The 127,373-nt window shown below is 52.1% G+C and overlaps 3 protein-coding genes across 3 annotated transcripts in view; 1 reads left to right on the top strand and 2 right to left on the bottom strand.

Moving 5' to 3' along the window:
• The window catches only part of LOC120919329 (extensin-like), a 5,908-nt gene extending 4,330 nt beyond the window's left edge, over positions 1–1,578 (bottom strand). Inside the window, exon 1 of the mRNA XM_040331439.1 lies at positions 790–1,578. Coding sequence (XP_040187373.1) covers positions 790–1,578 — 789 coding nt within the window. The remainder of the gene's footprint in view (positions 1–789) is intronic.
• A 4,158-nt stretch (positions 1,579–5,736) lies between these two features.
• WIPI1 (WD repeat domain, phosphoinositide interacting 1) lies at positions 5,737–29,264 on the top strand. The gene is made up of 9 exons (XM_040330690.1): positions 5,737–5,871; positions 14,405–14,497; positions 14,568–14,638; positions 20,925–21,032; positions 26,574–26,735; positions 26,813–26,920; positions 27,567–27,688; positions 27,767–27,867; positions 29,102–29,264. Exons 1-9 carry the CDS (start codon positions 5,752–5,754, stop codon positions 29,150–29,152), a joined length of 936 nt encoding a protein of 311 aa, XP_040186624.1. The 5' UTR covers positions 5,737–5,751; the 3' UTR covers positions 29,153–29,264.
• An 11,477-nt stretch (positions 29,265–40,741) lies between these two features.
• On the bottom strand, positions 40,742–104,759 carry ARSG (arylsulfatase G). Its single transcript, XM_040330689.1, has 12 exons — positions 103,448–104,759; positions 103,030–103,217; positions 102,802–102,849; positions 85,293–85,410; positions 79,276–79,282; positions 77,706–77,836; positions 60,347–60,513; positions 60,193–60,273; positions 59,594–59,702; positions 45,812–45,932; positions 45,169–45,259; positions 40,742–41,591 (listed from the first exon to the last, which is right to left on the bottom strand). Exons 1-12 carry the CDS (start codon positions 103,666–103,668, stop codon positions 41,317–41,319), a joined length of 1,557 nt encoding a protein of 518 aa, XP_040186623.1. The 5' UTR covers positions 103,669–104,759; the 3' UTR covers positions 40,742–41,316.
• Positions 104,760–127,373: the final 22,614 nt, after the last annotated feature.

Below are 127,373 nucleotides of genomic sequence, written 5' to 3'. Positions count from 1 at the left end.
CATCTTCTTTGCTGACCGGTGCAAGGGGCTCCGCTCCTTCCATGGATCCATCCATTTCGTCCAGCTCCAGCAGTTCAGCTATCAGCTCCCTCCGTGGTCTGTTGCTGGCGCTCCTACCACGAATCTCCAATAGATCTTTCAGTGTGGATCTTTTCAGCCTGGCGTACTGCGACTCCATTCAGAACTTGCTCTTTGGATAAAAGGACCATCCCACTGCTGCCACCAATGTAACGGCTACCCACTGGTAGTGAGGGGTATCGGCCGTTGGAGACGTCCTTTTTGCTGACAAGTTATGATATGCAGGTACCGCCGGTATATCCCATCGAACGCCCTTCCAAGAAACGAGACGTGCTACGTTTGAAGGGTCAAGCAGACTGACTTTATTTGGCATATTTCACCTGCTTATATCTGCTTACAACTGTTACAAGAACAATGACATCTCCTTGAATTAATCACTTGGCCAGTTTCTAGCCGCTTCGGCACCTCACCCCACTTAACATTTCCTGGCCAGGCACATAGAATTCAATTAACCTTTAAAACAATTATCACTCACACATAATCCCCATCAGCATACACCTCACAGGGGGCTGTTTACCTGCACACAAAAGAGGGTTCATTATCTATGCGAAGGGAACATTAGCATTCCAGCAATGAAAAGATACTTGTCCAATTAACCCTTTGTGCTCAGAATACAATGTGGTACATCCACTTGTGACAAGCCATGCAGTTCCTTGTAGTCCCCCTGCACGAAGATTATAACTGTCTCGGCAGCATGCATGTGTCCGTTACAGGCGTGTCTTGGGTTGGGGTGTAGATGGCGTGTCTCGGGTTGGGGTGTAGATGGCATGTCTCGGGTTGGGGTGTAGATGGCGTGTCTTGGGGTGTAGATGGCGTGTCTTGGGTTGGGGTGTAGATGGCGTGTCTTGGGTTGGGGTGTAGATGGGGTGTAGATGGCGTGTCTAGGGTTGGGGTGTAGATGGCGTGTCTCGGGTTGGGGTGTAGATGGCGTGTCTCGGGTTGGGGTGTAGATGGCGTGTCTCGGGTTGGGGTGTAGATGGTGTGTCTTGGGGTGTAGATGGCGTGTCTTGGGGTGTAGATGGCGTGTCTTGGGGTGTAGATGGCGTGTCTCGGGTTGGGGTGTAGATGGCGTGTCTTGGGTTGGGGTGTAGATGGCGTGTCTTGGGGTGTAGATGGCGTGTCTTGGGGTGTAGATGGCGTGTCTTGGGTTGGGGTGTGGATGGCGTGTCTCGGGTTGGGGTGTAGATGGCGTGTCTCGGGTTGGGGTGTAGATGGCGTGTCTCGGGTTGGGGTGTAGATGGTGTGTCTTGGGGTGTAGATGGCGTGTCTTGGGGTGTAGATGGCGTGTCTTGGGGTGTAGATGGCGTGTCTCGGGTTGGGGTGTAGATGGCGTGTCTCGGGTTGGGGTGTAGATGGCGTGTCTTGGGGTGTAGATGGCGTGTCTTGGGGTGTAGATGGCGTGTCTTGGGGTGTAGATGGCGTGTCTTGGGTTGGGGTGTAGATGGCGTGTCTTGGGTTGAGGTGTAGATGGCGTGTCTCGGGTTGGGGTGTAGATGGCATGTCTCGGGTTGGGGTGTAGATGGCGTGTCTCGGGTTGGGGTGTAGATGGCATAAAAAAAAAATGTGATCACTTTTATTGCTGTCACAAGGAATGTAGACATCCCTTGTGGCAGTAATAGGTGGTGACAGGTACTCTTTATGGAGGGATCGGGAGTCTAAAAGACCCCAAATCCCTCCTTTACACTGCAAAGTATTCAGATCCCCAAAAACTGTGATTCTGTAAATCTGGCGCCATTGGCAGCCGAGTAAACAGAGTTACGTGATGACGTCGCTTCCATGTTTACATTCAGGGGACGGGATCTCGCAGTTTACGGCTTTGTTTCAGTCTCTCTTTAGGCGTCGGAGGCGGCGCATCGTGGATCGGGTCTCCCGGTGGGACAGAAGCCCCGGTTAGAGCGGCTTTTAGCCTGCAGCTGTGGGCATCATCCGGTATAACCCCCGAAAGCCGAGGCCACATATGTGCGTCCGCTCGGCGGCAAGGGGTTAAAGTCTGTTCCTTCTAAGACTGGCGCTACTCTGCTTGTCTTGTAAACACAATGACCTTCCTACTGAAGACTGAATACAACTCTACACAAGGTACAGGGAATGCCGGGGTACAAGGAAGGGGGGAGCAGGCCAAGCATGAATGGGCAGCAAGGAAGGACCAGAATCGGGACGCGCCGGGGCAGCTGGGCACGATTTTACCTGCTGGCTCCTGGGAGACGCCTGCTGGTGGACACTGGAGCTGCAGCAAACAGGATAGTGCCACCAACAGGTCAACTTAATCCTAACACTACCTCTTTGTGGATTGTGGGGGGGGGCTGTTCCTCCAAAGGTTCAGGCGCTTCTATGGAAGGAGGATCTTCTATGGAAGGAGGCGCTTCTATGGAGCTTCTATGGAAGGAGGCGCTTCTATGGAGCTTCTATGGAAGGAGGAGCTTCTATGGAAGGAGGCGCTTTTATGGAGCTTCTATGGAAGGAGGCGCTTCTATGGAGCTTCTATGGAAGGAGGCGCTTTTATGGAGCTTCTATGGAAGGAGGCACTTCTATGGAGCTTCTATGGAAGGAGGAGCTTCTATGGAAGGAGGCGCTTCTATGGAGCTTCTATGGAAGGAGGAGCTTCTATGGAAGGAGGCGCTTTTATGGAGCTTCTATGGAAGGAGGCTCTTCTGTGGAAGGAGGCACTTCTATGGAGCTTCTATGGAAGGAGGCGCTTTTATGGAGCTTCTATGGAAGGAGGCGCTTTTATGGAGCTTCTATGGAAGGAGGAGCTTCTATGGAAGGAGGCGCTTCTATGGAAGGAGGCGCTTCTATGGAAGGAGGCGCTTCTATGGAAGGAGGCGCTTCTATGGAAGGAGGAGCTTCTATGGAAGGAGGAGCTTCTATGGAAGGAGGAGCTTCTATGGAAGGAGGAGCTTCTATGGAATCTATGGAAGGAGGAGCTTCTATGGAAGGAGGCGCTTCTATGGAAGGAGGCGCTTCTATGGAAGGAGGCGCTTCTATGGAAGGAGGCGCTTCTATGAAAGGATGAGCTTCTATGGCGCTTTTATGGAAGGAGGCGCTTCTATGGAAGGAGGCGCTTCTATGGAAGGAGGCGCTTCTATGGAAGGAGGCGCTTCTATGGAAGGAGGCGCTTCTATGGAAGGAGGCGCTTCTATGGAAGGATGAGCTTCTATGGCGCTTTTATGGAAGGAGGCGCTTCTATGGCGCTTTTATGGAAGGAGGCGCTTCTATGGAAGGAGGCGCTTTTATGGCGCTTCTATGGAAGGAGGCGCTTTTATGGAAGGATGAGCTTCTATGGCGCTTTTATGGAAGGAGGCGCTTTTATGGAAGGAGGCGCTTTTATGGAAGGAGGCGCTTTTATGGAAGGAGGAGCTTTTATGGAAGGAGGAGCTTCTATGGCGCTTTTATGGAAGGAGGCGCTTTTATGGCGCTTCTATGGAAGGAGGCGCTTTTATGGCGCTTCTATGGAAGGAGGCGCTTTTATGGAAGGCGCTGTTTTGCTCGCTGTGCTCCTTGTAGTCGGTAGGGTTGTAGAAATCGTGTCTTGTATATGGGGTGGTGTCTATGTGGTACCCCATTGTTCTCCTACGAGGTGAGGACTTCTCTCAGGAGGGGTGACTCCCGGGATGAGACATCGGGATCTCGGTGTAAATAAAACTCACTTTGTGTTTCACCAAAGTTCAGGTGTCTAAACCACAAAAGATCAAACCAAAAATCAACCCTCCCCATGTGCGGCGCCTGACTCCAAACGCGGGACCCACAATCTCCAGCATTGTCCCGCTGAAGCCCTCTGACCTTCTTTACATTAATGAGGTCATCGTGTGGTAAGCAGACGTCTCTCTCCCGAGCGCTCTGATGTTCTCCCCGGTGACAGCGGTTTCTCTTCAGAACTGGAAGACCTCTCATCATTTTTACCACATTGGACTTTTATTGATCACTTTGTGGGGCATTTATCCCGATATGTTTCGTCATTCCCGATATGCTTCGTCATTCCCGATATGTTTCGTCATTCCCGATATGTTTCGTCATTCCCGATATGTTTCGTCATTCCCGATATGCTTCGTCATTCCCGATATGCTTCGTCATTCCCGATATGTTTCGTCATTCCCGATATGCTTCGTCATTCCTGATATGTTTCGTCATTCCCAATTTCTAGTTGGGTTGGTGAACATTGTTATTTTTATCCTCATTGATTATTATTGGTCTATCGTAGCGCCCCCTAAACACGGGAACCTACCTACTTGTCCTGGTGTGGCCCTCTGCTGCCCGGGCCTCGAAATGAAGAGGTGACTCCTCCCCAGAGATCCGGTTCCAGGGTGGAGAACCTTCCCTAAGCAGCCTGGGAACTCCATATAGAGCCCCGAGTTCTGGACCCGTTTCGGCTCATTAACCCCTCAGTGACCCAAACGGGCTCCCCACCCCCCACAGAGAGGAAAGAGGTTTGTATTACCCCCCCCAAGCCTTGGATCTCCTGGTGTGGGGGTCATGATGTACCCCTTCTTCTTCTTCTTCTCCCTGCCTGTGTTGGGTTTCTGACATTCGGAGTCAGTCTAGTCCTCCTAAGAAGACAATTCCTCTAACTGCGCTGTGATTGGACCGTTCACTCCGGGTTGATGTCTGTTCTCCCCCCTCAGACCGCACTATGGAGACCGTTTCAGAGGAGTTCTGGTGTCCCCCCAACCGTCCTGAACTACTCCAATTCTGTGTGATGAGGACATCACACCGCTGCTTTGCCTTTCAGTGGAGGGAGGTGTACAGGCTCTTGGGGTATCCGTGGTGCCACCATGAGACGTATTGCTGACAGCTTGTTCTTCCTACATAGTGGGGTCACCTTGGATGATATTGTAAGTCTCGGGACACAGGGTGTCACCTTCACATAGGATAGAAGACCCATTGTCTGAATCCCTGCCCCCCCGTGTCCTGTATAGCCCCATGGCTGTGAGTCCCTGCCCCTCCGTGGCCTGTATAGCCCCATGGTCTGAATCCCCCCCCCGTGTCCTGTATAGCCCCATGGTCTGTGAGTCCCTGCTCCCCCCCTCCATTGCCTGTATAGCCCCATGGTCTGAATCCCCCCCCCCCCCCCCGTGTCCTGTATAGCCCCATGGTCTGTGAGTCCCTGCCCCCCCCTTTTGGCCTGTATAACCCCATGGTCTGTGAGTTCCTGCCCCCCCCTTTTGGCCTGTATAGCCCCATGGTCTGTGAGTCCCTGCTCCCCCCTCCATTGCCTGTATAGCCCCATGGTCTGAATTCTCCCCCCCCCCCGTGTCCTGTATAACCCCATGGTCTGTGAGTCCCTGCCCCCCCCCTTTTGGCCTGTATAGCCCCATGGTCTGTGAGTTCCTGCCCCCCCTTTTGGCCTGTATAGCCCCATGGTCTGTGAGTTCCTGCCCCCCCCCCCATTTTGGCCTGTATAGCCCCATGGTCTGTGAGTCCCTGCCCCCCCCTTTTGGCCTGTATAGCCCCATGGTCTGTGAGTCCCTGCCCCCCCCCTTGTGGCCTGTATAGCCCCATGGTCTGTGAGTCCCTTCCCCCACTGTCCTGTAGCCATTCAGGGTGATGGCACCTCACGGGTGTAGACTTTAGGGGGATGTGCGGTGTGGATGAGAAGAGAATGATGAGAGGGATCCCCACAGACAGGCAGAAGTCAGGGTTGTGATTCTTGTGTTCTCCAGCAGGGCGGCGCTGTATCTGATGAGTTCTCTCCACTTTGCAGGTCTCTGCGCTCTTTCTATAAACCATTCCAACTCCTTCCTGGCATACCCTGGCAGCTCCTCCACGGGGGAGATCGTGGTGTACGACGCCAACATGCTGGTGAGTCATGTGACCTGCCTGGTGATTGAATACTTGTCCCATGGAGCTTACAATCTAATGGGGAAGCGGCCAGCGGAGATGGTTCTGTATGAAAGCCGGCCTCTTCCCTTCTAATTATTTCAATATTCTAATCCCTGGTGGGGGGACGGAATAAAGGTCCTCTTGTGGGGGGGGTCCTCCTTGTAGGGGGAGATGGAAGGAAGGTCCTCTTGTAGGGGGAGATGGAAGGAAGGTCCTCTTGTAGGGGAGAGGCCCTTTTGTAGGGGGATCTGGAAGGAAGGTCCTCTTGTAGGGGGATCTGGAAGGAAGGTCCTCTTGTAGGGGGATCTGGAAGGAAGGTCCTCTTGTAGGGGGATCTGGAAGGAAGGTCCTCTTGTAGGGGGATCTGGAAGGAAGGTCCTCTTGTAGGGGGAGATGGAAGGAAGGTCCTCATGTAGGGGGAGATGGAAGGAAGGTCCTCTTGTAGGGGGATCTGGAAGGAAGGTCCTCTTGTAGGGGGATCTGGAAGGAAGGTCCTCTTGTAGGGGGAGATGGAAGGAAGGTCCTCTTGTAGGGGGAGATGGAAGGAAGGTCCTTTTGTAGGGGGAGATGGAAGGAAGGTCCTCTTGTAGGGGAGAGGTCCTCTTGTAGGGGGAGATGGAAGGAAGGTCCTCTTGTAGGGGGAGATGGAAGGAAGGTCCTCTTGTAGGGGAGATGGAAGGAAGGCCCTCTTGTAGGGGAGAGGTCCTCTTGGAGATGGAAGGAAGGTCCTCTTGTAGGGAGAGATGGAAGGAAGGTCCTCTTGTAGGGGGAGATGGAAGGAAGGTCCTCTTGTAGGGGGAGATGGAAGGAAGGTCCTCTTGTAGGGGGAGATGGAAGGAAGGTCCTCTTGTAGGGGAGATGGAAGGAAGGCCCTCTTGTAGGGGAGAGGTCCTCTTGGAGATGGAAGGAAGGTCCTCTTGTAGGGGGAGATGGAAGGAAGGTCCTCTTGTAGGGGGAGATGGAAGGAAGGTCATCTTGTAGGGGAGAGGTCCTCTTGTAGGGGGAGATGGAAGGAAGGTCCTCTTGTAGGGGGAGATGGAAGGAATGTCCTCTTGTAGGGGAGATGGAAGGAAGGTCCTCTTGTAGGGGAGATGGAAGGAAGGTCCTCTTGTAGGGGGAGATGGAAGGAAGATCCTCTTGTAGGGGGAGATGGAAGGAAGGCCCTCTTGTAGGGGAGAGGTCCTCTTGTAGGGGGAGATGGAAGGAAGGTCCTCTTGTAGGGGGACGGAAGGAAGGTCCTCTTGTAGGGGAGAGACCCTCTTGTAGGGGGAGATGGAAGGAAGGTCCTCTTGTAGGGGGAGATGGAAGGAAGGTCCTCTTGTAGGGGGATCTGGAAGGAAGGTCCTCTTGTAGGGGGAGATGGAAGGAAGGTCCTCTTGTAGGGGGAGATGGAAGGAAGGTCCTCTTGTAGGGGGAGATGGAAGGAAGGTCCTCTTGTAGGGGGAGATGGAAGGAAGGTCCTCTTGTAGGGGAGAGGTCCTCTTGTAGGGGGAGATGGAAGGAAGGTCCTCTTGTAGGGGGAGATGGAAGGAAGGTCCTCTTGTAGGGGAGATGGAAGGAAGGCCCTCTTGTAGGGGAGAGGTCCTCTTGTAGGGGGAGATGGAAGGAAGGTCCTCTTGTAGGGGGAGATGGAAGGAAGGTCCTCTTGTAGGGGGAGATGGAAGGAAGGTCATCTTGTAGGGGAGAGGTCCTCTTGTAGGGGGAGATGGAAGGAAGGTCCTCTTGTAGGGGGAGATGGAAGGAAGGTCCTCTTGTAGGGGAGATGGAAGGAAGGTCCTCTTGTAGGGGAGATGGAAGGAAGGTCCTCTTGTAGGGGGAGATGGAAGGAAGGTCCTCTTGTAGGGGGAGATGGAAGGAAGGTCCTCTTGTAGGGGAGAGGTCCTCTTGTAGGGGGAGATGGAAGGAAGGTCCTCTTGTAGGGGGAGATGGAAGGAAGGCCCTCTTGTAGGGGAGAGGTCCTCTTGTAGGGGGAGATGGAAGGAAGGTCCTCTTGTAGGGAAGATGGAAGGAAGGTCCTCTTGTAGGGGAGAGGCCCTCTTGTAGGGGGACGGAAGGAAGGTCCTCTTGTAGGGGGACGGAAGGAAGGTCCTCTTGTAGGGGAGAGACCCTCTTGTAGGGGGAGATGGAAGGAAGGTCCTCTTGTAGGGGGAGATGGAAGGAAGGTCATCTTGTAGGGGAGAGGTCCTCTTGTAGGGGGAGATGGAAGGAAGGTCCTCTTGTAGGGGGAGATGGAAGGAAGGTCCTCTTGTAGGGGAGATGGAAGGAAGGTCCTCTTGTAGGGGAGATGGAAGGAAGGTCCTCTTGTAGGGGGAGATGGAAGGAACGTCCTCTTGTAGGGGGAGATGGAAGGAAGGTCCTCTTGTAGGGGGAGATGGAAGGAAGGTCCTCTTGTAGGGGAGAGGTCCTCTTGTAGGGGGAGATGGAAGGAAGGCCCTCTTGTAGGGGGAGATGGAAGGAAGGCCCTCTTGTAGGGGGAGATGGAAGGAAGGCCCTCTTGTAGGGGGAGATGGAAGGAAGGCCCTCCTTGTAGGGGGAGATGGAAGGAAGGTCCTCTTGTAGGGGGAGATGGAAGGAAGGTCCTCTTGTAGGGGGAGATGGAAGGAAGGTCCTCTTGTAGGGGAGATGGAAGGAAGGTCCTCTTGTAGGGGAGAGACCCTCTTGTAGGGGGAGATGGAAGGAAGGCCCTCTTGTAGGGGGAGATGGAAGGAAGGCCCTCCTTGTAGGGGGAGATGGAAGGAAGGTCCGCTTGTAGGGGGAGATGGAAGGAAGGTCCTCTTGTAGGGGGAGATGGAAGGAAGGTCCTCTTGTAGGGGGAGATGGAAGGAAGGTCCTCTTGTAGGGGAGAGACCCTCTTGTAGGGGGAGATGGAAGGAAGGTCCTCTTGTAGGGGAGATGGAAGGAAGGTCCTCTTGTAGGGGGAGATGGAAGGAAGGTCCTCTTGTAGGGGGAGATGGAAGGAAGGTCCTCTTGTAGGGGAGATGGAAGGAAGGTCCTCTTGTAGGGGAGAGGTCCTCTTGTAGGGGGAGATGGAAGGAAGGTCCTTTTGTAGGGGGAGATGGAAGGAAGGTCCTTTTGTAGGGGGAGATGGAAGGAAGGTCCTCTTGTAGGGGGAGATGGAAGGAAGGTCCTCTTGTAGGGGAGAGGTCCTCTTGTAGGGGGAGATGGAAGGAAGGTCCTCTTGTAGGGGGAGATGGAAGGAAGGCCCTCTTGTAGGGGGAGATGGAAGGAAGGTCCTCTTGTAGGGGAAGATGGAAGGAAGGTCCTCTTGTAGGGGAGAGGTCCTCTTGTAGGGGGACGGAAGGAAGGTCCTCTTGTAGGGGAGAGGCCCTCTTGTAGGGGGAGATGGAAGGAAGGTCCTCTTGTAGGGGGACGGAAGGAAGGAAGGAAGGTCCTCTTGTAGGGGGAGATGGAAGGAAGGTCCTCTTGTAGGGGAGATGGAAGGAAGGTCCTCTTGTAGGGGAGAGACCCTCTTGTAGGGGGAGATGGAAGGAAGGTCCTCTTGTAGGGGGAGATGGAAGGTCCTCTTGTAGGGGAGAGGCCCTCTTGTAGGGGGACAGAAGGAAGGTCCTCTTGTAGGGGGACGGAAGGAAGGTCCTCTTGTAGGGGAGAGACCCTCTTGTAGGGGGAGATGGAAGGAAGGTCCTCTTGTAGGGGGAGATGGAAAGAAGGTCCTCTTGTAGGGGGAGATGGAAGGAAGGTCCTCTTGTAGGGGGAGATGGAAGGAAGGTCCTCTTGTAGGGGGAGATGGAAGGAAGGTCCTCTTGTAGGGGGAGATGGAAGGAAGGTCCTCTTGTAGGGGGAGATGGAAGGAAGGTCCTCTTGTAGGGGGAGATGGAAGGAAGGTCCTCTTGTAGGGGGAGATGGAAGGAAGGTCCTCTTGTAGGGGAGAGACCCTCTTGTAGGGGGAGATGGAAGGAAGGTCCTCTTGTAGGGGGAGATGGAAGGAAGGTCCTCTTGTAGGGGAGAGGTCCTCTTGTAGGGGGAGATGAAAGGAAGGTCCTCTTGTAGGGGGAGATGGAAGGAAGGTCCTCTTGTAGGGGGGAGATGGAAGGAAGGTCCTCTTGTAGGGGGGAGATGGAAGGAAGGTCCTCTTGTAGGGGGAGATGGAAGGAAGGTCCTCTTGTAGGGGGAGATGGAAGGAAGGTCCTCTCGTAGGGGAGAGGTCCTCTTGTAGGGGGAGATGGAAGGAAGGTCCTCTTGTAGGGGGACGGAAGGAAGGAAGGTCCTCTTGTAGGGGGAGATGGAAGGAAGGTCCTCTTGTAGGGGAGATGGAAGGAAGGTCCTCTTGTAGGGGAGAGACCCTCTTGTAGGGGGAGATGGAAGGAAGGTCCTCTTGTAGGGGGAGATGGAAGGAAGGTCCTCTTGTAGGGGAGAGGCCCTCTTGTAGGGGGACAGAAGGAAGGTCCTCTTGTAGGGGGACGGAAGGAAGGTCCTCTTGTAGGGGAGAGACCCTCTTGTAGGGGGAGATGGAAGGAAGGTCCTCTTGTAGGGGGAGATGGAAGGAAGGTCCTCTTGTAGGGGAGAGGCCCTCTTGTAGGGGGAGATGGAAGGAAGGTCCTCTTGTAGGGGGACGGAAGGAAGGAAGGTCCTCTTGTAGGGGGAGATGGAAGGAAGGTCCTCTTGTAGGGGAGATGGAAGGAAAGTCCTCTTGTAGGGGAGAGACCCTCTTGTAGGGGGAGATGGAAGGAAGGTCCTCTTGTAGGGGGAGATGGAAGGAAGGTCCTCTTGTAGGGGAGAGGCCCTCTTGTAGGGGGACAGAAGGAAGGTCCTCTTGTAGGGGGACGGAAGGAAGGTCCTCTTGTAGGGGAGAGACCCTCTTGTAGGGGGAGATGGAAGGAAGGTCCTCTTGTAGGGGGAGATGGAAGGAAGGTCCTCTTGTAGGGGGAGATGGAAGGAAGGTCCTCTTGTAGGGGGAGATGGAAGGAAGGTCCTCTTGTAGGGGGAGATGGAAGGAAGGTCCTCTTGTAGGGGGAGATGGAAGGAAGGTCCTCTTGTAGGGGGAGATGGAAGGAAGGTCCTCTTGTAGGGGGAGATGGAAGGAAGGTCCTCTTGTAGGGGGAGATGGAAGGAAGGTCCTCTTGTAGGGGAGAAGGAAGGTCCTCTTGTAGGGGAGATGGAAGGAAGGTCCTCTTGTAGGGGAGAGACCCTCTTGTAGGGGGAGATGGAAGGAAGGTCCTCTTGTAGGGGGAGATGGAAGGAAGGTCCTCTTGTAGGGGAGAGGTCCTCTTGTAGGGGGAGATGGAAGGAAGGTCCTCTTGTAGGGGGAGATGGAAGGAAGGTCCTTTTGTAGGGGGAGATGGAAGGAAGGTCCTCTTGTAGGGGAGAGGTCCTCTTGTAGGGGGAGATGGAAGGAAGGTCCTCTTGTAGGGGGAGATGGAAGGAAGGTCCTCTTGTAGGGGGAGATGGAAGGAAGGTCCTCTTGTAGGGGGAGATGGAAGGAAGGTCCTCTTGTAGGGGGAGATGGAAGGAAGGTCCTCTTGTAGGGGAAGATGGAAGGAAGGTCCTCTTGTAGGGGGACGGAAGGAAGGTCCTCTTGTAGGGGGACGGAAGGAAGGTCCTCTTGTAGGGGAGAGGCCCTCTTGTAGGGGGAGATGGAAGGAAGGCCCTCTTGTAGGGGGAGATGGAAGGAAGGTCCTCTTGTAGGGGGAGATGGAAGGAAGGTCCTCTTGTAGGGGAGATGGAAGGAAGGTCCTCTTGTAGGGGAGAGACCCTCTTGTAGGGGGAGATGGAAGGAAGGTCCTCTTGTAGGGGGACGGAAGGAAGGTCCTCTTGTTGGGGGACGGAAGGAAGGTCCTCTTGTAGGGGGAGATGGAAGGAAGGTCCTCTTGTAGGGGAGATGGAAGGAAGGTCCTCTTGTAGGGGAGAGACCCTCTTGTAGGGGGAGATGGAAGGAAGGTCCTCTTGTAGGGGAGATGGAAGGAAGGTCCTCTTGTAGGGGAGAGACCCTCTTGTAGGGGGAGATGGAAGGAAGGTCCTCTTGTAGGGGAGATGGAAGGAAGGTCCTCTTGTAGGGGAGAGGTCCTCTTGTAGGGGGAGATGGAAGGAAGGTCCTCTTGTAGGGGGAGATGGAAGGAAGGTCCTCTTGTAGGGGGAGATGGAAGGAAGGTCCTCTTGTAGGGGGAGATGGAAGGAAGGTCCTCTTGTAGAGGGAGATGGAAGGAAGGTCCTCTTGTAGGGGGAGATGGAAGGAAGGTCCTCTTGTAGGGGAGAGGCCCTCTTGTAGGGGGACGGAAGGAAGGTCCTCTTCTAGGGGGACGGAAGGAAGGTCCTCTTGTAGGGGAGAGGCCCTCTTGTAGGGGGAGATGGAAGGAAGGTCCTCTTGTAGGGGGACGGAAGGAAGGTCCTCTTGTAGGGGGAGATGGAAGGAAGGTCCTCTTGTAGGGGAGATGGAAGGAAGGTCCTCTTGTAGGGGAGAGACACTCTTGTAGGGGGAGATGGAAGGAAGGTCCTCTTGTAGGGGGACGGAAGGAAGGTCCTCTTGTAGGGGAGATGGAAGGAAGGTCCTCTTGTAGGGGAGACGGAAGGAAGGTCCTCTTGTAGGGGGACGGAAGGAAGGTCCTCTTGTAGGGGGAGATGGAAGGAAGGTCCTCTTGTAGGGGAGATGGAAGGAAGGTCCTCTTGTAGGGGAGAGACCCTCTTGTAGGGGGAGATGGAAGGAAGGTCCTCTTGTAGGGGGAGACGGAAGGAAGGTCCTCTTGTAGGGGGAGATGGAAGGAAGGTCCTCTTGTAGGGGGAGATGGAAGGAAGGTCCTCTTGTAGGGGGAGATGGAAGGAAGGTCCTCTTGTAGGGGGAGACGGAAGGAAGGTCCTCTTGTAGGGGGAGATGGAAGGAAGGTCCTCTTGTAGGGGGAGATGGAAGGATGGTCCTCTTGTAGGGGGAGACGGAAGGAAGGTCCTCTTGTAGGGGGAGATGGAAGGATGGTCCTCTTGTAGGGGGAGACGGAAGGAAGGTCCTCTTGTAGGGGAGAGGTCCTCTTGTAGGGGGAGATGGAAGGAAGGTCCTCTTGTAGGGGGAGATGGAAGGAAGGTCCTCTTGTAGGGGGAGATGGAAGGAAGGTCCTCTTGTAGGGGGAGATGGAAGGAAGGTCCTCTTGTAGAGGGAGATGGAAGGAAGGTCCTCTTGTAGGGGGAGATGGAAGGAAGGTCCTCTTGTAGGGGAGAGGCCCTCTTGTAGGGGGACGGAAGGAAGGTCCTCTTCTAGGGGGACGGAAGGAAGGTCCTCTTGTAGGGGAGAGGCCCTCTTGTAGGGGGAGATGGAAGGAAGGTCCTCTTGTAGGGGGACGGAAGGAAGGTCCTCTTGTAGGGGGAGATGGAAGGAAGGTCCTCTTGTAGGGGAGATGGAAGGAAGGTCCTCTTGTAGGGGGAGATGGAAGGAAGGTCCTCTTGTAGGGGAGATGGAAGGAAGGTCCTCTTGTAGGGGAGACGGAAGGAAGGTCCTCTTGTAGGGGGACGGAAGGAAGGTCCTCTTGTAGGGGGAGATGGAAGGAAGGTCCTCTTGTAGGGGAGATGGAAGGAAGGTCCTCTTGTAGGGGAGAGACCCTCTTGTAGGGGGAGATGGAAGGAAGGTCCTCTTGTAGGGGGAGACGGAAGGAAGGTCCTCTTGTAGGGGGAGATGGAAGGAAGGTCCTCTTGTAGGGGGAGATGGAAGGAAGGTCCTCTTGTAGGGGGAGATGGAAGGAAGGTCCTCTTGTAGGGGGAGATGGAAGGAAGGTCCTCTTGTAGGGGGAGACGGAAGGAAGGTCCTCTTGTAGGGGGAGATGGAAGGAAGGTCCTCTTGTAGGGGGAGACGGAAGGAAGGTCCTCTTGTAGGGGGAGATGGAAGGAAGGTCCTCTTGTAGGGGGACGGAAGGAAGGTCCTCTTGTAGGGGGAGATGGAAGGAAGGTCCTCTTGTAGGGGAGATGGAAGGAAGGTCCTCTTGTAGGGGAGAGACACTCTTGTAGGGGGAGATGGAAGGAAGGTCCTCTTGTAGGGGGAGACGGAAGGAAGGTCCTCTTGTAGGGGGAGATGGAAGGAAGGTCCTCTTGTAGGGGGAGATGGAAGGAGGGTCCTCTTGTAGGGGGAGATGGAAGGAAGGTCCTCTTGTAGGGGGAGATGGAAGGAAGGTCCTCTTGTAGGGGGAGACGGAAGGAAGGTCCTCTTGTAGGGGGAGATGGAAGGAAGGTCCTCTTGTAGGGGGAGACGGAAGGAAGGTCCTCTTGTAGGGGGAGATGGAAGGAAGGTCCTCTTGTAGGGGGATGGCATTCACCCCAAAAAAAGCATTCGTCCAATCACTAAATGTCCTGAGAACGTTCCGTCCAAAATCTACCAGTGTGGTCAGCTTAAATCTTCGGAGGCCGGTGAAGTTCTCCAGAGCCCCCCCCCCCCCCTTTTCAGGAAATGCTCGATGTAACTCCACCCATCAGTGTCCCCGCCTTTCCTTCTCCTAATGATGATGATGATATCACTGATGAGGTCATAGAGGTGGAATTACATTTTTAAAAAAATTTAAACTCCTCCTTCCTTTTCCTGCAGAAAACTGAATGCTCCATTCCAGCTCATGACAGTCCCCTGGCTGCCATCGCCTTCAGTCCTCCGGGGACCAAACTGGCCAGCGCCTCTGAAAAAGTGAGTCCGGTGCTTTGTGCATCCTTTCTCCGCCCACAACAGACACCACTGACCCGCCTCTTCCCTACAGGGGACGGTGATCCGTGTCTTCTCCATCCCAGAGGGACAGAGACTGTACGAATTCCGCAGAGGAATGAAGAGGTCAGATTTCCATACACTGCCACCACTCCACCCCTTTCTACTATACTCCGCCTACACTGCAACTAATCCACCCCTTTCTACTATACTCCGCCTACACAGTCACTACTCCACCCCTTTCTACTATACTCCGCCTACACTGCAACTAATCCACCCCTTTCTACTATACTCCGCCTACACTGCAACTAATCCACCCCTTTCTACTATACTCCGCCTACACAGTCACTACTCCACCCCTTTCTACTATACTCCGCCTACACTGCAACTAATCCACCCCTTTCTACTATACTCCGCCTACACTGCCACCACTCCACCCCTTTCTACTATACTCCGCCTACACAGTCACCACTCCACCCCTTTCTACTATACTCCGCCTACACTGCCACCACTCCACCCCTTTCTACTATACTCCGCCTACACTGCCACCACTCCACCCCTTTCTACTATACTCCGCCTACACTGCCACCACTCCACCCCTTTCTACTATACTCCGCCTACACTGCAACTAATCCACCCCTTTCTACTATACTCCGCCTACACAGTCACCACTCCACCCCTTTCTACTATACTCCGCCTACACTGCCACTACTCCACCCCTTTCTACTATACTCCGCCTACACTCCAACTAATCCACCCCTTTCTACTATACTCCGCCTACACTGCAACTAATCCACCCCTTTCTACTATACTCCGCCTACACAGTCACCACTCCACCCCTTTCTACTATACTCTGCCTACACTGCCACCACTCCACCCCTTTCTACTATACTCCGCCTACACAGTCACTAATCCACCCCTTTCTACTATACTCCGCCTACACTGCAACTAATCCACCCCTTTCTACTATACTCCGCCTACACAGTCACTACTCCACCCCTTTCTACTATACTCCGCCTACACAGTCACTAATCCACCCCTTTCTACTATACTCCGCCTACACTGCCACTACTCCACCCCTTTCTACTATACTCCGCCTACACTGCCACCACTCCACCCCTTTCTACTATACTCTGCCTACACTGTCACCACTCCACCCCTTTCTACTATACTCCGCCTACACTGCCACCACTCCACCCCTTTCTACTATACTCCGCCTACACTGCCACTACTCCACCCCTTTCTACTATACTCCGCCTACACTGCAACTAATCCACCCCTTTCTACTATACTCCGCCTACACAGTCACTAATCCACCCCTTTCTACTATACTCCGCCTACACTGCCACTACTCCACCCCTTTCTACTATACTCCGCCTACACTGCCACCACTCCACCCCTTTCTACTATACTCTGCCTACACTGTCACCACTCCACCCCTTTCTACTATACTCCGCCTACACTGCCACTACTCCACCCCTTTCTACTATACTCCGCCTACACTGCAACTAATCCACCCCTTTCTACTATACTCCGCCTACACAGTCACTAATCCACCCCTTTCTACTATACTCCGCCTACACTGCAACTAATCCACCCCTTTCTACTATACTCCACCTACACAGCCACCACTCCACCCCTTTCTACTATACTCCGCCTACACTGCCACTACTCCACCCCTTTCTACTATACTCCGCCTACACAGTCACTACTCCACCCCTTTCTACTATACTCCGCCTACACAGTCACTAATCCACCCCTTTCTACTATACTCCGCCTACACTGCCACTACTCCACCCCTTTCTACTATACTCCGCCTACACAGCCACCACTCCACCCCTTTCTACTATACGCCACCTACACAGCCACTACTCCACCCCTTTCTACTATACTCCGCCTACACAGCCACTACTCCACCCCTTTCTACTATACTCCGCCTACACAGCCACTACTCCACCCCTTTCTACTATACTCCGCCTACACAGTCACTAATCCACCCCTTTCTACTATACTCCGCCTACACTGCAACTAATCCACCCCTTTCTACTATACTCCGCCTACACAGTCACTAATCCACCCCTTTCTACTATACTCCGCCTACACTGCCACTACTCCACCCCTTTCTACTATACTCCGCCTACACTGCAACTAATCCACCCCTTTCTACTATACTCCGCCTACACTGCCACCACTCCACCCCTTTCTACTATACTCCGCCTACACTGCCACTACTCCACCCCTTTCTACTATACTCCGCCTACACTGCAACTAATCCACCCTTTTCTACTATACTCCGCCTACACAGTCACTAATCCACCCCTTTCTACTATACTCTGCCTACACTGCAACTAATCCACCCCTTTCTACTATACTCCGCCTACACAGTCACTACTCCACCCCTTTCTACTATACTCCGCCTACACAGTCACTAATCCACCCCTTTCTACTATACTCCGCCTACACTGCCACTACTCCACCCCTTTCTACTATACTCCGCCTACACTGCCACCACTCCACCCCTTTCTACTATACTCCGCCTACACTGCCACCACTCCACCCCTTTCTACTATACTCCGCCTACACTGTCACCACTCCACCCCTTTCTACTATACTCCGCCTACACTGTCACCACTCCACCCCTTTCTACTATACTCCACCTACACTGCCACCACTCCACCCCTTTCTACTATACTCCGCCTACACTGCAACTAATCTACCCCTTTCTACTATACTCCACCTACACTGTCACCACTCCACCCCTTTCTACTATACTCCGCCTACACTGTCGCTACTCCACCCCTTTCTACTATACTCTGCCTACACTGCCACCACTCCACCCCTTTCTACTATACTCCACCTACACAGCCACCACTCCACCCCTTTCTACTATACTCCACCTACACTGCCACCACTCCACCCCTTTCTACTATACTCCGCCTACACTGCAACTAATCTACCCCTTTCTACTATACTCCACCTACACTGCCACCACTCCACCCCTTTCTACTATACTCCGCCTACACTGTCACTAATCCACCCCTTTCTACTATACTCCGCCTACACTGCCACCACTCCACCCCTTTCTTCTATACTCCGCCTACACTGCAACTACTCCACCCCTTTCTACTATACTCCGCCTACACTGTCACCACTCCACCCCTTTCTACTATACTCCGCCTACACTGTCCCCACTCCACCCCTTTCTACTATACTCCGCCTACACTGTCACCACTCCACCCCTTTCTACTATACTCCGCCTACACTGCCACCACTCCACCCCTTTCTACTATACTCTGCCTACACTGTCACCACTCCACCCCTTTCTACTATACTCTGCCTACACTGTCACCACTCCACCCCTTTCTACTATACTCTGCCTACACTGCCACCACTCCACCCCTTTCTACTATACTCCGCCTACACTGTCACTACTCCACCCCTTTCTACTATACTCCGCCTACACTGTCACCACTCCACCCCTTTCTACTATACTCCGCCTACACTGCCACCACTCCACCCCTTTCTACTATACTCCGCCTACACTGTCCCCACTCCACCCCTTTCTACTATACTCCGCCTACACTGTCACCACTCCACCCCTTTCTACTATACTCCGCCTACACTGCCACCACTCCACCCCTTTCTACTATACTCCGCCTACACTGCCACCACTCCACCCCTTTCTACTATACTCCGCCTACACTGCCACCACTCCACCCCTTTCTACTATACTCTGCCTACACTGTCACTAATCCACCCCTTTCTACTATACTCTGCCTACACTGCAACTAATCCACCCCTTTCTACTATACTCCGCCTACACAGTCACTACTCCACCCCTTTCTACTATACTCCGCCTACACAGTCACTAATCCACCCCTTTCTACTATACTCCGCCTACACTGCCACCACTCCACCCCTTTCTTCTATACTCTGCCTACACTGTCACCACTCCACCCCTTTCTACTATACTCCGCCTACACTGCCACCACTCCACCCCTTTCTACTATACTCTGCCTACACTGTCACCACTCCACCCCTTTCTACTATACTCCGCCTACACTGCCACCACTCCACCCCTTTCTACTATACTCCACCTACACAGCCACTACTCCACCCCTTTCTACTATACTCCGCCTACACTGCAACTAATCCACCCCTTTCTACTATACTCCGCCTACACTGTCCCCACTCCACCCCTTTCTACTATACTCTGCCTACACTGCCACCACTCCACCCCTTTCTACTATACTCCACCTACACTGCCACCACTCCACCCCTTTCTACTATACTCCGCCTACACTGCAACTAATCTACCCCTTTCTACTATACTCCGCCTACACTGTCGCTACTCCACCCCTTTCTACTATACTCTGCCTACACTGCCACCACTCCACCCCTTTCTACTATACTCCACCTACACTGCCACCACTCCACCCCTTTCTACTATACTCCGCCTACACTGCCACTACTCCACCCCTTTCTACTATACTCCGCCTACACAGTCACTACTCCACCCCTTTCTACTATACTCCGCCTACACTGCCACCACTCCACCCCTTTCTACTATACTCTGCCTACACTGTCACCACTCCACCCCTTTCTACTATACTCCACCTACACTGCCACCACTCCACCCCTTTCTACTATACTCCGCCTACACTGTCGCTACTCCACCCCTTTCTACTATACTCCGCCTACACTGCAACTAATCTACCCCTTTCTACTATACTCCACCTACACTGCCACCACTCCACCCCTTTCTACTATACTCCGCCTACACTGTCACTAATCCACCCCTTTCTACTATACTCCGCCTACACTGCCACCACTCCACCCCTTTCTTCTATACTCCGCCTACACTGCAACTACTCCACCCCTTTCTACTATACTCCGCCTACACTGTCACCACTCCACCCCTTTCTACTATACTCCGCCTACACTGTCCCCACTCCACCCCTTTCTACTATACTCCGCCTACACTGTCACCACTCCACCCCTTTCTACTATACTCCGCCTACACTGCCACCACTCCACCCCTTTCTACTATACTCTGCCTACACTGTCACCACTCCACCCCTTTCTACTATACTCTGCCTACACTGTCACCACTCCACCCCTTTCTACTATACTCTGCCTACACTGCCACCACTCCACCCCTTTCTACTATACTCCGCCTACACTGTCACTACTCCACCCCTTTCTACTATACTCCGCCTACACTGTCACCACTCCACCCCTTTCTACTATACTCCGCCTACACTGCCACCACTCCACCCCTTTCTACTATACTCCGCCTACACTGTCCCCACTCCACCCCTTTCTACTATACTCCGCCTACACTGTCACCACTCCACCCCTTTCTACTATACTCCGCCTACACTGCCACCACTCCACCCCTTTCTACTATACTCCGCCTACACTGCCACCACTCCACCCCTTTCTACTATACTCCGCCTACACTGCCACCACTCCACCCCTTTCTACTATACTCTGCCTACACTGTCACCACTCCACCCCTTTCTACTATACTCTGCCTACACTGTCACCACTCCACCCCTTTCTACTATACTCCGCCTACACTGCCACCACTCCACCCCTTTCTACTATACTCCACCTACACAGCCACTACTCCACCCCTTTCTACTATACTCCGCCTACACTGCAACTAATCCACCCCTTTCTACTATACTCCGCCTACACTGTCCCCACTCCACCCCTTTCTACTATACTCTGCCTACACTGCCACCACTCCACCCCTTTCTACTATACTCCACCTACACTGCCACCACTCCACCCCTTTCTACTATACTCCGCCTACACTGCAACTAATCTACCCCTTTCTACTATACTCCGCCTACACTGTCGCTACTCCACCCCTTTCTACTATACTCTGCCTACACTGCCACCACTCCACCCCTTTCTACTATACTCCACCTACACTGCCACCACTCCACCCCTTTCTACTATACTCCGCCTACACTGCCACTACTCCACCCCTTTCTACTATACTCCGCCTACACAGTCACTACTCCACCCCTTTCTACTATACTCCGCCTACACTGCCACCACTCCACCCCTTTCTACTATACTCTGCCTACACTGTCACCACTCCACCCCTTTCTACTATACTCCACCTACACTGCCACCACTCCACCCCTTTCTACTATACTCCGCCTACACTGTCGCTACTCCACCCCTTTCTACTATACTCCGCCTACACTACTCCAGCCTCATAATACCTCTGCTGCCCCCACCTGTTTTTTTGAGGTTCCTCTTCAGATTCCGATCAGAATCTGAAGAGGATGACTCATCAGGTCTCTGCTTTTACTATCAGCCAATAGGATAGCCGTTCCGGTTCTTGTTATGAAGGAGTTTTCTGATTGGTCATTGCTGGTGATTGTCTTTTCAGGTATGTCTCTATAAATTCCCTGGTGTTCAGTACAGACTGCCAGTTCCTGTGCGTGTCCAGCAACACGGAGACCGTGCACATCTTCCGCCTGGAGGTTCCCCTGGAGCGGTGAGTACCCCATCCTCCAACCCTGGACCTGTTGTCTATTACTAATGCTGCATTCAGCTGGTGTGGGAGATAATAGGTTGTGATGTCATAGTGGTGGGCGTGGTCTGCCTCATGCTCTATGGTCCTGTGTTCCTATCCTACAGAGCGCTCCGGCATTTCTCTACTTGCCAGGATTAGGCACATGCAGTCTTTTTTTTCCCGCCTCTAGTCCACCATGTGTGACCAGGAGGGTGAAAGATGAGTCAATTGGAGCAAACTGCAAGGCCCAAGATGGCGCCCACCTCCTCCTAGGTGGCCCCAGGAGGAGTCTGTCTTGAATCTGCAGAATTGTCTGTGGAGAGGAATGAAAGGTCTCGAGGGAGGAGAAGATCGATTTCCTCTTCTACCTCTGGATTTTTAAGGGGTCTCTGCTGGGCAGTAGATTCTTAGGGCGGGTAGAACTTGTAAAGGAATTCCAGAAGTCCACTTTAAAGGCCCATCGCTCTTTAGGAGCTTCCGTCACCTATTTACACCCCCACACTGCCTCTGATGAGTTGGGGGTACATTGATGGAGACCGGTTAGGGTTTGGGTCTTTTAATATGCAGATTTCCTTTTGATTCCCCCCCCACCATTGCCTTGAGTCACACTGGCTGTAGTAGGGGCGGGTGGTGGCCCCGCTGGCTGTAGTGGAGGCGGAGTGGTGGCCCCGCTGGCTGTAGTAGGGGGCGGAGTGGTGGCCCCGCTGGCTGTAGTAGGGGGCGGAGTGGTGGCCCCGCTGGCTGTAGTAGGGGGCGGAGTGGTGGCCCCGCTGGCTGTAGTAGGGGGCGGGTGGTGGCCCCGCTGGCTGTAGTGGAGGCGGAGTGGTGGCCCCGCTGGCTGTAGTAGGGGGCGGAGTGGTGGCCCCGCTGGCTCCCAGTGATGCATCTTCTAGAACGTCTCCTATCTTCCTTTCTATGATTTCTAACCGTTTCACATTCTTTCCTGGAATTTTGGCTAAAACACCAAATCTTGTAACTCTTGTTTATGGACGCAACAATTTATAGCCAAAGCATCCACTTTATTGTACATAAAACCTACAATCCCAAAACCAAAAGGTTTGTATGTTTTTTTTGTGTACAATAAAATGGATTGATAATGACTATCAGGGTCACAATGGTTGCACTTGGGCCCAGGCCCTGGCATTCCACCACTATGAGGGGCCCAGCGAGGTTTCTGGCTGCAGGGCTCTGAGCTGAGGGCGTCTTTCATACAGCCCAGAGCCTGGGAGAGGAGAGGGGGAAGTCAATCTGCTCCCTCTCCTCCTGCCCCCCCCTCCTGTGTGTGCTCCCCGGCATGGATGGGAGAGGAAAGGGCTGATCTGCCCCCTCTCCTCCCGCCCCCCCCTCCTGTGTGTGTGCTCCCCGGCACGGATGGGAGAGGAAAGGGCTGATCTGCCCCCTCTCCTCCCGCCCCCCCCTCCTGTGTGTGCTCCCCGGCACGGATGGGAGAGGAAAGGGCTGATCTGCCCCCTCTCCTCCCGCCCCCCCTCCTGTGTGTGCTCCCCGGCACGGATGGGAGAGGAAAAGGCCGATCTGCCCCCTCTCCTCCCGCCCCCCCTCCTCCTGTGTGTGCTCCCCGGCATGGATGGGAGAGGAAAGGGCTGATCTGCCCCCTCTCCTCCCGCCCCCCCCTCCTGTGTGTGTGCTCCCCGGCACGGATGGGAGAGGAAAGGGCCGATCTGCTCCCTCTCCTCCTGTGTGTGTGCTCCCCAGCATGGATGGGAGAGGAAAAGGCCGATCTGCTCCCTCTGCTCCCGCCCCCCCCTCCTGTGTGTGTGCTCCCCGGCACGGATGGGAGAGGAAAAGGCCGATCTGCCCCCTCTCCTCCCACCCCCCCTCCTGTGTGTGCTCCTCGGCATGGATGGGAGAGGAAAGGGCCGATCTGCTCCCTCTCCTCCCGCCCCCCCTCCTGTGTGTGCTCCTCGGCATGGATGGGAGAGGAAAGGGCCGATCTGCTCCCTCTCCTCCCGCCCCCCCCTCCTGTGTGTGCTCCCCGGCACAGATGGGAGAGGAAAGGGCCGATCTGCCCCCTCTCCTCCCCCCCCCCCCTCTCCTCCTGTGTGTGTGCTCCCCGGAATGGATGGGAGAGGAAAGGGCTGATCTGCCCCCTCTCCTCCCGCCCCCCCCTCCTGTGTGTGTGCTCCCCGGCATGGATGGGAGAGGAAAGGGCCGATCTGCTCCCTCTGCTCCCGCCCCCTCCTCCTGTGTGTGTGCTCCCCGGCACGGATGGGAGAGGAAAGGGCTGATCTGCCCCCTCTCCTCCCGCCCCCCCTCCTGTGTGTGTGCTCCTCGGCATGGATGGGAGAGGAAAAGGCCGATCTGCTCCCTCTCCTCCCCCCCCCCTCCTCCTGTGTGTGTGCTCCTCGGCATGGATGGGAGAGGAAAGGGCCGATCTGCCCCCTCTCCTCCCGCCCCCCCTCCTCCTGTGTGTGTGCTCCTCGGCATGGATGGGAGAGGAAAAGGCCGATCTGCTCCCTCTCCTCCCCCCCCCCTCCTCCTGTGTGTGTGCTCCCCGGCATGGATGGGAGAGGAAAGGGCCGATCTGCCCCCTCTCCTCCCGCCCCCCCTCCTCCTGTGTGTGCTCCCCGGCACGGATGGGAGAGGAAAGGGCCGATCTGCCCCCCCCTCCTCCTGTGTGTGCTCCCCGGCACGGGTGGGAGAGGAAAGGGCCGATCTGCTCCCTCTCCTCCCGCCCCCCCTCCTCCTGTGTGTGCTCCCCGGCATGGATGGGAGAGGAAAGGGCCGATCTGCTCCCTCTCCTCCCGCCCCCCCTCCTCCTGTGTGTGCTCCCCGGCATGGATGGGAGAGGAAAAGGCTGATCTGCCCCCCCCTCCTCCTGTGTGTGCTCCCCGGCACGGGTGGGAGAGGAAAGGGCCGATCTGCTCCCTCTCCTCCCGCCCCCCCTCCTCCTGTGTGTGCTCCCCGGCATGGATGGGAGAGGAAAGGGCTGATCTGCTCCCTCTCCTCCCGCCCCCCCCTCCTGTGTGTGCTCCCCGGCACGGATGGGAGAGGAAAGGGCCGATCTGCCCCCTCTCCTCCCCCCCCCCCCCCCCTCCTGTGTGTGTGCTCCTCGGCATGGATGGGAGAGGAAAAGGCCGATCTGCCCCCTCTCCTCCTGCCCCCCCCCCTCCTGTGTGTGCTCCTCGGCATGGATGGGAGAGGAAAGGGCCGATCTGCCCCCTCTCCTCCCGCCCCCCTCCTGTGTGTGCTCCCCGGCATGGATGGGAGAGGAAAGGGCCGATCTGCTCCCTCTCCTCCCGCCCCCCCCTCCTCCTGTGTGTGTGCTCCCCGGCATGGATGGGAGAGGAAAGGGCCGATCTGCTCCCTCTCCTCCCGCCCCCCCCCTCCTGTGTGTGTGCTCCCCGGCATGGATGGGAGAGGAAAGGGCCGATCTGCCCCCTCTCCTCCCGCCCCCCCCCTCCTGTGTGTGTGCTCCCCGGCACGGACGGGAGAGGAAAGGGCCGATCTGCTCCCTCTCCTCCTGTGTGTGTGCTCCCCGGCACGGATGGGAGAGGAAAGGGCCGATCTGCTCCCTCTCCTCCCCCCCCCCCCTCCTCCTGTGTGTGTGCTCCCCGGCACGGATGGGAGAGGAAAGGGCCGATCTGCTCCCTCTCCTCCCGCCCCCCCCTCCTGTGTGTGCTCCCCGGCACGGATGGGAGAGGAAAGGGCTGATCTGCCCCCTCTCCTCCCCCCCCCCCCCTCCTGTGTGTGTGCTCCCCGGCACGGATGGGAGAGGAAAGGGCCGATCTGCTCCCTCTCCTCCCCCCCCTCCTCCTGTGTGTGTGCTCCCCGGCATGGATGGGAGAGGAAAAGGCTGATCTGCCCCCCCCTCCTCCTGTGTGTGTGCTCCCCGGCATGGATGGGAGAGGAAAGGGCCGATCTGCTCCCTCTCCTCCCGCCCCCCCCTCCTGTGTGTGTGCTCCTCGGCATGGATGGGAGAGGAAAGGGCCGATCTGCTCCCTCTCCTCCCCCCCCTCCTCCTGTGTGTGTGCTCCCCGGCACGGATGGGAGAGGAAAGGGCCGATCTGCTCCCTCTCCTCCCCCCCCTCCTCCTGTGTGTGTGCTCCCCGGCATGGATGGGAGAGGAAAAGGCTGATCTGCCCCCCCCCTCCTCCTGTGTGTGTGCTCCCCGGCATGGATGGGAGAGGAAAGGGCCGATCTGCTCCCTCTCCTCCCCCCCCCCCCCCTCCTGTGTGTGTGCTCCCCGGCATGGATGGGAGAGGAAAGGGCCGATCTGCTCCCTCTCCTCCCGCCCCCCTCCTGTGTGTGCTCCCCGGCATGGATGGGAGAGGAAAGGGCCGATCTGCTCCCTCTCCTCCCGCCCCCCTCCTGTGTGTGTGCTCCCCGGCACGGATGGGAGAGGAAAGGGCCGATCTGCTCCCTCTCCTCCCGCCCCCCCCTCCTGTGTGTGTGCTCCCCGGCACGGATGGGAGAGGAAAGGGCTGATCTGCTCCCTCTCCTCCCGCCCCCCCCTCCTGTGTGTGTGCTCCCCGGCATGGATGGGAGAGGAAAGGGCCGATCTGCTCCCTCTCCTCCCGCCCCCCCCCCCTCCTGTGTGTGCTCCCCGGCACGGATGGGAGAGGAAAGGGCCGATCTGCTCCCTCTCCTCCCGCCCCCCCCCTCCTGTGTGTGCTCCCCGGCACAGATGGGAGAGGAAAAGGCTGATCTGCTCCCTCTCCTCCCGCCCCCCCTCCTGTGTGTGCTCCCCGGCACGGATGGGAGAGGAAAGGGCCGATCTGCTCCCTCTCCTCCCGCCCCCCCTCCTGTGTGTGTGCTCCCCGGCACGGATGGGAGAGGAAAGGGCCGATCTGCCCCCTCTCCTCCCGCCCCCCCTCCTGTGTGTGCTCCCCGGCATGGATGGGAGAGGAAAGGGCCGATCTGCTCCCTCTCCTCCCGCCCCCCCCTCCTGTGTGTGTGCTCCCCGGCACGGATGGGAGAGGAAAGGGCCGATCTGCTCCCTCTCCTCCCGCCCCCCCCTCCTGTGTGTGCTCCCCGGCATGGATGGGAGAGGAAAGGGCCGATCTGCTCCCTCTCCTCCCCCCCCCCCCCTCCTGTGTGTGTGCTCCCCGGCACGGATTGGCTGCGTAGATCTCACACAGTTCCTTTAATACTTTGTATTCCGGAGATCTCCAGAACCTTCCATGACAGGCTCATTGCTTCGCATGCAGCCATTAATAATAATGTGCCCCCCCCTTTATACCCCTGAAGTTGTGATTGGGTGGATTCAGTTGTGAATGGGACACCGGCTCTTCCCGGGAACATTCTTGGAGATTTTGGTACCGTTGTGTCGCTGGATAGAATTTCTACATTCGGAACTTCTCGAGTCTCTTCTGTATCAGCCCTGTGATGTCACACTGCTCCGCCTCCACAAAGCACAGCGATTGGTTAGACAACTTCCTGCAGGAAATGGAGTGTCTGATCCCATCTGAATGCAGCAAGAGCACCCTTCTAGCCACGCCCCCTGTGCATCCAATTGGGTTTCTGGCTGATAACTTGCGTTCTGATTGGTTTTCATCTCCCCAGGTTGGAGGAGGCGTCTTCCTGGAGCGGCTACATGGGGAAGATGTTTACGGCGGCATCGAACTACCTCCCAGCTCAGGTGTCAGACATGATGAACCAGGACCGGGCATTCGCCACCGTGCGTCTCACCTTCTCCGGGCACAAGAACATTTGCACTTTGGTGACGTAAGTACATCTATGACACTAACGAATATCGCTCCCTGATTGGCCGAAAATCATTAACTTGTCCTGTCTGCTTCCAGAATTCAGAAACTTCCCCGACTCCTGGTTGCCTCATCCAGTGGCCATCTCTACATCTACAACGTGGACCCGCAGGATGGGGGCGAGTGTGTCCTGATCCAGAAACACAGGTGACTAGTGTGGGAGTGGGGCACCATAGTATGACTGGTGGCGGGGTCCGGGACTGGTGGCGGGGTCCGTACTGGGACTGGTGGCGGGGTCCGTACTGGGACTGGTGGCGGGGTCCGTACTGGGGCCGGGACTGGTGGCGGGGTCCGTACTGGGGCCGGGACTGGTGGCAGGGTCCGTACTGGGGCCGGGACTGGTGGCGGGGTCCGTACTGGGACTGGTGGCGGGGTCCGTACTGGGGCCGGGACTGGTGGCGGGGTCCGTACTGGGGCCGGGACTGGTGGCAGGGTCCGTACTGGGGCCGGGACTGGTGGCGGGGTCCGTACTGGGACTGGTGGCGGGGACTATACTGGGACTGGTGGCGGGGACTATACTGGGACTGGTGGCGGGGTCCGTACTGGGGCCGGGACTGGTGGCGGGGTCCGTACTGGGACTGGTGGCGGGGACTATACTGGGACTGGTGGCGGGGACTATACTGGGACTGGTGGCGGGGACTATACTGGGACTGGTGGCGGGGACTATACTGGGACTGGTGGCGGGGACTGTACTGGGACTGGTGGCGGGGACTGTACTGGGACTGGTGGTGGGGACTGTACCGTGTGACGTCTTGTGACTGGGACAAGTGGTCCTCTTCTGGTGTCTCTGCAGCCTCCTGGATTGTGAGAAGTCGGATAAAGGTGGAGACGGATCAGCAGAGAGTTCAGCGCCAACGTCTTATGCTGCCACAGTAGCCAGGCCAAGTAACGTCCCCTCCTCATCCGCTGTGACAGGTGAGGGCGCCCCCTGGAGGGGAAGCTGGGGGACAATGGTTTAGGGGTGACATTTACATTTGTTTGCACCAACCTCAGGTTACTCAGAAGATGGCGGGGCGCTGCGCGGCGAGCTTCTTCCAGAACACGAGTTTGCCGTTGGACCGGTTCAGTTGGACGATGAGAGAGAATTTCCTCCTGTGAGCATTCGGGGTCCCTGAGAGAACTTGGGGGGGAAGGGGTCGCTCACCCCGCACCGCGCCGCGCACTTTACACACCAAGAACTGTGCCGGAGGCGCCTTCAGTCCGCCATAGAACCGTCTACAGATATTTCTGTTCTATCGTATACAGCCAGTGCTGGGTGCCAACCCCCGCCTTGTATTAGCCCCCCCCCCCCCGCCTTGTATTAGTTCCCAACCCCCCCCCCGCCTTGTATTAGTCCCCCCCCCCCCACCTTGTATTAGTTCCCAACCCCCCCCCCCCCCACCTTGTATTACTTCCCAACCCCCCCCCGCCTTGTATTACTTCCCAACCCCCCCCCACCTTGTATTACTTCCCAAACCCCCCCCCCACCTTGTATTAGTTCCAAACCCCCCCCCCGCCTTGTATTAGTTCCCAACCCCCCCCCCCCCCGCCTTGTATTAGTCCCCCCCCCCCCCCTTGTATTAGTCCCCAACCCCCCCCCCACCTTGTATTGGTTCCCAACCCCCCCCCCCCACCTTGTATTAGTTCCCAACCCCCCCCCCCACCTTGTATTAGTTCCCAACCCCCCCCCCCCCGCCTTGTATTAGTTCCCAACCCCCCCCCCCCGCCTTGTATTAGTTCCCAACCCCCCCCCCCACCGTGTATTAGTTCCCAACCCCCCCCCCCCCCCCACCGTGTATTAGTTCCCAACCCCCCCCCCTGCCTTGTATTAGTTCCCAACCCCCCCCCACCTTGTATTAGTTCCCACCCCCCCCCCCCCCGCCTTGTATTAGTTCCCAACCCCCCCCCCCCCCGCCTTGTATTAGTTCCCCCCCCCCCCCGCCTTGTATTAGTTCCCAACCCCCCCGCCCCCTGCCTTGTATTAGTTCCCTACCTCCCCCCCCGCCTTGTATTAGTTCCCAATCCCAGCCTTGTTCCCTTCCCCCATGTGACCTCTGATGTCATAGGCTCATCCCAGAGGTGGGTGTGACCTCTGATATCGTCCACTGATGGAGGTGTGTATGGGAGGGGGGGGGGGTCAGTACAAATCGAGGTGAATCATTCTGCATGTCCCCTTAGATGTTAGATAAACCTGCACACTGCCTGTATGTACACCGCCATGGTATGTGTGTGCGCCTTCCCCTTCCGTGCCACCCCCATCCTTGTCTTCCAGGCGAGCCGTGCCATGTTGTATTTCTAGCCCCTCCCCCGCACTCGGGAGAATAAGATGTTTTGTTTTGGTTTTGGTAGATAAGTTTGTGTCGCAGAGGTCAGAGGTCAGAGAGGGACGCCGTGCCGTGACCAGACAAGGAGCCGCCGAGTCGCAGGTGTGGGACTAATATGGAGGATGTTTACTATTGTAAGATATTCATGTATTGTACAAATGTTCATATAATAAATACTCTGCAATGTCCGGCTCTGTGACTCCTCCTACGAGGAACTCTCCACCACAGCGGGAAGGGTTTGTGCCCCGCCCACAGCGGGAAGGGTTTGTGCCCTGCCCACATCAGGAATGGTTTGTGCCCCGCCCACATCGGCAATGGTTTGTGCCCCGCCCACATCGGCAATGGTTTGTGCCCCGCCCACATCGGCAATGGTTTGTGCCCCGCCCACATCGGCAATGGTTTGTGCCCCGCCCACATCGGCAATGGTTTGTGCCCCGCCCACATCGGCAATGGTTTGTGCCCCGCCCACATCGGCAATGGTTTGTGCCCCGCCCACAGCAGGAATGGTTTGTGCCCCGCCCACAGCAGGAATGGTTTGTGCCCCGCCCACAGCAGGAATGGTTTGTGCCCCGCCCACATCAGTAATAGTGTCTCTGCCCCTCCCACATCAATAATGGCGTGTGTCTCTGCCCCTCCCACATCAGTCATATTTACCCAAAGTAATGTTTATTTCTCAGTCTTTGAGGAACACAGGAAGTCTGTCGGGTTACACCGCTACCTTCGGGGGGATTGGTCGCTGGTAAACATAACCCCTCCTACTCCCAGCATTACCCTGATTTTATTTTTATGGGGGGGGGCATAGATGCCTTTTTGGAAATTCAACTGTTTTTGCTGGGTACTTTTTTTCTCAGGTCGATACCCGCTACTGAGCTGTCCAGATTGGTGTCTCCTCAGTAATGATTTGAGGTCCTATCTGGACCCCTCAGGACTGGGTGATTGTGGGGATAGTCTAGAACATGACCTCCGGGTACTGGGTTCTGCATCGTGGTGTTTATCCACAGAGGTCCAGAACCGTGGCAAACCCCCCCCCCCCCCCCCCCCCGTCTCCAGACCTTAATCCTATAGAAAATGTATGGAGGAGGAGCTGAGACTTCGAGGATTTAGAGAAGATCTGTAAAGAAGAGAAAATCCCTCCTGAGATGTGTGGAGACCTGATCACCGACTACAAGAAACCTCTGCTTCCCAACAAGGAACCTCCCCCCAACTACTAGGGAACCTCCCCCCCAACTACTAGGGAACCTCCCCCCCAACTACTAGGGAACCTCCCCCCCAACTACTAGGGAACCTCCCCCCCAACTACTAAGGAACCTCCCCCCCAACTACTAAGGAACCTCCCCCAACTACTAAGGAACCTCCCCCAACTACTAAGGAACCTCCTCCCCAACTACTAAGGAACCTCCCCCCCAACTACTAAGGAACCTCCCCCCCAACTACTAAGGAACCTCCCCCAACTACTAAGGAACCTCCCCCAACTACTAAGGAACCTCCCCCAACTACTAAGGGACCTCCCCCAACTACTAACGAACCTCCCCCAACTACTAAGGGGGTCAAATACTTATTTCTCTTCCGTTCATGGACGGACACAGCAGCAATTGACCTTAGGGTATTATCCTTCCTTTTAAGAGAGACTAGGCAGAAAACGGCACTTTAAGTGTTAAAACACTCCACACAGCACAGTACCTCCCAGGGGGCGGATCCCCCGGGTACATCCCTCTCTCTGCCTCATGCAGCCCCAGTTTTTCTGCCTAGTGTCAGGAGATGACATGGCTCTTCTGGGCCCATGTGCTCTAGAGGATTTTTTGCTATTTTTTTTTTTTTTTTTCGTATTTATTTTATTTTTTCCTGCATTTTTGGATCCTGGGATCTACAATCAACTGCCGACTGGGTGACAGGCTGGATCCTCGATCCTTGTAGTCCCCCCATGTTCGACTATCGAGCGTGTGCCGGGCTTTAGCTACGCGCTGGGCCGTCCACGACATGCCCCGTTGCTCCAGGGGCGGCCGGTGAACTATACACTCCAGGGCACACATATGACCGGTCTCTATGGCCGTGTCACAGTGTGCCGGGCCGACAGCCATGCCGTAACTGCGCGGACGATGGTTCTGTCCGGAATGCCTTCAGCCGGAGGTCGCAGGATGGGTAAGTAGAATTCCCCTTGCCTTGGCATGGTGGTTCGGCTGGTGCATTCCTGGGGAGGTCAATCGGGGGTCCGCCCTGCTTTCCTCTCTCCCTCCTTCCCCACATTTTGGGTGGTCGGGAGGTGGGGGGTCCGCCTGGGGGGCTCCATCCGGGGGCTGCGGCTGCTGTCGGGTGCTGTGTGCTTTTTTTATTACTGCCGTGTGTGCGGGGGGAGGGGGACCTACAGGGGTCCTGCATGTTGGCTGTTTTTTTACCGTGTGTTTTGCGCTGTTTGTGTTTTACAATGTGCTCGGCTGCCATTTTGCCGGTGACGGAAGCTTTTAATAACGATTGGCGGCCATTTTCTTGTAGCCCGCATGCTGTATTTTGGATGGAAGTTTTGCCTCTAGCGGCCAGAATAACGGCGTAAATGGCTGCAGCACTCTTCCTGAGGGACGGCACAGCACGGACAGCGCTCTGAGCAGTCACAGCAGCAGTACAGCCTGGTCGGGTGGTGAGTCCTCTGGGGGGATCCCTGCTCTCTGTTGCGGCCGGGAGGGTGGCCTGTGGGTCTTGCCTTGCAGTACAAGGGTGGCATTACAGTGGGTCAGCATGGCGTCCGAACCGGAGGCTTCTCCCCCAGACATGCCGGATTTAACCCTTAGTGCCCCTGTTCCTGCGGCCTCCATGGATGCTATGACGGCAGTCCGTGAGGCGTTTGTTGCCAGGATTGAAGCGGCGAGTGGCCAGAAGGGTGGTAAAAAGCGCCCCCTCCCTCCGCCTTCTTCTGGGGATGCCTCTGACACGGAATCGGGCCCTGCTACTGTGTCCGGCTCTGGTTCCGTTATGTCAGATGATGCAGGCCTAGTTCACACGGACAGTGAGGATGACTCTGCTTCAAGGTCAGTGCATGATAAAGCGCTTGTTGGAGCTCTTATCACTGTGGTGCGGGATACTCAGAAACTTGAGGATTCGGCGGAGAAATCAGAGACGCCGGTCCCTTTTGGGTTCCTCAAGCCGCTCCGCAACGCGAAAGTGTTTCCTTGTGTTCCATATCTGGACAAAATATTGTACAAGGAATGGGATCGGCCGCAGAAAGTTTTTTCTGTCCCAAAATGCTTTGCGGTCCGTTATCTGTTTGAGGAGGATTTCCTAAAAAAGTGGACCTCTCCTCCATCTGTGGACCTCCCTGTGTCCAGACTGAACAAGGCTACCATGTTGCCTGTGGAAGGGGCTCCCGCCTTTAAGGACCCTGCAGATAGGAGAGCTGAGGCTGTGGCACGCTTCATGTTCACAGTGGTGGGGTCGGCGGTGAGACCGGTCTTGGCCGGGGCTCTAGTGTCGCAGACACTTACCGAACGAGCAAAGTCGCTGCTGCAGGAGCTGGAGGAGCAGAATGCTTCTGAGACCTGTGTGGACCTGGCCGACCAGTTGGTGCAGGCCCTCAAATTTGTCTGTGAGTTGGCCCTGGATACGCTTCCCCCTACTTTCCAGGGCCTCCACCTACGCGGTGGTGTTACGCCGCCTTGTGTGGCTGAAGTGTTGGTCTGCGGACCAGTCCTCTAAAAAGGCCTTGGTGGACTTACCCTTTAAGGGTGAATGGCTTTTTGGGGCTTCATAAAAGATGCCACGGGAGGTAATAGCACTCTGCTCCCACAGTCGGGTAAAGGTAAAGAGCCTTGCCGTAAGCAGGGGCCCTCCTTTACCGCCCCCAAGCGTTTTTTTCGCCCGCCCGGTGCAGCAGGAAAAACGTTTCCAATGTGCTAAGGCACCCGCTGAAGGGCAGAAGCGTATCTGGTACCGCAAGCCCAACAAGCCTGCGGATAAGTCAGCTTCCGCATGAAGGTCTGCCCCCGTCCGTATCTCGGGTGGGGGACCGACTTTGCGGCTCGGTGAAGGTCCCTTCTTTCTGACCGATGGGTTTGCAAAGTAGTTTCCTCGGGGTACAAGATAGAGTTTCTCTCTCGTCCACCAAACAGATTTTTTCCACTAGCTGGCCTTGCTACTATGCACCTGATATTATGTATTGCTGGAGCATTGTTATATGTTTCTGACTTACTCCTTAGTGTACGCATCCCTCGTGGTGCGTTGGGCGCCAGTTTCTGGCCACTTCCGGCGTGCGACGAGGAATGGGTTCCTCCAGCCATACACTACATGCTTTTTCATGTCTAAATTACGTTTTGTGTCGTGGAATGTACGGGGGCTTAATTCAAAAGTGAAAAGATCGTTGATGTTTGAATATTTGGCACGTCATAATCCGCATGTGATCCTACTCCAGGAAACCCACCTCCAGGGCTCTAGAGTAATGGCCCTTAAGCGGGCGAAAATCGCTTATGCTCTCCACTCCACATACTCTACTTATGCCAGGGGCACTTCCATCCTTATTGCCAAATCTGCACCAGTTGGCATTAAACATGTTAAGCTTGATCCTAATGGTTGCTTTGTGATTGTCGTTATGGAATTCATGGGTAAACCATATACGGTAACTAGCTTATATGCTCCGCCCCCATTCACTAAAGTATTCTTTGAGCGGGTAATGAACTCCATATTGGCGATAGCGGAGGGTCCCTTATTGATAGCGGGTGACTACAATACAGTATTGGATAATTCCATAGATAGGTTGCGTTGCTCTACACTACCTCCCACCCCCTTGGGATCCTTTTTAACTCAATTTGACTTGGTGGAGGTCTGGAGGTGGAAGCATGCGGATGGGAGGGAGTATTGTTGTCATTCTGAGTCTCACGGTACTTTATCCCGTATTGATTTATGTTTGGTCTCATCAGATCTGTTGAATTCGGTGACTGAGGTCAAGTACCTCCCTAGGGCGGTGTCTGATCATTCCCCTTTGTTGGTGGACCTCGCCCTGGGCACCTCTCCCTCCTCCTATCGAGTGTGGCGACTGAGCCCATTATGGTTGGCGGATGAGGTTGTGGTGAACCAGTGTATGACAGAGATGGGTTCTTACTGGGTGACTAACAGGCAGAGCGCCTCAGTTCCGATGGTGTGGGACGCCTTTAAGGCCACCACACGTGGCTCTTTTGCTGCGGCCATTGGTCAGACGCGCAAGGCCTCGCTATCGAGACTGACAGATGCAGAGAGGTCTCTCAGAGAGGCAGAGGCCGCTTATTCAGCGACCCCCTCTCCTGAGACACACGCCGCTTGGAAGCATGGGGCCAGGGAACTGGACCTGGTGCTTTTGGAGCGTACTCAGAAGAAGCTGCTGTATCAGAATCAGCGGACCTTTGAGTTTGGGGATAAAAACAGTCGCCTCCTGGCGTATCTCTCCAGACCGGACTACCAGCCTTGTAGTATACCTAGGATTAAGGATTCCGGGGGAATTGTAGTAGAACAGAATAAGGAGATCATGGAGGCCTTTGTCACATTTTATTCTTCCCTTTATGCTACTAGAGCACATTACACAATTGTGGAATTGGATGACTATCTTTCTGAAATCTCACTGCCTAGGCTTCAGGCCCAACAGGCGACACTCCTTGACGCTCCTCTGACGGCTGAGGAAATTGGGGAGGCTATCCAATCCTTTGCCAGAAACAAAACACCGGGATTGGATGGTTTCCCCATCGAGTGGTATATGCAGTACAGGGATCTGCTTGTGCCTCATCTGGGCAGGGTGTATGATTTTGCTATCAGGACGGGGCAGCTGCCGCCTTCTATGTCAGAGGCACTGATTGTCCTCATTCCTAAGCCACACAAGGATCACCTCCTCTGTGAATCTTACAGGCCGATCTCACTCATTAATTCGGACGTAAAAATTCTAGCAAAGGTACTTGCCCGGCGACTGAACACGGTCATTACTACCATTATTGGTGCAGACCAAACCGGGTTCATCCCGGGGCGATCGACCTCCATCAACCTACGTAGATTATTCACCAATCTGCAGGCAACCCATGAAGAGATGGGCTCTAGGGCCGTTCTGTCCTTAGATGCACATAAGGCATTTGACTCGGTCGAATGGCCTTACCTGCTGGAGGTCCTGGCGAAGTTTGGATTCGGCAATACCTTTATCAGGTGGGTGCAACTACTGTACTCAAAGCCCACTGCTAGACTAAGAGTGAACGCAGCCATATCTGATCCCTTTCCAATAAAGAGAGGCACCAGACAGGGGTGCCCTCTGTCGCCGCTGCTCTTTGCGCTGGCAATAGAGCCTCTGGCGGCGTTGGTGAGGTCCTGTGGGGCAGTCGCGGGGCTGACGATCGGGGGTCTAGAGGAGAAGGTATCTCTCTACGCTGATGACATGTTAATATACTTGTCGGACCCCCAGTCGTCCCTCCCGGCCCTGCTGGATCTCATTGGGAGGTTTGGCCACTTTTCGGGATTCCAGGTTAATTGGGACAAGTCCATTCTGTTTATGATGGACCAGGCGACGTCGGTCCGGCTACCACCATCTTGTCCACTACAGATAGTCAGCTCCTTCCGGTACTTAGGAGTCATAATACAACATCCCATGGCCTCCTATGTCAAGACTAATTTAGACCCCCTCATAGGGCGCTTGAAAACTACTTTCAAAACCTGGGCTAATCTTCCATTAACATTACTGGGTAGAATTAATATTTTTAAGATGATTTTCTTGCCACGATTTCTGTATGTTTTGGGTAATTCGCCAGTGTATGTCACTAAAAATAAATTCAAAGAGATAGATTCCATCCTCACCTCCTTTTTGTGGGGAGGGGGGGCGGTCAGGATTGCCAAGGACACCCTTCAGTTACCAGTACTGGAGGGCGGATTGGCCCTCCCCTGCCTTCAAATGTATTATATTGCCTCTCAATTGGCCCACGTACACTGGTGGTTTTACCCCGAAGCCAACAATGCAGCCACTGCATTGGAGGCAGCCATCCTCACCTCCTATGAATCCCTGCAAAATTTGATTCATCGTATGTCCCTTGGGGGGCGGGAGGGAACGAGTATTATAGCTATGACTCTACGGATTATTAAACTCACTAAATTGCAAGTCCCCTCCAGCAGTAATACATACTCACCGAACACTCCACTGTGGGGGAATCCGAACCTTCCGGAATTTTTCCGTAGATCGGATGGGGGATACTGGTCGAAAAGGGGGGTAAAAACTATTTTACATCTGTTCTCAGGCAATGTGTTTCGTACTTTTGAGGAATTTCGTAGAGACTATAATCTGCCACGCACGGCTTACTTCCTTTACCTACAGATACGCCACACTGCAGCAACGCAGTTTGGCCTTCGTAACATAGTCGTCCAGCTCTCTCGGCTGGAGCGACTACTAACTGACCCCTCGCACACCAAGTTAGTCTCCACATATTATGGGTCTCTCCTGCACACTACGACTCAAAGGCTGAGCAAAGCGGCTGCTAGCTGGAGAGCCGACATCCCTGAGCTGACGGAGGAGATCTGGCAGGAGGTATTGCCCCTCCAGGTCCCTTCTGTAATTTCGTCCCGTGACAAGGTAATACAGACCAAACTGTTATATAGATCCTACTTCACACCATGCTTACTGTTCAAACTGAGCAGAATCCCCTCAGCGCTATGCTCCCGATGTGGCGCGGCCGATGGAACGTTCTTTCATATGATGTGGGAGTGTGCTCCGATTAGGAAGTTCTGGTCGGAGGTCACGACCTTCATTAGCTCGCTGACTGAGATACCCAATATATGTAATCCTCTGAGGTGTTTACTGGGCCACATTGATGACGAGACTATATCTAAGAATATGCAAACCTTCCTGCGGATAGTACTGTTCTATGCTAAGAAGTCTATAACCTTCCACTGGAAGTCTCCATCCTTACCTACCATTACCTTTTGACTTACCACCATCAATCGTGCTATACCGCTGTATAAGATGACATATGAGGCCAGAGGGGGTCCATTCTTCAAGGTCTGGGGCTCTTGGGTTGATTCCGAGAGCACCATACCTCCTGCTCCTTGAACTTTGACTGATACCTCTGCCCGTTGCACCATACCTCCTGCTCCTTGAACTCTGACTGATACCTCTGCCCGTTGAATAGAACTAAGTGAGTAAATTAACGATTCTGTTGTTTTTCTCCCACCTTTCTCTTGTCTGTTTTGTATGTACAAAAATTTCAAAATAAAAATTTACCTTTAAAAAAAAAAAAAAGATTTTTTCCTTCCAACCTTCAGCTTCCTCCGGACCATCAGGAGACCCTGTCAGGGGCTGTCCAGGATCTTCTGGACAGGGGAGTGATTGTGCCGGTTCCCTCAATGGAACGGTTTCAGGGGTTTTACTCCAATCTGTTTGTAGTCCCCAAGAAGGAAGGGGTCCGTCCAATCCTCGATCTCAAGGCCCTCAACTGTTTTGTAAAGGTGCAAATGTTCAAGATGGAGTCGGTTCGCTCTGTAGTGGCGGCAGAGATTTATGCACTTTGCTGTCGGGGAGGACCAGTTTCAATTTGTGGCCCTCCCTTTCGGCTTGGCCTCGGCGCCACGGGTTTTCACCAAGGTGCTCACACCGATTCTGGCCCTGCTGAGGCAGCGTGGAATCGCTATTGTAGGATACCTGGACGACCTTCTGTGAGCTTCCTCAAGCTCAGAGTTAGAAGTGGACGTGTCTATCACCTGCCAGACCCTCCGAGAATTCGGTTGGCTATTGAATACCCAGAAGTCAGTACTGGTACCGTCTCAGCGGCTGGAATACCTGGGGTTAGTCCTGGATTCCTCGGAGGCGAGAGTCTTCCTCCCAACCGAAAAACTACAGACACTGCTGTGACGGACTTGTATGCAGTCTAATTCTCTCCCTGCTAGTAATTCTGTGTGTTAGGTGAAAAAGGTGACTTTTTGTATTCTGCTTGAACATCCATGATAATCCTACAGTGAGGCATACAAAGGGTTAATTGTAGAATGACTCTTTAACTGCTAAAATTCTAATGTCCCTTCTTAGTTAATTGATCTATTGTGTTTACCCTTAAGAGATGTGTATTGTATCATCAGTATCTAAAGAAATGTGTCTGGCAGGTTCGGTGCCAGAGGGTCTAGAGACTGACTAGTTCAAGGAGATATCATTGTTTCCAAGGATCTGTATTGGAGACCCCCCACTGTGTGAGGGGGGGCGGGGATTGTCATTGTAACAGCTTGTAACCTGCATATAATCAGCTGAATGCTGCCATTAAAGCGTGTCTCTTGTTCCAGCATTAACCTTGGCTCATGTGTGGATTATTGGGCCATCCCAGGGAGTTCTACTCATGGAATATTGGGTGATTTGCTTTTATGGGAAGAAGGGAAGGTTTGACGGGGATATCTTCCACTACCGTCACAACTGCAATCTGTGGTGAAGCGGTTGGTGACCCAGAAGTGGTCGTCGCTTCGCTTTTGCATGAGGGTTCTGGGTCTGATGGTGGCCTCTTTCGAGGCGGTTCCGTATGCTCAATTCCACACTCGAGTGTTACAGAGAGAGATTCTGTGCAGAACTGGCAGGTCGCCAAACGCTAGACCAAGGAGAATGGTCGCTACACCCGGAGGTGTTTCAGAGTCTGTGCCAAAGATGGGGCTTTCCAGACGTGGACCTTCTGGCATCCCGTCTCAATCGGAAGGTGTCACGGTTCGTGGCCAGGTCAAGAGATCCGTGGGCAGACGCGTTGGTGGCGCCATGGGGTCGCTATCGCCTAATCTACACCTTCCCTCCTCTGAAGCTTCTTCCTCGCCTGCTGCGCAGAGTGGAAGCCGAGGGGATACCAACAATCCTGATCGCACCGGATTGGCCGCGCCGTCCCTGGTACGCGGACCTGGTGCGTCTGGTGGCAGATGTCCCTTGGCGCCTACCACTGAGAGAAGATCTTCTGTCGCAGGGTCCGATCTTTCACCCTGCTTTACAGTCGCTGGCTTTAACAGTGTGGCTGTTGAGAGCCAGGTGCTGAAGGATGGAGGCCTGTCGGGCTCTGTGATCTCTACCATGCTACGAGCACGGAAGACTTCAAGGAAGATTTACCATCGTACGTGAAAGGCCTACATCTCTATGTGTGAGGAGATGAAGTGGCACCCCCGTACATACGTGATGTCCCGGATTCTGCTGTTCTTACAGTGTGGAGTGGATCAGGCTCTCGCCTTAAGTACGGTTAAGGATCAGATTTCGGCCTTGGCTGTTTACTTTCAGCGACCCTTGGCGGCGTACTCCATGGTGCGTACGTTTGTACAGGGGGTCCGGCATGTGGCCCCTCCTGTGCGTCCTCCACTGCCTCCATGGGACTTGAACTTGGTCCTTTCGGTGCTTCAAGAGGCTCCATATGAAGACATTCGAAAGATTCCTTTGTTGACTCTTTCCCAGAAGGTGGTTTTTCTGGTGGCAATTACTTCGGTAAGACGAGTTTCTGAACTGGCGGCCTTGTCTTGCAAGGCTCCTTTCTTGGTCATCCACAAGGATAAGGTGGTGCTGCGGCCGCAGTCGTCATTCCTTCCAAAGGTTGTTTCAGCTTTTCACATTAATGAGGACATTGTTTTGCCATCCTTATGTCCTCGGCCGAAGAACCCGAAGGAGGCCACTTTACATTCATTGGACGTGGTTTGGGCCCTACGGGTGTACTTGTCTGCTACGGCTCAGTTTCGGAAGTCGGACTCACTGTTTGTGTCGGTGAAGGGTCTGGCAGTCTTGTCGGCCACCATTTCTAGGTGGATCAGACAGGTCGTGCTCCAGGCCTATGCCCTAATGGGGCGGGCGCTTCCCTTTTCAAGTTACGGCGCATTCGACCAGGGCAATTGGTGCCTCTTGGGCTTTCCGCCATCAAGCGTCTGTTTTACAGGGGTGTAAGGCAGTCCACACCTTCTCAAAATTTTACAAGGTGGATGTGAGTGCATCTTTCGGATGCCTCCTTTGGCCGCAAGGTTTTACAGACAGCTGTTTAAGGTTGAAGTGCTCTGGTTTGTTTGGGGTGAAGTTTGGTGTGCTTTGTTTTTCCCACCCCTCAATTTTTGACACTGCTTGGGGTCGTCCCTAAGGTCAATGCTGCTGTGTCCGTCCATGAACGGAAGAGAAAATAGGATTTTTGTACTCCCTGTAAAATCTATTTCTCTGAGTTCATAGACGGACACAGCACCCTCCCCTCCTTTGTTTGTACTGCTTGTTACGAACTGGGGCTGCATGATGCAGAGAGAGGGATGTACCCAGGGGACCCGCCCCCTGGGAGGTACTGTGCTGTGTTTTAACACTTAAAGTGCTGTTTTCTGCCTAGTCTCTCCTAAAAGGAAGGATAATACCCTAAGGTCAATTGCTGCTGTGTCCGTCCATGAACTCTGAGAAATGGATTTTACGGTGAGTACAAAAATACTATTTTTCCTTTTTATAACATTTGTATCATGTGACTTCTCTGGAGTTTTGGTTGATATTCTGTCTCTATCATATAAAATACACCTATGAGAAAAATTATAGACCCTTCATTTCTATGTAAGGGGGGAACTTACACAATCTACAGGGGAGCCAATCAGCACTTCCCCTCTGTACCTGGAGGATGCATGGGGTGATGTAGTGAACCTGCAGATTGTAGTGAAGTATTATAGCGGTTAAATTCTTATTTGTTTATTATAATGATGATGTAAGAAATCTTCCGCAGCAACCCGATTCTTCCAGAGAGATGCACTTTATTGACTTCCAACACAGAACAAAGTCCAATACTTGCAACAGATGACAAAATCCAACAGAGTAAATAGAACTCGGAGTCCCATCTTTCCTAATCATAAAGAATGATTCCCTGTACACTGAATGGATGAGCAATTTGGCCGCCTCCATTAGGCCTTCTGCCCTCTGTCTTACAGATGACAATGACCCGAGCTGGAAACGGCTGCAGTCATAAACTGCCCTCATTTGCATTATTGAATATCAACATCCCGGAGTCACTAACTGTCCCCTTTGATATGTGGAGTAAGTCCCGCCCCCTTTGATCAACAAGTCCCCTTAACACCCTCTTGGCTAGAATGTTTGTATGTGACACACATACGCTGTGCTATACATAAAACACGATACATATAAAATATTACAACACAGATGTGTAATGATGATGTGCAAACCTTGTTCCAGCACTCGGGATGAAGACGCTCCTTCCAGAGAAGACTGGGATTCCCTGCTAAACTTCAGAGGTAAATCCTTCTCCAGGCCGGTGGAAGAATATTAGAGAAGATATCAAGGAGGTGGAGAGGTCATTGCTCTGTACAGCGGCACACAACATGCCGGGGGTTACAGCAGATCATGGCGGTCGTGTCCTGAGAATAGTCTGCTGTGGACACATTGTCTTTGCGGACATTTTCGTGAATTGCAGAAATGGCATCCTCGATCAGCGGCAACACTTGCTGAAACTCTACACTGCTGGCCTCCAGGGGCGCCTCTTCCCGCGGGTCGCGCTCAATGTTAAAGACTAAAGGAGGTTTGTGATGTCGCTCAGGTCCGATCTTCCCTTCACAGCTCAATGCTCCACCTAGAATGAGTTCCATGTCTCACAATCACAAGCAATATGTCTGAGGGCTGGGCATGGATCTAATACAATTATTGAGATACCACAGAACGAACAAAGTTCCTGTGGACAAGCCATTGGTCCAGTGTAATCCTAGACCCTTCTGAGGACCAACCATTGGTCCAGTGTAATCCTAGACCCTTTTGTGGACCAGCCATTGGTCCAGTGTAATCCTAGACCCTTCTGAGGACCAACCATTGGTCCAGTGTAATCCTAGACCCTTCTGTGGACCAGCCATTGGTCCAGTGTAATCCTAGACCCTTCTGAGGGACCAGCAATTGGTCCAGTGTAATCCTAGACCCTTCTGTGGACCAGCAATTGGTCCAGTGTAATCCTAGACCCTTCTGTGGACCAGCCATTGGTCCAGTGTAATCCTAGACCCTTCTGTGGACCAGCCATTGGTCCAGTGTAATCCTAGACCCTTCTGTGGACCAGCAATTGGTCCAGTGTAATCCTAGACCCTTCTGTGGACCAGCCATTGGTTCAGTGTAATCCTAGACCCATTGATCTGATAATATGTTGTTGTTGGCCTTCCTCAGTGAAGGGGAAGGGAGGTGAAAAGATGTGGGTTTGCAAGTCTGTAAAAGGTGTCCTGCAGGAAATTGCGGTCTGGCCAAAACACTATAATGCCAGTACTGCAGTGCAAGTGTTCTGTGATTTTATATTCCTATGTTTAGGTCTCTTTTCACCCTTTGAGGGGCACAGGATTCTTAGACAGCTGGGCTCTACTGCCGCCTGTTAGAGGGTTCAACACTGCAAGGCAGAAAACTGTAGACCCCTCCCATTACCAGCATAGTTCAGTTGTTGCTATTCTTAAAGCATGACTGTCTCTTAGTTGTACTTATCTTAAGTCCCTTTTCTTCATTGATTTCTGAGTTGTTCTGGATTAGGTCAAACTAGTCTGGGGGTCTCCTTTTTTAAGTACAGTTTTCCTAGACATTGTGTTTGTGAGTCGCAGTGTCTCTACAGGGTCAGCCTGGAAGCATTTTCTGGGTTCTGCTTCATGGTGCCTTTCATTTCTAGCTGGTGTGTCACTGCTGGGTACTGTCTGGGTCTGGTACTGTGACCCGTCCTCCAAAGACTTGCTTTACTTTGTTAGTAGGCAGTGCAGGCCAAGCATCATGTTAGGAGTAAATTTTCAGGCAGTATCTATGTTTAAGCACATTCAACCCTAACCCTAAGAGCCACATGGAACAGAGGCTCGTGTTCACCAACCATTAATTACCTGTTGATGGCTCGGTCAGCTATGACTAACGCCTTGCTCAAACTGCAGGTCTTGAGCACTGTGCCAGCTGCCCATGCTGGTACCCCTCTGGGGTCTAGTATTATACACCATGTGCTTGTTCTTGCCCTTCTGCTATTGCAGCCAAAACATTGTGTACTCTAAGCCCAGGGGAGATCACTCGGCAGCCGCGGGTAGCCCCAGAGCACAGACTTCTTTTGGCTCCTGCTCTGCATCCAGTGAGGGATCATCTCATCTCTGTCCTTTTTATCTCCTGTTGTAATGTATAGCCTTAGTATCCCCCCCCCCTTCTTCTTCTTTTTTTTTTTAACCTTTTCTGCACCCCTCAGTTTTTAACATGGAAATTAACTCTGAAGTAGAAGGAAGTTGTTTCTTCTCTAATTGGTGCAACGGCCAAGATACTAAGGTTGGAAAATTAGCCTGTTGCTGCTACTCGCCCAGTGGTGGGCCTTGGCTCCTAAAAGCGACAGTGTTTTTTATGTTTTTCTTGACCCCCTTATTTGTTATCTGTAAGGACTAGAAATACTCTAAAAGACTGTGCTAACCTGTACCTCATTGGTGCATTGGCAGAGGATTTGGTTTGGATGTAGTCTACACCTTCAGCGTTGGACCACCCAGTCTCCCACATCATTAAGAGGACCAACCTTGTGGTGGAGATGGAGAATGCTCCTTGAAGGATTCCATGGACAAATGTTTTGAGGGTTAGTCCTAGTCTATATTTGCACTCACTGGCTCTTCTATGCGTTAGGTATTGATTTTAGTACCCTTGGCCTAGACCATGGGTCTTCAAACTACGGCCCTCCAGTTGTTCAGGAACTACAATTCCCATCATGCCCAGTCATGTCTGTGAATGTCAGTGTGTTACAATGCCTCATGGAATGTGTAGTTCTACAACAGCTGGAGGGCCGTAGTTTGAGGATCCCTGGCCTAGACTCTCTCAACCGTTGGTCCAAATCATAGTATTGAGATTGTGTTCATTCAGAAGTTGACCAACAGATGGGGGATTTTGGAAACCATGTGGTCCCCATGTTGAGTTGTATCTGTGTTGTCGTGGGATAGCATTCGCTTGCTTTTGTACAACAGCCTGATTTTGTTGCAAATGCACAGAACACTTCAGCTTAAGTGGGATGGGATGACGGAGCAGGCTTCCCTTTATTTTATATGCCCTTTGTTGGGGTATCTGTTCCATCCTGGACCTAAAGGCCCTCAATTTGTTCATTTGTGTCCACAAGTTCTGGATGGAGTTCAGATTTGTAGCCTTTCTTTTCACATTGTCTTCTGTACCTTTTTGGTGTTAATCAAGTTGCTGGCTCCAGTCTTGGCCTTAAAGAACAATGTGTCATTTACCGGAAAATCTGCGAGATTGTGGAAGGATCCTGAACCTCCACCCCATCATCTGGACTAGATCTTGGATACCTCCCTGACCCTAGTGTTTATCCCCGCAGAAAAACTGCTGATGCTCCAGTCTCCGATCTGTGCATTGTGGTCCTAGAATCCATCGATAGAGCCACTGGTGGCTTTATCAGATCTTCATTCAAGCCCATGGCCACAAGGATTGGGCTCTCCCCTTTCTTCTCAAAGCTTACTCCACCAGTGCTAGGAGAGTTTCTTTTCTAGGTTTCCGAGGCTGCCATCTTGTCCTCTCTTCACACATTTGATATGTTCCATCAGATGCATTTTTTGGCCTCGGTCAATGCTAGCTTTGAGAGTTGACTACAGTTATTTTGCCTTGTTGGACCTTTTAGGCTGTGTTGCCTGCCTTTCTGTTAGACTGCCTTTGCACCTCCTGTTGTCTAAGAATCCTCAAGTCTAAGTGCTCCTCATTTGTGCTTCTGGCCATTGCTCCTGGTACTGCATGCTACAGACTGAGCACGCACATTGAGGGAAGGGTTGAAAGGCTGGCTTAGACTTTTGGCAGAAAATCCAATTTACCAACCAATTCTGTGTCCCTCAATGGGTAACAACAAGAGGGTTTTATGGTGAGGACAAACTTTTTATTAGTAAAATATTATAATAATAAAATGATATAAAGGTTAATCCTTTATTTTTGATAGCGGAGGGATGTTAGAACCCCCTTCGGGCTTTTATTGCTTCTCAATTTATACCATTATTCTTTGAAATTGAAAGGAAATCCCTTCTATTGCTTGTCCCCAGAACAGCAATAGAGGGGAGCTCTTCTCATGGGGACACCAGTTTTAGTGACAATCGCCCCCCACGTCTTGTGATGAGGGGTTATAATCCTTACTCTATTCTAAATGAGAACAAAAGGTTTGCTTTTAGGACTACTTTAAACCTTACCTGTGGTATAAAAAGCCTTGTATGGACCCAACCGAATTGCTTCTATGTTTCCAAACTGCCCGCCTGCCCCGCTGTTGGGGTGATAAAGGATCTAAAGAAGAAAATCAAAGATGTTATTTGTATGAGATATAGAAAGTTTTCCTTTGTTTCCTGGCACCTGAGATAATCCTCTACCTGCTCATTGTAGAGCCCAGCCAATAAATATAATGCCCCCCACAGTGTGCAGCTGAGATAATCCTCTACCTGCTCATTGTAGAGCCCAGACAAGAAATATAATGCCCCCCACAGTGTGCAGCTGAGATAATCCTCTACCTGCTCATTGTAGAGCCCAGCCAAGAAATATAATGCCCCCCACAGTGTGCAGCTGCCATTAGAGATAAACACAAAGCCTTGGTTGTCATCCAGCAGTGTGACCGGGACAAGAGGCCTGGGGTCAGTGAAAAGCCGTGGCTTCCTCTGCAGGTGCCAGCGAAGGTGTCCAAGAAATACAGACTGAACCCCCCAATCTCCACTCTTCAAAGAAAGATGAGCTCATTGGGTGTTGGTTCCTCTGATCTTCCTATAACCCAAAACAGCTGGAGAGGTGAGACTCATCAACAGGCTCTGCTTCCTTCTCAAACACTCATCTAATGCCAGTACATACCTGGTGTCCTTTCTGTGCCCCTCCACGGAGGATGGCAGAGATGTCTATACCGTCATACTGCCGATTGGCTGGCAGAGTGCCATTTGCAAGAGTCACTATGGTGGGGAAAATGTCCAGCATACTGGAAGAAAAAGAGCCAGGAAAGTTCTGATTGTTAATCGCATGGAGAGACAGATATATGCCGAAATCAATAAACAGCCTATTGCCATCCTCCACCTATTACCTGACCTGGGCTGAATCGTGGACACGAGCCACGAAATGGATTGCCGGATAGTAAGGGTAACCCTAATCTGTAATAGCTGAAGCCACGTATGTCTGTTGTCACTGGCCAATCAGCTCTCAATGCCATTCTGTTCACCTGCAGGCTTCCGCCATTTTATTATTGGCAACCTATGATTTGGGGACCAATCCCAGCATAGCCAATCTGGTCCAATTCAAAGGGAAGAAACTTTGGAAGTGCTCTGTAGACATTCACATGCCATTCCCCGGGAACAATATCCAGCCTGTTCTAGGTATTGACCCATATTGCCCCTCTGCCATGACCTGTCATAGAGGTGGAAGTGGGTGGGGAGGGCGATGTGACCTTTTCTACTATGGATTGGGGTGGAGTCTGGCTGGGGTGATATTTATTTATCTAGTAAGTGAGGACACGATGGTCCAAAGTCCGTGTTCCAAATCACGCTGTACATGTTATCTGATCTGGAACATACTAATAACACGCTGCTGAGTGTATCTCCCCCTCTCGTGGGTTCCACCGTCTGTGCTTACACTGGAGCTAGAAGAAGCTTGGCTTCCTACATTCTACACCTCTATGGGGGCCGTGCTTTTGTCTCAGAAATGTAGGGATGGGTGACCAGATGGACACTTTACAACCCAATCACCTCCATGCAATGCAGATTAGACCATAAATCGCCATCCTTCCAGGGCACACGGGGGGCTGCAGTAGTGTATGGTGGTGGTACCCTCTGGTCGTGTTGTATAGTAGGGGACACGGGGGGCTGCAGTAGTGTATGGTGGTGGTACCCTCTGGTCGTGTTGTATAGTAGGGGACACGGGGGGGCTGCAGTAGTGTATGGTGGTGGTACCCTCTGGTCGTGTTGTATAGTAGGGGACACGGGGGGGCTGCAGTAGTGTATGGTGGTGGTACCCTCTGGTCGTGTTGTATAGCAGGGGACACGGGGGGGCTGCAGTAGTGTATGGTGGTGGTACCCTCTGGTCGTGTTGTATAGTAGGGGACACGGGGGGGCTGCAGTAGTGTATGGTGGTGGTACCCTCTGGTCGTGTTGTATAGTAGGGGACACGGGGGGGCTGCAGTAGTGTATGGTGGTGGTACCCTCTGGTCGTGTTGTATAGTAGGGGACACGGGGGGGCTGCAGTAGTGTATGGTGGTGGTACCCTCTGGTCGTGTTGTATAGCAGGGCACACGGGGGGCTGCAGTAGTACCCTCTGGTCGTGTTGTATAGTAGGGGACACGGGGGGGCTGCAGTAGTGTATGGTGGTGGTACCCTCTGGTCGTGTTGTATAGTAGGGGACACGGGGGGGCTGCAGTAGTGTATGGTGGTGGTACCCTCTGGTCGTGTTGTATAGCAGGGGACACGGGGGGGCTGCAGTAGTGTATGGTGGTGGTACCCTCTGGTCGTGTTGTATAGTAGGGGACACGGGGGGGCTGCAGTAGTGTATGGTGGTGGTACCCTCTGGTCGTGTTGTATAGTAGGGGACACGGGGGGGCTGCAGTAGTGTATGGTGGTGGTACCCTCTGGTCGTGTTGTATAGTAGGGGACACGGGGGGGCTGCAGTAGTGTATGGTGGTGGTACCCTCTGGTCGTGTTGTATAGTAGGGGACACGGGGGGCAGCAGTAGTGTATGGTGGTGGTACCCTCTGGTCGTGTTGTATAGTAGGGGACACGGGGGGGCTGCAGTAGTGTATGGTGGTGGTACCCTCTGGTCGTGTTGTATAGCAGGGCACACGGGGGGGCTGCAGTAGTGTATGGTGGTGGTACCCTCTGGTCGTGTTGTATAGTAGGGGACACGGGGGGGCTGCAGTAGTGTATGGTGGTGGTACCCTCTGGTCGTGTTGTATAGCAGGGCACACGGGGGGCTGCAGTAGTGTATGGTGGTGGTACCCTCTGGTCGTGTTGTATAGCAGGGGACACGGGGGGGCTGCAGTAGTGTATGGTGGTGGTACCCTCTGGTCGTGTTGTATAGCAGGGGACACGGGGGGGCTGCAGTAGTGTATGGTGGTGGTACCCTCTGGTCGTGTTGTATAGTAGGGGACACGGGGGGGCTGCAGTAGTGTATGGTGGTGGTACCCTCTGGTCGTGTTGTATAGTAGGGGACACGGGGGGGCTGCAGTAGTGTATGGTGGTGGTACCCTCTGGTCGTGTTGTATAGCAGGGGACACGGGGGGGCTGCAGTAGGGTATGGTGGTGGTACCCTCTGGTCGTGTTGTATAGCAGGGGACACGGGGGGGCTGCAGTAGTGTATGGTGGTGGTACCCTCTGGTCGTGTTGTATAGCAGGGCACACGGGGGGCTGCAGTAGTACCCTCTGGTCGTGTTGTATAGTAGGGGACACGGGGGGGATGCAGTAGTGTATGGTGGTGGTACCCTCTGGTCGTGTTGTATAGTAGGGGACACGGGGGGGCTGCAGTAGTGTATGGTGGTGGTACCCTCTGGTCGTGTTGTATAGCAGGGGACACGGGGGGGGCTGCAGTAGTGTATGGTGGTGGTACCCTCTGGTCGTGTTGTATAGTAGGGGACACGGGGGGCTGCAGTAGTGTATGGTGGTGGTACCCTCTGGTCGTGTTGTATAGCAGGGGACACGGGGGGGCTGCAGTAGTGTATGGTGGTGGTACCCTCTGGTCGTGTTGTATAGTAGGGGACACGGGGGGGCTGCAGTAGTGTATGGTGGTGGTACCCTCTGGTCGTGTTGTACAGCAGGGGACACGGGGGGGCTGCAGTAGTGTATGGTGGTGGTACCCTCTGGTCGTGTTGTATAGCAGGGGACACGGGGGGGCTGCAGTAGTGTATGGTGGTGGTACCCTCTGGTCGTGTTGTATAGCAGGGCACACGGGGGGCTGCAGTAGTACCCTCTGGTCGTGTTGTATAGTAGGGGACACGGGGGGGCTGCAGTAGTGTATGGTGGTGGTACCCTCTGGTCGTGTTGTATAGTAGGGGACACGGGGGGGCTGCAGTAGTGTATGGTGGTGGTACCCTCTGGTCGTGTTGTATAGCAGGGGACACGGGGGGGGGCTGCAGTAGTGTATGGTGGTGGTACCCTCTGGTCGTGTTGTATAGTAGGGGACACGGGGGGGCTGCAGTAGTGTATGGTGGTGGTACCCTCTGGTCGTGTTGTATAGTAGGGGACATGGGGGGGCTGCAGTAGTGTATGGTGGTGGTACCCTCTGGTCGTGTTGTATAGTAGGGGACACGGGGGGGCTGCAGTAGTGTATGGTGGTGGTACCCTCTGGTCGTGTTGTATAGCAGGGGACACGGGGGGGCTGCAGTAGTGTATGGTGGTGGTACCCTCTGGTCGTGTTGTATAGTAGGGGACACGGGGGGGCTGCAGTAGTGTATGGTGGTGGTACCCTCTGGTCGTGTTGTATAGTAGGGGACACGGGGGGGCTGCAGTAGTGTATGGTGGTGGTACCCTCTGGTCGTGTTGTATAGCAGGGGACACGGGGGGGGCTGCAGTAGTGTATGGTGGTGGTACCCTCTGGTCGTGTTGTATAGTAGGGGACACGGGGGGGCTGCAGTAGTGTATGGTGGTGGTACCCTCTGGTCGTGTTGTATAGCAGGGGACACGGGGGGGGCTGCAGTAGTGTATGGTGGTGGTACCCTCTGGTCGTGTTGTATAGTAGGGGACACGGGGGGGCTGCAGTAGTGTATGGTGGTAGTACCCTCTGGTCGTGTTGTACAGCAGAGGACACGGGGGGCTGCAGTAGTGTATGGTGGTGGTACCCTCTGGTCGTGTTGTATAGTAGGGGACACGGGGGGGCTGCAGTAGTGTATGGTGGTGGTACCCTCTGGTCGTGTTGTATAGCAGGGCACACGGGGGGGCTGCAGTAGTGTATGGTGGTGGTACCCTCTGGTCGTGTTGTACAGCAGGGCACACGGGGGGCTGCAGTAGTGTATGGTGGTGGTACCCTCTGGTCGTGTTGTATAGTAGGGGACACGGGGGGGGCTGCAGTAGTGTATGGTGGTGGTACCCTCTGGTCGTGTTGTATAGTAGGGGACACGGGGGGGCTGCAGTAGTGTATGGTGGTGGTACCCTCTGGTCGTGTTGTATAGTAGGGGACACGGGGGGCAGCAGTAGTGTATGGTGGTGGTACCCTCTGGTCGTGTTGTATAGTAGGGGACACGGGGGGGCTGCAGTAGTGTATGGTGGTGGTACCCTCTGGTCGTGTTGTATAGCAGGGCACACGGGGGGGCTGCAGTAGTGTATGGTGGTGGTACCCTCTGGTCGTGTTGTATAGTAGGGGACACGGGGGGGCTGCAGTAGTGTATGGTGGTGGTACCCTCTGGTCGTGTTGTACAGCAGGGCACACGGGGGGCTGCAGTAGTGTATGGTGGTGGTACCCTCTGGTCGTGTTGTATAGCAGGGGACACGGGGGGGCTGCAGTAGTGTATGGTGGTGGTACCCTCTGGTCGTGTTGTATAGCAGGGGACACGGGGGGGCTGCAGTAGTGTATGGTGGTGGTACCCTCTGGTCGTGTTGTATAGTAGGGGACACGGGGGGGCTGCAGTAGTGTATGGTGGTGGTACCCTCTGGTCGTGTTGTATAGTAGGGGACACGGGGGGGCTGCAGTAGTGTATGGTGGTGGTACCCTCTGGTCGTGTTGTATAGCAGGGGACACGGGGGGGCTGCAGTAGTGTATGGTGGTGGTACCCTCTGGTCGTGTTGTATAGCAGGGGACACGGGGGGGCTGCAGTAGTGTATGGTGGTGGTACCCTCTGGTCGTGTTGTATAGCAGGGCACACGGGGGGCTGCAGTAGTACCCTCTGGTCGTGTTGTATAGTAGGGGACACGGGGGGGCTGCAGTAGTGTATGGTGGTGGTACCCTCTGGTCGTGTTGTATAGTAGGGGACACGGGGGGGGGCTGCAGTAGTGTATGGTGGTGGTACCCTCTGGTCGTGTTGTATAGCAGGGGACACGGGGGGGGCTGCAGTAGTGTATGGTGGTGGTACCCTCTGGTCGTGTTGTATAGTAGGGGACACGGGGGGCTGCAGTAGTGTATGGTGGTGGTACCCTCTGGTCGTGTTGTATAGTAGGGGACACGGGGGGGCTGCAGTAGTGTATGGTGGTGGTACCCTCTGGTCGTGTTGTATAGTAGGGGACATGGGGGGGCTGCAGTAGTGTATGGTGGTGGTACCCTCTGGTCGTGTTGTATAGTAGGGGACACGGGGGGGCTGCAGTAGTGTATGGTGGTGGTACCCTCTGGTCGTGTTGTATAGTAGGGGACACGGGGGGGCTGCAGTAGTGTATGGTGGTGGTACCCTCTGGTCGTGTTGTATAGTAGGGGACACGGGGGGGGCTGCAGTAGTGTATGGTGGTGGTACCCTCTGGTCGTGTTGTATAGTAGGGGACACGGGGGGGCTGCAGTAGTGTATGGTGGTGGTACCCTCTGGTCGTGTTGTATAGCAGGGCACACGGGGGGGCTGCAGTAGTGTATGGTGGTGGTACCCTCTGGTCGTGTTGTATAGCAGGGCACACGGGGGGGCTGCAGTAGTGTATGGTGGTGGTACCCTCTGGTCGTGTTGTACAGCAGGGCACACGGGGGGCTGCAGTAGTGTATGGTGGTGGTACCCTCTGGTCGTGTTGTATAGTAGGGGACACGGGGGGGCTGCAGTAGTGTATGGTGGTGGTACCCTCTGGTCGTGTTGTATAGTAGGGGACACGGGGGGGCTGCAGTAGTGTATGGTGGTGGTACCCTCTGGTCGTGTTGTATAGCAGGGGACACGGGGGGGCTGCAGTAGTGTATGGTGGTGGTACCCTCTGGTCGTGTTGTATAGTAGGGGACACGGGGGGGCTGCAGTAGTGTATGGTGGTGGTACCCTCTGGTCGTGTTGTATAGTAGGGGACACGGGGGGGCTGCAGTAGTGTATGGTGGTGGTACCCTCTGGTCGTGTTGTATAGTAGGGGACACGGGGGGGCTGCAGTAGTGTATGGTGGTGGTACCCTCTGGTCGTGTTGTATAGTAGGGGACACGGGGGGGCTGCAGTAGTGTATGGTGGTGGTACCCTCTGGTGGTGTTGTATAGTAGGGGACACGGGGGGGCTGCAGTAGTGTATGGTGGTGGTACCCTCTGGTCGTGTTGTATAGTAGGGGACATGGGGGGGCTGCAGTAGTGTATGGTGGTGGTACCCTCTGGTCGTGTTGTATAGTAGGGGACACGGGGGGGGCTGCAGTAGTGTATGGTGGTGGTACCCTCTGGTCGTGTTGTATAGTAGGGCACACGGGGGGCTGCAGTAGTGTATGGTGGTGGTACCCTCTGGTCGTGTTGTATAGTAGGGGACATGGGGGGGGCTGCAGTAGTGTATGGTGGTGGTACCCTCTGGTCGTGTTGTATAGTAGGGGACACGGGGGGGCTGCAGTAGTGTATGGTGGTGGTACCCTCTGGTCGTGTTGTATAGTAGGGGACACGGGGGGGCTGCAGTAGTGTATGGTGGTGGTACCCTCTGGTCGTGTTGTATAGTAGGGGACATGGGGGGGCTGCAGTAGTGTATGGTGGTGGTACCCTCTGGTCGTGTTGTATAGTAGGGGACACGGGGGGGCTGCAGTAGTGTATGGTGGTGGTACCCTCTGGTCGTGTTGTATAGCAGGGGACACGGGGGGGCTGCAGTAGTGTATGGTGGTGGTACCCTCTGGTCGTGTTGTATAGTAGGGGACACGGGGGGGCTGCAGTAGTGTATGGTGGTGGTACCCTCTGGTCGTGTTGTATAGTAGGGGACACGGGGGGGCTGCAGTAGTGTATGGTGGTGGTACCCTCTGGTCGTGTTGTATAGCAGGGGACACGGGGGGGGCTGCAGTAGTGTATGGTGGTGGTACCCTCTGGTCGTGTTGTATAGTAGGGGACAGGGGGGGGCTGCAGTAGTGTATGGTGGTGGTACCCTCTGGTCGTGTTGTATAGCAGGGGACACGGGGGGGGCTGCAGTAGTGTATGGTGGTGGTACCCTCTGGTCGTGTTGTATAGTAGGGGACACGGGGGGGCTGCAGTAGTGTATGGTGGTAGTACCCTCTGGTCGTGTTGTACAGCAGAGGACACGGGGGGCTGCAGTAGTGTATGGTGGTGGTACCCTCTGGTCGTGTTGTATAGTAGGGGACACGGGGGGGCTGCAGTAGTGTATGGTGGTGGTACCCTCTGGTCGTGTTGTATAGCAGGGCACACGGGGGGGCTGCAGTAGTGTATGGTGGTGGTACCCTCTGGTCGTGTTGTACAGCAGGGCACACGGGGGGCTGCAGTAGTGTATGGTGGTGGTACCCTCTGGTCGTGTTGTATAGTAGGGGACACGGGGGGGCTGCAGTAGTGTATGGTGGTGGTACCCTCTGGTCGTGTTGTATAGTAGGGGACACGGGGGGGCTGCAGTAGTGTATGGTGGTGGTACCCTCTGGTCGTGTTGTATAGTAGGGGACACGGGGGGCAGCAGTAGTGTATGGTGGTGGTACCCTCTGGTCGTGTTGTATAGTAGGGGACACGGGGGGGCTGCAGTAGTGTATGGTGGTGGTACCCTCTGGTCGTGTTGTATAGCAGGGCACACGGGGGGGCTGCAGTAGTGTATGGTGGGGGTACCCTCTGGTCGTGTTGTATAGTAGGGGACACGGGGGGGCTGCAGTAGTGTATGGTGGTGGTACCCTCTGGTCGTGTTGTACAGCAGGGCACACGGGGGGCTGCAGTAGTGTATGGTGGTGGTACCCTCTGGTCGTGTTGTATAGCAGGGGACACGGGGGGGCTGCAGTAGTGTATGGTGGTGGTACCCTCTGGTCGTGTTGTATAGCAGGGGACACGGGGGGGCTGCAGTAGTGTATGGTGGTGGTACCCTCTGGTCGTGTTGTATAGTAGGGGACACGGGGGGGCTGCAGTAGTGTATGGTGGTGGTACCCTCTGGTCGTGTTGTATAGTAGGGGACACGGGGGGGCTGCAGTAGTGTATGGTGGTGGTACCCTCTGGTCGTGTTGTATAGTAGGGGACACGGGGGGGGCTGCAGTAGTGTATGGTGGTGGTACCCTCTGGTCGTGTTGTATAGCAGGGGACACGGGGGGCTGCAGTAGTACCCTCTGGTCGTGTTGTATAGCAGGGGACACGGGGGGGCTGCAGTAGTGTATGGTGGTGGTACCCTCTGGTCGTGTTGTATAGTAGGGGACACGGGGGGGCTGCAGTAGTGTATGGTGGTGGTACCCTCTGGTCGTGTTGTATAGCAGGGCACACGGGGGGGCTGCAGTAGTGTATGGTGGTGGTACCCTCTGGTCGTGTTGTATAGTAGGGGACACGGGGGGGCTGCAGTAGTGTATGGTGGTGGTACCCTCTGGTCGTGTTGTACAGCAGGGCACACGGGGGGCTGCAGTAGTGTATGGTGGTGGTACCCTCTGGTCGTGTTGTATAGCAGGGGACACGGGGGGCTGCAGTAGTGTATGGTGGTGGTACCCTCTGGTCGTGTTGTATAGTAGGGGACACGGGGGGGCTGCAGTAGTGTATGGTGGTGGTACCCTCTGGTCGTGTTGTACAGCAGGGCACACGGGGGGCTGCAGTAGTGTATGGTGGTGGTACCCTCTGGTCGTGTTGTATAGCAGGGGACACGGGGGGCTGCAGTAGTGTATGGTGGTGGTACCCTCTGGTCGTGTTGTATAGTAGGGGACACGGGGGGGCTGCAGTAGTGTATGGTGGTGGTACCCTCTGGTCGTGTTGTATAGTAGGGGACACGGGGGGGCTGCAGTAGTGTATGGTGGTGGTACCCTCTGGTCGTGTTGTATAGTAGGGGACACGGGGGGGCTGCAGTAGTGTATGGTGGTGGTACCCTCTGGTCGTGTTGTATAGCAGGGGACACGGGGGGGCTGCAGTAGTGTATGGTGGTGGTACCCTCTGGTCGTGTTGTATAGCAGGGGACACGGGGGGGCTGCAGTAGTGTATGGTGGTGGTACCCTCTGGTCGTGTTGTATAGCAGGGCACACGGGGGGCTGCAGTAGTACCCTCTGGTCGTGTTGTATAGTAGGGGACACGGGGGGGGCTGCAGTAGTGTATGGTGGTGGTACCCTCTGGTCGTGTTGTATAGTAGGGGACACGGGGGGGCTGCAGTAGTGTATGGTGGTGGTACCCTCTGGTCGTGTTGTATAGCAGGGGACACGGGGGGGGCTGCAGTAGTGTATGGTGGTGGTACCCTCTGGTCGTGTTGTATAGTAGGGGACACGGGGGGCTGCAGTAGTGTATGGTGGTGGTACCCTCTGGTCGTGTTGTATAGCAGGGGACACGGGGGGCTGCAGTAGTGTATGGTGGTGGTACCCTCTGGTCGTGTTGTATAGTAGGGGACACGGGGGGGCTGCAGTAGTGTATGGTGGTGGTACCCTCTGGTCGTGTTGTATAGTAGGGGACATGGGGGGGCTGCAGTAGTGTATGGTGGTGGTACCCTCTGGTCGTGTTGTATAGTAGGGGACACGGGGGGGCTGCAGTAGTGTATGGTGGTGGTACCCTCTGGTCGTGTTGTATAGCAGGGGACACGGGGGGGCTGCAGTAGTGTATGGTGGTGGTACCCTCTGGTCGTGTTGTATAGTAGGGGACACGGGGGGGCTGCAGTAGTGTATGGTGGTGGTACCCTCTGGTCGTGTTGTATAGTAGGGGACACGGGGGGGCTGCAGTAGTGTATGGTGGTGGTACCCTCTGGTCGTGTTGTATAGCAGGGGACACGGGGGGGGCTGCAGTAGTGTATGGTGGTGGTACCCTCTGGTCGTGTTGTATAGTAGGGGACACGGGGGGGCTGCAGTAGTGTATGGTGGGGGTACCCTCTGGTCGTGTTGTATAGCAGGGGACACGGGGGGGGCTGCAGTAGTGTATGGTGGTGGTACCCTCTGGTCGTGTTGTATAGTAGGGGACACGGGGGGGCTGCAGTAGTGTATGGTGGTAGTACCCTCTGGTCGTGTTGTACAGCAGGGGACACGGGGGGCTGCAGTAGTGTATGGTGGTGGTACCCTCTGGTCGTGTTGTATAGTAGGGGACACGGGGGGGCTGCAGTAGTGTATGGTGGTGGTACCCTCTGGTCGTGTTGTATAGCAGGGCACACGGGGGGGCTGCAGTAGTGTATGGTGGTGGTACCCTCTGGTCGTGTTGTACAGCAGGGCACACGGGGGGCTGCAGTAGTGTATGGTGGTGGTACCCTCTGGTCGTGTTGTATAGTAGGGGACACGGGGGGGCTGCAGTAGTGTATGGTGGTGGTACCCTCTGGTCGTGTTGTATAGTAGGGGACACGGGGGGGCTGCAGTAGTGTATGGTGGTGGTACCCTCTGGTCGTGTTGTATAGCAGGGGACACGGGGGGGCTGCAGTAGTGTATGGTGGTGGTACCCTCTGGTCGTGTTGTATAGTAGGGGACACGGGGGGGCTGCAGTAGTGTATGGTGGTGGTACCCTCTGGTCGTGTTGTATAGTAGGGGACACGGGGGGGCTGCAGTAGTGTATGGTGGTGGTACCCTCTGGTCGTGTTGTATAGTAGGGGACACGGGGGGGCTGCAGTAGTGTATGGTGGTGGTACCCTCTGGTCGTGTTGTATAGTAGGGCACACGGGGGGGCTGCAGTAGTGTATGGTGGTGGTACCCTCTGGTCGTGTTGTATAGTAGGGGACACGGGGGGGCTGCAGTAGTGTATGGTGGTGGTACCCTCTGGTCGTGTTGTATAGTAGGGGACATGGGGGGGCTGCAGTAGTGTATGGTGGTGGTACCCTCTGGTCGTGTTGTATAGTAGGGGACACGGGGGGGCTGCAGTAGTGTATGGTGGTGGTACCCTCTGGTCGTGTTGTATAGTAGGGCACACGGGGGGCTGCAGTAGTGTATGGTGGTGGTACCCTCTGGTCGTGTTGTATAGTAGGGGACATGGGGGGGCTGCAGTAGTGTATGGTGGTGGTACCCTCTGGTCGTGTTGTATAGTAGGGGACACGGGGGGGGGCTGCAGTAGTGTATGGTGGTGGTACCCTCTGGTCGTGTTGTATAGCAGGGGACACGGGGGGGCTGCAGTAGTGTATGGTGGTGGTACCCTCTGGTCGTGTTGTATAGCAGGGGACACGGGGGGGCTGCAGTAGTGTATGGTGGTGGTACCCTCTGGTCGTGTTGTATAGTAGGGGACACGGGGGGGCTGCAGTAGTGTATGGTGGTGGTACCCTCTGGTCGTGTTGTATAGTAGGGGACACGGGGGGGCTGCAGTAGTGTATGGTGGTGGTACCCTCTGGTCGTGTTGTATAGTAGGGGACACGGGGGGGCTGCAGTAGTGTATGGTGGTGGTACCCTCTGGTCGTGTTGTATAGTAGGGGACACGGGGGGGCTGCAGTAGTGTATGGTGGTGGTACCCTCTGGTCGTGTTGTACAGCAGGGCACACGGGGGGCTGCAGTAGTGTATGGTGGTGGTACCCTCTGGTCGTGTTGTATAGCAGGGGACACGGGGGGGCTGCAGTAGTGTATGGTGGTGGTACCCTCTGGTCGTGTTGTATAGCAGGGGACACGGGGGGGCTGCAGTAGTGTATGGTGGTGGTACCCTCTGGTCGTGTTGTATAGTAGGGGACACGGGGGGGCTGCAGTAGTGTATGGTGGTGGTACCCTCTGGTCGTGTTGTATAGTAGGGGACACGGGGGGCTGCAGTAGTGTATGGTGGTGGTACCCTCTGGTCGTGTTGTATAGTAGGGGACACGGGGGGGCTGCAGTAGTGTATGGTGGTGGTACCCTCTGGTCGTGTTGTATAGCAGGGGACACGGGGGGGCTGCAGTAGTGTATGGTGGTGGTACCCTCTGGTCGTGTTGTATAGCAGGGGACACGGGGGGGCTGCAGTAGTGTATGGTGGTGGTACCCTCTGGTCGTGTTGTATAGTAGGGGACACGGGGGGGCTGCAGTAGTGTATGGTGGTGGTACCCTCTGGTCGTGTTGTATAGCAGGGGACACGGGGGGGCTGCAGTAGTGTATGGTGGTGGTACCCTCTGGTCGTGTTGTATAGCAGGGGACACGGGGGGGGCTGCAGTAGTGTATGGTGGTGGTACCCTCTGGTCGTGTTGTATAGTAGGGGACACGGGGGGGCTGCAGTAGTGTATGGTGGTGGTACCCTCTGGTCGTGTTGTATAGTAGGGGACATGGGGGGGCTGCAGTAGTGTATGGTGGTGGTACCCTCTGGTCGTGTTGTATAGTAGGGGACACGGGGGGGCTGCAGTAGTGTATGGTGGTGGTACCCTCTGGTCGTGTTGTATAGCAGGGCACACGGGGGGGCTGCAGTAGTGTATGGTGGTGGTACCCTCTGGTCGTGTTGTATAGCAGGGGACACGGGGGGGCTGCAGTAGTGTATGGTGGTGGTACCCTCTGGTCGTGTTGTACAGCAGGGCACACGGGGGGCTGCAGTAGTGTATGGTGGTGGTACCCTCTGGTCGTGTTGTATAGTAGGGCACACGGGGGGCTGCAGTAGTGTATGGTGGTGGTACCCTCTGGTCGTGTTGTATAGTAGGGCACACGGGGGGCTGCAGTAGTGTATGGTGGTGGTACCCTCTGGTCGTGTTGTATAGTAGGGGACATGGGGGGGCTGCAGTAGTGTATGGTGGTGGTACCCTCTGGTCGTGTTGTATAGTAGGGCACACGGGGGGCTGCAGTAGTGTATGGTGGTGGTACCCTCTGGTCGTGTTGTATAGCAGGGGACACGGGGGGGCTGCAGTAGTGTATGGTGGTGGTACCCTCTGGTCGTGTTGTATAGCAGGGCACACGGGGGGGCTGCAGTAGTGTATGGTGGTGGTACCCTCTGGTCGTGTTGTACAGCAGGGGTTCCTGGATCACATGACTGGCTAAATACTTTGGCTGCAACTAACGATTATTTGGCCGATTATTGTTTCGATTAATTGGTTAATTACCTTAAAAAAAGTGTGGTGTATAATTTATTTAAAGTTTATGTAAAGTCTAAAAAAGGCAATTTATTCTAAAATATCTCTATGCAGTTTTCTTTTGATCTGTTTCTGAAGTGCGTTTTGATTTTTGCGCACGTCATTTTGCTGCGATTTGCGTGTTTACTTTTTTTCTTGCCAGTTTGTTGGGTAGATGAAAAAAACACACATTGCTGCAAAAACACATTCCATGCTTTTTTGCAGCGTCTCCATTGTAGTAAATATTGAACCACAAAAAGCATGGAAAATCCCCGCCCCTTTCCAAATAACGCAAAAAAATCCTGGATGTGAGCGTGTCCAATAGGAAACCATGGAAATGAACATCGGTGTGAATCGGGCCTGAGACATTTGGTCACATGATTACAAAGAGAGCAAATTATTCGTGGCTGTAAGGGGCTCATATTTTCGTAATATTTACAGTAGCGATTATTTGCTCTTTTTGTAAAGGGCTCATTTTAGTTTTGTAAACCCTGTCATGTGATTGGCCGATTAAACGATTATGAAAATAGTAAACGATTTGTTTGAACTGAACATCCAGATGTTGGTTCCACTATGGCAGTTCTAGTCGCCACCGAGGTGGTTCCACCTGCAATGGTTTCTTTGGAGGGGCATGCTGGGCAAAAATGGGGCATGCTGGGTAAACATGGGGCATGCTGGGTAAATATGGAGCCTTTACTTACCTCACTAGTGCAGAGCTTGTCTTGTTTTCTGGAACCACCTCTGGCCAGTAGACAATGGTGGGGACACGATGACCACCTTCCCATGTTGTCCGTTTTGCTGCACTACCACCTGGGAAGAGAAGACTCTGCATCAATCTGTGTCCTGATTGGATCGTCCATCACAGATTTACAGTCATTGTATCTCCTCCCAGAGAAAACAACTCTTCCTTGATCCCAAGGATGCCCCATATTATGATACTAGGGCTGTTGTGGATGATCCAACAAAGGAACTCGGTGTGGAGTGAGGTTCTTATCCTCATTACTTTCATGTGATGATGGACCAGAATGGGCTTCTTGAACCCCGAAGTCCAGAGATCTAATGGAAGTGCTAGTCTGGAGTGCTGCATTGGGGTTGTGTCACATAGTGTGGCCCTTCCTCACCCACTAGGCCTATCGCTGTCCCTGCAGATATATAGGACCATCCGTGGCTGTCACCCCATAATATCTCTGGAGGAGCAGATCATCGATGTGGATCTTATCTGTGTCACATAGTGTGGTCCTTCCTCACTAAGGGCCTATTCCTATCTTCTGCATACCAGGTAGCTTGTGTTCTTAGTTACCTTGTGCTGTCTGCCATGCTCCTATATACGGTCCTGTACTTCCTGCGAGGTCACACTTCTCAGCCCAGGGTCCGTTGTCACCTGTGGGGTAGGAATAGATCTGTATTACATGGATAGTCACACGGTAGAAGGAGGACTTGGTCTTTAGGGTTACCTGTAAACCAGACCAGAGTGTTGTGGTCGGCATTGGCTATTATCTGTCCAATCAGCCAGTCCATCTCTTGCAGGCTGTCCTTGTATGGTGTCTTAGTGGGACCAACTGTCAGCGGAACGTGGACATGTGCGAGGGCCACATACAGGAAATACGGCGCCCCCCGAGCCCTAGACACAGAGGAAAGTACACATCAGGGCTACTCTGTATATTTCATTGTCCTGGGGATGACGGCTTCGGGACACCTGATACCTCACCTGGCTCTCTGTACAGAACTTACTAAGGAGTGAGGCCCAGTTTGTGTGCACAGGGCAGTTCAGACACCTCAGTACAGTGAACACACCCAGGAAGAGTCTAGAGGTCAAGTGAAATTCATTTATTTGTCAGCTGTATGAGAATAGCAGGAATTGCACAGCCAGGAGCCTTGCCCCTGACAGGGACATTAAACCCTTCTGTAGGACTGGCTGCATTCCAGCAAAGGAGTCACAACCTCTCATGTCTACTGCTGAGCTGCTTCGTTCACAGAGACTGGGAACACGGGCACCAGGGAAGAGGGGCCGGGAACACGGGCACCAAGAAAGAGGGGCCGGGAACACGGGCACCAAGAAAGAGGGGCCGGGAACACGGGCACCAAGAAAGAGGGGCCGGGAACACGGGCACCAAGGAAGAGGGGCCGGGAACACGGGCACCAAGGAAGAGGGGCCGGGAACACGGGCACCAAGGAAGAGGGGCCGGGAACACGGGCACCAAGGACACCAAGGAGGAGGGGCCGGGAACACGGGCACCAAGGAAGAGGGGCCGGGAACACGGGCACCAAGGAAGAGGGGCCGGGAACACGGGCACCAAGGAAGAGGGGCCGGGAACACGGGCACCAAGGAAGAGGGGCCGGGAACACGGGCACCAACGACACAAAGGAGGAGGGGCCGGGAACACGGGCACCAAGGAAGAGGGGCCAGGACACGAGAGGGGGGCGAAGGGCCAGGTCGAAAAAGAAGAAGAGTAAAGTGGGTGCGGGTATCTTCAACCTCAGCAAGGTACAACTTTCATTTTGGATAAAAAAGAGCGGTGTTATCTCATTCCCAGGGTCCCACGGATACCCGTTGTGATGCATTTGCCTATATGTCTCAGTTTAATTCTCCCTGCTTGCCCTGTGTGATTCTGTCCTCGGCTAACAGGTTATTGACGTGCTAATGTCCCCTCACTATTTCTAAAGGTTAATTGATCTATTGTGTTGTGTGAAGGAGATCTGTGTTTAAGTGGCTTGTGTTAATTATTCTGATTGCTCCATTGTGGTAATTATCTCTCTATATGCGGGGTCGAGCTGTCTAGTTAATGTATTCAGTACAACTAGTAATCAGCGTCATTGATGTCATTGTCTAAAGAAAATGTGTCTTCAGCATCGGCTCCGTCGTGTCTGTCTAATCATCTGTATGGAAGCCCCAGTGTGAGGGGGGCGGAGATTTGTCATTGTAACAGTTTTGGAAATGACATATAAGCTGTGTGATATAACATTAAAGTCTGTCTTGTTCTAGCAGTAAGCCTGGACTAATGTGTGGCTTAATGGGCGATCTCAGGAATATTCCTCCTCGTGGAATATTGGGTGATGTTCTTATGGAAGAAGGGAATCTTTGACGGGGATATCATACCGATACCGTCACACCCGTAATGTATTTCTTACCCAAAATCCACAAGAATAGTACATGCCCTCCCGGGCGCCCTATTGTACGTCGGTTACTTCCCGTCTGGGAAAATATATAGACTTCCATTTACAACCCCTAGTTAAGGAAATCCCGTCATACCTTAAAGATACAAGACACACCATTTCCCGCCTCCAGCAGGTAGAGTATAGTGAGGGTGTTCTGCTAGTAACGGCAGACGTCGCCTCGATGTACACCAGCATAGCTCACCATCTGGGATTTGAGGCGGTGGAATGTTTCTTGGAGAGGGCGGTACATCTTTCCAGTGTACAGAAACAGTTCATCCTGGATTTGCTGAGGTTCGCCACCTCGCACAATTATTTCTGGTACAATGGGGAGTTCTACCTGCAACAGAAGGGTGTTGCCATGGGGGCAAAGTTTGCCCCCAGCTTGGCTAACATTTTCATGGCCAAATGGAAGGAGGATGTCGTCTATGCTTTTAATCGGCCAGAGATCATTCTGTGGGCCCGATACATAGACGACATCCTCCTCCTATGGAAGGGAGACCGACAGTCCCTAGATGGATTCATGTCAGCTCTTAATGGCAATAATGTGGGAATTAGTCTCTCTTATGAGGCTAGTTTTTTCAGTATCCATTTTCTTGATTTGGAAATTTTGGTTCAGGACAATCAACTAATAACAAAAACGTACTTTAAGAGCACGGACAGGAACGGATATATTCCGACAGATAGCTGCCATCATCCTGCTTGGCTTAGCTCCGTGCCACGGAGCCAACTGTTGCGCATTAGGCGAAATTGTTCTAATGTTACAGATTTCCAGATTCAAGCATAGATTCTGAAACAGAGATTCACGGACAAGGGGTACTCAGGCCAGGATGTGGATAAAGAAATAGATAGGATTAGGGAGATTGATCGAAATTTATTGACTATTGAGCAACGGAAAAACACTCAAGAATCCCTTTTTCACCACATTTTCTATCCAGCATAGACAAATAAAGGAGATTATTGGAAGGCATTGGGGTATTTAAAAAAATGATCAGGTCTTAGGACCTTCATTACCTAGCAATGCTGGAGTGATTTATAGGGGTGCTACATCATTAAAGGGGAGGTTCACCCTAAAAACGACTTTCCCTTATTACACTGCCCCCCCCCCCCCACATTACAATACGATTATGCCTATTACTTTTTTTTTTTGATGCTGTACATACCTCCCAAAGATGGTGGCTTCACATGTGGACTCTCTGATCAGAAGTGCATTCTTTGATCAAAAGTGCCGGAGTTAAAAACCAGGAGTTGGCTATTCTCTGCTTCTGCTTGCAGATTTTTTTTTTCCCCTCTTTTTCTCTGACAATTTTTAAACAGCTTTTTTTCTTTTTCCTTTCTGCTAATTAAGGGGAGGGTTTAATTGTTCACAGGAATGTGTTTGTTCACAGGTCTTCACAGGTGAGTATAAAGTGGCTGTACAAGCTCCCAGAGGAGCTGGCTCCCAATGATGGTGGCTTCACATGTGGACTCTCTGATCAGAAGTGCATTCTTTGATCAAAAGTGCCGGAGTTAAAAACCAGGAGTTTGAAACAGGAGGTAAGACAGGAGTCTTCATTATTTTATTTTTCAATCACTGATCCAGAACAAGCTTGCAGCTAATAAAGTTGGAACTCTTGCTATATAGATTCAGCGGTGCAGCAGACGCTCTCATCTTAGTCTGCTCACCCCAGGGATAGTGAGAGCAGGACGCTCTCAAACGAGTCGGCTCTCCCCAGGGATAGTGCAGCCAGGCAGGGTCCTCCCAGCTCTCAGGTGCTGCAGACACAGCTCAAAAAAACAGGACTAAGACCCCCCCCCCCCCCACACCCCCCTAGCCAATTGATCCAGGGTTGCACCGATCGCCGTTAAGGGGTCAGGAAGGAATTTTTTCCCCCGATCGCTGCAGATTGGCACAGCACGCCTGGGGTTTTTCGCCTTCCTCTGGACCAATCGGGGAGAGAAGACTCAACGAGTGACGGCTCACTTGGACAGTCTTCCACCCATCACGTCCGGCGTCTCGCGGCTCTTCCTGCATCCGCGCCAGACCAGGCCTCATTCGCGGCCGCCGCAATTAGGAAAGACTGACGACAATGTGACTGGCGACAATGGCTAATCTGCGATAAACTGCGGACTCTATTCGGGGGCTGAGACAATTCGCAACAGCATTACCAGCCGTCACAAAAAAGGCCTTAAATAGAGCAACTTTTGAGATTCGATCGACGATCGACCATCAAAAATGTAAACTATTTAACCCAGCTCAAGCACATATCATGTGCTTTGATCAACACAAGATCGGCAGTAAAACACCGATTAGAAATCCACGATTTCTTACTACAAAACGATCTAGACTGCCTCTTTATTACAGAAAGCTGGCTCTCAGACGACTGCAACACCATTCTCGGAGAATTGGTGCCAGAAAACTATCGCATTATAACGGAAAACAGAATAGGGCAAAGAGGAGGAGGCCTGGCGGTGATCCACAAGATTCATATTGCAATCACTAAGCCAGCCCTTCAAAATCCTCTTCCATTCATGGAAACCCTTACTCTGCAACTTCAAACTTCCCCCCAGGAGACTGTTCACATTCTCCTCTGCTATAGGCCACCTGGGCCAAAATCGCAGCTTCTACCATCATTAACGGAGTTCATATCCACTTATACCCTTAACAGCAAACATCTTTTGCTGCTCGGGGACTTCAATCTGTGGGCCAACTCCTCACAGGATCCCATTGCGGATGCCTGCATCGATCACCTGGAAGGATTAGGACTACAGCAACTTATATGCGGGCCAACACATGCTTCAGGTCACACACTCGACCTAATTTTCAGACAAAATCTGAAAATAAACATTTTGGGAAATGAACCATTGCCATGGACAGACCACCATGCAATCAATTTCATAATCTCCAAAATTCCCCCATTGATAAAAGCACCCAAGCCGGTGACAATACACTGGGCTAGATCTCAGAAGAAGCTCCATTCGGAACTCTTCAAATCTACCTTGGGAAACAGAATCAAAACAATCCATCCACATCAAACAGCCGCAGATACACTGGATGCCATAAACGCAGCCCTGCTACAGTCAGCCGATTTAGTAGCACCGAAACGCAAAGCCTGCATCCGAAAAAGAAAGTCTGGCTGGTTCAACAACCAGCTGTCGCTTCTGAAGCAAGAGCGCAGAAGGGCGAAAGCCGCCTGGAAAAGAAGCCCTTCAGAAGATCACCTCATCATCTACAAGGCAATAACACGATATCATAAAGAAATCTTCAAAGCCAAGAAACATCATTTTTCTATGGCGATTAACAGCGCCCTAAACCGCCCCCGCAAACTCTTCAAGATGGTCACCCAGACCATGAATCCAGGATGTCTTGAAGTCCCCAACTCAGACACCCAAGAGTTCTGTAATCAACAAAATTGAAAGAATCCGGGAAAGCATCATGCAAAACAATACCCCCCTCAACCCCACCGTCAATCAACCACAAAACACCCACAGAAACGCTCTACAATCAACAAAGTTCACTCTGGAACCGATCTCCATCGATACCACAAAAAATATCATTGGTGCTTTGCGGAACAGCACATCGCCCAATGATATCATCCCCACCAAACTGCTGAAGGAATGTGCCGACATCCTGGCACCACCCATCACACAGCTTATAAACCAGTCATTTAAGGAAGGCACAGTGCCATCCCTGTTGAAAGAGGGCACAATCCTGCCCATCTTGAAAAAACCTAACCTGGATCCCAAGGACCCAACTCACCGCCGTCCCATAACAGGCCTAAATGTTCTCTCCAAGATAATGGAGAAAGTAGTGGTACAACAGCTGCAACAGCATCTAGATACCCACAATCTACTGGATCCATTACAATCAGGCTTCCGTCCCGGACACGGGACAGAAACGGCCTTACTCAAAATATGGGACGATGCCCTCGAGGCCGCAGACGAAGGAGAATCTTGTCTCCTGGTTCTGCTGGACCTAAGCGCAGCCTTTGACACGGTAGACCACAAACTGTTACTGATGCGACTAGCCAAGGTAGCAGAAGTCGCATAAGGTGATTTACCATGGTTTTCTTCCTTTCTTGAAAACCGATCACAAACAGTTAAATTGGGTTCTTTCACGTCGGAAAAGCGCACGGTGTCATGTGGAGTCCCCCAAGGATCCCCCCTGTCACCGGTGCTTTTCAACATCTATCTTCGCCCTCTCTGATATTATCAGTAGCCAAGAACTACTCTATCACTCTTATGCAGACGATACGCAACTGTATTTTCGCATCTGCAACAAAAAGGATCATCATCTCAGTTTAGAGAAATGTCTCTTTGATAGAAAACTGGATGACTAAGAGTTATCTTAAACTCAATAGTTCCAAAACAGAACTCCTTATGTTTCACGCCAGCCGAAAGAGTCAACTGGCACCAACCTGGACACCGCCACCCATTCTGGGCCAAATCATCACCCCTAGCTCCAAAGTCAAAAGTCTCGGGGTCATTTTCGACACCTTCATGACAATGGACGCACAAATAGGGTCAGTAGTCAGCGGGTCGCACCATCTGTTGCGCCTTCTACGCAGACTTATTCCATTTATCCCCAAAGAAGACGTAGCAGTCGTGGTGGGAACAATCGTGAATTCCAGACTGGACTATGCCAACGCACTGTACCTCGGACTCCCAAAGTACCAAATCTCCCGTCTGCAAGTCGTACAGAATACGGCCGCCAGACTGGTGACTGGGAAAAAAAAATGGGAATCAATCTCACCTTCACTGAGATCCCTTCACTGAGATCCCTTCGCTGAGATCCCTTCACTGGCTGCCAGTAAAAGACAGAATTGCATTTAAAGCACTCTGCCTGACACATAAGTGCATCCATGGGAAGGCTCCGCAATATCTTTGCGACAAGATAGAACCTCACAATTCGAATCGCGTTCTGCGATCCACCGACCAAAATCTGGTCAGGGTACCAAAAACCAAATACAAGTCCAAAGGAGAAAGAAGGTTTGCTTTTCAGGGTCCTAGACTATGGAACGCTTTACCAACCAGCATTCGGTTGGAGGAAAACCACCTGACTTTCAGAAGACGGATCAAAACTCTGCTCTTTTGATGTCATGAGACACGAACAACTAGCGCCCAGAAGCGATTCAGTTCGCATGCGCCGCGCTTTATAAGTTTTTCATTCATTCATACCTTCGTACAGCTATTCACCCGTAGCTTCCGGGTTGCGATTCCCGCGGGAGTGGGCGTTCCTAACATGGTGGTGATTGACATTTTGACAAAAAACGAGCTCCCCCCGTTGCGTAAGCCGTCTCACGATACTGCGCATCCCCGTTCGGCTTCTTTTTCCAATCGTGACGCGGCTTACGCGACGGGGGGGGAGCTCGTTTTTTGTCAATCACCACCATGTTAGGAACGCCCACTCCCGAGGGACTCGCAACCCGGAAGCCACGGGTGAATAGCTGTACGAAGGTATGTAAAGTAATAGGCATAATCGTATTGTAATGTGGGGGGGGAGGGCAGTGTAATAAGGGAAAGTCATTTTTAGGGTGAACCTCCCCTTTAAGAAACCAAATCGCCCCTAATATTTCTGATCCTCCTATTAAACCCTCCTTCTTTCCCCTCTCTAAGGGTTTTCATCCTTGTAGAAGGTGTAATGTCTGCCTTAATAATATTAATGGTGGAAAGAAGACAATTTGCTTCAGATCTACACACACAGGGGTTGAATACCCAATGAAGCATTTTTTCACCTGTGCGACTAAATACATAGTCTACCTTATCACTTGCCCTTGTGGAAAACAGTACGTTGGTCGTACGATACGGAGCTTTTCCACAAGGGTAGGTGAACATATTACCAGCATTCTTAAAGGTCGCACCAATCATACAGTGCCCAGACACTATTTGGAGCGGCATAATAAGAAGCTGGAAGGCACTAGCTTCCAAATCATCGACAAATTTGTCCCACATTGGAGGGGGGAACCCAATGTTAGGGGAGTGTCAAGGTTGGAAGTATATTGGATATACCAACTAAAGAGTTATGTCCCCTTTGGCCTAAACGTGGATTGGGATGTAAATGCCTTTATCAATCAATCATAATAGATTTGGGTTTCTGTTGGTCATAATTCTCTGATTGAAGAAAAGAATGGCTGAATAAGTTATGTATTCCTTATAATATTGAGGTAATCAAATTGTGGCTCATTACTGTATTTGTGGCTGGCACCCATCTACATGGGATCCGATTAGGCGATCCTTAGTATCTGTCCTGTTTTTATTGATCTGTATCTAATGTAGGAGGGTTTGCTACAGCGCTCCCCTATTTACACGTATTAATTATATACAGGATGCGCTGGTCGCATCTTTTTGTTCCCAAGACATGTAAGGACCCCGTGGAGCGCAAACTCCAGCATATGGAGCGCATGACGTCACTTCCGCATCAACGCCACTTCCCCTCTGGTAATCAGAGCTCGGGCGCGGTGCGTAGAAGACGAGTGGAACGCATGGTGGAGCGCATGGACGTCGAACGTCATGACGCACACCAGCGTCCACTCGAGGCGGAGCCCCATGATTGGTCATTGCGCTCGTGCTCTCCGATTGGAGGGAGAGCAACGGGGACACGTCACACCACTTCAAGTGGCTATTGGGGCATTTTTTATACGGCCTATAGGATTCTGATACTAGGATCCGCCCCCCTACTTTCCGGCGCATGGAACGCAGCTCCTTAGGAGTAGAACCATGGGTGAAACGCACGCCGTTTGGGAGTAATGGAGGACAGGTGATCCTATTCAGGTGGGTGCCACTATTTAAGGTGCAAGGGAGAGGCAGGGGCGATTAGGATACCCCTGTTGAAGTCTGCTTAAGACGAAACCGGTCAGGTACTATAAGCCTCATCGCTTCTCCATTGCACAACTTTGATGGATAATTCCATTTACTCCAAGGTGTGGAAGTTTGCTGTTGTTTTCACGTGTGGTTTATTTTTATTTTTTATTTTACCAATTCTATGTGATTTGTGCCTATCACCAGCGTGGTATTTGGATTTGCAAATTTTATCAAATACATTTTTTACCATCTACACCATGAGAAGTATTTCTCTCTTTTCCCCCGATGGTTACACCTTCGAACTGGTACCACTACGTGGCTTTTGAGGTCCTCTGCTCACCTATTCGATCATGTTTTCTGACCTGGAGGTCAAGCCTGGAGTTATCCGAAGCTGGCCCTATCTAGGAGGAATTTCCAGACGGAGATCCAGGGGGGCAACTGGCCCACATAAGCCTGTAAGACCCTCCCACCGTACGGTGAGTAGAGGGTCCACCTTGTCTGGTAAGGGTACCTTATTCACACTTACTATGCTACTGTAACCAAGGGAGGATCGCATTCCTGAATTTGCATTGAGGCCCAATAGGAGGAATGTATCCACATATTGATTATATGGACTCACTCTCTCCTTTACACATATAGATCAATTGATCAATTGTGGGTGGCACCACGTTTAAGGAATTGCTCGAGCAAGGGTGTTGTAACGGAACTTTGCATGCTGCCTGGACATCGATAACCATCATGCAGTGAGGACTACAAAGAACTGCATGACTTGTTACAATTGGATTTACCACATTGTATTCTGAGCTCAAAGGGTTAATTATAGAGTGACTCTTTCACTGCTAAATGCTAATATTCCCTTTGCATAGCTAATGGACTCTCCTTTGTGTAGTTGCGGCCTCCTGTCAGGTGTATGCTAAGGGGATTATGTGTGAGTGTATAATTGTTTTAAAGGTTAATTGAATTCTATTGTCTGATCAAGTCATGTTAAATGTAAGATTGGAGCCAAACGGTCTACAGACTGAGTGGCTCAAGGGAATGTCATTATTTCAAAGCATGTGTATTGAAGCCCCCCCTGTGTGAGGGGGGGGGGGGCGGAGAATGTCATTGTTCCTGTACAGTTTTGTAACCACATATAAGCGAGGGGAAATGTGCCATTAAACAGTCTACTTGACCCTTCAAACGTAGCCTCGTCTCGTTCTTGGAAGGGCGTTCGATGGGATATACCGGCTGTACCTGCATATCGCAGCTTGCCAGGGAAAAGGACGTCTCTAACGGCCGATACCCCTCACTACCAGTGGGTAGCCGTTACAGGTGTTATGGACATTCTTTCTAAAAAATCACAATATATGGACTAACCATTCATTACATTTGAAGATTAGTGCTTTTAACTTTCAATAGTTGTTTTGCACATGTGTTTTATTTTGAGTTTGTCACTTATTTGTCACAGGTGCACTTAATATTTTTTACATAGCACTCCTTGTTTGCACTATAGAATATATAGTGGATGCTCAGACAGATTTATACCATAGTCTGGGAGTTACCCCCCTTTTTTTTTAGTTTTTCAGTTGAGGTTCACTAACCTAGACCTTCTGCTTCCAGCAGAGCGTTTATGTCTTGTAACTCACTTCCCCTCTTTCAACGGGTGGGTCTTCATTGGCGCTACACTTTAATTTCATTTTCTACAACCGTCCTTTTGTTGTGTTGGCTGCCTAATTTTCTTTGTTTAGTTTTGCACAATTTTTCATATATATATATATATATATATATATATATATATATATATATATATATATATATATATATATATATATAAAACCAAGGAAGAGGGGCTGGGAACACGGGCACCAAGGAAGAGGGGCCGGGAACATGGGCACCAAGGACCCCAAGGAAGAGGGGCCGGGAACACGGGCACCAAGGAAGAGGGGCCGGGAACACGGGCACCAAGGAAGAGGGGCCGGGAACACGGGCACCAAGGAAGAGGGGCCGGGAACACGGGCACCAAGGAAGAGGGGCCGGGAACACGGGCACCAAGGAAGAGGGGCCGGGAACACGGGCACCAAGGAAGAGGGGCCGGGAACACGGGCACCAAGGAAGAGGGGCCGGGAACACGGGCACCAAGGACACCAAGGAAGAGGGGCCGGGAACACGGGCACCAAGGAAGAGGGGCCGGGAACACGGGCACCAAGGAAGAGGGGCCGGGAACACGGGCACCAAGGAAGAGGGGCCGGGAACACGGGCACCAAGGAAGAGGGGCCGGGAACACGGGCACCAAGGAAGAGGGGCAGGGAACACGGGCACCAAGGAAGAATGAATGAATGAATGAAAAATTTATATAGCGCGGCACATGCGAACTGAATCGCTTCTGGGCGCTAGTTGTTAGTGTCTCATGCCTTCCAGAAAAGCAGGGTTTTGATCTGCCTTCTGAAAGACAGGTGGTTTTGCTCCAACCGAATGCTGGTTGGCAAAGCATTCCAAAGCCTGGGGCCCTGGAAAGCAAACCTTCTTTCTCCTTTGGACTTGTATTTGGTTTTAGGAACCTTGACCAGATTTTGGTCGGTGGATCGCAGAATGCGGTTGCAATTGTGCGTTTTGATCTTGTCGCAAAGATATCGAGGAGCCTTCCCATGGATGCACTTATGTGTCAGGCAGAGTGCTTTGAATGCAATTCTGTCTTTCACTGGCAACCAGTGAAGGGATCTCAGCGAAGGTGAGATTGATTCCCAAGATTTTTTCCCAGTCACAAGTCTAGCGGCCGTATTCTGTACGACTTGAAGACGAGCGATTTGGTACTTGGGGAGCCCGAGGTAAAGGGCATTTGCATAGTCCAGTCTGGAATTCACGATTGTTCCCACCACGACTGCTATGTCTTCTTTGGGAATAAATGGAATAAGTCTGCGTAGAAGGCGCATCAAATGGTGCGTCCCGCTGACTACTGACCCTATTTGTGCGTCCATTGTCATGAAGGTGTCAAACGTGACTCCTAGACTTTTGACTTTGGAGCTAGGGGAGATAGTCTGACCCAGGATGGGCGAAGGAGTCCAGTTTGTTGTCGGTTGTCTCTTCCGACTGGCATTGAACATAAAGAGTTCTGTTTTAGCGCTATTGAGTTTGAGATAACTCTTAGTCATCCAGTTTTCTATTGAAGAGAGACATTTCTCTAATCTGAGATGATGATCCTTTTTTTGGCAGATGCGAAAGTACAACTGCGTGTCGTCTGCATACGAGTGATAGAGTAGTTCTTGGCTACTGATAATATCAAAGAGAGGACGAAGATAGATATTAAACAGCACCGGTGATGGGGGGGATCCTTGGGGGACCCCACATGGCACCGCGCGTTTTTCTGACGTGAAAGATCCCAGTTTCACTGTTTGTGAACGGTTTCCGAGAAAAGAGGAGAACCATGGTAAGGCATCTTCTGAGACTCCGGCGACTTCTGTTAGTCGTCTCAGTAGCAATTTATGGTCTACTGTGTCAAAGGCTGCGCTTAGGTCCAGCAGAACCAGGAGACACGATTCTCCTTCGTCTGCGGCCTCGAGCGCATCATCCCATATTTTCAGTAAGGCCGTTTCTGTCCCGTGTCCGGGACGGAACCCGGATTGAAATGGATCGAGTAGGTTGTGGGTATCCAGATGCTGTTGCAGCTGATTTACCACCACTTTCTCCATTATCTTGGACAGAGCATTTAGACCTGTTATGGGACGGCGGTGAGTTGGGTCCATAGGATCCAAATTAGGTTTTTTCAAGATCGGCAGGATTGTGCCCTCTTTCAGCAGGGAAGGCACTATGCCTTCCTTAAATGACTGATTTATAAGCTGTGTGATCGGAGGCGCCAGGATGTCGGCACATTCCTTCAGTAGCTTGGTGGGAATGATGTCATTGGGTGCTGTGCTGTTGCGCAGCGCACCAATGAATTTTTTTGTGGTATCAATGGAGATGGGTTCCAAAGTGAACTTAGTAGATTGTAGAGGCGTTCCGTCGGTGTTTTGATTGAAGAGGGGGCTGAGTGGAGTATTGTTTTGCCGAATACTTACCCGAATTTTTTCAATTTTGTTGATGAAGAAATCCGATAGTTCATTGCAGAACTCTTGGGTGTCTGAAGTGGGGACTTCAAGACATCCCGGATTCATGGTCTGGGTGACCATCCTGAAGAGTTCACGTGGGCGATTCATTGCGCTGTTAATCACCGTGGAAAAGTGAAGTTTCTTGGCTTTGAAAATTTCCTTGTGATATCGTGTAGTTACTGCTTTGTAGAAGTTGAGGCGGTCTTCTGAAGGACTTCTTATCCAGGCGGCTTCCGCCCTTCTGCGCTCTTGCTTCAATAGCGACAGCTGGTTATTGAACCAGCTGGACTTTTTTGCCCGGCTGCGGACTTTGCGCTTTGGTGCTGCTAAGTCGGCTGACTGTAACAGAGCTGCATTTATGGCATCCAAGGTATCTGAGGCTGCTAGCTGAGGAGGAATAGCCCCAATTCGGTTTCCCAGGGTAGATCTGAAGAGTTCCGAGTGGAGCTTCCTCTGAGATCTAGCCCAGTGTATTGTCACCGGCTTGGGTACTTTCATAACTAGTGGAATTCTGGGAATTATGAAGCTAATTGCATGGTGGTCTGTCCATGGCAAAGGTTCAATACCCAGAATGTTTATTTTCAGATTTTGTCTGAAAATTAGGTCGAGAGTGTGACCTGAAGCATGCGTGGGTCCGCATATAAGTTGCTGAAGACCTAACCCTTCCAGGTGGTCGATGCAGGCATCCGCGATGGGATCCTGTGAGGAGTTGGCCCACAAATTGAAATCCCCGAGCAGCAAAAGATGATTGCTGTTAAGGGAGTAAGTGGATATGAACTCCGTTAATGCTGAAATCAACTGCGATTTGGGCCCAGGGGGCCTATAGCAGAGGAGAATGTGAACGGTCTCCTGGGAGTGAGCTTGAAGTTGAAGCGTAAGGGTTTCCATAAAAGGTAGAGGATTTTGAAGGACCGGTTTAGTGATTGCAATATGAGACTTATGAATCACCGCCAGGCCTCCTCCTCTTTGCCCTATTCTATTTTCCGTTAGGATACGATAATTTGCTGGTACCAGTTCTCCAAGAATGGTGTTGCAATCGTCTGACAGCCAACTTTCTGTAATGAAGAGGCAGTCTAGATCGTTTTGTAGTAAGAAATCATGGATTTCTGATCGGTGTTTAACTGCTGATCTAGTGTTAAGCAACGCACATGATATGTGCTTGAGCTGTGTTGAATGGTTGAAATTTTTGATGATCGATCGTCGATCGATTCTCAAAAGTTGATCTGATTTTAAGGCTTTTTTGGTGACGGCAGGTAATATTGTTGCGAATTGTCTCAGACCCCAAATGGTTTCCGCAGAGTATCGCAATTTAACCATTGTTGCCAGTCACCGTGGGCGGGGGTGCGGGTGATCGGTGAGAGAGGATTCGGAGAATCCTCGCTCTCAGCAGTCCTTGGTCCAGAGGAAGGCAAAAAAAACCCTGGGCAAGCTGGCCAATGTGCTGCGGCAGGGAAAAAAAATTCCTTCCTGATCCCTAAAGGCGATCGGCTTCAAGCCCTGGGTCAAAGACTGCTGAACTTAATGAGGGGAAAAAGCGGGGGGGGGGGATGCTGGGTGTCACTGTTGCTGGGGTGCACCAAGATGGCCGCCAGGCAAAGATACAGGACCCAGGCTGGGGGGGCAACCAGGTTGGTAAGAAAATGATTCCCCCAATCTGGTTGCTTAGCAGGGGGGTGGAGGGGACCTCTGGGGGTGCAGGGGCGATAATCAGAAAGACCCGCACTATTGGTGGCAGGCGAAGGGAGAAAACGGACGGAGCGCCGGTAGGCCGCGGCTGAAGCCGCGGACTTTCCTGAGGCGCGGCGGCCGCGGAAAGTAGCAGGCTGGCGCGGGCGTGTAAAAAACGCCGAGAAGCGCCGAAAATACACCCAGGTGGGGTGTCTAGGGGCCACCACAATCGTGGGTGGCCGTGCGAGTGGGGATGCCGAGCCCAAGAGGGGAATAGAGAGCCGCAGTGAGGGGTCTGAGTGACGGCTGCCCTGAGAAGGACGGCCGTCAGTGGTTCCCCTGGATGGTAGGCCCTGAGAGGCAGGGTCTTACCTGCGGCGAGTGAAGGAGTCCACGAGGAGAGAAGAGAGCTGGATTCCTGGTTCCCAGTAGTTCCTAGTAGCTGTTCCCTGTGCAGGACAGGTAATGGTAGTCTGCCTAGTAGCTGACTGTCAGGTCTGGGTGGGAGCAGGCTCGTAACGGAAGGTCCGAAGCACCCTACTCCACCTCTGACACTGACTGACTGACTGACTGACTGCTCTGGCTGAACCATGGAACTGAAAGTTGATGGGCACCAAGGAAGAGGGGCCGGGAACACGGGCACCAAGGAAGAGGGGCCGGGAACACGGGCACCAAGGAAGAGGGGCCGGGAACACGGCACCAAGGAAGAGGGGCCGGGAATACGGGCACTAAGGACACAAATGAAGAGGGGCCGGGAACACGGGCACCAAGGACACAAAGGAACAGAGACTGGGAACACGGGCACCAAGGACACAAAGGAAGAGGGGCCGGGAACACGGGCACCAAGGACACCAAGGAAGAGGGGCCGGGAACACGGGCACCAAGGAAGAGGGGCCGGGAACACGGGCACCAAGGAAGAGGGGCCGGGAACACGGGCACCAAGGAAGAGGGGCCGGGAACACGGGCACCAAGGAAGAGGGGCCGGGAACACGGGCACCAAGGAAGAGGGGCAGGGAACACGGGCACCAAGGAAGAGGGGCCGGGAACACGGCACCAAGGAAGAGGGGCCGGGAATACGGGCACTAAGGACACAAATGAAGAGGGGCCGGGAACACGGGCACCAAGGACACAAAGGAACAGAGACTGGGAACACGGGCACCAAGGACACAAAGGAAGAGGGGCCGGGAACACGGGCACCAAGGAAGAGGGGTCGGGAATACGGGCACCAAGGACACAAAGGAAGAGAGACTGGGAATACAGGCACTAAGGAAGAGGGGCCGGGAACACGGGCACCAAGGACACAAAGGAAGAGGGGCCGGGAACACGGGCACTAAGGAAGAGGGGTCAGGAATACGGGCACCAAGGACACAAAGGAAGAGAGACTGGGAATACAGGCACTAAAGAAGGGGGGCCGGGAACACGGGCACCAAGGACACAAAGGAAAAGGGGCCGGGAACACGGGCACCAAGGACACGAAGGAACAGGGAGTGGGAACACGGGCACCAAGGACACAAAGGAAGAGGGGCCGGGAACACGGGCACCAAGGACACAAAGGAAGAGGGGCGGGGAACACGGGCACAAAGGAAGAGAGTCTGGGAACACGGGCACCAAGGACACGAAGGAAGAGAGACTGGGAACACGGGCACCAATGACACAAAGGAAGAGGGGCCGGGAACACGGGCACAAAGGAAGAGAGTCTGGGAACACGGGCACCAAGGACACGAAGGAAGAGGGGCCGGGAACACGGGCACAAAGGAAGAGAGTCTGGGAACACAGGCACCAAGGACATGAAGGAAGAGGGGCCGGGAACACGGGCACAAAGGAAGAGAGTCTGGGAACACGGGCACCAAGGACACGAAGGAAGAGGGGCCGGGAACACGGGCACAAAGGAAGAGAGTCTGGGAACACGGGCACCAAGGACACGAAGGAAGAGGGGCCGGGAACACGGGCACAAAGGAAGAGAGTCTGGGAACACGGGCACCAAGGACACGAAGGAAGAGGGGCCGGGAACACGGGCACAAAGGAAGAGAGTCTGGGAACACGGGCACCAAGGACACGAAGGAAGAGGGGCCGGGAACACGGGCACAAAGGAAGAGAGTCTGGGAACACGGGCACCAAGGACACGAAGGAAGAGGGGCCGGGAACACGGGCACCAAGAACACGAAGGAAGAGGGGTCGGGAACACGGGCACCAAGAACAAAGGGGTATACTGGGGATGGGAATACGGGCACCAAGGACACAAAGGAAGAGGGGCCGGGAACACGGGCACCAAGGACACGAAGGAAGAGGGGTCGGGAACACGGGCACCAAGAACACAGGGGTATACTGGGGATGGGAATACGGGCACCAAGGACACAGAAGGGAGGAGAGACTGGGTGGGAACAAACGCACCAAGGAAACAGAGACACAATGGTCAGGAACATGGGCATCGAGGACACGGGGGAATACTGAGGCCTGGGAATATGGGCATCAAAGACACAGATGGTGGGAACACAGGCACCAGGGGGGCCATTCACCAGAAATATAGGATAAGGTACAAGGTCACCAGAAACATGAGGCCACAGAGGGCGGGACGGTCACAGGGAACATAGGGGGCCACAGAGGGCGGGACGGTCACAGGGAACATAGGGGGCCACAGAGGGCGGGACAGTCACAGGGAACATAGGGGGCCACAGAGGGCGGAACGGTCACAGGGAACATAGGGGGCCACAGAGGGCGGGACAGTCACAGGGAACATAGGGGGCCACAGAGGGCGGGACGGTCACAGGGAACATAGGGGGCCACAGAGGGCGGGACAGTCACAGGGAACATAGGGGGCCACAGAGGGCGGGACAGTCACAGGGAACATAGGGGGCCACAGAGGGTGGGACGGTCACAGGGAACATAGGGGGCCACAGAGGGCGGGACAGTCACAGGGAACATAGGGGGCCACAGAGGGCGGGACAGTCACAGGGAACATAGGGGGCCACAGAGGGCGGGACAGTCACAGGGAACATAGGGGGCCACAGAGGGCGGGACGGTCACAGGGAACATAGGGGGCCACAGAGGGCGGGACGGTCACAGGGAACATAGGGGGCCACAGAGGGTAGTAAAGGGGCATCAGGAACACCGTGCTCCAGTGTACAAGACTAGTAATGCAATAATCACTGACTTGGCATCTCTGATGAACTCCGCGGCCCGCTCTGCGTATCTGCCGGCCAAGCCATTCAAATCCACCGGCTGATCCAAAATCTGAGAGTTTTCCATCAGAGGTAATCCGAGCTTCGTGTCACACCCGCCGAGCTTCGTGTTCCACCCGCCGAGCTTTGTGTTCCACCCGCCGAGCTTCGTGTTCCATCCGCCGAGCTTCGTGTTCCACCCGCCGAGCTTCGTGTTCCACCCGCCGAGCTTCGTGTTCCATCCGCCGAGCTTCGTGTTCCACCCGCCGAGCTTCGTGTTCCATCCGCCGAGCTTCGTGTCACATCCGCCGAGCTTCGTGTTCCATCCGCCGAGCTTCGTGTTCCATCCGCCGAGCTTCCTGCAAGAAGAAACACACCGAGTGTCCGATATCCTTACTATACATTTATATGTACAGAGGAGCTTACACTCTAATGTCCCCTCCCCCCACATCACATCAGTCTCTGTACAGAGGAGCTTACACTCTAATGTCCCCTCCCCCCACATCACATCAGTCTCTGTACAGAGGAGCTTACACTCTAATGTCCCCTCCCCCCCACATCACATCAGTCTCTGTACAGAGGAGCTTACACTCTAATGTCCCCTCCCCCCACATCACATCAGTCTCTGTACAGAGGAGCTTACACTCTAATGTCCCCTCCCCCCCCCCCACATCAGTCTCTGTACAGAGGAGCTTACACTCTAATGTCCCCTCCCCCCCCCCACACATCACATCAGTCTCTGTACAGAGGAGCTTACACTCTAATGTCCCCTCCCCCCACATCACATCAGTCTCTGTACAGAGGAGCTTACACTCTAATGTCCCCTCCCCCCACATCACATCAGTCTCTGTACAGAGGAGCTTACACTCTAATGTCCCCTCCCCCCCACATCACATCAGTCTCTGTACAGAGGAGCTTACACTCTAATGTCCCCTCCCCCCACATCACATCAGTCTCTGTACAGAGGAGCTTACACTCTAATGTCCCCTCCCCCCACAGTCACATCAGTCTCTGTACAGAGGAGCTTACACTCTAATGTCCCCTCCCCCCACATCACATCAGTCTCTGTACAGAGGAGCTTACACTCTAATGTCCCCTCCCCCACATCACATCAGTCTCTGTACAGAGGAGCTTACACTCTAATGTCCCCCCCCCCACATCACATCAGTCTCTGTACAGAGGAGCTTACACTCTAATGTCCCCTCCCCCCACATCACATCAGACTCTGTACAGAGGAGCTTACACTCTAATGTCCCCTCCCCCCCCACACATCACATCAGTCTCTGTACAGAGGAGCTTACACTCTAATGTCCCCTCCCCCCCACATCACATCAGTCTCTGTACAGAGGAGCTTACACTCTAATGTCCCCTCCCCCCACACATCACATCAGTCTCTGTACAGAGGAGCTTACACTCTAATGTCCCCTCCCCCCACATCACATCAGTCTCTGTACAGAGGAGCTTACACTCTAATGTCCCCCCTCCCCACATCACATCAGTCTCTGTACAGAGGAGCTTACACTCTAATGTCCCCTCCCCCCACAGTCACATCAGTCTCTGTACAGAGGAGCTTACACTCTAAAAACATAGAGGACCCTCTGTGTAAGTAAATAAAAAGCCAGATCAGCGTTTCAGACTGTGATCAGTGGGAGTAGAAATGCCCTCAATAGTGCTTTATGGTTGGTGTCGGTGGAAGGAATGGGGCCCCGTGGTTGGTGTCGGTGGAAGGAATGGGGCCCCGTGGTTGGTGTCGGTGGAAGGAATGGGGCCCCGTGGTTGGTGTCGGTGGGAGGAATGGGGCCCCATGGTTGGTGTCGGTGGAAGGAATGGGGCCCCATGGTTGGTGTCGGTGGAAGGAATGGGCCCCATGGTTGGTGTCGGTGGAAGGAATGGGGCCCCATGGTTGGTGTCGGTGGAAGGAATGGGGCCCCATGGTTGGTGTCGGTGGAAGGAATGGGCCCCATGGTTGGTGTCGGTGGAAGGAATGGGGCCCCATGGTTGGTGTCGGTGGAAGGAATGGGGCCCCGTGGTTGGTGTCGGTGGAAGGAGAGGGGCCCCATGGTTGGTGTCGGTGGAAGGAATGGGGCCCCGTGGTTGGTGTCGGTGGAAGGAGAGGGGCCCCATGGTTGGTGTCGGTGGGAGGAATGGGGCCCCATGGTTGGTGTCAGTGGAAGGAATGGGGCCACATGGTTGGTGTCGGTGGAAGGAATGGGGCCACATGGTTGGTGTCGGTGGAAGGAATGGGGCCCCATGGTTGGTGTCGGTGGAAGGAATGGGGCCCCATGGTTGGTGTCGGTGGAAGGAATGGGGCCCCATGGCTGGTGTCGGTGGGAGGAATGGGGCCCCATGGTTGGTGTCGGTGGGAGGAATGGGGCCCCATGGTTGGTGTCGGTGGAAGGAATGGGGCCCCATGGTTGGTGTCGGTGGAAGGAGAGGGGCCCCATGGTGGAAGGAATGGGGCCCCGTGGTTGGTGTCGGTGGAAGGAATGGGGCCCCGTGGTTGGTGTCGGTGGAAGGAATGGGGCCCCATGGTTGGTGTCGGTGGAAGGAATGGGGCCCCATGGTTGGTGTCGGTGGAAGGAATGGGCCCCATGGTTGGTGTCGGTGGAAGGAATGGGGCCCCGTGGTTGGTGTCGGTGGAAGGAATGGGGCCCCGTGGTTGGTGTCGGTGGAAGGAATGGGGCCCCATGGTTGGTGTCGGTGGAAGGAATGGGGCCCCGTGGTTGGTGTCGGTGGAAGGAATAGGGCCCCATGGTTGGTGTCGGTGGAAGGAATGGGGCCCCATGGTTGGTGTCGGTGGAAGGAATGGGGCCCCATGGTTGGTGTCGGTGGAAGGAATGGGGCCCCATGGTTGGTGTCGGTGGAAGGAATGGGGCCCCGTGGTTGGTGTCGGTGGAAGGAATGGGGCCCCGTGGTTGGTGTCGGTGGGAGGAATGGGGCCCCGTGGTTGGTGTCGGTGGAAGGAATGGGGCCCCGTGGTTGGTGTCGGTGGGAGGAATGGGGCCCCGTGGTTGGTGTTGGAGGAAGGAATGGGGCCCCGTGGTTGGTGTCGGTGGAAGGAATGGGGCCCCGTGGTTGGTGTTGGAGGAAGGAATGGGGCCCCGTGGTTGGTGTCGGTGGAAGGAATGGGGCCCCGTGGTTGGTGTCGGTGGAAGGAATGGGGCCCCATGGTTGGTGTCGGTGGAAGGAGAGGGGCCCCATGGTTGGTGTCGGTGGAAGGAGAGGGGCCCCATGGTTGGTGTCGGTGGAAGGAATGGGGCCCCATGGTTGGTGTCGGTGGAAGGAATGGGGCCCCATGGTTGGTGTCGGTGGAAGGAATGGGGCCCCATGGTTGGTGTCGGTGGAAGGAATGGGGCCCCGTGGTTGGTGTCGGTGGAAGGAATGGGGCCCCATGGTTGGTGTCGGTGGAAGGAATGGGGCCCCATGGTTGGTGTCGGTGGAAGGAATGGGGCCCCGTGGTTGGTGTCGGTGGAAGGAATGGGGCCCCGTGGTTGGTGTCGGTGGGAGGAATGGGGCCCCGTGGTTGGTGTCGGTGGAAGGAATGGGGCCCCGTGGTTGGTGTCGGTGGGAGGAATGGGGCCCCGTGGTTGGTGTTGGAGGAAGGAATGGGGCCCCGTGGTTGGTGTCGGTGGAAGGAATGGGGCCCCGTGGTTGGTGTTGGAGGAAGGAATGGGGCCCCGTGGTTGGTGTCGGTGGAAGGAATGGGGCCCCGTGGTTGGTGTCGGTGGAAGGAATGGGGCCCCGTGGTTGGTGTCGGTGGAAGGAATGGGGCCCCATGGTTGGTGTCGGTGGAAGGAATGGGGCCCCATGGTTGGTGTCGGTGGAAGGAATGGGGCCCCATGGTTGGTGTCGGTGGAAGGAATGGGGCCCCGTGGTTGGTGTCGGTGGAAGGAATGGGGCCCCGTGGTTGGTGTCGGTGGGAGGAATGGGGCCCCGTGGTTGGTGTCGGTGGAAGGAATGGGGCCCCGTGGTTGGTGTCTGTGGAAGGAATGGGGCCCCGTGGTTGGTGTCGGTGGAAGGAATGGGGCCCCGTGGTTGGTGTCGGTGGAAGGAATGGGGCCCCGTGGTTGGTGTCGGTGGAAGGAATGGGGCCCCATGGTTGGTGTCGGTGGAAGGAATGGGGCCCCATGGTTGGTGTCGGTGGGAGGAATGGGGCCCCATGGTTGGTGTCGGTGGAAGGAATGGGGCCCCGTGGTTGGTGTCGGTGGAAGGAATGGGGCCCCGTGGTTGGTGTCGGTGGGAGGAATGGGGCCACGTGGTTGGTGTCGGTGGAAGGAATGGGGCCCCGTGGTTGGTGTCTGTGGAAGGAATGGGGCCCCGTGGTTGGTGTCGGTGGAAGGAATGGGGCCCCATGGTTGGTGTCGGTGGAAGGAATGGGGCCCCGTGGTTGGTGTCGGTGGAAGGAATGGGGCCCCGTGGTTGGTGTCGGTGGAAGGAATGGGGCCCCGTGGTTGGTGTCTGTGGAAGGAATGGGGCCCCGTGGTTGGTGTCGGTGGAAGGAATGGGGCCCCGTGGTTGGTGTCGGTGGAAGGAATGGGGCCCCGTGGTTGGTGTCTGTGGAAGGAATGGGGCCCCGTGGTTGGTGTCGGTGGAAGGAATGGGGCCCCGTGGTTGGTGTCGGTGGAAGGAATGGGGCCCCGTGGTTGGTGTCGGTGGAAGGAATGGGGCCCCGTGGTTGGTGTCGGTGGAAGGAATGGGGCCCCGTGGTTGGTGTCGGTGGGAGGAATGGGGCCACGTGGTTGGTGTCGGTGGAAGGAATGGGGCCCCGTGGTTGGTGTCGGTGGAAGGAATGGGGCCCCGTGGTTGGTGTCGGTGGAAGGAATGGGGCCCCGTGGTTGGTGTCGGTGGAAGGAATGGGGCCCCGTGGTTGGTGTCGGTGGAAGGAATGGGGCCCCATGGTTGGTGTCGGTGGAAGGAATGGGGCCCCATGGTTGGTGTCGGTGGAAGGAATGGGGCCCCATGGTTGGTGTCGGTGGAAGGAATGGGACCCCATGGTTGGTGTCGGTGGAAGGAATGGGACCCCATGGTTGGTGTCGGTGGAAGGAATGGGGCCCCGTGGTTGGTGTCGGTGGAAGGAATGGGGCCCCGTGGTTGGTGTCGGTGGAAGGAATGGGGCCCCGTGGTTGGTGTCGGTGGAAGGAATGGGGCCCCGTGGTTGGTGTCTGTGGAAGGAATGGGGCCCCGTGGTTGGTGTCGGTGGAAGGAATGGGGCCCCGTGGTTGGTGTCGGTGGAAGGAATGGGGCCCCATGGTTGGTGTCGGTGGAAGGAATGGGGCCCCATGGTTGGTGTCAGTGGAAGGAATGGGGCCCCGTGGTTGGTGTCGGTGGAAGGAATGGGGCCCCGTGGTTGGTGTCGGTGGAAGGAATGGGGCCCCGTGGTTGGTGTCGGTGGAAGGAATGGGGCCCCGTGATTGGTGTCGGTGGAAGGAATGGGGCCCCATGGTTGGTGTCGGTGGAAGGAATGGGGCCCCATGGTTGGTGTCGGTGGGAGGAATGGGGCCCCATGGTTGGTGTCGGTGGAAGGAATGGGGCCCCGTGGTTGGTGTCGGTGGAAGGAATGGGGCCCCGTGGTTGGTGTCGGTGGGAGGAATGGGGCCACGTGGTTGGTGTCGGTGGAAGGAATGGGGCCCCGTGGTTGGTGTCTGTGGAAGGAATGGGGCCCCGTGGTTGGTGTCGGTGGAAGGAATGGGGCCCCATGGTGGTTGGTGTCGGTGGAAGGAATGGGGCCCCGTGGTTGGTGTCTGTGGAAGGAATGGGGCCCCGTGGTTGGTGTCGGTGGGAGGAATGGGGCCCCATGGTTGGTGTCGGTGGAAGGAATGGGGCCCCATGGTTGGTGTCGGTGGAAGGAATGGGGCCCCATGGTTGGTGTCGGTGGAAGGAATGGGGCCCCATGGTTGGTGTCGGTGGAAGGAATGGGGCCCCATGGTTGGTGTCGGTGGGAGGAATGGGGCCCCATGGTGGTTGGTGTCGGTGGGAGGAATGGGGCCCCATGGTTGGTGTCGGTGGAAGGAATGGGGCCCCATGGTTGGTGTCGGTGGAAGGAATGGGGCCCCATGGTTGGTGTCGGTGGGAGGAATGGGGCCCCATGGTTGGTGTCGGTGGAAGGAATGGGACCCCATGGTTGGTGTCGGTGGAAGGAATGGGGCCCCATGGTTGGTGTCGGTGGAAGGAATGGGGCCCCATGGTTGGTGTCGGTGGGAGGAATGGGGCCCCATGGTGGTTGGTGTCGGTGGGAGGAATGGGGCCCCATGGTGGTTGGTGTCGGTGGGAGGAATGGGGCCCCATGGTTGGTGTCGGTGGAAGGAATGGGGCCCCATGGTTGGTGTCGGTGGAAGGAATGGGGCCCCATGGTTGGTGTCGGTGGAAGGAATGGGGCCCCATGGTTGGTGTCGGTGGAAGGAATGGGGCCCCATGGTTGGTGTCGGTGGAAGGAATGGGGCCCCATGGTTGGTGTCGGTGGAAGGAATGGGGCCCCATGGTTGGTGTCGGTGGAAGGAGAGGGGCCCCATGGTGGAAGGAATGGGCCCCATGGTTGGTGTCGGTGGAAGGAATGGGCCCCATGGTTGGTGTCGGTGGAAGGAATGGGGCCCCATGGTGGTTGGTGTCGGTGGAAGGAATGGGGCCCCATGGTTGGTGTCGGTGGAAGGAATGGGGCCCCGTGGTTGGTGTCGGTGGGAGGAATGGGACCCCATGGTTGGTGTCGGTGGAAGGAATGGGGCCCCATGGTTGGTGTCGGTGGAAGGAATGGGGCCCCATGGTTGGTGTCGGTGGGAGGAATGGGGCCCCATGGTTGGTGTCGGTGGAAGGAATGGGGCCCCATGGTTGGTGTCGGTGGAAGGAATGGGGCCCCGTGGTTGGTGTCGGTGGAAGGAATGGGGCCCCGTGGTTGGTGTTGGTGGAAGGAATGGGGCCCCGTGGTTGGTGTCGGTGGAAGGAATGGGGCCCCATGGTTGGTGTCGGTGGGAGGAATGGGGCCCCGTGGTTGGTGTCGGTGGAAGGAATGGGGCCCCGTGGTTGGTGTCTGTGGAAGGAATGGGGCCCCGTGGTTGGTGTCGGTGGAAGGAATGGGGCCCCATGGTTGGTGTCGGTGGAAGGAATGGGGCCCCATGGTTGGTGTCGGTGGAAGGAATGGGGCCCCGTGGTTGGTGTCGGTGGAAGGAATGGGGCCCCATGGTTGGTGTCGGTGGAAGGAATGGGGCCCCATGGTTGGTGTCGGTGGAAGGAATGGGGCCCCGTGGTTGGTGTCGGTGGAAGGAATGGGGCCCCGTGGTTGGTGTCGGTGGAAGGAATGGGGCCCCGTGGTTGGTGTCGGTGGAAGGAATGGGGCCCCGTGGTTGGTGTCGGTGGAAGGAATGGGGCCCCATGGTTGGTGTCGGTGGAAGGAATGGGGCCCCATGGTTGGTGTCGGTGGAAGGAATGGGGCCCCGTGGTTGGTGTCGGTGGAAGGAATGGGGCCCCGTGGTTGGTGTCGGTGGAAGGAATGGGGCCCCGTGGTTGGTGTCGGTGGAAGGAATGGGGCCCCATGGTGGAAGGAATGGTATGATGCTGAGAAGAAGGAAGACAGCGGCTTTATACATTACCAGTATGGCGGCTCTCGCGGGCTCCGCGGGCAGGGCGGGCACGGGGGAAGGTTGTACCCGGTTGTGTCTAAGCAGCCCATGTCATTACTGTATGGGATTCCAAAGTAGTAGTGAAATCCTGAGGAGAGGAAGCGGTCACACGTCAGTCACACGTCAGTTACATGTCAGCAAGGGACAGTCACACGTCAGTCACATGTCAGTCACACGTCAGTCACACGTCAGTCACACGTCAGCAAGGGACAGTCACACGTCAGTCACATGTCAGTCACACGTCAGTCACATGTCAGCAAGGGACAGTCACATGTCAGTCACACGTCAGTCACATGTCAGTCACACGTCAGTCACATGTCAGCAAGGGACAGTCACATGTCAGTCACATGTCAGTCACACGTCAGTCACACGTCAGTCACATGTCAGTCACACGTCAGCAAGGGACAGTCACACGTCAGTCACACATCAGCAAGGGACAGTCACACGTCAGCAAGGGACAGTCACATGTCAGTCACACGTCAGTCACATGTCAGTCACACGTCAGTCACATGTCAGTCACACGTCAGTCACATGTCAGCAAGGGACAGTCACATGTCAGTCACACATCAGTCACATGTCAGTCACACGTCAGCAAGGGACAGTCACACGTCAGTCACACGTCAGTCACACGTCAGCAAGGGACAGTCACACGTCAGTCACATGTCAGCAAGGGACAGTCACACGTCAGTCACACGTCAGTCACACGTCAGCAAGGGACAGTCACACGTCAGTCACACGTCAGCAAGGGACAGTCACATGTCAGTCACACGTCAGCAAGGGACAGTCACATGTCAGTCACACGTCAGTCACACGTCAGCAAGGGACAGTCACACGTCAGTCACACGTCAGTCACACGTCAGCAAGGGACAGTCACACGTCAGTCACACGTCAGCAAGGGACAGTCACATGTCAGTCACATGTCAGTCACACGTCAGCAAGGGACAGTCACACGTCAGTCACACGTCAGTCACACGTCAGCAAGGGACAGTCACACGTCAGTCACACGTCAGCAAGGGACAGTCACATGTCAGTCACATGTCAGTCACACGTCAGTCACACGTCAGCAAGGGACAGTCACACGTCAGTCACACGTCAGTCACACGTCAGTCACATGTCAGTTACACGTCAGTCACATGTCAGCAAGGGACAGTCACACGTCAGTCACACGTCAGTCACATGTCAGTTACACGTCAGTCACATGTCAGCAAGGGACAGTCACATGTCAGTCACATGTCAGTTACACGTCAGTCACATGTCAGTCACACGTCAGCAAGGGACAGTCACACGTCAGTCACACGTCAGTCACATGTCAGTCACACGTCAGTCACATGTCAGTCACACGTCAGCAAGGGACAGTCACACGTCAGTCACACGTCAGTCACACATCAGCAAGGGACAGTCACACGTCAGTCACACGTCAGCAAGGGACAGTCACACGTCAGTCACATGTCAGTCACACGTCAGCAAGGGACAGTCACACGTCAGTCACACGTCAGTCACACGTCAGTCACACATCAGCAAGGGACAGTCACACATCAGTCACATGTCAGTCACACGTCAGTCACACGTCAGCAAGGGACAGTCACACGTCAGTCACACGTCAGCAAGGGACAGTCACACGTCGGTCACACGTCAGTCACATGTCAGCAAGGGACAGTCACACGTCAGTCACACGTCAGCAAGGGACAGTCACACGTCAGTCACACGTCAGCAAGGGACAGTCACATGTCAGTCACACGTCAGTCACACGTCAGCAAGGGACAGTCACACGTCAGTCACACGTCAGTCACACGTCAGTCACATGTCAGTTACACGTCAGTCACATGTCAGCAAGGGACAGTCACACGTCAGTCACACGTCAGTCACATGTCAGTTACACGTCAGTCACATGTCAGCAAGGGACAGTCACACGTCAGTCACATGTCAGTTACACGTCAGTCACATGTCAGTCACACGTCAGCAAGGGACAGTCACACGTCAGTCACACGTCAGTCACATGTCAGCAAGGGACAGTCACACGTCAGTCACACGTCAGTCACACGTCAGTCACACGTCAGTCACATGTCAGTCACACGTCAGTCACACGTCAGCAAGGGACAGTCACACGTCAGTCACACGTCAGCAAGGGACAGTCACACGTCAGTCACACGTCAGCAAGGGACAGTCACATGTCAGTCACACGTCAGTCACATGTCAGCAAGGGACAGTCACACGTCAGTCACATGTCAGTCACACGTCAGTCACATGTCAGTCACACGTCAGTCACACGTCAGCAAGGGACAGTCACACGTCAGTCACACGTCAGCAAGGGACAGTCACATGTCAGTCACACGTCAGTCACATGTCAGCAAGGGACAGTCACACGTCAGTCACATGTCAGTCACACGTCAGTCACATGTCAGTCACACGTCAGTCACACGTCAGCAAGGGACAGTCACATGTCAGTCACACGTCAGTCACACGTCAGCAAGGGACAGTCACACGTCAGTCACACGTCAGTCACACGTCAGCAAGGGACAGTCACACGTCAGTCACACGTCAGTCACACGTCAGCAAGGGACAGTCACATGTCAGTCACATGTCAGTCACACGTCAGCAAGGGACAGTCACATGTCAGTCACACGTCAGCAAGGGACAGTCACATGTCAGTCACATGTCAGTCACACGTCAGTCACATGTCAGCAAGGGACAGTCACACGTCAGTCACACGTCAGCAAGGGACAGTCACATGTCAGTCACACGTCAGCAAGGGACAGTCACATGTCCGTCACATGTCAGTCACACGTCAGTCACATGTCAGCAAGGGACAGTCACACGTCAGTCACACGTCAGCAAGGGACAGTCACATGTCAGTCACACGTCAGCAAGGGACAGTCACATGTCAGTCACACGTCAGCAAGGGACAGTCACATGTCAGTCACACGTCAGTCACACGTCAGCAAGGGACAGTCACATGTCAGTCACACGTCAGTCACACGTCAGCAAGGGACAGTCACACGTCAGTCACACGTCAGCAAGGGACAGTCACATGTCAGTCACACGTCAGTCACACGTCAGCAAGGGACAGTCACACGTCAGTCACACGTCAGCAAGGGACAGTCACATGTCAGTCACACGTCAGTCACACGTCAGCAAGGGACAGTCACACGTCAGCAAGGGACAGTCACATGTCAGTCACACGTCAGTCACACGTCAGCAAGGGACAGTCACATGTCAGTCACACGTCAGCAAGGGACAGTCACATGTCAGTCACACGTCAGCAAGGGACAGTCACATGTCAGTCACACGTCAGTCACACGTCAGCAAGGGACAGTCACATGTCAGTCACACGTCAGTCACACGTCAGCAAGGGACAGTCACACGTCAGTCACACGTCAGCAAGGGACAGTCACATGTCAGTCACACGTCAGTCACACGTCAGCAAGGGACAGTCACACGTCAGTCACACGTCAGCAAGGGACAGTCACATGTCAGTCACACGTCAGTCACACGTCAGCAAGGGACAGTCACACGTCAGCAAGGGACAGTCACATGTCAGTCACACGTCAGTCACACGTCAGCAAGGGACAGTCACACGTCAGTCACACGTCAGCAAGGGACAGTCACATGTCAGTCACACGTCAGTCACACGTCAGCAAGGGACAGTCACACGTCAGTCACACGTCAGCAAGGGACAGTCACATGTCAGTCACACGTCAGTCACACGTCAGCAAGGGACAGTCACACGTCAGCAAGGGACAGTCACATGTCAGTCACACGTCAGTCACACGTCAGCAAGGGACAGTCACATGTCAGTCACACGTCAGTCACACGTCAGCAAGGGACAGTCACACGTCAGTCACACGTCAGTCACACGTCAGTCACATGTCAGTTACACGTCAGTCACATGTCAGCAAGGGACAGTCACACGTCAGTCACACGTCAGTCACATGTCAGTTACACGTCAGTCACATGTCAGCAAGGGACAGTCACACGTCAGTCACACGTCAGCAAGGGACAGTCACATGTCAGTCACACGTCAGCAAGGGACAGTCACATGTCCGTCACATGTCAGTCACACGTCAGTCACATGTCAGCAAGGGACAGTCACACGTCAGTCACACGTCAGCAAGGGACAGTCACATGTCAGTCACACGTCAGCAAGGGACAGTCACACGTCAGTCACACGTCAGCAAGGGACAGTCACATGTCAGTCACACGTCAGTCACACGTCAGCAAGGGACAGTCACATGTCAGTCACACGTCAGTCACACGTCAGCAAGGGACAGTCACACGTCAGTCACACGTCAGCAAGGGACAGTCACATGTCAGTCACACGTCAGTCACACGTCAGCAAGGGACAGTCACACGTCAGTCACACGTCAGCAACGGACAGTCACATGTCAGTCACACGTCAGTCACACGTCAGCAAGGGACAGTCACACGTCAGCAAGGGACAGTCACATGTCAGTCACACGTCAGTCACACGTCAGCAAGGGACAGTCACACGTCAGTCACACGTCAGCAAGGGACAGTCACATGTCAGTCACACGTCAGTCACACGTCAGCAAGGGACAGTCACACGTCAGTCACACGTCAGCAAGGGACAGTCACATGTCAGTCACACGTCAGTCACACGTCAGCAAGGGACAGTCACACGTCAGCAAGGGACAGTCACATGTCAGTCACACGTCAGTCACACGTCAGCAAGGGACAGTCACATGTCAGTCACACGTCAGTCACACGTCACCAAGGGACAGTCACCTGACTGATGTCCTTCCCTCACGTAGGATACCTGATGTAGCTTCAGGAAGCAGCCTTGGGTTGTGAGGTAAGTGGCAATCAGTCATCTCCCATGGCAACACACAGCACTCTCAGTGCCACTCCTATGACTGCCCTGACCAATCACCGGGATGAAATGATTATGAGTCTCCAGAAACGAGTCTGAGGCGCCTTTCACACGGACGGCTGTTTTGCATGTAAATGTTCTGTGAAATTCAAGGCTCCACCCACTGCGATTCGCTGCATTTGTACATTGCGGTTACATGCGGCCGCGTTTAGCTGCGGTAGTCATTCCTATAGCAACCCTGTTTCTTTTTTTTAATTATGATGCGCTTCCTGTTGTTCTTTTTTTTCTCACGCTGATATCCGCAGCTGACACAAAAGACTGCGATTTCCTGCGCTTATGTGCGTATAGCTGCGCTAAATCGCTCCTGGACGCATTCAGTTCTATTTTTTCTATTCGCACCAAACCGCATGCAACGAAATCGCAGCTAAACGCTGTGTGTGAAAGCATTGTGGGCTTTTAGCTGCAGTGGAAAATCCCTATTCTAGTCATCCGTGTGAAAGGGGCGAAGTTCTTCTATTCTTCCGTGTATAGAAAGACAATTCTAGAGACATGGGGGGTATTCAGTGTAGCCTCTGCTTGTAGATTCCAGAGAACTCCTCACATGAGGGCTGTAAGGGGAAGTTTGTTATTTCTCACTAGGGATGAGCCGAACACCCCCGCGTTCAGTTCGCACCAGAACCTTTGAACGGACCTAACGTTCGCACGAACATATCGAACCCCATTGACGTCTATGGGACTCGAACGTTCAAATTCAAAAGTGCTCATTTTAAAGCCCAATCTGCACGTTATTTTAGGAAAAAGGGTTTGATAACCCGGGTCTTGCCCCAGGGAACATGTATCAATGGAAAAAAAAGTGTTAAAAACTGTTGTTTTTTATGGAGCAGCGATTTTAATGATGATTAAAGTGAAAAATTCCTTTAAATATGGTACCTGCTGGGTGTCTATAGTATGCCTGCGAGGTGGCACGTGTTTCCCATGTTTAGAACTGTCCCTGCACAAAATAAGATTACTATAAGAAAAAAGTAATTTAAGACTGCTTACGGCTTTAATGTAATGTTTGGTCCCTGCAATATGGATGAAAATCACTGAGAAAAATAGCATGGGTTCCCCCCCCCCCCTCCCCCCAGGTCATTACAAGCCCCTTTGGCCCTATATACTTTGAACAGCAGTATACAGGCGGTGCAAACAAGACAGGGGGCCAGATTCAGAAAGATCAGCGGATCTTTTCTGCTGGCGTAACGTATCTCCGATACGATACGCTGCTGTAAATTTGGGCGCAAGTTCTGTATTCATAAAGAACTTGCGCCCTTAGTTATGGCGGCGTAGCGTATGTGTTGCGGCATAAGGCCGCCTAATTCAAATGGGGATGTTGGGGGCGTGTTTTATTTAAATTGTACTTGACCCTGCGTTTTTGACGTATTTTTGGAACGGCGCATGCGCTGTCCATAAAATATCCCAGGGTGCATTGCTCCAAATTACGCCGCAAGGACGTATTGGATTCGACTTGAATGTAAATGACGTAAAGCCGCATTCGCAAACGACTTGCGCAAACAACGTAAAAATGTCAAAACTCGGCGCGGAAACGACGGCCATACTTAACATTAGCTACGCCTAATAGCAGGGGTAACTATACGCCGAACGTAAACGACGTAAAAAAATGCGCCAGCGGGACGTACGTTTCTGAATCGCCGTATCTACCTAATTAGCATATTCCTTGCGTAAACATACGGAAGCGCCACCTAGCAGCCAGCCTGAAAATGCAGCCTAAGATACGACGGTGTAAGACACTTCCACCTGTCGGATCTTAGGGATATCTATGCGTAACTGATTCTATGAATCAGGCGCATAGATACGACCGAGCGCACTCAGAGATACGACGGCGTATCAGGAGATATGCTGTCGTATCTTGTATCTGAATCTGGCCCAGGGACTGTAGGTTTGTTGTTAAGTAGAATCTGTTTGTAATTGTGAACTGGAATTTCTTTAAAGTGTAGCTTCAGCCATAAAATCTTCTTTTCTGAAAACATAGAGAAGGGTTAGCACCCCTGTAACATTTGTTCTGCTGTCTGTGTGCATCTGTTCAGAAGATTGCACCTCACTTTCTGTCCCAATGACAAATGATTTTTTTTAAATTAGTTTTTTTTTGTGAAACAAGGATTGGTGATAAAGCATCAGTGGACAGGAGACACCTCTTACAGAAGAGAATTTCCCTTCCTAGGGGGAGATTTCCTCTCACTTTCTGTTGTCTCCTTCCGTTTGTAAGTTGGATGTTTGAAAGTTGGGGCCTACCGTATATACTCTGCAGAAATTTGGGCCCTAGGTGTTGGTGTTGCCACAACACTGTAAGTCCTCACAGTTAGTCTTGGTGGGTGCTGGAACGCCCTGTTGTGAAATATTAGATCAAGAATTGTAATTACACGCCCCTGTTGAACAGGGGCAGAAAAATTGGGCCTTAGGCACTGGTGGCGGTGCCCAGAACCAACAATGTTCTTACTAGCTATCAGCAAGATCATTGAGGAGGAGAAGGGTATTCAGTCAGCAGCATAACAGGACAGTCACTCAGCATAGGCAGTCTCCAAGGGATCTGACATTTCCAAAAAAAATTCAGTTACATCAGCATCAGCTGATTGGTAGCTGGTGTTGATCCAAGCCTGATTCATTTTTATGAAGGTCAGTCGATCCACGGAGTCGGTGGAGAGGCGCACCCTGTGATCGGTCACAAAGCCTCCAGCAGCACTGAATGTGCGTTCTGAAAGAACGCTGGATGCAGGACAAGCCAGTAGCTCAATTGCGTACTGTGCAAGCTCTGGCCAGTGATCCATCCTCAAGACCCAGTATGCCAGAGGATTTTCGGTGGGAAAGTCTGATCTTGCCCCTAGGTATTCCCGCACCATGTAAACCAGACGCTGGCGATGGTTGCTGGAACCGGTCATACCTTGGCGCTGCGGACTAAAAAATTGTCTGAACGCATCGGTCAGATGTCCACCCTCTCCACCGCTCCTTCTGTGACTCACCGAAGCCTCAGCAACACGTTGTCCAGGGCCAGGTTTTGGTAATCCCCCAGGTTCTGGGAACGCATTGCACAGACCTTTGTGCAAGGCCTCCCGAAGATGTTTCATCTTCTGCTCCCTCTGCGACGGCAACATAAGGTCCGCTACCTTACTCTTGTAACGTGGATCAAGGAGAGTTGCCAGCCAGTAATGATCCCTCTCCTTGATAGCACGTACACGAGGATCCTTACGCAGGCTTTGCAGGATCAGGGAGGCCATGCAGCGTAGGTTTGCTGAGGCATTCGGGGCACAGTCCTCTGGGTCACTGAGGACGACAGGATCCTCAGCCACCTCATCCCAGCCACGAAAAAGTCCATGGGTTCCTTGGGACTGTAAATGATCCCTTGAAGACTGCTGCTGATGCTGAGTGCTAGGCTCCACCTCCATGCTGACACAATCCTCCCCCTCCTCCTCCTCGTCCTCTTCCTGTGTGCTAGGCGGGCAAGCAGGACCACTGTCTGGATAAAGGGGGCCTTGAGAGGTAAGGAAGTTCTCCTCTTCCTCCCTCTGTTCTGCCTCAAGGGCCCTGTCCATTATTCCACGTCGTAGAGTGTGCTCCAACATGTGAATAAGCGGGACAGTCTCACTGATGCATGCACTGTCACTGCTCACCATCCTCGTGGCCTCCTCAAATGGTGACAGGACAGTGCATGCATCCCTGATCAAGGAAAAGAGTAAATATAGAGCTTGCACAAATATGGCTATCTAAGTGGCCAAGAGCATTACCGTCCCTGGTAGAGAAATGAATATATATTCCCAGTTAAGGGATGGGGCGTGGGACTATACGAATGCAACTGGGTATATCTAGAAAATTATTCACGAGTATAAAATAGCGATGATACTGATAGCTCTGAGAAACCGTACACCGATGACAGTTTATGTATAAAAATATATAATTTTAATAGTACACGTTATTGGATACATACAAAAGTTTAAAAAACATATTCATATAATAGATTGAATTTCACCATTAGTTGATTTCTATGATATTATATACAATGGGTCCGACATGTTTTGCCCATTCGGGCTTCCTCAGGGACATGTGTGTATATAAAACTCAATCTATAAGTGAATGAATAAATAAAAATGTAATAAGACATTTTGACATATATAAATTTGTATCATATTATTTATGTTGGGGGTGGGACCTGTTTTCCATTGGGTATTTTCTATGGCCTTAGTCACTTGTAGGACAAAGGCCCAAATATTGGGGTTGCCTTGTAAGACGGGGAATGACCGTGATTTCGGTTTATAGGTCTTGGGAGTTACGTATATAGGTTTACTGGATCGGGACTGGACAGATGTTCCGGGTAAAACGCCCGGAATCTGGAAAGTCCAGCCCTCCTCTTCCGGATTACTTTCATCCCACAGGGACATCAGATCCTGCAGGGCCTGAAGTTCCTGTAGGGAGACCTGGTCGAGATTGGAGTTGTCGGTAGCCGGTGATGCATCCTCCGGCTGTTGTTTGTCGTATAAGACTTTAAACATAAGTCTTCTCGCGAAAAGGTGTAAATCTTTAATCAATTCAACTTGATCGGCCTCACCATCCGGACAAAAGGAGAGACCCAGTTGGAGTACTGTGATCTGTTCCTCTGAGAGGGTGAGACAAATTAATAATGTTGTTAACGTCCCGATCTGAGTTGTCAACAGAATCGGGACCTATTGGTTTGATTTGTGCGTTGTGTTGCTAGGTACTACACTTGGTTTCCGCTCCATAGTAAAGATAGGAGCGGTTCTTCTGTCCCCTGGATCTGGGGGCATGGGATTCACTGCTGGATTGATGCACCATGGGAGGTGCTGGCATGGAGACTGTACTTACAGCTGGTATAGGTGACGTCAATGTCAGACGTATTGCTGTGAACGCAGAGGACTGGGATCTTCGTGTTCTCTGAGCTCGTGGACATTTATCCTTAAGGGAGAATTGTGATCATGATAGTTCTTGTAGACTTCTGTCTGTATCGTTTTTACGCTTCTTATCCTTTTCAGGTCTCCTACCTATTGGGACATAAGAGGCTGACGATATAGAAGAGGTATCTGAGTCTCTTCTATCAGTCTCCCGGGGAGAGGATACTTTTTTGTGAAATTGTTTTCTTGTATTATTCCGCGATTGATTTGGACTTGTCCATTTATAGGCTTGGGCATTATCATATGCCCCTTTGTCTCTCTGGAATTTACTTTCCTTTGTTTTAATCAAGTTCGTTGCATATTTGGTAAGGTGGTCCATTAATTGTTTCTCACATAGGTTGTACCCAGGGTAAGTGTTCACATTACCACTATTATCATGCCATTCTTTGATTTCAACATCTACTTGTCTAATTTCTTGTCCATATTGTTCACATACATTTCTGATTTTTCATTAGTTTGTTATGCTATTTTTAAGCAAATATTTTTGTGACACAACCTTTTCTGGTATTTATATATTTTTTTGTATACTGGATTATGTGAACAAGATATCGACTATATTTGCCCATAATCATGACTTCAAAAATAATATGATACAAATTTATATATGTCAAAATGTCTCATTCACTTATAGATTGAGTTTGTCCCTGAGGAAGCCCGAATGGGCGAAACATGTCAGACCCATTGTATATAATATCATAGAAATCAACTAATGGTGAAATTCAATCTATTATATGATTATGTTTTTTAAACTTTTGTATGTATCCAATAACTTGTACTATTAAAATTATATATTTTTAGACATAAACTGTCATCGGTGTACGGTTTCTGTGGTCTCAGAGCTATCAGTATCATCGCTATTATTTTATACTCATGAATAATTTTCTAGATATACCCAGTTGCATTCGTATAGACCCAGTTCTGCTGCCATATTGGCACAGGTACTCATTGATGGCCCTCTGCTGCGTGTGCAGCCGCTGCAGCATGGCCAACGTAGAGTTCCATCTGGTGGGCATGTCACAGATTAGGCGGTTCTTGGGCAGGTTGTATTCCCTTTGAAGGTCTGTCAGCCGAGCACTGGCATTATATGACCTTCAGAAATGCACACAGAATTTTCTGGCCTGCTTCAGGACATCCTGTAAGCCCGGGTACCTGCCCAAGAACCACTGCACCACCAAATTCAGAACATGAGCAAAACAGGGCACATGGGTCAGTTGTCCCTGTCGCAGGGCAGAGAGGAGGTTGGTGCCATTGTCACTAACCACCATTGCTGGCTTAAGCTGGTGTGGCGTCAACCACCTCTGAGCCTGTCCCTGTAGAGCTGACGGAACCTCTGCCCTAGTGTGGCTCCTGTCTCCCAAGCACACCAGCTCAAGCACCGCATGGCATCTTTTCGCCTGCATTCCTGCGTAGCCCCTCGTACGCCTACGGAGCACGGCTGGTACAATTTGGCTGGTACAATCTGACATCGGTGTACCGATAGTAGATTGCCCGCATGTACTACTAGGTTGTGACACACCTAATTCTACACCTTCAGTCCTATCAGTGCAGGCTTCAGAGAGGACTGGGGGTCTAGTGGGGTTGGAGATCCCAGCTGATGAGGGGCAAGGGGAGGTCCGCTTTGTTCTTTGGTGTGGGTCTTTCAGGTACGCTTGCCAACGAACTGCATGGCAGGTCGACATATGTCTGGTTAAGCATGTGGTGCCCAAGCGGGTGATGTTTTGGCCACGCGAGATACGCTTGAGACATATGTTGCAAATAGCAACGGTACGATCTAATGCACATGTCTCAAAAAAGGCCCACACCAAAGAACTTTTCCAATAACGCTGAGACACAGCAGTGCCCTGCACAGGCGTAGCTCTGCGATGTAATGCAGTTGGTGTGCTGCCCTTAAGCTGTGCCCTGGAGGGCATCCTGCCTCTTTGGAGATGTGCCTGTGCCTCTTCCTTCACCCTATCAGGCACCCACGTAGAGTCAGTGACCTCATCATCCCCTCCCTCCTCATCACTGTCGAAAACCTGGCAGTATGCTGCAGCTGGGGGAACATCACTCCCAGATTGTTGTCCCTCTCGGGCACCCGCTCTCTCTAGGCTCACATTACTGCCTTCCTCTATCTGTGTTCCATCATGGGAGCCTTCAAAACGCTGCGCATCTTCATGTAGCATGTACTCAACACTGTGTTGAAACAGTTCGGGGGACTCCTCAGGAGGACATGGCGGGACTAGGGAAGGATTGTGTGATGCCATTGTGCAGAGGGTAGAGGACGTCTTGGCAGCTGCTGTGCCAGACAAACTAAGCTCAGCCTGGGTGAGAGAGGATGAGGACGGCTTGGTCATCCAATTTGTCAGGACGAGCGCGTGCAACGGCCACGTGCTGAAGAGGATGCACCGTGTCCACCACCAGCACTGTTGCCTCTAGATGCAGAGCCTGCTTGCCCTTGTGACTCTCTACCTCTCTTTGTTGTCCTTCCAGACATTATAATGGCCTGCAGAGGACAAAGTCAGTACACACACCTCGTAGCTTTAGGTGCAAACTGCAGAGGACACGTGCAGTACACACCAAGTGGGTTTAGGTGGAAAGTAATTGGCACTATCCACCAAGTGGGTTTAGGTGCACTGAGCACACGGGCAATACAATACGTGAGAACACTGCAGCTAGCACAATCTACTGCCTGACGGATTAGGAACAACTAATCTAACTAAACTATACAGTGTATAAATATATGTACAACTCCTGTGATGTATATATATCCTCTACACACTGTGGCCCGGATTCAGATACATTGGTGTATCTCTTGGCGGGCGTAACGTATCTCAGATACGTTACGCCACCAGAAAATAGGGCGCAAGTTCCGTATGCAGAAAGAACTTATGCCCTAATTCAAATGGGGATGATGTGGGCGTGTTTTATTTAAATGAATGGTGACCCCGCATATTTTACATTTTTTACGAACGGCGCATGAAAAAATCCCAGTGCGCATGCTTGAAATTACGCCGCAAATCGCCATTGCTTTAGACGTGAACGTAACTTACGTACAGCCCTATTCGCGAACGACTTACGCAAACGATGTAAACTTTTCAAAACTCGACGTGGGAACGACGTCCATAAAGGGCTAATTTTAGTTTTTTTAACCCCATTAGGTTACTGGCCGATTAATGGATTATGAAAATTGTAATCGATTAATTTCATAATCGATTAATCGATTAGTTGTTTCGGCCCTAGACACACCCCTGTAACCAGTTTTCTATCCAGGCGTCTATGGGGAACTGTATCAAATGCTTTTGAAAATCCAGATACACCACGTCTACGGGACTTCCTTTATCCAGATACACCACGTCTACGGGACTTCCTTTATCCAGATACACCACGTCTACGGGCCTTCCTTTATCTAGATACACCATATCTACGGGCCTTCCTTTATCTAGATACACCACGTCTACGGACCTTCCTTTATCTAGATACACCACGTCTGCGGTCCTTCCTTTATCCAGATACACCACATCTACGGGCCTTCCTTTATCTAGATACACCACGTCTACGGGCCTTCCTTTATCCAGATACACCACGTCTACGGGCCTTCCTTTATCTAGATACACCACGTCTACGGACCTTCCTTTATCTAGATACACCACATCTACGGGCCTTCCTTTATCTAGATACACCACGTCTACGGGCCTTCCTTTATCCAGATACACCACATCTACGGGCCTTCCTTTATCCAGATACACCACGTCTACGGGCCTTCCTTTATCTAGATACACCACATCTACGGACCTTCCTTTATCTAGATACAACACGTCTACAGACCTTCCTTTATCTAGATACACCACGTCTACGGGCCTTCCTTTATCTAGATACACCACGTCTACGGGCCTTCCTTTATCCAGATACACCACGTCTACGGGCCTTCCTTTATCCAGATACACCACGTCTACGGGCCTTCCTTTATCCAGATATACCACGTCTACGGGCCTTCCTTTATCTAGATACACCACATCTACGGACCTTCCTTTATCTAGATACAACACGTCTACAGACCTTCCTTTATCTAGATACACCACGTCTACGGGCCTTCCTTTATCTAGATACACCACGTCTACGGGCCTTCCTTTATCCAGATACACCACGTCTACGGGCCTTCCTTTATCCAGATACACCACGTCTACGGGCCTTCCTTTATCCAGATATACCACGTCTACGGGTCTTCCTTTATCTAGATACACCACATCTACGGACCTTCCTTTATCTAGATACACCACATCTACAGACCTTCCTTTATCTAGATACACCACATCTACGGACCTTCCTTTATCTAGATACACCACATCTACGGGCCTTCCTTTATCTAGATACACCACATCTACGGGCCTTCCTTTATCTAGATACACCACGTCTACGGGCCTTCCTTTATCTAGATACACCACGTCTACGGGCCTTCCTTTATCTAGATACACCACGTCTATGGGCCTTCCTTTATCCAGATACTGTCATGATCTGTGTCATGGCTTTGGTCACCTGCTGGTGGCACTGTTTCTCCCAGTAACAGGGGTGCAGTTCTGGTGTCCACCAGCGGGTGTCTCCCATGGGATGACTCCTCTCAATTAATGTGAACTGCTACAGGTATATAATCCCGCCCTTCACTACAGGTCAGTGCTTCAGTATTTTGCTTGTCAGCCTGTTCCCTGCCTGATCTGATAGCTGTAGCCAACCTGTTCCTGATTTGCTCCCTGCCCTGGACTCTGGTTCTCCCCTTTGTCGCTTATTGACCCCGGCTTGTACTTTTGGACTTTGCTGCCCTCTCCTATCCTGGACCCCCGGCTTGAACCTTGGACTTGCTTGTGTCTCATCCCTGCATTACCTGCTAGTTACGCTCTGATTTCTGGTATATATTCATTCACTAGTTCTGGTGGTTTATGGTTTGCTGTGTCATGCTTGCTTGTCTTGGGGGTTTTCTATGATTGTTTTGCACGTGTGCTTAACCTTTAATAAACATATATTTTTCACTATCTTGGTGCCTATTTCCATTAGTGCAGCCCATTGACCTGTTACCCAGTACTCAGATGCCTGCGTCGGCATCCCCTGACATAATACTGAAGCCCTATAAACAGGTCGGCTGCACTTGGGAAATTGGCTCTGGGCATTTGCTATTATAAAATGCATCTGGAAGATATTTTGTACCTGTCACTCCTGGCAACAGATGACAGAGATTTCTGCTATCAGGAATTAAGTGAATACACTAGAGAGGAGTTATTGGAATGTATCCGTATGGCTCATGTTTTTGTTGATCAGGGCAGTTTTTTGTTTGATGTGCAGCCATTGATTCGGATCTGCACAGAGTTGGCTCAGTCTGATACTGCTAGTGGACGTGATGATTACACACCTCCTTTTAGTGCAGCTCAGGTAGAGTCTTTGGTGTGGCTGTTGGAAGATGATTCAGCCTTTTTTCATGAGCAGTACTCAGCTTGTCCTCAACAGGTGATTGCAGCATGCATTGATTCTGTGCAGTCTCTGGTCAGACAAGCCATGTGCAAACCTGATTTTGTGCAACCATTATTACAAGCTTGGTCCAGTTTGTTGTACTCGGCCCCTGTCAGCTTCCAACCATCCATTTCTAGTTACCAACCTGCTGGGATGTCTTTTTCTTTACCCCCAATTCCCACTTTTGCTGAACAATACACCCTGCTAACAACAAAGTACCAGTCCTCTGTTTCCTCCTGCTGCACTTACCCTGCCTTTAACCCTTTTGCTGCTTCTCAACTGCCTCCGTTTGTTCCACCAAAATCCTCTTCAAGGTTGGGACCCTCTGTTTCACCACCCCTCCGCTCTTCACCCCTACCAGCTGTATCCATTACCTCCCATCCTATACCCATATACAAATCCTCAGTGGTGAAACCAAAGAAGAAGAAAAAATTTTTTCCAACCCACTCGATCCTGCCACTAACCCAATCTGCATCCACTTCAGCCAACCTGCTTCAGCCTGTTCCAGTGCCAGCCGCTCAGCTTGTTGTACCTGCTGCCCAGTTTAAAGTTACAGTACCTGCTATCCAGTCCGATGCACCTGCTGTTCTGTTTGATGTGCCAGTGCCTGTACCCGTTGCCCAGTCTACAGTTCCAGTACCTGCTGCCCAGTTTAAAGTTCCAGTACCTGCTATCCAGTCCGATGCACCTGCTGTTCTGTCTGATGTGCCAGTGTCTGTGCCCGTTGCCCAGTCTACAGTTCCAGTACCTTCTGCCCAGTTTAAAGTTCCAGTACCTGCTATCCAGTCCGATGCACCTGCTGTTCTTCCTGTTGAGCCACTGTCTGCTGCCCAGCCTGATCTGCCACCGTCTGCTGCCCAGCCTGATCTGCCACCGTCTGCTGCCCAGCCTGATCTGCCACCGTCTGCTGCCCAGCCTGATCTGCCACGTCTGCTGCCCAGCCTGATCTGCCACCGTCTGCTGCCCAGCCTGATCTGCCACCGTCTGCTGCCCAGCCTGATCTGCCACCGTCTGCTGCCCAGCCTGATCTGCCACCGTCTGCTGCCCAGCCTGATCTGCCACGTCTGCTGCCCAGCCTGATCTGCCACCGTCTGCTGCCCAGCCTGATCTGCCACCGTCTGCTGCCCAGCCTGATCTGCCACCGTCTGCTGCCCAGCCTGATTTGCCACCGTCTGCTGCCCAGCCTGATTTGCCACCGTCTGCTGTCCAGCCTGATTTGCCACCGTCTGCTGTCCAGCCTGATTTGCCACCGTCTGCTGTCCAGCCTGATTTGCCACCGTCTGCTGTCCAGCCTGATTTGCCACCGTCTGCTGTCCAGCCTGATTTGCCACCGTCTGCTGTCCAGCCTGATTTGCCACCGTCCGCTGCCCAGCCTGGCGGCCCGGTTCCTGCCTTTCAGCCTGATGTTTCACCTTCACAGCCTGATGTCTCGGAGCTCGCTACCCAGCCTTATGATCCGGTGCCCTCCGCCCAGCCTGATGTCTTGGTACCTGTTAAACCAGTTCCGGATGCTCAGCTTGCCGCTGATTCTTCCCTGTCCTATCATCAGTCTGATTATGATGCTCTCGTGTTGTCAGCCCCCGAGAGGTTTATACATGTTGCCCTGCCTGTTTTCACCGCTAAATCCAAACTTCCAGACCCTGGTGGTGGTAGGATGCATGCTCTGTTTTTGGACTCGGGGGGCTTGTCTCCCAATGGGTTAAGAGACTTTGACCGGAAGACTTTTTGGGACCTTTCCGCATCTACATGCACTACCAGGGCAAGGGCAGAATGGAGTGTCCAGAGGCCACTCCTTGGGGGGGGGGGGAACTGTCATGATCTGTGTCATGGCTTTGGTCACCTGCTGGTGGCACTGTTTCTCCCAGTAACAGGGGTGCAGTTCTGGTGTCCACCAGCGGGTGTCTCCCATGGGATGACTCCTCTCAATTAATGTGAACTGCTACAGGTATATAATCCCGCCCTTCACTACAGGTCAGTGCTTCAGTATTTTGCTTGTCAGCCTGTTCCCTGCCTGATCTGATAGCTGTAGCCAACCTGTTCCTGATTTGCTCCCTGCCCCTCTATTGTGGTGGAAGGGTCATCACTCGATGTGTCCATGATGCAGAGCTTTGTAAACTTCTTCCTGCAACCTGTTCTTATGTCTCTTTATTTAGCTTGTATTTCTTCACTGGAAAAACATCAAGTGGGATAAAAGAATATATATCCAGTTAAAGTTGCTTACCCCGTAGGTTGGGATGATAGGGACCGTGGTGACCTAGATGCCATTTACCTGAAAAATAACAATTGTAAGTTCTTTTGTAGAATCAGAGCATTTCCCAGCACTAAACACTGTATACATCGAAGGTGTGACTACTTGTATAGAATGAGGAGGACATCCATGGAAGATCTGCTCATTCTAAAGATATTGCATTATGTTATGAAGCACATGGAGAAATAGATGACAACATACCAACGAGGCCGGTGATGTAGCCACATTCCTTTAGGACATCTGCCAGCGTTGTCTCATTCAGGGGAAGTCCACCAAGGGATGTTATGGCAAAGTTATGGGTTACTCCGTTCCGGATTCCAAGCCTTCCGGTGAGTAGTGAGGCCCGGGATGGGGAGCAGGTGGAAGCTGCAGAATGGAAATCCACGAATCTAGAGAAAAGCGACATATTCCAATGTTTGGGTTCTCTCATCATCATTTTTAGCTGTCTACATTAAATGTGTTTCTATTTTGCACATGGTGATTGGCATACCTGTAGGTAGGTATTTATTAGACATTTGTCTAGAGATTTTTTTATTTTTTTTTCAAATTTGGAAAACAAAAGCAACATTTGAAGAAACCTTCAAATCTTATGAACAATAAAGCATGATGATATGCTTACCTTAGTCCTTTGGAAGCCATTTTCTCTAGGTTTGGAGTTGTTGCTGTCTCTGAGGCAATATTTGCACCAAGATCTCCCCATCCCATGTCATCTGCTAAAATAATGATAATGTTGGGCTTCTTGTAGGTCCCGTGTTCCAATATGGCATGCGAAAGCCAGAAGTGCGCACACAGAAAGAGCGTGACCAATGAAGTCACCAGGGCACTGGAGAATGGGATCATTATTGTTAATGGCTGGGTGAGAGATCCCTATAAGACCAAGAAGAAGATCCAAAGTGCAGATGTATCCTTGTGGATCTGGACGAGGATTGAAGACAACGAGGAGCCTGGAATAAGGAGAATGTTTGGGAATTCTCAGGTAGAAAGCCGCATTAGCGTCCTCCAAGTGAGGCTGTTCTTCGATGTTCACAGGACAAGAACTCTGCAAAACACAAATGATTTCTATTTGTATGAAAGGACAGAAACATTCATCCACAATGTCATCAGGACAAAACCTGCTTCATATATTGGAGCCATTTTCATGACTCCCGGGAGTCTCCTCACCACACCGAGGACCAGATCACCATCTGTGTGTTTCTCCAGAAAGAAGGATGAATAATATAAATCTAGGTAAATGTCTGATAGAGATATCCTGACTACATCAGATATGGAGATATCCTGACTACAGACACAGGGGAGGCTTACATCAGACATGGAGATATCCTGACTACAGACACAGGGGAGGCTTACATCAGATATGGAGATATCCTGACTACAGACACAGGGGAGGCTTACATCAGATATGGAGATATCCTGACTACAGACACAGGGGAGGCTTACATCAGACATGGAGATATCCTGACTACAGACACAGGGGAGGCTTACATCAGACATGGAGATATCCTGACTACAGACACAGGGGAGGCTTACATCAGATATGGAGATATCCTGACTACAGACACAGGGGAGGCTTACATCAGATATGGAGATATCCTGACTACAGACACAGGGGAGGCTTACATCAGACATGGAGATATCCTGACTACATCAGATATGGAGATATCCTGACTACAGACACAGGGGAGGCTTACATCAGACATGGAGATATCCTGACTACATCAGATATGGAGATATCCTGACTACAGACACAGGGGAGGCTTACATCAGACATGGAGATATCCTGACTACATCAGATATGGAGATATCCTGACTACAGACACAGGGGAGGCTTACATCAGATATGGAGATATCCTGACTACAGACACAGGGAAGGCTTACATCAGATATGGAGATATCCTGACTACAGACACAGGGAAGGCTTACAAGCCGCATCAGATATGGAGATATCCTGACTACAGACACAGGGGAGGCTTACATCAGACATGGAGATATCCTGACTACAGACACAGGGAAGGCTTACATCAGACATGGAGATATCCTGACTACAGACACAGGGGAGGCTTACATCAGACATGGAGATATCCTGACTACAGACACAGGGGAGGCTTACATCAGACATGGGGATATCCTAACTACAGACACAGGGGAGGCTTACATCAGACATGGAGATATCCTAACTACAGACACAGGGGAGGCTTACATCAGACATGGAGATATCCTGACTACAGACACAGGGGAGGCTTACATCAGACATGGAGATATCCTGACTACAGACACAGGGGAGGCTTACAAGCCGCATCAGATATGGAGATATCCTGACTACAGACACAGGGGAGGCTTACATCAGATATGGAGATATCCTGACTACAGACACAGGGGAGGCTTACATCAGATATGGAGATATCCTGACTACAGACACAGGGGAGGCTTACATCAGATATGGAGATATCCTGACTACAGACACAGGGGAGGCTTACATCAGACATGGAGATATCCTGACTACAGACACAGGGGAGGCTTACATCAGACATGGGGATATCCTGACTACAGACACAGGGAAGGCTTACATCAGATATGGAGATATCCTGACTACAGACACAGGGGAGGCTTACATCAGACATGGAGATATCCTGACTACAGACACAGGGGAGGCTTACATCAGATATGGAGATATCCTGACTACAGACACAGGGGAGGCTTACATCAGATATGGAGATATCCTGACTACAGACACAGGGGAGGCTTACAAGCCGCATCAGACATGGACCCATTGACCTCAGATCTTCTGAGCTTGTTGTGGATTTAGGGTTTGCTGCTCACCACACACACACCATAATTCATAGACTCCAATCTAACCAAATTCCTTGATGGATTACAGGTGGGCACTCCATACTGGGGCCCAACAATATAGGGACATGTACAACACATACCAAGTGAAGGTAACGTGATATATCTAGAAGTTTACTAATCATTGGCAAACTGATTGAAGGTTTTCTACAATAGGGTGACCAGACATCCCCAGTTTCAGGTTCTTCTGCCTTGGCTCAAATCCCGGCCAGCCACCTGCCTATCTCCTTGCCTTCCCCGGCGGAGGGATCTTCCTCCATCCAGTAGTAGCGGGGCCCGAAGAGTAAGACTTGAGAGGCTGTGAGGTGAGCGGCGACGGGCAGAGAGTCGCTGATTGTCGCCATTACTAGTAAAGAAAAAATATGGCCCCGGATTTCATTTTAAAAATCTGGTCACCTTACTCTACAAGCATTTGCATGCTGAAAGGATTGCTTTAGTGACTTGGCTACCATTTACACCCATTGTGTCAGGGTTCTTGGGTTTCAGAGCCGAGGGAATATGGCCGATGAGGGGAATATGGCCGATGAGGGGAATATGGCCGATGAGGGGAATATGGTTAATGAGGGGAATATGGTTAATGAGGGGAATATGGCCGATGAGGGGAATATGGTTAATGAGGGGAATATGGTTAATGAGGGGAATATGGCTGATGAGGGGAATATGGTTAATGAGGGGAATATGGTTAATGAGGGGAATATGGCCGATGAGGGGAATATGGCTGATGAGGGGAATATGGTTAATGAGGGGAATATGGCCGATGAGGGGAATATGGTTAATGAGGGGAATATGGCTGATGAGGGGAATATGGTTAATGAGGGGAATATGGTTGATGAGGGGAATATGGTTGATGAGGGGAATATGGCCGATGAGGGGAATATGGTTAATGAGGGGAATATGGCTGATGAGGGGAATATGGTTAATGAGGGGAATATGGTTGATGAGGGGAATATGGTTGATGAGGGTGTGACGGTATCGGTATGATATCCCCGTCAAGCATTCCCTCCTCTCCATACAAGAACATCACAGGATTCCCCACACATGAGTCAAGACTGGATGCTGGAACCAAGACACTTTATTGACACAAAAACTCAGCTTATATGTGGTTACAGCCTGTTAGGAACGCCCCCCTCACACAGTGGGGTTTCCCATACAGATTATAGGAGACAAGTCGGAGCCGACCATGCAGACACATTTCTTTAGATAAAGACATCAGGGGAGTTAATTAATACACTGAAGCAATCAGAATAATTAACATACTACTTCTCTAATCATTTAGCCTGATGATACAATACACATCTTTTAAGGGTAAACACAGATCTTCTTTACACAACACAATAGATCAATTAACCTTTAGAATAGTGAGGGGACATTAGCACGTCAATAACCTGTCAGAGGAATGAATCACACATGAAATTCCTTTCTACCTCTACAGACATGGCTAGCAGGGAGCAGTACACTGAGACATATAGGCAAATGTATCACAATGGCCCCCCTTTTGCTCCCTGCTCCGGCAAACCCGGTTGGACCTTTCCTGGTCCAGTAGGGTTGACGGGTTCAGAGCTTTTAGTTCGAGGTTAACTCCGTTTGGCATGACTGACCTCCCTTGGCAACTGCTTCAGACTCAGGTATGTCACCGGGTCGTCAGATCACACGCCGGTCAGTCCCCAAGTCTTTGTGCGATCTGCAAAGTCACCAGAAGTCAGTGTGAAGACAGCGAATGGGTCTGTGCGCCGCCGTCTAGGTGTCCCGCTATGGGAGGGGGCAGGTTACGGCTCTGAAGTGACAATCACAGGAGATTCATAAAAAGAAAAAGTTATATTTGTTGAAATGCTGTAGCACTGGTGCTCAGAGTCCGGGGGGGGAGAGGGGACTCAGAGCCCCATAAGGTCAGCCACCCCCTGCTCCCTCCGCAGCCGCCGGTTCTCGTCTTTGAGCTTCTCCAGCTCCATCTCCAGTTCATGGAGCCTGGGGGGGTCAGCCCGCTGTGACCTCAGGTGGTTGTTCTCCTCCTCCATGCGGCTTATGCACTCCTCCAGCTCTATGTACTCACGGATCAGATCCTGCTTGCTCATGTCCTGCAGGCTTTCCACGTGGTCCTTCATCATCAGGAACTGGGTGGTGGTGTAAGGGGCCACCGGTGGGCCCTTGGCGAACATCTCGGCCCGCATCTGGGGCGCCCGCTGCGATCCCATCTCCTCCAGTCGCTTCTTCTCCTCCCAGGTCCGCTGGTTATATGACTTCCAGGACCTCTTCTTCTTGGAGGGTAGCTGGCGGTGCCTCTTTCTGCCCAGCTCCCTCCAAGGCCCCTCCGGCTCATGGCTGTCGCCCATGACCAGCTGACAATGGTGTTCCCTGTTGTCCGTAATAACAGATTGTACCATGAGGGCTTCGTAAGGGGTGCCCAATGGTTCTTCCTGACCCAGCTCCTGTGGATCCCAAGCCAAGTCTACACAATGGGCTGCTGCTGGTGGGCGGTACCCAGGTTGAGACCAATTTGACCTGGTGTTGTCATTCATGGGGCAATTCTGCTTGAAGTGACCCAACTGTTTGCACCGGAAGCAGCGTTGTTCGTTGTCCTCCTGGCGTGGGTAGCGAGGGCTAGATGTCACCGGTCTGTTAGGAGGTTGGTATCTAGCGGCTGGTGGGTGTGAGGGCGCCGTTGGTTGTGGAGGTTGTACCCGTGGTGTGACCTGGTTTGTCTTGCGAGTATCCGCATATTCATCCGCCAACTTCGCGGCCTCTGGTAGAGTCATGGGCCTGCGATCTCTCACCCAATCCTTGACGTCCGTCTGGATGTGATTGTAAAATTGCTCCAGGAGCATTAGTTGCAAAATGTCCTCTGCGGTGGTGGCCTGGCTGCTGTTAACCCAGTTAGAGGCCGACAGGGACAACTGGCATGCCCATTCCGCGTAAGAGTCTTTCGTGGTTTTGCGTGAGTCCCTGAACTTCTGTCGGTGGGACTCTGGGGTTACTGCATAACGAGCCAGGAGCACTTCTTTAACCCTGGCGTAGCTATGGATATCCTGATCTGGCACGGTCCGGAAAGCATCAGAAGCTTTGCCTGACAGTTTGCCTGACAATATTGCAACCCAGTCTCCTCTAGCTATTCGGTGCAGGTTACATTGTCGCTCAAAATCCGCCAGGTAGTTATCAATTTCACAGTCCTTTTCATCAAAAGCTTTAAAAGCGCTAAACGGAATCTTCCTTGTGTCTGCTGTGCTGTACTCACTGTTCGGAGAAGGTGCGGCTGCTTGTTGGACTGCTGCCAGTTTTAACTGTAGTTCTGCGTCCCTTATTTCTTTAGCCTTCTGTAGTTCTGCGTCCCTTATTTCTTTAGCCTCCTTCGCTAACAGGTCCATCACTCTCAGCACCACATCTGCCGTTGGGTTCGGGCCGAACCACGCTAGCTTCTCTCTCATTAGCTTGTTGGCTGGCGATTCCTCCTCCTGAATCACTGGTGTCTCCATCTCTTGTACTGCTGGCGTTGCTGCAATCCCGTCCTCCTGGTCTATCTCCATTGATTCTGCTATGATGACCCGCTTGGTTTTGTTGCTAGCAATCCTTCCACGAACTTCCAGTAGTTCTTCCAGTGTCTGCTTGGAATCCGGGTGTGAAGGGGAATAGAAGGGAAAAATCCCACTGCTGCCACCAATTGTGACGGTATTGGTATGATATCCCCGTCAACGTTCCCTTCTTCCCATAACGAAAATCACCCCAATATTCCACGAGAAGGAATATCCCTGGAGTCGCCCAGAAAGCCACACATGCCAAGCTTACTGCTGGAACAACACAGACTTTAATGTTTTTTCTTCTCAGCTTTTTATACAGTCCAAGACATTGAAGCAACAATGAAATCTCCACCCCCCCTAATCACACACTAAGGCTGTGACGGTATCGGTATGATATCCCCGTCAACGTTCCCTTCTTCCCATAACGACAATCACCCCAATATTCCACAAGGAGGGATATCCCTGGAATCGCCCAGAAAGCCACACATGAGACAAGCTTACTGCTGGAACAAGACACTTTATTGACACAAAAACTCAGCTTATATGTGGTTACAGCCTGTTAGGAACGCCCCCCTCACACAGTGGGGTTTCCCATACAGATTATAGGAGACAAGTCGGAGCCGACCATGCAGACATGTTTCTTTAGATAAAGACATCAGCGGAGTTAATTACTAGGTGTAACAGCCTGACCACAATGAAGCAATCAGAATAATTAACATGAGCCCCTTATCTAATCATTGTAAACAGTAAGGCCGGTCTCCTTCCCACACACAATAAATCAATTACCATTTGAACTAGGGAGCTGGCTGAGGAAGGGTCATTAACATGTCAATAGCTTGTGACACATGAACCAAGCAGGGAGATTTACACTGACATCCTTCACAATGGCCCCCCTTTTTCTCCCTGCTCCGGCAAACCCGGTTGGACCTTCCCTGGTCCAGTATGGTTGACGGGTTCAGAGCTTTTAGTCCGAGGTTAACTCCGTTTGGCGTGACTGACCTCCATTGGTAACTGCTTCCGACTCAGGTATGCTACCGGGTCGTCAGATCACACGCCGGTCAGTCCCCAAGTCTTTGTGCGATCTGCAAAGTCACCAGAAGTCAGTGTGAAGACAGCGAATGGGTCTGTGCGCCGCCGTCTAGGTGTCCCGCTATGGGAGGGGGCAGGTTATGGCTCTGAAGTGACAATCACAGGAGATTCATAAAAAGAAAAAGTTATATTTGTTGAAATGCTGTAGCACTGGTGCTCAGAGTCCGGGGGGGGGGGGAGAGGGGACTCAGAGCCCCATAAGGTCAGCCACCCCCTGCTCCCTCCGCAGCCGCCGGTTCTCCTCTTTGAGCTTCTCCAGCTCCATCTCCAGTTCATGGAGCCTGGGGGGGTCAGCCCGCTGTGACCTCAGGTGGTTGTTCTCCTCCTCCATGCGGCTTATGCACTCCTCCAGCTCTATGTACTCACGGATCAGATCCTGCTTGCTCATGTCCTGCAGGCTCTCCACGTGGTCCTTCATCATCAGGAACTGGGTGGTGGTGTAAGGGGCCACCGGTGGGCCCTTGGCGAACATCTCGGCCCGCATCTGGGGCGCCCGCTGCGATTCCATCTCCTCCAGTCGCTTCTTCTCCTCCCAGGTCCGCTGGTTATATGACTTCCAGGACCTCTTCTTCTTGGAGGGTAGCTGGCGGTGCCTCTTTCTGCCCAGCTCCCTCCAAGGCCCCTCCGGCTCATGGCGGTCGCCCATGACCAGCTGACAATGGTGTTCCCTGTTGTCCGTAATAACAGATTGTACCATGAGGGCTTCGTAAGGGGTGCCCAATGGTTCTTCCGGACCCAGCTCCTGGAGATCCCAAGCCGAGTCTACACAATGGGCTGCTGCTGGTGGGCGGTACCCAGGTTGAGACCAATTTGACCTGGTGTTGTCGTTCATGGGGCAATTCTGCTTGAAGTGACCCAACTGTTTGCACCGGAAGCAGCGTTGTTCGTTGTCCTCCTGGCGTGGGTAGCGAGGGCTAGATGTCATCGGTCTGTTAGGCGGTTGGTATCTAGCGGCTGGTGGGTGTGAGGGCGCCGTTGGTTGTGGAGGTTGTACCCGTGGTGTGACCTGGTTTGTCTTGCGAGTATCCGCATATTCATCCGCCAACTTCGCGGCCTCTGGTAGAGTCATGGGCCTGCGATCTCTCACCCAATCTTTGACATCCGTCTGGATGTGATTGTAAAATTGCTCCAGGAGCATTAGTTGCAAAATGTCCTCTGCGGTGGTGGCCTGGCTGCTGTTAACCCAGTTAGAGGCCGACAGGGACAGCTGGCATGCCCATTCTGCGTAAGAGTCTTTCGTGGTTTTGCGTGAGTCCCTGAACTTCTGTCGGTGGGACTCTGGGGTTACTGCATAACGAGCCAGGAGCGCTTCTTTAACCCGGGCGTAGCTATGGATATCCTGATCTGGCACGGTCCGGAAAGCATCAGAAGCTTTGCCTGACAGTTTGCCTGACAATATTGCAACCCACTCTCTTCTAGCAATTCGGTGCAGGTTACATTGTCGCTCAAAGTCTGCCAGGTAATTATCAATTTCACAGTCCTTTTCATCAAAAGCTTTAAAAGCGCTAAACGGAATCTTCCTTGCGTCTGCTGTGCTGTACTCACTGTTCGTAGAAGGTGCGGCTGCTTGTTGGACTGCTGCCAGTTTTAACTGTAGCTCTGCGTCCCTTATTTCTTTAGCCTTCTGTAGCTCTGCGTCCCTTATTTGTTTAGCCTCCTCCGCTAACAGGTCCATCACTTTCAGAACCACATCCGGCGTTGGGTTCGGGCCGAACCACGCTAGCTTCTCTCTCATTAGCTTGTTGGCTGGCGATTCCTCCTCCTGAATCACTGGTGTCTCCATCTCTTGTACTGCTGGCGTTGCTGCAATCCCGTCCTCCTGGTCTAGCTCCATTAATTCTGCTATGATGACCCGCTTGGTTTTGTTGCTAGCGATCCTTCCACGAACTTCCAGTAGTTCTTCCAGTGTCTGCTTGGAATCCGGGTGTGAAGGGGAATAGAAGGGAAAAATCCCGCTGCTACCAACCAATTGTGACGGTATCGGTATGATATCCCCGTCAACGTTCCCTTCTTCCCATAACGACAATCACCCCAATATTCCACGAGGAGGGATATCCCTGGAATCGCCCAGAAAGCCACACATGAGACAAGCTTACTGCTGGAACAAGACACTTTATTGACACAAAAACTCAGCTTATATGTGGTTACAGCCTGTTAGGAACGCCCCCCCTCACACAGTGGGGTTTCCCATACAGATTATAGGAGACAAGTCGGAGCCGACCATGCAGACATGTTTCTTTAGATAAAGACATCAGCGGAGTTAATTACTAGGTGTAACAGCCTGACCACAATGAAGCAATCAGAATAATTAACATGAGCCCCTTATCTAATCATTGTAAACAGTAAGGCCGGTCTCCTTCCCACACACAATAAATCAATTACCATTTGAACTAGGGAGCTGGCTGAGGAAGGGTCATTAACATGTCAATAGCTTGTGACACATGAACCAAGCAGGGAGATTTACACTGACATCCTTCACAAAGGCTAATTACTAAAACATTCCAGACAGGTCGGCACCGACCGACAATTATCATGTCTAATCACTGCACATTCCTTAAACAACAAACCACCTTCACACACTGAGTTTCCTAAGCAGACGTTTCGTCTGTATCCAGTTTGACACCTATTAACACCTCTGAGCATCACTAGGTTGTAGACAGTGTTATCACACAATTAAAGGCCTTTCAAAAGCTAGCCTTATTTAATATATGAACAGTGTTCACAGAGAGAGATGAATCACACATGAAAACACCTGTTACCTGTAACCCACAGCATTAAGTTAGCAGGGAGAGCATTAGACTGAAGCATATAGGCAATTGCATCACAAGGGGAATATGGCCGATGAGGGTAAAATGGCTGATGAGGGGAATATGGTTAATGAGGGGAATATGGCTGATGAGGGGAATATGGCTGATGAGGGGAATATGGCTGATGAGGGGAATATGGTTAATGAGGGGAATATGGCTGATGAGGGGAATATGGCTGATGAGGGGAATATGGCCGATGAGGGGAATATGGTTAATGAGGGGAATATGGTTAATGAGGGGAATATGGCCGATGAGGGGAATATGGTTAATGAGGGGAATATGGTTAATGAGGGGAATATGGCTGATGAGGGGAATATGGCTAATGAGGGGAATATGGTTAATGAGGGGAATATGGCTGATGAGGGGAATATGGCTGATGAGGGGAATATGGCCGATGAGGGGAATATGGTTAATGAGGGGAATATGGTTAATGAGGGGAATATGGTTGATGAGGGGAATATGGCTAATGAGGGGAATATGGTTAATGAGGGGAATATGGCTGATGAGGGGAATATGGCTGATGAGGGGAATATGGTTAATGAGGGGAATATGGTTAATGAGAGGAATATGGCCGATGAGGGGAATATGGTTAATGAGGGGAATATGGTTAATGAGGGGAATATGGCTGATGAGGGGAATATGGCTAATGAGGGGAATATGGTTAATGAGGGGAATATGGCTGATGAGGGGAATATGGCCGATGAGGGGAATATGGCCGATGAGGGGAATATGGTTAATGAGGGGAATATGGTTAATGAGGGGAATATGGCTGATGAGGGGAATATGGCTGATGAGGGGAATATGGCCGATGAGGGGAATATGGCCGATGAGGGGAATATGGCTGATGAGGGGAATATGGCTGATGAGGGTGAATATGGCCGATGAGGGGAATATGGCTGGCACATCAGCCTGATCTAGACGTGAGAAGTCACTTGGAGTTTGGTCACCTCTGCAATGATAGCTGGCAGCATTGTGGGCATAGCGCACCCTCCTCCGTTGCCAGCTATCCCCAATGTTTGCATTGTCTGTCACATTAAGGCCAGAACACAGATGGGGCTGGTGAATAAATAAGCTTGTTGCCCCAAAGCCAAGAGCAACATTCAGAGGAATAATGAAATGACTGTAAAGAGTTTATTTTGTGTAAAACCTTCACTACACTACCAACAAACGGGTCACAGGAATGTGGGTGATGCTACTGGGAAGGAGTAACTCGGAGTAATGGGCATTTCCTTCAAACCCTTGTCTGTCCCTACAATGATGTTCCATGGATGGTGACCTAAAGCTCAGGTAATGTGAATTTGATCCTCACTAGGTTGTAGAAGACGCCCTCCATCCTGTAATTAGGTGGCCGACCACGTAGGGCACAAGAAGGTGCCCCTTCCGGGTGTTTTGTTCCTTTTGGTCCGGAATAGGAAGTATTCACAAGCTGACCACCATCTCAGTCCCTGAAAAAGCAGCAGCATTGACGATCTCTCATGCAGCTAAAGTTAGGAACAATAGAATGGCCATAGAAGTGTCTTCCTTTGGTTGTCGTCTCTTCCTTTGGTTGTCGTCTCTTCCTTTTGGTTGTCGTCTCTTCCTTTGGTTGTCGTCTCTTTAGGAAGAGATGGTTGTACTGGTTGAAGTTTAATCAGATATCAGAATACACAGCAGTCTAGGGAACACACCTCCATGTGGACCTTGGAGCCACCTTCCAGATAAATCTCAGGTAACAGCACTGCGGGCGGGGGATGGGTGAGGAACGGATAGACCCTCTTCTCTCATTCTTTCCATCCTTCTTCACCTACTTTTCATACTCTGCCTTGCCTCCTGCTTTTTCTGATGCATAAAGTATATTATTCTCCTTGGATTCCTGATATCAGTATGGGAACACTACTGTATGCTTTTGCTTCTTGGTATTGTAGACATGCCATACTTTTTGTTGGATGATCAGACTTGACTTGGCTAATCTGATGTATCGTGTTTATTGAGAGCGATGTTTTGTCTAAAAGTGAAGAATGTAGAAGTGCCGGGGTCATGGACAGTGAGTGGCAGCAGATGTCCATGAAAAGATCCGAGGATTTAGACTTCCTGTGCGTGACAAGCCATTCCTTGGCAGGAGTGGGTGCCAGCTGTGCAGGAAAGTGCATGGAAGATATCCATGGACTTCTGGTGGTCCCTGGCCTCTCCAGGCCTAATGGTGACCTCCAGAGTTAGGGGCAGCTGACATCCTTCTGTGTAGAGTGGGTTACAAGGCATGGTGGGTGTAATGCAAAGTAGATTGATTGGGCGCCAGACACTTCTTGAATGCAAAGAGATTTATTGTCTCTTAAACAGAACTGTGGGAGAGAGGGTTGGGGCCAGGACACCCTTAAAGTGGTTGTAAACCCTTGCAGACAACTTTCACCTACAGGTAAGCCTAGATTAAGGCTAACCTGTAGGTGCTTGAAATATCTCCTAAACCTACACGGTTTAGGGGATATAATTACAATTCCCCGTATGGCGATGTCAAACGCGCATTTGCCCGTGTATTCGGCGCATGTACACTCTAGAAAGGGCACGCTGTGTCGTTTCAATCTTGGGTCATGCCGTGACTGGTGGCTCCCGCGTGCATAAGCGAGAGTGACGTCACCCGACTCCGGCCAGTCACAGAGCTGGAGTTTGCGGCCCCCGGAAGGAAGAGGGGTGACGAATGGACGCTTCCAGCCAGCGAGGAAATCGGGGACATCGCAGGTTTCGGTTTCAGGTAAGTGACACATAATGGGCTAGTATGCAAAGCATACTAGCCCATTATGCTTTACCTTTGCAGGGAAACAAAGGAAGTAAATCCCATCAGGGTGCAATGTTAATTAGCAGACTCCAGGACTTCTGTAGGCAGACAGCCATGCAGGGAAAGGTATGCAGCCAGACACAACATCTGCATGTGTAGGAATGCCGTCTCCTATGGCAACAGTTTCTAACAAAGGTTGCAATGAACTCTTTCACTTCTTCTACAATCTCCTATTGCCTCTGAGACATAGGGACAGGAAACATGCATACCAATTATCTTTAGAAGGTGGTCCTCCAGGCCTCCCGCTTCAGTTTACCAAAGAACTACTGGAAGGCTGTGAAAGACACAACACCAGTACGTAATTCCAACACCAGTTAATAGCAAACACTGGTGGGAAACCAGGCTGTCCTGGAAAACTCCTAGAAAAAGAATTAGCGGGAAGTCTAACTCCTTTCGTCTTCCAGGACAGCCTCTGAGGTAATAAGCAAGAAACGTACTTTGTCAGGGCAGGTCCACTGCCTGGAGGACCTTTTGTCCAAATGTCTGCTCCTTGTCAGACAACAAATCCAGACGGTAATGATTGCAAATGTAGGATGACCAGGGGTGTATTTAGGTTTTGTGCCGCCCTAGGCCTGGGCCTTGTCGGCCTAGGCCATAATACATCTCTGAGGATGACCATGCTGCTGCCTTGCATATGTCCTCCGGGGAGGCACCGGCCCTCTCTGCCCAAGATACCGAGGCGGCCTTGGTAGAATGTGCCTTAACCAATGGTGCTTGTCTACCTTCTAACTGATCGCCATTTTTATCCATCTAGCAATGGATGATTTAGACGCTATATAACCTTTCCAGGCCCCCGCAAAATTAGCAAAAAGTGAATCTGAGAGCCTGAAACTTATAGTGGCCTCTAAATAAACTGAAAAGACTTCTCTTAACGTCTAATAAACTTAAAGATTCCTCCTCATCTTCCTCTGCGGTGGGACAAACAGTTGGTAGGACAATGTCCTGAGTTCTATGAAACATAGATGCTACTTTAGGGAGGAATCTAGGATCTGTCTTCAGTATGATCCTATCCTCCAAAATTAACCAAAAAGGCTCCCTAATGGACAGAGCCTGCAAATATCTCACCCTTCTGGCTGACGTGATCGCTATCAAAAAAACAGTTTCTCCAGGGGTTCATCAAAAGGACTACCCGTAAGAGCCCTGAGGACCAAAGACAGATCCCAAGTGGGGCAGGCTCTAACCTTCACCGGCCTAGATCTTGCTAGGGCCTTGAACAAGTTTCTAACACATTTATTTTGCTGAAGTGAAGTCTGGAGGAAAAAACTTAAGGCTGTGGTCTGAACCTTCAAGACACTAATAGAAAGGCCCAGTTCTACACCTGCCTGAAGGAAATCCAGTATAGCCAGAATCCCAGGATGATCCAGTCCCTGCTCCCCCAACCAGGAGTTAAGTCTCTTCCATACCTTGGCATAAATTGCACTGGTTACCACTTTACGACACTCCAGCAGAATATTAATCAGAAAAACCCTGAGCTTTCAGCAGTTGTTTCTCACATAGCAGGCGGTTAATTTTAGGTTCTTTATTTGCGGGTGGAGAATAGGGCCTTGGGAGATTAGGTCTTCCCTGACTGGAAGAGTCAATGGAGGACAAATGGCCAGTCTCAAGTTGGCAAACCACTGTTTCTTCGGCCAGAATGGCGCTATTATGATTAGGTCCGTTGATTCTGTCACTGGAGGAAAGGCATAATACAGGTTGAACTGCCAAGGATTGGCAAAGGTGTCTATCCCTGTGGCCTGATCCAGCGTGTGGATGGAAAAGATCTGTGACACCTTCTTGTTGGCCTCCGAGGCAAAGAGGTCCACCTTCGGTTGTCCCCAATGCTGCACAATCTCCCTGATTACATCCCTGTTGAGGGACCACTTCCCCAGGCTGCGATGAGCTCGCCACCACCATAAAGTCCTTTTGATCTTGGCTGAAAGGAGCATAGGTTGATCTAGGCTTTCTTTTCTGCCGTCCCAGTGACTCAACATGAGACTCTTTAGAGGACGCTGATGAAGCCTTGCCCAAGGAACTGCTGGGAAGCAGGATGACATCAAACCCAGTACCCTCATAACCTCTCTGATCAGGGCTACCTGATTGGTTGAAGTTGGGCTACTGCCTGATCCACCTTCAGAATCTTTTCCCTATGGAGAAAGACTTTCATCTCCACCCCAGAGATAGTAAAAAAAACTCTGGGCCTCCTGTAGGTCGCTCTCTAGTTGGTGAAAAGACGGTAGGGGTAGGTAGGGGATCACCGTTATGGCTTTGACTCTCAGTGGGGCCAAGGCCTCTTCTAGAACCTTCGTAAAGATTATTGGCGAAGAGGACAGACCGAAAGGCAGTGCCTGGAACTGGTAGTGCAGAATTTCTGAATTTATTTGGACCGCCAACCTGAGGAACTTTTGAAATTCCTGGTGTATAGGGATATGCAAGTAGGCATCCCTAAATAAGGACTTTTTGATCCACTAATAACAGACCTAAAGCTTTCGCTTTTTCCCGGTCTCTGGGCAGCTGGGTAAGCTGAAACATTGAGGAGGGGAACGGAATCGAACTCCAATCTGTACCCGTTCTTTATGATGTCCAGAATGAGTGGGCTTGAACTGGTCCATTGTGGGAAGAACTCCCCTAGTCTCCCTCCCACTGGGACACAGGAGTCATTGGGGCTTTGGGGTGGTTTGAGGAGGATTAAATAGGATTCCTCCTCTTCCACGCCCCTTCTGGCCCGTCCAGTGCTTCTTGGGGCAGCCATCCCTTTCCTGTTGGCCCTGTTGTCTGGGGCCTCGAAAAAAGCATTTGTTCTCGCTTTTCTTCTTCTGTTCAGGAAAGGCTTTCTTCCTATCCGAGTTCTTTCCAGTGTCGCTTGTAGGCCTGGTCTGAACAGATGGTCACTCAAAAAGGGTAACCCACAAAGTTTAAGCTTAGAGGTGGAATTGCCTTTCCAGGTTTTTAGCCATACTGCCCTTCTAGACGCATTAACTAGTGCGGCAGACCTAGCTGCCAGTTTTACCGACTCTGCGGAGGCGTCTGCCAGAAAGCCCACTGCTTTGAATAGTAAGGCCCCGTACACACGACCGAACATGTCCGCTGAAACTGGTCCGCGGACAAGTTTCAGCGGACATGTTCGGTCGTGTGTACGGCCGACCGGACAGGTTTCCAGCGGACAAATGTTTCTTAGCATGCTAAGAAACATGTCCGCTGGAAGCCTGTCCGTCGGACATGTTCGGTCGTCTGTACAGACTCACCGGACATGTCCGCTTGGCCGAAAGCCCTCGCATGCGTCAAAGTGATTTGACGCATGCGTGGAAGCATTGACCTTCCAGGGCCGCGCACGTCGCCGCGTAATCGTCGCGGCGACGGCGCGGCCACGTCACCTCGTATCGTGTCCGGCTGACCGTTTTCATCGGACAGTCCGTCCGTGTGTACGAAGTTCAACAGCTGCTGCCTAGATGTAACGGCAGAAATGTGGGATTGTAATAGTGTGAGCCAGTACTCCAGATTTCTGGTTGCACAAGTGGCTGCGAGGGTTGCTTTCAACCCTATTGATGAGGCATCCCAAGCCCTCTTTAGCAGCATATCCCCCTTTTATCCATGGGATCTCTGAGTGACCCCAAGTCATCAAAGGTCAAATCTGTCCTTTTTGAGATTTTGGCTAATGGTGCATCCAGTTTTGTAATTTTATTCCAGGGGTGAGAGGCGTCTGCCTCAAATGGAACCTCCATTTGAGGCTACCTGAAAATAATGGCCTCTTTTCCAATTGTTCCCACTGCAGCAAAATTGACTTAATCAGAGATTTATGTACAGGAAATACCCTGGCTTTCTGAGCTCTAGAACGCTGATAAATCAGGTCGTGCTTGGAGACTTGGACTTGCTCCTCCAAAATGTCGTAAATCGCTTTCAATAAATTCCCCACATCGTCCATAGATAATTTATATCTGGACCCCCCTGGAGGAATCATCTTCCCCCCTCAGAGCCGGAAGCTGAATCCGCCTGAGAAGAGGCTAGCGATCTCAGTACCCTTTCCCTATCCTTATCGATGTGCGATGGAGACGTTCTTATCGATGTGTGATGGCGAAGATCGTATGGATGTGTGATGGAGACGTTCTTATCAATGTGTGATGGAGAAGATCTTATCGATGTGTGATGGAGAAGATCTTATCGATGTGTGATGGAGACGTTCTTATCGATGTGTGATGGAGAAGATCTTATCAATGTGTGATGGAGAAGATCTTATCGATGTGTGATGGAGAAGATCGTATGGATGTGTGATGGAGACGTTCTTATCGATGTGTGATGGAGAAGATCTTATCGATGTGTGATGGCGAAGATCGTATGGATGTGTGATGGAGACGTTCTTATCAATGTGTGATGGAGAAGATCTTATCGATGTGTGATGGAGAAGATCTTATCGATGTGCGATGGAGAAGATCTTATCGATGTGCGATGGAGAAGATCTTATCGATGTGCGATGGAGAAGATCTTATCGATGTGCGATGGAGAAGATCTTATCGATGTGCGATGGAGAAGATCTTATCGATGTGCGATGGAGACGTTCTTATCGATGTGTGATGGAGAAGATCTTATCGATGTGTGATGGAGACATTCTTATCAATGTGTGATGGAGAAGATCTTATCGATGTGTGATGGAGATGTTCTTATCAATGTGTGATGGAGAAGATCTTATCGATGTGTGATGGAGAAGATCTTATCGATGTGTGATGGATAAGATCTTATCGATGTGTGATGGAGAAGATCTTATCGATGTGCGATGGAGACGTTCTTATCGATGTGCGATGGAGAAGATCTTATCGATGTGTGATGGAGAAGATCTTATCGATGTGCGATGGAGAAGATCTTATCGATGTGCGATGGAGAAGATCTTATCGATGTGTGATGGAGAAGATCTTATCGATGTGCGATGGAGAAGATCTTATCGATGTGCGATGGAGAAGATCTTATCGATGTGCGATGGAGAAGATCTTATCGATGTGCGATGGAGAAGATCTTATCGATGTGCGATGGAGAAGATCTTATCGATGTGCGATGGAGAAGATCTTATCGATGTGTCATGGAGAAGATCTTATCGATGTGTGATGGAGAAGATCTTATCGATGTGTGATGGAGAAGATCTTATCGATGTGCGATGGAGAAGATCTTATCGATGTGCGATGGAGAAGATCTTATCGATGTGCGATGGAGAAGATCTTATCGATGTGCGATGGAGAAGATCTTATCGATGTGTCATGGAGAAGATCTTATCGATGTGTGATGGAGAAGATCTCAACGATGTGTGATGGAGAAGATCTTATTGATGTGTGATGGAGACTGTGACGGAATTAGAATATCCCCGTCAAGCATTCCCTTCTTCCCATAAAAGCAAATCACCCCAATATTCCACGAGGAGGAATATTCCTGGGATCGCCCAATAATCCACACATGAGTCAGAGCTTACTGCTGGAACAAGACACTTTAATGGCAGCATGCTGCTGGTATATATGCAGTTTACAAGCTAAATCCTCAATCAAGGAACAATGAAATCTCCACCCCCTTTCCACACACAGTGGGGGCTCCCATACAGATTATAGGCAGACACTTCGGCGCCGACTCTGAAGACACATTTCTTTAGATAATGACATCAGTGAAGGTAATTACTAGTTGTAACAGAATACGTTATCTAGACAGCTTGGCCCCGCATATAGAAGAGGTAATTACCACAATGAAGCAATCAGAATAATTAACATGAGCCCCTTCTAATCACAGTAAACAGTAAACACAGGGCTTCTTCACACAACACAATAGATCAATTACCCTTTAAAATAGGGCTGGCTGGGGGAGAGACAGTAACATTTCAAACACATGAATCCTTTTTACCTCTAACACACACACAGCATAACTAGCAGGGAGAATTTAAACTGAAGCATCCTTCACAATGGCCCCCCTTTTTCTCCCTGCTCCGGCAACCCGGTTGGACCTTCCCTGGTCCAGTAGGGTTGACAGGTTTAAAGCTTTTAGTCCGAGGTTAACTCCGTTTGGCGTGACTGACCTCCCTTGGCAACTGCTTCCGACTCAGGTATGCCACTGGGTCGTCAAATCACACGCCGGTCAGTCCCCAAGTCTTTGTGTGATCTGCAGAGTCACCAGAAGTCAGTGTGAAGACAGCGAATGGGTCTGTGCGCCGCCATCTAGGTGTCCCGCTATGGGAGGGGCAGGTTATGGCTCTGAAGGGACAATCACAGGAGATTCATAAAAAGAAAAAGTTATATTTGTTGAAATGCTGTAGCACTGGTGCTCATCAGAGTCCGGGGGGGGGGGAATCAGTGCCCCATAGGGTCAGCCACCCCCTGCTCCCTCCGCAGCCGCCGGTTCTCCTCTTTGAGCTTCTCCAGCTCCATCTCCAGTTCATGGAGCCTGGGGGGGTCGGCCTGCTGTGACCTCAGGCGGTTGTTCTCCTCCATGCGGCTTATGCACTCCTCCAGCTCCATGTACTCACGGATCAGCTCCTGCTTGCTCATGTCCTGCAGGCTCTCCACGTGGTCCTTCATCATCAGGAACTGGGTGGTGGTGTAAGGGGCCACCGGTGGGCCCTTGGCGAACATCTCGGCCCGCATCTGGGACGCCCGCTGCGACTCCCTCTCCTCCAGTCGCTTCTTCTCCTCCCAGGTCAGCTTGTTATACGGCTTCCAGGACCTCTTCTTCTTGGGGGGTGGCCGGCGGTGCCTCTTTCTGCCCAGCTCCCTCCAAGGCCCCTCCGGCTCATGGCTGTCGCCCATGACCAGCTGACAATGGTGTTCCCTGTTGTCCGTAATAACAGATTGTACCATGAGGGCTTCGTAAGGGGTGCCCAATGGTTCTTCCTGACCCAGCTCCTGGGGATCCCAAGCCGAGTCTACACAATGGGCTGCTGCTGGTGGGCGGTACCCAGGTTGAGACCAATTTGACCTGGTGTTGTCATTCAGGGGGCAATTCTGCTTGAAGTGACCCAGCTGTTTGCACCGGAAGCAGCGTTGTTCGTTGTCCTCCTGGCGTGGATAGCGAGGGCTAGATGTCACCGGTCTGCTAGGAGGTTGGTATCTATCGGCTGGTGGGTGTGAGGGTCATGGAGGTTGTTCCTGTGGTGTGACCTGGTTCGTCTTGCGAGTATCCGCATATTCATCCGCCAACATGGCGGCCTCTGGTAGAGTCATGGGCCTGCGATCTCTCACCCAGTCTTTGACGTCCGTCTGGATGTGATTGTAAAATTGCTCCAGGAGCATTAGTTGCAAAATGTCCTCTGCGGTGGTGGCCTGGCTGCTGTTAACCCAGTTAGAGGCCGACAGGGACAGCTGGCATGCCCATTCCACGTAAGAGTCTTTCGTGGTTTTGCGTGAGTCCCTGAACTTCTGTCGGTGGGACTCTGGGGTTACTGCATAACGAGCCAGGAGCGCTTCTTTAACCCGGGCGTAGCTATGGATATCCTGATCTGGCACGGTCCGGAAAGCATCAGAAGCTTTGCCTGACAATATTGCAACCCACTCTCCTCTAGCTATTCGGTGCAGGTTACATTGTCGCTCAAAATCTGCCAGGTAGTTATCAATCTCACAGTCCTTTTCATCAAAAGCTTTAAAAGCGCTAAACGGAATCTTCCTTGTGTCTGCTGTGCTGTACTCACTGTTCGGAGAATGTGCGGCTGCTTGTTGGACTTCTGCCAGTTTTAACTGTAGCTCTGCGTCTCTTATTTGTTTATCCTTCTGTAGTTCTGCGTCTCTTATTTCTTTAGCCTCCTGTAGCTCTGTGTCTCTTATTTGTTTAGCCTCCTGTAGTTCTGCGTCTCTTATTTGTTTATCCTTCTGTAGTTCTGCGTCTCTTATTTGTTTATCCTCCTGTAGCTCTGCGTCTCTTATTTGTTTATCCTCCTGTAGCTCTGCGTCTCTTAGGCCCCATACACACGAGAGGATTTATCCGCGGATATGGTCCAGCGGACCGTATCCGCGGATAAATCCTCTCGAGGATTTCAGCAGATTTCTATGCGATGACGTGTACACACCATCGCATTGAAATCCGCGCCGAAATCCTCTGGCGATGACGTGTCGCGCCGTCGCCGCGATTATGACGCGGCGACGGGCGCGACGCTGTCATATAAGGAATTCCACGCATGCGTCAAATCATTACGACGCGTGCGGGGAATCCCTTTGGACGGATGGATCCGGTGAGTCTGTACAGACGAGCGGATCCATCCGTGGGATCCGATTCCAGCAGATAGATATTCTGTGCATGTCGACAAATATTTATCTGCTGGAATTCGGAAATATCCGCGGATAAATTTCCGCCGGAGTGTACACACCATAGAATCTATCTGCTGAAACCCATTCGATGGGATTTATCTGCGGATAGATTCTATCGTGTGTATGGGGCCTTATTTGTTTATCCTTCTGTAGCTCTGCGTCTCTTATTTGTTTATCCTTCTGTAGTTCTGCGTCTCTTATTTGTTTATCCTCCTGTAGCTCTGCGTCTCTTATTTGTTTATCCTTCTGTAGTTCTGCGTCTCTTATTTGTTTATCCTCCTGTAGCTCTGCGTCTCTTATTTGTTTAGCCTCCTGTAGTTCTGCGTCTCTTATTTGTTTATCCTCCTGTAGTTCTGCGTCTCTTATTTGTTTATCCTTCTGTAGCTCTGCGTCTCTTATTTGTTTATCCTCCTGTAGTTCTGCGTCTCTTATTTGTTTATCCTCCTGTAGTTCTGCGTCTCTTATTTGTTTATCCTCCTGTAGTTCTGCGTCTCTTATTTGTTTATCCTTCTGTAGTTCTGCGTCTCTTATTTGTTTATCCTTCTGTAGTTCTGCGTCTCTTATTTGTTTATCCTTCTGCAGTTCTGCGTCTCTTATTTGTTTATCCTTCTGTAGTTCTGCGTCTCTTATTTGTTTATCCTTCTGCAGTTCTGCGTCTCTTATTTGTTTATCCTTCTGTAGTTCTGCGTCTCTTATTTGTTTATCCTCCTGTAGTTCAGCGTCTCTTATTTGTTTATCCTTCTGTAGTTCTGCGTCTCTTATTTGTTTATCCTTCTGTAGTTCTGCGTCTCTTATTTGTTTATCCTTCTGTAGTTCTGCGTCTCTTATTTGTTTATCCTTCTGTAGTTCTGCGTCTCTTATTTGTTTATCCTCCTGTAGCTCTGCGTCTCTTATTTGTTTATCCTTCTGTAGTTCTGCGTCTCTTATTTGTTTATCCTTCTGTAGTTCTGCGTCTCTTATTTGTTTATCCTCCTGTAGCTCTGCGTCTCTTATTTGTTTATCCTTCTGTAGTTCTGCGTCTCTTATTTGTTTATCCTCCTGTAGTTCTGCGTCTCTTATTTGTTTAGCCTCCTGTAGTTCAGCGTCTCTTATTTGTTTATCCTCCTGTAGTTCTGCGTCTCTTATTTGTTTATCCTTCTGTAGTTCTGCGTCTCTTATTTGTTTATCCTTCTGTAGTTCTGCGTCTCTTATTTGTTTATCCTCCTGTAGCTCTGCGTCTCTTATTTGTTTATCCTTCTGTAGTTCTGCGTCTCTTATTTGTTTATCCTTCTGTAGTTCTGCGTCTCTTATTTGTTTATCCTCCTGTAGCTCTGCGTCTCTTATTTGTTTATCCTTCTGTAGTTCTGCGTCTCTTATTTGTTTATCCTCCTGTAGTTCTGCGTCTCTTATTTGTTTAGCCTCCTGTAGTTCTGCGTCTCTTATTTGTTTATCCTCCTGTAGTTCTGCGTCTCTTATTTGTTTATCCTTCTGTAGCTCTGCGTCTCTTATTTGTTTATCCTCCTGTAGTTCTGCGTCTCTTATTTGTTTAGCCTCCTGTAGTTCTGCGTCTCTTATTTGTTTATCCTTCTGTAGTTCTGCGTCTCTTATTTGTTTATCCTCCTGTAGCTCTGCGTCTCTTATTTGTTTATCCTCCTGTAGCTCTGCGTCTCTTATTTGTTTATCCTTCTGTAGTTCTGCGTCTCTTATTTGTTTAGCCTCCTGTAGTTCTGCGTCTCTTATTTGTTTAGCCTTCTGTAGTTCTGCGTCTCTTATTTGTTTATCCTTCTGTAGCTCTGCGTCTCTTATTTGTTTATCCTCCTGTAGTTCTGCGTCTCTTATTTGTTTATCCTCCTGTAGTTCTGCGTCTCTTATTTGTTTATCCTTCTGTAGTTCTGCGTCTCTTATTTGTTTATCCTCCTGTAGTTCTGTGTCTCTTATTTGTTTATCCTCCTGTAGTTCTGCGTCTCTTATTTGTTTATCCTTCTGTAGTTCTGCGTCTCTTATTTGTTTATCCTCCTGTAGTTCTGTGTCTCTTATTTGTTTATCCTCCTGTAGTTCTGCGTCTCTTATTTGTTTATCCTTCTGTAGTTCTGCGTCTCTTATTTGTTTATCCTTCTGTAGTTCTTCGTCTCTTATTTGTTTAGCCTCCTGTAGTTCTGCGTCTCTTATTTGTTTAGCCTCCTGTAGTTCTGCGTCTCTTATTTGTTTAGCCTCCTGTAGCTCTGCGTTTACTAACAGGTCCATCACTTTCAGCACCACATCCGCCGTTGGGTTTGGACCGAACCATGCTAGCTTCTCTCTCATTAGCTTGTTGGCTGGCGATATCCTCCTACTGAATCACTGGTGTCTCCATCTCTTGTACTGCTGGCGTTGCTGCAACCAAGTTCTCCTGGTCTCGCTCCATTAATTCTGCTATGATGACCCGCTTGGTTTTGTTGCTAGCAATCCTTCCACGAACTTCCAGTAGTTCTTCCAGTGTCTGCTTGGAATCCGGGTGTAAAGGGGAGTAGAAGGGAAAATCCCGCTGCTGCCAACCAGTTGTGATGGAATTAGAATATCCCCGACAAGCATTCCCTTCTTCCCATAAAAGCAAATCACCCAATATTCCACGAGGAGGAATATTCCTGGAGTCGCCCAATAATCCACACATGAGTCAGAGCTTACTGCTGGAACAAGACACTTTAATGGCAGCATGCTGCTGGTATATATGCAGATTACAAGCTAAATCCTCAATCACAGAACAATGAACTCTCCACTCCCTTTCCACACACAGTGGGGGCTCCCATACAGATTATAGGCAGACACTTTGGCGCCGACTCTGAAGAGACATTTCTTTAGATAATGACATCAGTGAAGGTAATTACTAGTTGTAACAGAATACGTTATCTAGACAGCTTGGCCCCGCATATAGGAGAGGTAATTACCACAATGAAGCAATCAGAATAATTAACATGAGCCCCTTCTAATCACAGTAAACAGTAAACACAGGGCTTCTTCACACAACACAATAGATCAATTACCCTTTAAAATAGGGCTGGCTGGGGGAGAGACAGTAACATTTCAACAGTCTGTAACACATGAATCCTTTTTACCTCTAACACACACACAGCATAACGAGCAGGGAGAATTACACTGAAGCATCATTCACAGAGACGTTCTTATCGATGTGTGATGGAGACATTTTTATCGATGTGTGATGGAGACGTTCTTATCGATGTGTGATGGAGACGTTCTTATCGATGTGTGATGGAGACTTTCTTATCAATGTGTG

This window comes from Rana temporaria, chromosome 12 (assembly GCF_905171775.1).
Source record: "Rana temporaria chromosome 12, aRanTem1.1, whole genome shotgun sequence".
NCBI classification, from domain to species: Eukaryota; Metazoa; Chordata; class Amphibia; order Anura; family Ranidae; genus Rana; species Rana temporaria.
Note: the sequence above shows the minus strand (reverse complement) of the source record. Positions and strands in the feature narration are given on the sequence as shown.

Excerpts from the sequence above, each read along its gene's own strand:
- ARSG (XM_040330689.1), bottom strand. The coding sequence starts at position 103,668 with ATGATCCCATTCTCCAGTGCCCTGGTGACTTCATTGGTCACGCTCTTT. Across the intron at positions 60,514-77,705 it reads GAGTTCATCAGAGATGCCAA|GGCTCGGGGGGCGCCGTATT; the intron begins GTCAGTGATTAT and ends CTCTGTGTCTAG. Across the intron at positions 60,274-60,346 it reads CACTCTGGTCTGGTTTACAG|GTGACAACGGACCCTGGGCT; the intron begins GTAACCCTAAAG and ends CCTACCCCACAG.
- WIPI1 (XM_040330690.1), top strand. The coding sequence starts at position 5,752 with ATGAGTTCTCTCCACTTTGCAGGTCTCTGCGCTCTTTCTATAAACCAT. Across the intron at positions 14,639-20,924 it reads TTCCGCAGAGGAATGAAGAG|GTATGTCTCTATAAATTCCC; the intron begins GTCAGATTTCCA and ends TTGTCTTTTCAG. Across the intron at positions 26,921-27,566 it reads GTCCTGATCCAGAAACACAG|CCTCCTGGATTGTGAGAAGT; the intron begins GTGACTAGTGTG and ends GTGTCTCTGCAG.